We start from the raw sequence: 138430 nt of genomic DNA, 5'->3' as shown, positions 1-138430 counted from the left end.
ACATGGAAATTATCAAGATCGGTAGACCCCCTGCGTTCAAAGCTGACTGACCCTACCATGTGCGAGGCTGGCAGAGTTTCCCACGTATACGAGGGTTGCAGTACAGAGAATCACATGTAACACTACCAGAGAATCTCGTGTTCAGGGGCTCTCAGAAATAACCGTGGAGATTGCGGTAAATCGACAGACGAGCGTGTGTGACTTCAGTATTTGACGGGTAGTTTTTGTCTTAAAAGTCTTACAAAATGAATCAAATTTTTTACACCTAGCGCGCTCTGACGTTAATTTGGGGCCTTCCTCTGCCGAACAAAATGTTGCCAAATCTAATGTCAGAGTATAATCACGCGGTACATCATGATAAAACCTTAAAACTTTTATGCATGTGAGGAACATCGCCCACTGACGCATTCTTCTGAGTCGTCACTTTAGAAGATTTGAAGGATGCCAGCAAAATGGGATTTCCAGTTCTAAGGCCGTAAAGTCGTCCGCCCAGTTTTATGATCTTAAGGGACAATCGAAGGGCATTGTGCAGATATGCATATTTGTGATTTTAGAGTGAGGCTATCACTGCAGAATCCAGGACAAAAGCCACTTGGACAGAAGCCCTGCGGACAACAATTCCCGCGGACAAAACTCCCGGCGGACAAATGCCCCGTCGTCTTAATTAACCCTTAAAACATAGCCAACAGTCTTACAAACATGATGTTAAATATTTGTTGACGGGAATTCATACAGTGTGACTTTGTTTTCCATCTTGGGGCCTCCGTGGCTCAGTCGGTTAGCGCGCTAGCGCAGCGTAATGACCCAGAAGCCTCTCACCAATGCGGTCGCTCTGAGTTCAAGTCCAGCCCATGCTGGCTTCCTCTCCTGCCGTAAGTGGAAAGGTCTTACAGCAACCTGCGGATGGTCGTGGGTTTCCTCCGGGCTGTGCCCGGTTTCCTCCCACCATAAAGCTGGCCGCCGTCGTATAAGTGAAATATTCTTGAGTACGGCGTAAAACACCAATCAAATAAATAAATAGTTTTCCATCTTAAAATTTGTCTTCAAAACGTATCCCAGTCTCTCACTCGGGTTCAACAGGTTTCCTCTCATAAGCGTTGTACACGTTATAGTATCATCGAATGCTTTTCGTCGAGCAAATGTAAATTTATTCTATTCTTAATTTGGTTCGCTGAAATATTTCAGCATGGTAGCTTATAGCGATACTGCTTATACAGCTTATAGCGATACTGCTTATACAGCTTATAGCGATACTGCGATTTACAGTATCACCTTGCAGCTGCCGTTAGGTATGCAATTTGAGTCGATCTATATCTTATGCAATTTTATGTGTTCACTTCTGTGCTGTCGGGGCTGGTCTGAACACCATCGAAGAAAATAGTGCAATTCATTATTAGTAACATCGGATTCTATAATGGTCCGTTCTCACGCTGTGGGTGTTAGCAACTTCACATTTTCTGGCTTGAAACAGCAGATTCCAAAATCCATTCGAGGAATGCATTGCTATATAGATCTAAATGGATATGCATCTTGTACAGTAAATACTTCTACTGCTCCTAATATGTCCAAAAAAGACCACTGTAAAATTCGAAGTGCCGAAAGCATTTCGCTAGGTTTTTCAGGAGAGTGCTTAATAATCTTCCATCCGATATATGCTTCACGTTAGTGTTTTTCTTTGCTTTTAAATGCAGATTTAAAATTGAAATTACAGGACGTCGCTGGCTCAGATAATTGAAGTGTGTCAGGACTTCGACAAACAACATCGCTTGTTTGAATCCCTTTTAAACGCGAATGGAATAAATTGGCAATAAAACTGAACATATTAAGTTTATTCTGACGTGAATTTAAGGTTGTCAGTCATCCTGAGAAACGCTTACGTTTGTTGCTCCAAACATAGGTCTGTGTCCTTGTACGCTCAATACATAGTGTTTGTTGTGGTTGGGTAACAGAAAAACAATTTTATTTCTTGTATATTGTCAAGGTTCCAGCATCATAGCGTTCGGAGTTGGGAATCGTTCCAGGGGAGACCTCGCGCGTTCAAAACTGTTTCTCTACATAAATACATTGCTTCAGAGATTTGAATTCCACAAAGACTCGGAGGACACACTGCTCTCCGCCGACCCCCGGGAGTTCGTGCCAGGAATTATCCTTCAGCCAGCCAGATTCAGGCTCGTGGCAAATGGAGAAACGCTTAGATTGATGCCTTGGACAAACGCTGCAAATTCAATATCGGTTGACGACTTTATGGATTCTCTGCTGCCATGGCGAAAAATTAAAATTGTTTCTTCCAGAACTCCTCAAGCCCTGCTGGAGCAACGTTTTGAAATTTAGCAAGCATGAGTGAAGGTCATGCAGAAGTATATGTATATATATAAATAGGAAGAGGTATACCACGCAACCGATCTCGCTTTTCAATTCACAGATGAACGCGCAGTGGAAACAGTATGGCATGAAATTTCACAGGACACACGGCAGAACACGGGGGAAACGTGTCACTATAACATTCTGTGCAACTTGTACGGGCTAAATCACCCAAATTACCCTGTTGCTCAAGACAATCCAGAGAAAAAATATTTTTCCACAATTACCCAGTGTGCTAATTTATTGCCATCGCTTCAGTACAATAGCATTCTCGAGAGAATTCCTGCAAGCGAGACAGTTGGATACTTGACGCACGCAGTTACGAACGACCGGCGCATAAAAATTCGCCACAAAAAGGTGGCCGCATTCTTGAAAATCGTCAATACAAAAATTCACTATGCTGCCTGCAAGAAACAAAACCAATTGCACGTGGAACAAGAGTGATCGATTTTAAATTTTGAACTTGGGATTATTTTTTTGGATTATGTGCAAAAGATGTTCAATTGTGCATCGGCCATCGGGTTTATTGTTGGAGAAAATCGAGGAGTACCGGAGTAAACTAAGATGCTGTCAACACGCTTAGCTGGATTTGAGCTCCAAGGTCAACACTAAAAAAAATCACGCCCAACACGCAGATTTCGAGTTACGACATAACGCAGAATGACGTCGTCGGTCTTTTAACATGGCAGTATTCGAGTTTTGATGAAACTACCCAGAGAATATTATTACTTCTTGAATACTTGATGATACGCAAACCTTCCCAAGAACATAATTCAGGAGATTGATCGTGTTTAACTTTCTATACTCTATATATACCGCCCCATGTTAAAATTGGCTGACTGGCCGATTGGCCCTACTGCACCAAAATCATACAGGGCCGTCACTCTATTGCCGCAACGTCGGACATCGAAACCTGCGCAGTGGACGCTGTGGGCATATATGCCGAGTTCACAGAAGTCAAATGAAGAGATCGAGATCTTCACTTTGTTTTCCTAGGTTTTTTTTTATTTCACGCCAGCCCATTCTGATTGATGTCATAAATAAAGACGGAGGCCATAAAATCACGCATATCAGCCATCTCCTTCTTCCATCTTCTTGAGGAACGTAGCTTTCTTCTGCTTGACACGATCTTTCCTCTGTTTGCTTGACATCTTCTGGCGGTTCCACCTACGGGGATAAAGTCACAGCACTATGTATGTATGTATATATGCTTGGGGTTTTACGTTGTACTTAACAATTTTTCATTCATAAGAGGACGACGAGTCATTAGCCGTTTGTATATATACTGTGTTTTATGACAGCGCGTGTCCATGCCGCTGCTGAAATATAATGCCGAAGACACCAGGCATGACACCCCACGCCGTCACATTATACTGCTACCGATTAAGCCAAAGCTTGGTTAAAAATCACAGTCTTTCACAGCAGAGCCTGTCGTGGAAAACTTGGTGAAAACCACTGGCTGTCTCAGCAGGTATACCAAGAAACTGCTGAAGCAGAGCTTGGTGAGAACCACTGGCTTTCTCAGCAAATATACCATGAACCTGCCAAGGTAGAGCTTGGCGAAACCCACTGGCTGTCTCAGCAGGTATACCATAAACCTGCCAAGGTAGAGCTTGGTGAAACCCACTGGCTGTCTCAGCAGGTATACCATAAACCTGCCAAGGTAGAGCTTGGCGAAACCCACTGGCTGTCTCAGCAGGTATACCAAGAAACTGCTGAAGCAGAGCTTGGTGAGAACCACTGGCTTTCTCAGCAAATATACCATGAACCTGCCAAGGTAGAGCTTGGCGAAACCCACTGGCTTTCTCAGCAAATATACCATAAACCTGCCAAGGTAGAGCTTGGCGAAACCCACTGGCTGTCTCAGCAGGTATACCAAGAAACTGCTGAAGCAGAGCTTGGTGAGAACCACTGGCTTTCTCAGCAAATATACCATGAACCTGCCAAGGTAGAGCTTGGCGAAACCCACTGGCTGTCTCAGCAGGTATACCATGAACCTGCCAAGGTAGAGCTTGGTGAAACCCACTGGCTGTCTCAGCAGGTATACCATGAACCTGCCAAGGTAGAGCTTGGTGAAACCCACTGGCTGTCTCAGCAGGTATACCATAAACCTGCCAAGGTAGAGCTTGGTGAAAACCACTGGCTGTCTCAGCAGGTATACCATAAACCTGCCAAGGTAGAGCTTGGCGAAACCCACTGGCTGTCTCAGCAGGTATACCAAGAAACTGCTGAAGCAGAGCTTGGTGAGAACCACTGGCTTTCTCAGCAAATATACCATGAACCTGCCAAGGTAGAGCTTGGTGAAATCCACTGGCTTTATCAGCAGGTATACCATGAACCTGCCAAGGTAGAGCTTGGTGAAAACGACTGCCTTTCACAACAGGTATGCCATGAGCCTGACAAGACAAAGCTTTGTGAAAACCACTGGCTTTCTCAGAAGATATACCATGTACCTGCCAAGGTAAAGCTTTGTGAAAACCACTGGCTTTCTCAGAAGATATACCATGTACCTGCCAAGGTAAAGCTTGGTGAAAACCACTGGCTTTCTCAGCAAATATACCATGAACCTGCCAAGGTAGAGCTGGATGAAAACCACTGGCTGTCTCAGTATGAACTTGCCAAGGGAAAGCTGGATGAAAACCACTGGCTGTCTAAGCAGGTATTACCATGAACTTGCCGAGGCAAAGCTTGTTAAAAAAGAAAATTCATTCTAAGTCGTCAAGGGTATGGCGTCTTATGTAACCTCACCTCTTCTTGGGCACCTCTTTCTTCACAGCTGGTTTGGCAGCAGGATCAGCCCGAATTGCAGCATGGGCTTTCTTGTACATGTCCTCAATCTGTGAATCAACACATAGAAGATTTGGATCGTCATAATTCATTTATCTAAGTGATTTTTAACAATTTTCACATGAAAACCCCATATTTGGAAATACCTATGGTGCTTGGGTTGGGGTACACAATCTCAAAGTAACTGCTGTTTCTGTACTCCTTACATATATGTTCTAGCATGAATAAGTGAGCCGTTTCTGTACTCCTTACGCACTTGTTCTAGCGTGAACAATTGAGCCGTTTCTGTACTCCTTACGCACATGTTCTAGCGTGAACCAGTGAGCTGTTTCTGTACTCCTTACGCACATGTTCTAGCGTGAACATTTGAGCCGTTTCTGTACTCCTTACGCACATGTTCTAGCGTGAATAAGTGAGCCGTTTCTGTACTCCTTACATATATGTCCTGGCATGAATAAGTGAGCCATTTCTGTACTCCTTGCATACATGTTCTAGCATGAATAAGTGAGCCATTTCTGTACTCCTAACGTGTCCCGGCATGAATAAGAGAGTCGTTTCTGTACTCCTTACATACATGGTCTAGCATGAATAAGAGAGCTGTTTCTGTACACCTTACATATATGTCCTGGCATGAATAAGTGAGCCATTTCTGTACTCCTTGCATACATGTTCTAGCATGAATAAGTGAGCATTTTCTGTACTCCTTACATACATGTTCTAGCATGAACAAGTGAGATGTTTCTGTACTCCTTACATACATGTTCTAGTATGAATATGTGAGCCGTTTCTGTACTCCTTACATACATGTTCTAGCATGAATAAGTGAGTATGAATAATTGAGCCATTTCTGTACTCCTTACATACATGTTCTAGCATGAATAAGTGAGCCATTTCTGTACTCCTTACATACATGTTCTAGCATGAATAAGTGAGCCGTTTCTGTACTCCTTACATGCATATTCTAGCATGAATAAGTGAGCCATTTCTGTACTCCTTACATACATGTTCTAGCATGAATAAGTGAGCCATTATTGTACTCCTTAAATACATATTCTAGCATGAATAAGTACAACACCAAGTTACAACAACCAACTCCATATTACTCATACTGAATAAGCAGGAGAAATTTCATTTGAATGGAGCAAATCAAACCCTAATTCTTCAACCGTTTCAGCTGCCTCTGCTACCAATATTTTGAAACATTCAGAAATAAATACGCTGGGTGTACTCACAGTATCAGCAGTGATGCCCAGCTTGATGTATCGGGAAAACTGGCGCTTGTAAGCATCATCATCGTCCTCTTGAAGCTGTTTCATGTAATCGCCGACGTGTTTTCCGAAGATGTGGTTTCGATGGATTTCCGCGTTGAACTCCTTTGACTCACCATCATAACCTGGGAAACGCTTGACGCTGGGAAAGGGAAAGTCCGTTATTTTTTTTTTTTTAATATTATGGATGTGGAATACTTGTGTTTCTGATGCTCACAGCAGGCTCAATTGCGAAGACATATTGATACCCTTAGGGGGTACTAAGTCAAAAGACACCCTAAACCTAGCATCAGCGATGGAACATCCCCTGTGCGTCCTAGTACTTTTTATGTGTAAAACTTCAGGTCAATACACTACTTCTTAAGATACTTTCTGTATCTTAACCGATACTTTAGTGATACAATACACTAAGGAATTCAGTAATTTATGCCACATAATATGCACACACCCAATCAACGATAAAATATCCTCCTCGTACTATAGTGCCCTACATGTGAGCAAACCCCAGCTCAATACATGCAGTACTTTTTCAGACACCACCCTGAACACTTTTGTTTAACACTGATTCTTATACACAATACACTCAGTCATGAATTCAGTAATTTATGGCACTTAATATGCATACTTCTAATCAGTACTTCTTAAGATACCACCCCTGACATTTTGTTTAACTTTGCTTTCTCTAGTAATGGACGCCGACGCTCAGGGTACGACATAGGCTACGCCTGTACTTTATACAGGCGAGCTAAAAGGGCCCAAATTATGGGACATTTTTCTTGATATATTAAACTTAAATGTTTGAAAAAATTTCTTTCATTCATTTGCACAGACTGTACTTCAGACAATAAACTTTGGTATACAGGACCAATCCCCAATGGTTTTACTTTATGGTTTATAAAAGCTTTATTTGACCCTGTACTGTGATGGGATAGCACGTTTTTAGCACTGAAGTGCTCAGTTTGACTTACCTGTGAGGGATGTCCAGACCTCCGTCCGCAGCCCCCTTCATGGCGCCAAACACGCGGGCACCAGTGGTGGTGCGCGCCAAGCCAACGTCCAGGAAACACCGGAACGCTCCAGGTTCACCGTCAACATCCTCCACGTAAAACTCATCTCCATTTACTTCTTCACAACCAGGGTAGATTGAGTCCAAATTCAGTTTTTTAAGCAGCTGAAAATAAAAGTATTACTCATACATGTGGTTTGTATGATGGAAAACGAAATGAGATATTCCTCAATTAAAATATATACCTGTATTACCTTTCCAAATTCACCGTAATAACGCATTTGGATATAGATTTGTCTTATCTTGGCTAGGGATAAGTTTCATAAAAAAGGAACTAGGTTCCCGAGGTTAAACCATTAGCCTTTGGCAAGCCATGAACCAACTTTCCCACATGTGACACAGGTCCTTCCTGGCACATCAACCATAATGTGGCAATTAATGCCGTCAAGGCCCGAAGAATGGTGGCAGGGAATCCATGCAAGGCTGGGATGGAACCAAAGCCTCGTATGTACCAGCGATCTAAACACCATATGGGTGCAATGAATTTGAACTATTTTGTTCCAAAAAGTAATAAAGTTATGCTATGTCAGATCGATTGTAAAAAAACCTTGCTGCTATTATTGTACTGACTACATGTCTTGCTCTGTTTTGGAGGCTCAAAGGAGACCTCCTTCCACACCAGGAAATCCTTAAAGGGCTCCTTTGGTGTCAAAACATCTGTTTCTTAAAAGCAAGGTGAATTGATAAAGACTGGGATAGTCTGAGCTGCTTTCCTACACTGTGAAAATATTGCAGTGAATTAAAACCGATAATGTACATTTCGTCAGAGTAAATGGAAACAAAATATTTCTGTCCCTTCCACTTTGCCTAGTGTGACGTCACCCACGAACACATGACGTCATCAATCGCTGACCACAAATCACGCTGCCCTGTCAAATGCTCTCGACGTCATCCCAGCATAAATACCTTACTCAACGTCACACCTGCTTGATTCGACGTCATACAGGGAATATTATCATGTCACATCAGGAAAATTTTACGGACACAGCAGGTTTTGTTTTTCAAGGAATCTTCAGTTATATGGGTTAAATAATGTTATTCATCAAAATCCTATTGAAACGTAGTGTTAGGCTTACTCTGTAAGATTTCTTTCATATCACTGTAATATTTCTACACAATTTGTATTCAGAGCAGCACTTTAAGTTTTACAACTACATGTATAGATTAAGCCAGAATTTGAAATTAGACCGTCTCATTTTCTCCAATTTTCCCCGATCTCTCTCATGTTAATTTTGCCAGAATAGGACATCTCAATGACACTGAGGCACCGCAAGGCTAACCCAATGTCTACAACATTCTGTTCTCAATTTTCTAAATTCTTGTCTATTCTAAATAACTGTCTGTCAAACCTATTCAGATACCCATGTAGTAGTAAATATACATACAGAAATGTAGCTGCCTAACGATTTTGACAGGTGACATGGTACAACAGGACCACTATAGGCTGTTCACCTTAAAAGGGCATATTCCCATTACAGAAGCTTGTAATCTCACAAAACCATGACTTAGCAGTGTGCAGATGGTACTCACCCGTCTGGCCAGTAGAAGACCTGTGCAATACGCTGCAGCGTAGTTCGTCAACCCTACCTTGACGCCATATCGGGGCAGCTCATGAGCATACGCAGCAGCGATGATCATGTCTCCCTCCACTCTGGCGTACGCTATCTGCACAACAACAACAACACTTGATGAGAATCTTGTTTCAATATGTTTAGCAGCAGATTAATTTAGATACACTGAGCAGCATTCTTTGATCTCGGAGTATCCACAAAAGTAAGCATGTGTGATGGATCATGCTTGACGAAAACGTAATTACAAAAAAGAGACTGATCAACACATCTTACTTGGCCAATAAGTATTTTAAAAAAGGACTGTGAACAACAGATCTGGACCAGCGAGAATTTACAGCGGTGTTGACCTTTGAAAATTGACAAAATGGACAATCAGTAACACCATAGTTCAACGACCTCTGAATATTCAACATCTACTTTACCTGGCATACTATATCCTTGTTTGTGAAGCGCACGATAATGCGGTATTTAGGGGTGTTGTACTTATTCTTGTCCTGCCATATAAGGCGTTTGCGGGCAAAGTAGTCAGTTTTACCCTCTGAAACAAACAAAACTGAAAGTTTAACGAAGCTGATCTCAATCATTTACAAACTTTCCATTGGCAAAATATTTAGAGACCAAATGATGCTCACTTTTGAATTCGCTGTGCTGCCATTTTACAATTAATTTCAAATGTAATTTAAAAAAAAAAATTCCTCTCTTTTTTTTCCCACTACTTTCATGAACCTCTGGCAAATTTCTCTTTGCTAGAAGCCTCAATCACAAACAACGAGCGTGAACTGATTGTTACTGATGCCCGCAGAGGGTTCGCACCTGAGGGGTTCATCACCCTTCAAGTCTTGGATGCATAATGCAGTTCCTAAATAGGACTGGTCCTACTGATTTTATCAAGACTGCGACTGTAATAACTCTTCAAACCGACACATTGTTTTGACACATTAACATGTTTAGTACTGCAATATAATGGTCAGATCCTCACACAAAGAAACACAGGTCATGAATTTGTGCCTTAAAAAAACACAAAAACGATATACTTTATATGTCTATGGGCTTTAAGGTTTTCACCCACAAAATATCTGGAACATCTCGCCTTGATGGCAACAAAACTCAGCACATTAGGCTTAGCCATACTATGACCAGACCGATCATGTATTTCTTTATTTATATGACTGGTGTTTAATGTCGAACTCAAGAATATTTCACTTATACGACGGTGGCCAGCGTCTTGGTGGGATGAAACCGTGCAGAGCCCGGGGGAAACCCACGACCATCCACAGGTTGCTGACAGACCTTCCTACATCATCCAGGCACTGTTTACAAATGGTATGAAACTAAAGGTATACAGGAACTCCATCAGTCCTGATCAGCTATTGCAGTATCAGAAAGATCAGTGCTTGTTCAAATTAAGACGGATTTCTTTCTCGTTCAAATGGATGAAACCACAACTCTCGCGCTATTCTTAAATATAAAATGAGTGAGTGAGTGAGTGCTTGGGGTTTAACGTCGTACTCAACAATTTTTCAGTCATATGACGACGAAGGAATCTTTAGGGTGCATGTACGTGTAATGTACCTCCTTATTGCAGAACGGATTTCCACCGCTCTTTTATTTAGTGCTGCTTCACCGAGACGACTTACCGAAGGCAAGTAAGCCGCACTGCCCGAGCCATTATAGTGATACGGGTCAACCAGTCGTTGCACTATCCCTTTCATACTGAACGCCAAGCGAGGAAGTTACAACTTCCTCTTTTAAAGTCTTAGGTGTGACTCGATCAAGGATTGATCCTGGATCTACCAGTCCCGAAGCGGACGCTCTACCATATATAAAATGAAAAACAAATGTGAATGTCATCTCCCCACTCTTTGTTCTTACCTCTCCTCCTCCTAAATTTGACCTGAAATCGTTTGAAGTAGGCCTTATTCTTGACAACTTTCACAAATCCCTGAAACAATGAAAAGTAAATATCAAACAACTCGTTTTGTAGCATATTAAAACCATCTACTGTTGAACAAACTCTGTGCTGTTCTGGCACACCTCTTTTTTTTTTTTTTAATTTTTTGACTGAAAGAATGGTGTTTAATGCCACTTTTGCAATCTTGCATCTTTTATGACAAATCATTTTTAGTTATTTACTAATCTGATTGGTGTTTTACCCTGTACTCACGATTTTTCACTTAAACAATGGCCAGCATTACAGTGGGAGGAAACCAGGCTGAGCCTGGCGGAACCTCCCCGTACAGCCAGTGAGGAAATCAGCTAAGCTGGATTAGAACTCACAGCTACCGCATCGGTGGGAGGATCTTGGGTCATTTCACTGTACTGGCATTACAATTAGCTGTAAACCCGTAACTGATTTGAGGGGCAAAGCTAAGCCAGTTACAATGTGAAACACCCAATGTGGCGTAGGATATTTTGCATTCTACATGCAAAGAGATGTATTTTAGTCTAGTACCTCAACTAAAATGAACTCTCTTGCAGTAGTTGTGCAGAAGAGTTTGTGATTACAAAACGTGTGTGAAAGGTGTATGGGTGTGTCTCTTGGGGGTGGGGTGGGGGTGTGGGGGGAATAGATGAACACAAATATAGTTTATTTATTTGATTGGTGTTTTACGCTGTACTCAAGAATATTTCACTTATAGACGGCAGCCAGCATTATGGTGGGTGGAAACCGGGCACAGCCCGAGGGAATCCCATGACCATCCGCAGGTTGCTGGAAGACCTTCCCACTTACGACCGGAGAGGAAGCCAGCATGAGCGGGAACTCACAGCGACCGCATTGGTGAGAGACTCCTGGGTCATTACGCTGCGCTAGCGCGCTAACCGACTGAGCCACGGAGGCCCCTAACACAAATATAGATTCAACAGATTAACAGTAAGTGTTTGAATGAAAACTACAACTATCAGTGACAGGTGTGGATGCAGGTGATGCTTTTATTTGAAGAAATCCACAGCACATCAAAAGCGTATTGAATAGTAACTCTTGTGGCTACGAAACTTGAAACTGTTACATATTTGCAAACAAAATCACATTCACCATTACATGTATTTGTCATGGCAAAACTATCTGCTTGTAGAATGTGGACACATTTACAGTTCAGCCTACACAGAATGCCATATATAAGACATTTACAGCTCAGTCTCTACAGAATGTCATACAGAAGACATTTACAGTTCAGCCTATACAGAATGCCATACATAAGACATTTACAGTTCAGTCTGTACAGAATGCCATACATAAGACATTTACAGTTCAGTCTGTACAGAATGCCATTCATAAGACATTTACAGCTCAGTCTATACAGAATGCCAAACAGAAGACTGGCAGACTTGCTTCCACCTGAACACAGAGGTATAACAGAAAGAAAAACAACTCTGGCTCTTCAATGTACGATACCTACACAGCAAGACTTCAGCTTTGTTTTATTAGGGGTGTTAATGTATCAGCCTTGTGGTAAGTCGTAGCATGCGCCCTTGAGACTAGCCCCTTTTGACAAGCGGCTCACCCATGGCTCACGCAAAAGGTTTGTGTATTCCAGCAGGTACGTCTTATTGAGTTTCCCCCTAATCAATGGGATATACACATATGCACCTATGTCAACCAGCTGTGATCTTTGAGCAAGACAAAAATGTGTGACCAAAATTCAAACTTGTTAAAACCCACTTACTTAACTGCCACATGGGTACATTCAGGTAAGTACTTCCCCAAATCTAATTTTAAGGAAACAGTGTGTCATTAGTTGTGTGGAAATGAGATTTTATAGAAGTCAAGCACCATCAATTTTGGGTATTTTTTCCATGTATTTGAAATGGGCAACCTTCTCAATTTTCAATCATCACAAACAAAAAAAAGAAAAAAAAAAAAAAAGAGCTCCGGCGCCCGTATCCAGTCAGCACCAGGTAACTGGCAAACACTAATGCTAAATGGAAAGCATAATTTCCATATATCAGAGTATAAAGTAGTGAAACAAAAAGGTGAAAATGTTTCCGAGAGCTGAATAAACATTGCTGTCCTATAGAAACTACCTTCTGATGCTCACTTTCTACTCGACCTAAGTGTGCATGATGATAGGACACTTTTCACGCATTTTGCGTACGCGCGTAGCAGAGTTTTAAGGGTACCTTCTAACGGTAAACTTAAAATAGTTTAGACCTACCATGCTTTAATCTGGCGGTATGCAAGATCACACTGAAGCACTCCATCAAAGGCTTCCCCGATAGACGCTAATCTGCGAATGCCGCCATGCTGAGCAGCTACGAACATGTCCTGCTTCATAGTGGAGTATTGAGAAGATGGCGGCATTCACCAAGGAGCGTATGCCATGGGAATGGCTATAATAAATCTATTCTAAAACGAGTAGGGCCGTATGGTGGCCGTGTGGTGGGTGCGGCATTTCATCCATAACAAAGACAATCAGCCTTGACCTTCGTTGAGTACTAAATCAATACTGTAAGCGTCACGACTCCATTGATGCTAGGCCAGCATAAGAAAAGGAGTTGGGAGGCTTTTGAGGCTATCCTAGGTCTGCTTATGCCTAATGCCAAGCTAAGGAAGTACCAAGATAGACAGTGTTAAAGTAGTCTGCAACTCCGGATTATCGGAATATTTCCTAGTTTGATGCCAGAAAACATCATTAACTTTGATCATATGACACTCGAGTTCTGTAGAATTCCACGTTAGCCCCGAGACCTTGGTCAAAGAGTTGCTTATATATACTGAAATGAGGGAATACTGGCCACCATTAGCTCAAGAGTTATGTGGACCTGTTTCTGGTATAATGCTTACAAAGAGCCACCTCCTTGTTCAATTCTGATGTATGCGCATTAGATTCGTCCTGAATACACATATAGCACAGCAATTCTGAAAGCTAAAATATTTATGCATATTTTGCCACATTCGCTTGTTGCCTTTACATCACCATTTTCCTGTAAATTTTAGCCGCAGTTGAGTGAGTGCTTGGGGTTTAACATCGTACTCAACAATTTTTCAGTCACATGACGACAATCCGCAATTGAAAATAGGATTGTATTTAGGAGGTTGCTGTGCGTTTCCAGATTAAAATCTGGGTCAGCTAGGCGCACATGTGCAGCAGTGGTTGACCTTTCCATGAAATTTGGAACGTTTGCCGAAGACAACCCCCTTTTTCACTATAAACTTAATTTGACATTTCGCAAGTCATAGGGTCCGTCATTCTGCTCCATAGCCTCCAGACAATTGCAAATTTGTGCCTCCCCAGTAACGTGGCTTTCTGTCCCTCAGAACTGACAGCCAGTTACCAAAACTGAAAGGTCAACCATCCATGCGCCTTGAGCAAAAACCCTATTAGGTCACGATGTCAACACAGAATGTGGACGTATGTCACAACTGTGAATTATCCTGGATTAACCCACCTTAAAGGCTACAGAATGTGGCAAAAATTGGCACAGGAACAGAGACTGTCTTGGTGAAAATAATTTATTAGAGTTTTGCCTGGTAAATGCATGTAATAGTTCATTTCGCTTGAACATTTGTCATGTGCCGCAGAGTTTCTACACCCTAAACTGTTTTTATATCCAACTCTTTTATTTATTTATTTTATTGGTGTCTCACGCCATACTCGTATTTCACTATACGACGGCAGCCAGCATTATGGTGGGAGGAAACCCACGACCATTCGCAGGTTGCTGACAGACCTTTCCACGTACGGCCGGCCCACTCTTTTATCCTTGATGACTCCTCTGTGATCTAACCCCATATTAAACGACTACAGCCGAGATTAGCTAAAGTCCTGGTAAGTTACAACAACAACGCCCATACACTTTTCTTGCACGGATGGCTCTAGGCTATAGGCGTTTTCCACTCTCAGAACATGGAGATTCCAGAATATCTCGGCTTTAGTTCTACGACAGTGTCATGAAGACGGAAAAAATCCACACGCTAAACACGTGGGCAGAACAGTATGAAATCGGCCATTTTAACCAGCATGACGTGTGTCAAATCTGGGGCTGTGATGATTTTCAATCCACAAATATTGTAAAGGAAGCTCACCATCGGATTTCCAAAATTGGAGACAAGATACACAATATATCACTCTATATGCTATGAATATGTTTATAAAATTTCACCTCACCATTTTTAGTGAGACGGTACTCTAACGAGAGCACCTTAGATAGCATCGGTTGGGGGCCGACAAATGTCCAAAAGGAAGACTGCACAGTCATGCGCAGAAAGATTAGAAAGTTTGACCTTGACCTTTCACTTCTATAAATAAACGCGTTCTTAAACGTCAAATTTCGGTCAGATTTACACGAAAGAAGTCTAACAGTATTGTGTGCTGTTCAGCTGTCACCTGCTTTTGCCGATGACCTCGCTGAATACAAAAAAGTAAACTTTCCAAATGTTTAACGTTCGCATCGGCAAGGTCAAGGCCACGAAAAGGTAGGCACAGCAAACTTACGGATATCTATCAACATAGCGGATAAGTAGACATTATGCCATCCTGTTATGTTTGTAAATTAAAATAATTATGTTTTCAATTACTTGATCGCTGCAGTAATGGGCGTGCAAGAAATTTTTTGCCTAAGGATGGCTTCGCATTATATGAAAGCAATAACTCCGTTTTCGTATATATAAGAAGTCCTTTTTCTGTAAAACTGGCCAATCAGATATTGTGGCGGTCGGCCTGACGGCAACTTGCAGAAAACGTAAGATGACACTTTGTGGGATTGTTTTCATCTGTTTTATTGAGAACATTGGTTTGAAAATTTACTACTTAGTCCTTCGTATTAGTCTTCGCTTGCACGGGAGGTTTTTGATGGGCGGTGTGTCACCCCCACCTCAATGGTAGACAAAATTAACTACGAGAAATTGCTAGACGTCATTTTGAAACATGCTTTGACAAGTTCGGTAACTTATGACGCCCAACAACAACAACAACGCTAGGAGCAGAGCTAATCCCTTTAGCGTGACGTCTAGGATAATATAGGATTGATATACTGGGGAATTTGTGGTTGAAAGGAATGAAAATTTAGGAACAGGTGCCAATGAGTGGGTACACCATGCAGCATTAGCCTAAATATGAGAGCCCCCTTAAGCCATATAGCTGCATCCCTCTTGTTGAATCACAGACATGGCCATTTCCAATACACCTTGGCCTACCAGTATGGTATGTATTCATAAGTGAATACATTTTAAGCAACAGTCAAGTAAATAAAAAATTATATGATGTTTTGATATTCATAAATATTTATTTATTTATTTAATTTGTGTTTTACGCTGTACTCAAGAATATTTCATTTATACTATGGCTGCCATCATTATGATTGGAGGAAACCAGGCAGAGCCCAGAGGAAACTGACAACCATCCGCAGGTTGCTGACAGTCGGCCGTATTCATCGTATTGCCAGATCATAAGCTGAGAAGTAAAGAAACAGGTTATTTCTTAATTTCTAACAATCAGATGAGGGCATTTGGAACAGGAAAAGGAGCTCAAGTGAATGTAAGACAGTGTGGAATTCCCAAGACAGCTTATGAATATAAGAAAACAGTTTTTCAGGCTACTCTAAAATAAACTGGCAGTTTCTGTGGTCCATCACTGGTTCAGTCAATTTGACACCACTCACATCCAGACAGTTGCTGGTATAGTGGCACGTACAGGCTTTATTTATGCTGTTGGTACAGACTCAGAGGTTAAATGATTGTCTAAATAACATTGAGGTTAATACAAAACTCAACAATTCAAAATTCAAGCAACAGAAGTTCAAAACTGCAGTGTGTTAATCACATGTCATGTGCTAGCCACTGTTGTGGCTAGGCAACTGAGCTGTCCGGATTTGTGCAGTCTTGCATTAAGACAGGTGTTGGTCTCGCTCAGCTGTAACTGACAAAATCTTTGACTAATGAGTGTGATGTGTTTAAATCCAGCACCCACTGACCCTGCCTTCGCTTTAGGTTAGGAGGTTTGTTAGGTACCAGGTCAAGGCTGGTGTTTCCTATATCCAGGGTGTTAATTTAAAGTTGGTCCACTGTTGACCCAAATGAAATTTTTCTTGGGCTTGCTGCGTTTAAGAAGCACTGATCACACTGTCCTGTGATTTATCAACATTTGCTTGAGTTGAAGTTTGTAATTAGTTCACTTATTAGTGACCGTACCTGATAAGCAAGCTGTCATCTAAAAATACATGTATTGCTTTTATAAGATGATGTACAGTTACATGTAAATACATTGTAGTACAGTTTATCTCTTCTTTTCTTTTGGTTTTTTTTTTTTTTTTTTTAACTGAAGGACCAGTTGAAGACCTGACCAGTAAAAGATACTTGCAGGGGCCTCCGTGGCTCAGTTGGTTAGCGCGCTAGCGCAGCATAATGACCCAGGAGCCTCTCACCAATGCAGTAGCTGTGAGTTCAAGTCCAGCTCATGCTGGCTTCCTCTCCGGCCGTATGTGGGAAGGTCTTCCAGCAACCTGCGGATGGTTGTGAGTTTCATCCTGTTTTCCACCCACCATAATGCTGGCCACCGTCGTATAAGTGAAATATTCTTGAGTACGGCGTAAAACACCAATCAAATAAAATAAATAAATCAAAAGACACTTGCCACTGATCTGATTGGACAGTGACATTTTGAAGTTGATTTTGACCCCTTGACAATTTTCTAGATGCTAGCATTAAACCATAATAAATAAGTAAAGTAACTCAGAAGAAATTTATTTCTTTATTCATTGTTTAGTTTGTTTGTTTTTTACGCTGTATTCAAGAATATTTCACTTATATGACAGCTGCCATCATTATGATGGGAGAAAACTAGCAGAGCCACGACTGTCTGCAGGTTGCTGGCTGACCAACCAATCTCACAATGTATAATCGAAGAGGAAGCCAGCTTGAGCTGGATTTGAACTCACAACAGTGGCATTGGTGAGGGACTCATGAGTCATTTTGCTGTGCTGCCAGGCTAACCAGTAGTCTACAGAAGCCTCCGGAAGAAATCCATTTTGACGATCTCATTATTTCAACTTTAATTAAGTCATCCTCCAAATGAATGTTCAGTGGGGGTCAACTAGCATTAAGCCAATCAGTGTAACTGTATTGCCCCCAGGTCCTGCCCTGTTTCCTCTCCTCATACTGCTTGAGTATGGCATAAAACTTTAATCAGATAAATAAGAAGAAATAACTTGTAAGTGTTTGTTTTAATTGTTAGAGCTGAATGGCTAACCAGCACCCAGATCTCTCTCCGGACTCCCTTGTCTTACAATGTGTGGATCTTCGGAGGAGATTACGCCAAACAGAAAAATCGCTCCAAGGATTGTCTGCTCTGGAACACAGGTATTGTGCGAGCTGGAAATTAATAACAAGGTTGCTTTTTTGCCGCAATGATACATCAGTAAAATCGAGTTAAGTCTGTTTGAACACTCACGATTCATTGTGGCACTGACCTCAAATGTTTTGTGCAGTAAAATCACAAAGTGTATTTCATGCATTCCATCTTGTCTGCTCTCTGCTCTTACTGTATATAGTTATTACTGAATGACATTAAAAAGGTGTTTGTTTTCACGTAACCCAGCTGAACATGGAAAATTACATTGTTTGTGTGCTATTTTTTTCTTCATTAAAATTTTTAATACAAAATTGAAAAGAAATTATAAAGTAAAACAGAAAATCCCCTTAAAAGAGCCCTTTGTGGTAGGTACATGCGGGTGGAATTACCAAAAATAATTATTGATGTATTTTTAAAGTCCGATACCTTGAAAAAAATTGAAGATTTTGATCCCAAACTTTAAAGGTGACATTGTTGACATTGTACCTAAAGAAATGTTAAAATAAATGCATCTCATATGAGCTTTCTGAGAGCTTTTAAGTCTTTGTATGAAAGAAATTGTGTGATGATTAATCTTTTTGTGTGTAAACCATCATGCTTTTGTTCATTTTGCGTATTAGTTTATTACAACTTGATTAGTTTGAGGGCCCAACAGTTTGGGAGCCCAGATGTTTTCAAGACCTAAGATGGCTCTAGATTTGATCCTGACCAAGTGTTTCTGTAAAGACTTTGCTCTGTGACAAGCATGCATGAAACATTGATTTCTTACACTTGCCAAGAAATGCATGTAAGTCTTGAGTCAGACATTTGCTTTTTTTTCTGTGCTTCCAGTATTACAGAATCTGATCATGAAGTAGATGACAGCCACAGACGCTATGCTAAGAACCGATCACCTGATACAGGCACAATTACCTCCCCTGTGACAATTCCTCTGCTGACCATGGATGACCTTTCACCTCGTGACCAGGGCAATGAGAAGGCTGACCTTGGGTTGACCTCTCTGAATGTTTCCTCGTCTGTGGGGTCGTTCAGGGCATTCAAAACCCCTGTTCTCCCATCAAGTACCCCAAAACAACAGGTACATAATGGAGAAAGAAATATACCTTGAACTTTTTTCAAAGGTTGCTTAAAATGAAGTTTAATGGTTTAAACAGATACTGTGTTTGGTGGCTTGTTTGTTTGTAACAACCTTAGATTATTTTCAAATTGTAAATCTGATTTTTGGAATTATTGTGCAAAGATTTACTCTTTATGCTTACTACACTCACATACATATATATGTGCACTGTTAATCTTCAACCTTTTTTAACTACTAAATCACTTTTTTCAGTGAAATTTATGCGTACAATTATTATCAAAATGACACCAAAAGTGACTTGTTTGTGTCACTAAAGACGCAAGCTTCATAAAACTCTACAAATTATTTCTCTACACCCCATAGTTCTCTCAGAAGGTTTCACAATGTTGATCGCAGAGACGGTTGAAAATGTTGAAGAATTAGAGTATATGTCTATATTAGTGAAGAAAAAAACACATAGCTTTTAATTCAGGGAAGTCATTAAAGGACTAATGGACAGATTTAGCAACTAGCTTTTAACTAGAAAGATTACATGTATAACCCGTATAAACAGTATACTGTCAGAAGTCAGAAGTCATTTTGAGAAATGCAGTAATGGCTTTAAATCCACTGTAAGCAATAGCTTTGCCGCCACTGGCCTGAAAGCTCTTATGCAGAACATTCCTGGGCAGTTTCTAGCCAAGCTGCCTTGTGACATCCAAGAAAGTCTGACAGCAACCTGCTGATCATGGTTGTGTGTTTTTATTGGGCTCTGCTCTGTTTTCTCCCACCATAATGCCAATTGCATATGTGAAATATTCTTAGATATGACAAGCAGAAATCAAATAAATAAAGTATTTTCTAATATAAAATAATCTGTTGTGGGACAACAGGACCTACTTGAATAGTTGTGCAAGTTTTCTGTAAGCAAATGTTTCACGTGTTATTTTCTGTTTTGTCCTGACAGTAAAATTTTTTAATTTTGAAATCCTGCTTTATTGTGTTACAGTCTGCACACAGGTACCGCCCTGAAAGCTCCCATGCACAGCATGTCTCTATTAACTGTGCCAGTGTCGTACAAGAGGAGATCTTGAGGCTACAGGACGAGCGAAGGTTACTCAAAGATGAAATTGTTCTGCTTAGGGATGAAAATTCCCAACTTTTGAATCGAAACCAAGCGCTGGTACACGAGGTGGAACGGAGAAAGTTGGATACTAAAAAGTTAACTGAAAAGGTAAATTATTATCCACATTATCCCAAAGTCTGACTTGATAAATCAGCTGCATCAATTCATAACTTCCGGGTAACAGTCTCATGAACAGTTTATACACATCCCACTAGTCATTCTCACTAGGCTGACTGGGTCTAACGATGTCCACACTGTCCACACAGCCAAGCATTAAACCTTGTTATCATGAAGGTAGTTCTACCATGAACAGGTAAATCAAGGTGTTACAAGCTAACTCAGTTAAGGATGGGCTCTCTGTCACCTGACCAACGTTTGTATCCTGCTGATTCAGTCACAAAGCTAGTTATGACTTAAGTCAAAATTTGAGACACCATTTTAGAGCTTATTTTCGGTACTGGAAGCTTTAAATTTTCACACATTTACCTTAAGACAACATTTATGAGGTGGTTAAACTTTTAATTGGTTTTTAATTACTGGAGTTTCAAAAAAAAAAAAAAATTCCAAGCTAAAGCTTATTTTTGGGCTTTGAAAATTAAAATGTCGTCCGCCTCATCAATGATATCTTCAGACAGATGTGTCAAAATGTTGGCTTTCATTTCCAAAAAGGAAGCATTGTGAGGAGGTTTTCAATTTTGACTTATGTCAAAAATGGCTTGGTGGAATTATCCCGTGGTTTCCACTGGTTTAGTTTATGTTTTAAAGGAGAAGAAAACCTAAAAACATGACACTATAGGCTGAAAAAGAGCACATTTATTTCTATCTGGTGGTGCCTGCTGCATAATTTTGCCATATTTCCTCTCCATACACATAATGCTTGAAAACGGCAAAGCTGACATAAATCGCGTCCTCCATCGTTATCACCCGGTAATTTATGCTGTGGGTGTGTTGCCTCTCAGCCATTGAGAGTCGTTAAAACTGACGGGTTGTTCGTGTAAACTCGGAACCTGCGTCCAAGATTCGGGTTTCCCGATCGTCAGGTGGAAAACGAACTGTACTGTTCGCTACCTTCTGGGAAGAAGAGTTTTACCAGAAATGTATGAACTGTCCTTCGGCGGTTTCAGATGGCAATTCTGCTCCTAACACAGAAGACTTCAGGACTAGTTCTTAGGCAAAATGGAGTCGCCAACAGCGGATTTTGGCGCTGACTTTATTTATAATTTATCAACTTGAGGTACATATTAGAATTTTTTTTATGGCATGCACCTGCGAGGAAAAGCGTATTCTTTTCAATGGTATTTGATTGATATGTAAACTTTCTTCTCCTTTGAGTAAGCTTTGTCAGGTACCACTTGAAATGTGGTGGTTTACATCAGTTACCAGCTACGTGCAGCCTACTACCTCTGTAGAAAATGGAGCAGGTACATGCACTAGCTGCCTGTGTTGACCAACTCTGTTGAAATGATTATTCTGTTCATGTATTCTGCCCAAAAGAGATAATGAAAGCACTGGTTGGGGATGGCATTGTGCATCAATAGGGAGTGTCATTTTTATTCAATACATTGCAGTTACGCCTCTTGTCTTGTGAGCTTGGAAAGTACCGGGCGATGACCCCTGACCTTGAGGAGAAGGTCGAGTCCTTGACAGCTGAGACCCATTCACAGGATGTTGCCCTCAGGTGAAAAAAAAAGTTCTTTCACTTTCCTAAAATCCTGAAAGTATTTGGACTTCTTCAATAAGTCTTAACACCATGTAATTTTATCTTGTGTTTTTACACTACAAGATCCAAAAAGTGGAAGAGAAGTAAATCTGAAAATCATCCTTTTTTTTTTTGCCTAATCTTAATGCTTTGAGATTTTCTTGTTTTTCAATGCTTTCCGATGATGAAAACATATTTACACCAGGCAAAATAGTGGAGATAGTCAAAATTGTCCACAAATTGAATGATTTTCAAGATCTACTTCAATTTTGAAAATAATGTATGCAGTGTAACCAAAATATATTGAATAAATGATCAATTGATGCTTTTTGAATGTTACAGAGATGCGGAAGAGAGATTTGAGAAAACTCAGAAGCTGTTGGCTGATGCAGAGAATGATCTGAGCAGATTCAGGAGAGAGCAATCTGACTGTTCTGCAGAGATTATGTCGGAAAGAAACCTGAGGAAAAGGTTGGTGTCAAGTTATTTTATTTATTTATTTTAGGAGCCACAAATTTTATTTTGTCTTTTATGGCATTGGATGAGCCGATACTACAAAATCCAAATGTGGAGCTAAAATAGATCGGTGGTTTATGCAAGGCGCTCCAGTCTCCCCACTTTGTTAACCTAACTGGCGTTGTGTAAATCAAAAATTTGTGAATCTGGTGGTATCACAAATAAATAGAAGGCTGAATATCATACAAATTTTTTTTTTCGAATGAGAGGGGGAAAATGATAACCGTGAAGCGTCTCATGAGTTGTTGTTTCCACCTTTCTCAAGAAAAATATTTATGGTATTCAACCTTTACTGAGCAATCTTTTATTTAATTATTTTGACAATGCATGTATCATGATTTTGTGTACTTTAACAAGTTGAAGCACTGTTTTTCACTGTAGGCCTTCACAGACTTGTGTGTGTAGTGGGATGTTGTATGTCTTGTATGACGTTATGTATTTTTGCATGACATAGGGATGTTAAAGTTGACTGAACTTGTATTATGACGCATCCCGCTGAGGTTGAATTGGAATGAATGTCATGACATCTGGGTTTGAAATATTAAAATGTAATATGCGGTTTTCTCCCGCGATAATGCTGGCCGCTGTCATATAAATATCCTTGAGTACGGCATAAAACACCAATCAAATAAATAAATAAAATGTAATAACAAAAGTAATATCTATCTGAGTGAACTCAGTGAAGGAAATCATGACATTTCACCTGTATACAAATAAGGATTATACATAAATCTTTCCACATTCTGACAACCCACTATTTAACCAATGGACCGTGGAACCGTGGAAGTCATTTTTTTTTTTTTTTTCTTCATTCATTTTTGTAAGAATGGAGAGTCAGAGAGACCTGGCTGTGGAAGAACTGAGTCAACTCCAGACTCTACTCAACACATACCAGAAAAAGGCCAAGGAGAAGATCTCTTCAGTAAGATAAATTTGGATCGGTGTTTTAGATGAACTTTGACGTTAAGGGTGATACCAATGCTACAGTGTGTTTGGTAGATACTAAAATAAAATAAAATTGAAAATCTATCTTTTTTAGTGTGTTATATCTTAATGTTTTTTTTTTTATCAATTAACTGTTCAAGTCTTTCCAATCATGAAAATGTTGTTTTAACAGGAAAAAATGCTGGTCTACTTTTCTCACAAATTTGGTGATTTTTCAGTTTTGGTTTTATTTCTTCTACATTGAAAAAGGATTCATACTGTAAAAGAAAAAGTGAAACTGGTGTGGCCTAAACTCTCCTGAAACCTGCTTAGTTCACTTTTACAAGTAAAACCCAACTGTATCAGAAAAGAAAAAGTCTAAATGGAATACTAAGCTTTGACACCTAGTGTGATTAGATATTACTAATAATGTTTTTATTTTTATTTGCATATAACACATCATCTATTGTTCCAAATCCAGTTTAAACGAGAATGTTTAAAATTTTTTGGCATCTGGGTTTTCAGAATGCAGATGACATTAACTGTTTTTTTTTTTCAATATCTCACTCCATTACTTCTCTGCTAACAGGTGTACCCAAGTCAGACGACACTAGTTTTATGTTATGTTTCACAATCTGACTCTGAAAAATCCAAAAAGGTTAAAGTTGACTGTGGATCTGCATTTTTCTTCCCATGACTTCTCGGCTGACAGTTCTACCCTCAGTAACGCATGCGTCATTATGTTGTTGTTGTAGCTGGAGACGAGAGAGGATCATCTGCGCGACAGTCTGGCTCATGCTAACCAGGAGAGAGAAGAACTACTGGAGAGCTCATTGCACCTCCACCAGCAGATCTATGATCTTCAGGAGGAAATCAGGTGATGCTGTCAGCATTTGATAATAATGGTGATGGTGATAATGATAATGAGAGTGGAGCTGCGAGTTCAAGCTCTTTTATCACTAAGGGTAAAAAAAAAAATCTTTCTGTACCATGTGACATGGCCGTCTGAAAGTAGTTTTACAAATATGTATTTAGAGTAGACCATCAGTGTAGAAAATTGACAGCTAATTGTTTTGTGAACTTCAGAAGTTCCTGAAGGGGACACGTGTCATTTGTACAGGTACTACCGGAACATAGTCAGACAGGTGATTAATGTCAACAAATGATGCCAGCTGTAACATTTTTGACAAGTCGTCTGATACAGTTTGAGTGGGACTTTTTTTTACCTTTAGCGACAAAAAAGTTCAAACTGGAAACTGCCCTGTTATTGGTGAAGCACTTTGTATGAAGTTTGTTAGGTTGTTCCACATTGTATGCATGTAATATAGGAATAGTCTCAATGACCTTAAACTTTGCCCACAAAAGTGCATTTTTAGAGGCAAATAAATGTCACAAAGTATTATGTTTGGTGCTGAAACTTTTAATTTTCCATGTGGTGTAATGAAAAATGTTATAATGAGGGAAAAGCGTATGTTAAACCATTAAATAACTGTGAGTTTAACAGGGACTAGTGTAGTGCCCAATGACAATAGTTCATATCAGCCACACAGTGTAAATAGCACGCAGTGTGACGCAATGACCCAGGAGCCTCTCACCAATGCGGTCGCTGTGAATTGCTGGCTTCCTCTCCGGCTGTGTGTGGGAAGGCCTGGCAGCAACCTGCAGATGGTCATGGGTTTCCCCCAGGCTCTGCCTGGTTTCCTCCCACCATAATACTGACTGCCGTACTGTAAGTGAACTATTCTTGAGTACGGCGTAAAACACCAATCAAATAAGTAAATAAATAAATAAATATAAATAAGTAAATTACATGCTTCTGCTGTGTATGTATTCATTCCAGAGCTGAAGATTTTTCGATCAATTTTTTGATTGCTGAGCACTACACTTTGTTGGGTGCCCATTAATACACCTAGCAAGTCTTAATTCGATTGGATGAACAGTTCAGAAAATTAGAAGGCAGATGTACATGTAGCTACCGGGAGATATTTCTTCTTTAGTACATTTGTAATGGAAGCAGCTTTTCAGTACTTACATGAATACCATCAGAAGCTAGTGTGAATAAGCATTTAGCTCAGTATTCACTGGACTTTGACTGTGGAGAGTAGAGTTCAAATCCAGGTGTACCCCACAGAGTAAAACCTAATCAGAGCACCAGTGTAATGGATGACAGATTTACTCAGGGCCACACTAGGATTGGAATTCCACAGCTGAAGTCTAAGGTTCTACAAAAAAAGTCCCCGCTAGCTGTTTCTGGTACTTCTACCTGTGACACTCCTCCCAGCTTACTTTGTTCCCCTCTCTCAAGACACGCTCACATTCGCATGCCCAGAATCCTAAGCTTTTTGGAAGGTGCTAGGTAATGGCACCAGAGCAATGGTTGAGAGATTTACTCTGTGAGTCACGCCAGGATTTGAACTCAGATCTCCACAGCCGAAGTCCAGTGGTCTACAAACTGAGGGAAGTGGAACTACACGTGGCTACTGGCTACTGCTAGTGAAAGTACTGGAAAGCTGCACCTTTTAACTGTAGCTGGATTTGGTTCCCATAAATATTTACAACAGTCACTTCACACTGTTATTTAATCAAAATATCATCATGCCTGTAAGAAGAAAATACAACTACCTAAATGATGATGATGACTATATATGTGCATTGTTATCATGCATATTGATTGATTGACTGTGTGAATATTAATGTTTTGTTGGGTTATCTTTTTTTTGTCTTCAGAGAAATCAGGCAAAGTACAGGAGCTGAACTTGAGGCTAAGGAAGAACTGGAACATACTGTCCAGGCTTTGCAAACAAAGTTAACTCAGCAGTCCAAAAAAATTGGTAAATTCATACATTGATATAAATGATTGCCACAAGTATATTTTGTTTTTTGGACTTGACTTTCTATTACCTGCTGCAGAATTGACTAAGATGTATGGAAACTGACAAAAAATTTGACCCAAAAAATTGCATGGCTAGAGGCAGGTAAAAGTTTTAGAAAATTACTGTTTGCGCTTAAACTTATGTTTTCCTACTTTCCAAGCAAACCTCAAAATGCTTTTGTCTTCTGATAGTGTAGTGTGTTAGGGGCCTCCGTGGCTCAGTTGGTTAGCTCACAAGCGCAGCGTAATGACCCAGGAGTCTCTCACCAATGTGGTCGCTGTGAGTTCAAGTCCAGCTTATGCTGGCTCCCTCTCCGGCCGTACGTGGGAATGTCTGCCAGCAACCCGCGGATGGTTGTGGGTTGTGCCCGGTTTCCTCCCACCGTCATGTTGGCCGTTGTCGTATAAGTGAAATATTCTTGAGTACAGCGTTAAACACCAATCAAATAAATAAATAAATAAGTGCAGGGTGTTAAAGTGCAAACGAATGAAGATCATGCTGGTAGTGCTTTCTGTGTTGTGCAAACGTCATTGGTATATGGCATGTAATTAGCCCAGCATGTTGTAAAAAGAGGATAATTCTTGGAAACTTGTCATGAGATCGGATTATGGGATACTCTGAAGTTTGCAGTATCTGATGATACACTTGACAGATTAAAACATTTAGGGTTAAAATTAATGATGAAGGATTTTAGGAAAAGGAAGTTTAAGGGGAAATGTTGAGAATAATTATAATATCTCTTTATTGTTGTAACTTGAAATGAAATAAGTAAATTTTTGTGCTTTTTTTTTTTTTCTTTTAATGAAGATTGAGTGAAGAAACAGAATATGGTAGCCCACATCTCTTGTGTCAAAACATTCTATTTTTGCTAATTTTTTTTTCTGATAAGCTGAAAAATCCAAAAAGAAAAAAAAAGAGATTTCTTAACAAATAATTACTTTCTCTACCATAAGATTTGTTTGATTTTTTTTTTTTTTGTTAGAAACGTTAAAATCTGAGTTAAAGGACAAAGAAGCCTTGAGAAAACAGAATGCCAGTTTGACAGCCAAGGTGGAAGGTCAAGCAGCTCAGTTGGCACAGTGCCAGAAGGAAATCAATGACAGTCAGCTGATGCTAGAGCAGCTGGAGAGACTGGCAGAGCAGGTGCAGAACACTCAAGGGAGAGCACTCCAGGTATGGTCATAGTTTATTAGCAGGAGTCACCTACCCTGTGCTCTTGTCTGCAATGTAACATGATAATTGCAAGTTGTTTATGTCAGTTGCATAAAAGTTGCTAAAAAAGTTGCTAAAAGTTGCTAAAATGTACATTTTCGTTTCACACTTTTAACTTTTTCAAATTTTAGAATCATCTTAACACCATAAATAGTGCAGACACTAGTCCAATATTTACTGAAAGGCAATAATGTGCAATAATGTGAAATACTCTAGGGAAATGCAGAAAATTTGATTAAATTTCAGTAGTGAATGTGAATTCTTTTCAAAAAACCTCTGATATAGCCTCTTTATATCTTAAGAGCCTAAAAATAGGTTATGTTGTCCTTGAACAAAACTTTCTGCTGGTACAAATTCCTGTCCTGTTTTTTTTTTTTTTTGTTGTTGTGACTAAACCACAAAGTTTTATTCTACAAAACCTTAGTCATTAACTGCTATATCGCTCTAAAACATAAGATGGATCACTCTTGTGAATTTATACATAGAAAAATCAATAGCTGACAAAATAAGTAAAATAGAGCACTGATTTGATGAACAACAATATCTGTGATGGAAGTGGCCCTGAAACCAGTACATGAGCAATGACCAAAGCAATAAATGCAGAATTTCTAACTGGGCAGTACGGATTCCCAATGCTCTCCAAGCATAGGTATTGCTTTTCTCCTGAAAGGAGAATTCTTAAGCAAATCCCACGTCCAGTAATTCAGAAGAACTTAACTTGTGGACCTCACCGCAACTGATCGGCCTCTGACCGATTAAGTTTCATGCTCAACTGCAAATTGTTTTCATGGTTAATCATGTCGTTTTGGTCATCAGTAAAACTCACATGTTTTGACATTGGCTGCAAATTCCAAATTGAGGTCCTAACTGGCTCAAATAGTTAAGCGCTGTCTCAATGACACTATCAGACTATTAACTAACAATGTTGTGTGTTCAAATCCAGTTCTTACTGTTTCTGCTGCGGCTTTAAATCAGGGGCTGTCGGGTACATGGAGCAGGTGAAGGTCGGTGGTTTACTCTGGGCACTCTGGTTTACTCTGGGCACTCTGGTTTACTCTGGGCATTATGGTTTACTGTGGGAACTCTGGGAACTCTGGTTTACTCCGTGCACTATGGTTTACTATGGTTTACTCCGTGCACTATGGTTTACTATGGTTTACTCCGGGCACTCTGGTTTACTCCAGTCACTCTGGTTTACTCCATAAACCAGACAGCTGTCATATACATGTATTTTTCAGTGAAGAATTCTTCAGCATGGCGTTAAACGCCAATCAATCAATCAGTAAGTTAACAAATTTCAGGTTTGTTTTGATTGATCTGTTCTTCACCTAAGAGAGCCAGATCAACCAATGACAGTGGAGTGGGCAGTATCAGCGGTGAAACTGCCAGGAACCGAAGCTCAGAGTGGAAGTCAGCAAGGTCATCGCCAACACCGCTGCAGCTCTCCATGAAGGAAGGCGATGATCAGAAACAGATGAAACCTGCCAGTATCCTGGAGAGCCTGCGGTCTGAGCTGCTGGCCACCATCGAGAAGGGACGCTTGTGTAAGTCACAGGAGAATTTTAGGGGTTTTTTTTTGTTTATTTCTGCTATTGTTCGAGAAAAATGCAAATTCTAGGAGATTCAGTAATACCTCAACCCCCTCCTGATTGTATGCTGTGAATTACCTTAAATAATCTAAATATACAAAATATCATTTTGTAACGAAGTTTTAGGGGAAATTACATTTTAGAACCTTCAGACTATAAAGGGCTAAAACAATATCAAATTGCCTATGACCAGTTCCATTAATAAAATTAGCATCACAATTTCTAAAAAAATATATATAAGTTAAGTGATAATAAGTTAAGATAGTTACCTGAAACTAGAAATAAAGCATCCATGCAGGTATAAAATAGCAAGGTATTTTACAAGCGATATGACTTTCTTCCTGCACTGTAATTATCTTACAAGTTTGCATTTTTAAGTGAATCAGAACAAACGCTCATTAGAAATTTAGTCTGTCTGGGGTTCGTAGAGGGCCTAAAAATATAAAGAAATTTCAAGTAATTCCAGGGTATTATGTTGTTCCATGTTGGCCTGGAAAAGAATTGAAATTGGCAACCTGTTTGGTGCACATACTTTGTGCTGATCTATAGTATGGGGTACAGTGCTCTGGCATTCTCTTGCAGAAATTTGTTATCCAATATTTTTTTTTTTTGAATCGCTTAATGAACAGCGCTGTGTATGTGAAAGCTCAGCTAATTTTACTTCCTTTTCTTTGCTTTGTCTTTGAGGAGGAAAGGGTATTTGAAAATATTTTTGTATGGTGGGTATTTTGGACCACCATCAAATCAAATCAAAATTTACAAACAGGTGGTCCCAAATACCCATCATACAAAAATCATTTTCAAATGTCTTTTCCTCTAAAAAAAAAAAAAAAAAATATTAAAGACCACTCGTACAAATAACTTTTCGCAGTCATTCTAGTTTCGTTACAATTTTGTCATGTTTATGATTTCTCAGCCTTTAAACATGTGTTTGTCATGGCTGATATTCAGGTGAACGGAAATCTCAAGAGATGGAGCTGATGTTAAGCCAGCTGGAGTCAGAGCGCACTCGTCTGAAACGAGAGCTGGTGGAGGCGCAGCGCGAATCCTCCGACAAAGATGCCATTTGTTCATCGCTGGAATCACGACTGAAGCAACGTGACAACCAACTGACAGAGTTACAGAGTGAGCTCAGCCTGAAGACTGCATCCTACAATAACTTAGAACGAGAGGTGAGATATGTCCTGTAAACACTCAGATATACCCTAATTCCTCAATATTTTGGCATATGAAAGAGCAACTGTCAGTGCAATTTATGCACATTTTAATTTGAGTCTGGAGACAAAACCACATTGTTTGGGTGGACCAATTTTAGGGCTTAACAAAAAGTATAATTTTATCACAAAGTCTACACAGAATAATGCCGGGAGAATTTTCTTGAATTTCTTGAAAACACCTTGCAAACGTGAGAAAAGGTTGAACAATTTCAGTACATGTATTCCCAACAAAATTATACTGAATCGTTAAAAGAAAAGGCAAGAAATAACATTGCCATCCTTATTCGAGAAGAAAGGTAGATCAGGTACATATTATGTATTCATATGGATCAGCTGGATTACTGTTGTTTTTTTTTTTCGTCTAATTAAGCTCTATTTGTATACAGACCTAAATCCCTGTAAGCTTGTTTCTGTGTTTACATTTACTAGGCAACGACTAGAGTTGCTAAAGTACAGAGCTGTTTGCATGTCTATATATGTTCTTTGTGACTATTAACTGTACCATTTTAAAAAGTCTCAAATGAGACGGAATGCGTTAATGGTGTAACAACACGCATGATGTTATATTGGTCCCCCAAGTTTTCATTTACCGTACAGTTCACTAGCTTTAGCTAGCAAGTCTTTCTCCTGGGCAATTACATATGGAGAGCTAAACTGAATCTGATGTGCTTGGTAACCCTATAAATCGTCTTTTAACCTGGAGCCCTTACGAGGCAATGGGTGACACAATGTTACAGAAAATGGCAACGCATCACTTGATCCTATGATGGTTAACCCAAGTCAGATAACAATATAAATCAAAATCATGTAAGCCTTTGCATTCAGGTTATATTTGAACCAAATCTGTCCTAATCTTTTAGCCAACATCTTTAACTATTGAAATTTTCATCTTTGTTTGTCTGATTTTCATTGAATTTTTTTTTTCCTTTGTAGAAAGTATTGGCATTATTATCTAAAAAATCATACCACAAGCAAGTTTTATGTAATTTTTGTTCTGTCAGCTGCGTAAAAAATCTGCTCAGATGCGATCTCTGGAGGAGCAGCTTGACGAGAAGGTTGGAGAGTTCACAATGCACATGACACGCCTCAAACTACAGGAGGATAATGTCTCCAGCAAGGAGGCTGAAATACAGGACCTGCGTGCCGACCTGAACAAGAAAGACAAACAGCTGCAAGAAATTTCATCTGCAGGAGAAAAAGTGCGGAGAATACAGCAGGAGCAGTTCCAGGAATTTGAGAAACAAATTGATATCGTGAGTGGTCATTTTTTTTTTTTTTTCTTACACGATGAGTTGTGAAGACTTTTCCATTTGATTTTGGCCAAATTTTGTTCGGGGTAACCCAGCTCTGTCAGGAAAGATAGGTTGGTATTGAAATAGCCCTGAAACTGGTTAAGTAATGTCACAATTGTTTCTTAATTTTATCTGGACATTCACAGTGAGTGTATAACAAATTATCAGAAATACATAAATTGAGAGAAGTGTGCCACACTTTCTTTGTATAATTCCCTATCTAGACAATCCTACCCCGTATTGGTGCTTACATTCACAGCAAAAGCCGATCTGACGTTTCTATTTATAGGCGAATACGTCACAACACATTCTGGCGGCACTGACAGCCCTTGCAGATGGTGACATGCCGACTCCAAAGTATTTTCCACAGTTTCTCATTATCGCTTTGTGTATTTTTAGTAACATCACCTCACTGACCTATCAGAACAGAGAGAGTACAGACATGCAAAACTAGCGTAATGCTTGTGTACAACTGTGGCAAATTTCTCTTTATTCATGTACTTCTGATATATGATATGATTTACAACCAATTTACAAGGAAAAGTCTGAGCGTCAGAAACATCTTTATCTTTACTATCAACCCAATGAATCAAAACTAGACACAATCAAACTAGGAAAACTAGTGAATATCCACACTCCATGTACCTCATGTTTTACTTTTGAACTGTTTATTTTAAAGTCATTTCAATTTGATATTTAGTTGCAAGAAGAACTGGAGAAAAAGATAAAGGACACTCAGACTTTATCATCTGACCTTGAGAGAATGACCTCTGACCTTGAAGTCAAGGACAACAGACTTAAAGAAGAAGAAGAAGAACTAACAGCTGTCAGAAAGGTTTGGCTGTTTTTTGTTTGCCAGGCATTGAAGTTATTTTAAAGAGGTTATCACCATCCAAATGAGACAAGATAAAGGCATTCTTAGCTGGAAATCAATTAAAATGTTTTGTTAACCGTGAATTAACGCAGCTAAAAGGCGTGATTTTACAGCAGCTGTGAATGGTGCCGTTAGGCCAACAGGCCTAACTGTAAGATTTGCTTGATTTCTGTCAAGCAAGTACTGAAAAATCTTGCCTTTTTAAGCTGTGTTAGTTTGTCAGCAGGGTAAGCATCCAGAGCCTCGCTGTTTAAAGGCATGTAAACCCATTTAACATGAAGTATTATGTACATTTATTATGCTACATACCTCAGATAAGTTGTTAAGTAATACCCACTGTCAAGTACCAGGTAATTTTGATATCCTTTGTCAGGTGTTCGTCAGAAGTTGTCTGTTCGAGCCGGTATTGGTATCGGTATCTGTCGATTGAACCAAAAAACTCAATAACTGGCTATATGTGTTAAATTTGAGGTTGTTTTTTTCTGAAAGAAATACTCAAAATTTTACATAAACTCAGTTTGAACATATCCATAGTTCTGCGGAACAACCTGTTCGCATTATGAGTATTCTCCCTTTGACGGAAATCTTCATGATCATCCATGTGAATTAGATTTAAGAAGGCAATTTTTGGAAGTAGACTGACGTGTGAAATCAAATATGACACATGGTAGGCTTTTTTGCTCTCTGCCAAATTCTTTGCTGTCTGTCCTCACAAATTCTTTGGCTTACGATCGTTTTGTTTTTCACATTAGTGTAATGACTGCATGTGCATCTGACTGGTTTCCTTCCCCTGATGTCAGGTGGCGCTAATATCTTCAGCTCCTTTCAATGCACGCTTGCAGTTTGCGTCCAGGTTTCGTTTTTGGGAGTCTGATAGTTTGATAAATGACAGGGAAATTACTAGTAAAACCACCTATGAACATTTACAAGCTACATGGATTTGCAATGAAAGCATGTTTTTGTTCAAAGAAAAATTTATGGTAAGTATTTCCAGATAAATTTAACGTAAATTTAAAAAAAAAATGGCTATATACATGCTCACTGACTCTATACATGCAGTTAGCGTATAACTTGGCATATAAGGCATCCGGTTCAGGCTTCTTAATATATGCAAATATTTGAGCCCAAATTAGACTACTAAAATGTAGTTCTGAGATCAGTTAGCCTTGTTCCCAGCTTAGCTTCCACCTTAACTGCTCTGAACTGTTACATTCACTAACGTGGAACTCGGTCCTGTCATCTGTGCTGTCTCCCAAGTACCAATGCTGTACGCGACAAAAAGAGGTGTCCCGTGATCTTAAAGTAATTTTGACTTCATATCTCCTCATTATGTGGGAATAACAAAATCCGTAAGGCCGCAATTAACGCAATTGTGACTGACGCATCCAAGTGGACACCATCAGAACTTTGCAAGCTGCCATTCTTAAATCACATAACACGATTGCTACTGTGGACTTGGCTGCTCTTCCCAAAATTAAAAAACCATCCTTTTTCACAATATAATTGATTATAGATCATTTCTGTTCATTATTCACAAAAGACTTCCAAACAATTTGTCAATGGCCCTTTAGATGGTGTACATGTCATTGGTTTCAATGAAATCATTCCACGATTTCCATTCCATTTATTTTTTTCCTGACGATGCCGAGTGCGGCCGATTCAAATTCAACATGGCAGTCAGTGAAGTTTGGCTTGCCGCTGATGTAACAGGTACATTTGTGTTAATTGTGACATTATGCTCTTTTTTTATTCATGAATAACTGGGTGATATGAAGTAAGAATTATTGAAGGATTTCTGAAAGCGAAACTGGGAAGAATGAAACAGATCTCAGATCTAACTAAAATGGGGACCAAATTAAATATGCTAAATAAATATTTATCAGGAGCTGGCTGCCAAAAAATCAGATGAGAAGAAGATATTAGCAGAGCTGGAATCTCAAACAGGCCTGGCAACCAGTCAGATTAAAGAGCTGGAGACAGCATTGGTCGTGTGTCGAGAGGAAATAAGCGTCTACATGGAACAGCTGGACAAGTCTAAAGAAGACTTTGATAAGCAGCTGACAGATAAAAATAAACAGGTATACAATTTCTGTGTTTATCACATGTAGGTCCTTGTGGATGCCCTGCTGTATTTAAGGGTGTGTTTCTTGAGTTATTTGATATTACTGTTTCATACAAAGTCCTATCCCGAGAATGCACAATATACGAGAGATTTGATAAGGCACCATATCAGGTTACAGAAGCCAAAAACCTTTGCAGTTCATTTTTAATTGTTAAATAATTCAGGTAATTATAATACATGTGTATTTTGGGCTGAAATTAGTTTTTTTGTATTTGACTTTATAGGATTTTAAGGATGAGAATTTTCATTTGATGAGCTGATTTTCAAATATTCAAAGAAAATCAGGATGCTCAAAGTACATGTATTTAATCTTTGACCAGAATCGCCAAATTCAATCATTGAAGAAGAAATCTCCGCTGATTTTGAGCAAAAGTTTCTCTTCCCTCTGCCTGGAAGGGATTCTATGTCATTGGAGTTGGACATACAACCTAGCGGAGCTAAGGACACTTTAAGCTTTGACCAGAATCGCCCAAACCAATCATTAAAGAAGAATTTTCAGCTGATTTTGAGCGGAAGTTTATCTTCCCTGCATTGTAGGTGTCAGTTTTAGATCGTCAGTTGAAAGAGGCATTTTACGACGTTGAGGAGAAAGATCAGCGCATAATGGAGCTGGAGAAGAGTGTAAGGGATCAACAGACCATGTTACAGCAAAGCTCTGTGCGTATCAGTGAGCTGGAGAGCAGCCAGGAAGAGCTACAGACTCAGGTTTGTGACTCAGGTTATCAGGTGTTGTGGAAATATGTGTGCTGTGATAGACTGTACAGATTCTATGTCATTGGGGGTGGGACATACAGCCAGGCAGAGCTACAGACTCAGGTTTGTGACTCAGGTTATCAGGCGTTGTGGAAATATGTGTGCTGTGATAGATTGGACAGATTCTATGTCATTGGGGTGGGTTGACCAGCAGTCAAATGGTTAACATGAACCTATGTTAAATGACTAAAAATCCAACCAAAGAAGTCAATTAAATTTTATATCAATATTTCGTCTGTTATGTAAATTTATTTTTACAGGTGTCGCGCCTAGATTTGAAGCTGTCCAAGGAGAAGAGTCAGTGGACTGAGGAGTGTCAGAGTTTGGAGAGGAAACTTCATCAGGCCTGTGTGGATTTGGAGATGAGGACATCACAGTTGTCAGAGCTTACCTCAGCCATGAAGTGAGTGGTTAGCAGTACAGCCCAGGCTAAAAGTCAAAACCAGGCAGAAGTTTTAGGTCTTCCTAGAGGGCTTGCAGACAGCTTTTAAAAAGGCTTGTAGAGCACCTGTAGAGAGCTCCTATAAAAGAGTCACCTTGAACTTTTAGCATCAAAAGTGATATTTATTGACATTTATTTGTTCCATGCAAATGGGCTTTTTTGGGCGAAACTTAAGGACATTTTCCATACCTGAGCCGCACCTGTAATTCTGGAAATCACATGTCCTCTACCAATATGGCATAGTCAGTGAGCCTACTTACCTCAGCTGTGCTCTGAGTGGTTTATTGTACATGTACATGTAGTTTACCTGTAATTTACTGTATGCACTGAACTTGCTTACCTCAGCTGTGCAGCGAGTGGTTTGGTTTACCTGTACTTGTGGAGATCACTTGTGTTTCACCAGTGTGGAGTATGCACTGAGCTTGCTTACCTTAGCCGTGCGGCGAGTGGTTTAGTTTACCTGTACTTGTGGAGATCACTTGTGTTCCACCAGTGTGGAGTATGCACTGAGCTTGCTTACCTCAGCCGAGCGGCGAGTGGTTTAGTTTACCTGTACTTCTGGAGATCACTTGTGTTCCACTAGCGTGGAGTATGCACTGAACTTGCTTACCTCAGCCGTGCAGCGAGTGGTTTAGTTTACCTGTACTTGTGGAGATCACTTGTGTTCCACCAGTGTGGAGTATGCACTGAGCTTGCTTACCTCAGCCGTGCGGCGAGGGGTTTAGTTTACCTGTAATTCTGGAGATCAGTTGTGTTCCACCAGTGTGGAGTATGCACTGAGCCTGCTTACCTCAGCCGTGCAGCGAGTGGTTTAGTTTACCTGTACTTCTGGAGATCACTTGTGTTCCACCAGTGTGGAGTATGCACTGAGCTTGCTTACCTCAGCCGTGCAGTGAGTGGTTTAGTTTACCTGTACTTGTGGAGATCACTTGTGTTCCACCAGTGTGGAGTATGCACTGAGCTTGCTTACCTCAGCCGTGCGGCGAGTGGTTTAGTTTACCTGTACTTGTGGAGATCACTTGTGTTCCACCAGTGTGGAGTATGCACTGAACTTGCTTACCTCAGCTGTGCAGCGAGGGATTTAGTTTACCTGTAATTCTGGAGATCACTTGTCCTCCACCAGTGTGGAGTATGCACTGAGCTTGCTTACCTCAGCCGTGCAGCGAGTGGTTTGGTTTACCTGTACTTGTGGAGATCAGTTGTGTTCCACCAGTGTGGAGTATGCACTGAGCTTGCTTACCTTAGCCGTGCAGCAAGTGGCTTAGTTTACCTGTACTTCTGGAGATCAGTTGTGTTCCACCAGTGTGGAGTATGCACTGAGCTTGCTTACCTCAGCCGTGCAGCGAGTGGTTTGGTTTACCTGTACTTCTGGAGATCAGTTGTCCTCCACCAGTGTGGAGTATGCACTGAGCTTGCTTACCTCAGCCGTGCAGCGAGTGGTTTGGTTTACCTGTACTTGTGGAGATCAGTTGTGTTCCACCAGTGTGGAGTATGCACTGAGCTTGCTTACCTTAGCCGTGCAGCGAGTGGCTTAGTTTACCTGTACTTCTGGAGATCAGTTGTCCTCCACCAGTGTGGAGTATGCACTGAGCTTGCTTACCTCAGCCGTGCAGCGAGTGGTTTGGTTTACCTGTACTTGTGGAGATCAGTTGTGTTCCACCAGTGTGGAGTATGCACTGAGCTTGCTTACCTCAGCCGTGCGGCGAGTGGCTTAGTTTACCTGTACTTCTGGAGATCACTTGTCCTCCACCAGTGTGGAGTATGCACTGAGCTTGCTTACCTCAGCCGTGCAGTGAGTGGTTTAGTTTACCTGTACTTCTGGAGATCAGTTGTGTTCCACCAGTGTGCAGTATGCACTAAGCTTGCTTACCTCAGCCGTGCGGCGAGTGGCTTAGTTTACCTGTACTGGAGATCACTTGTGTTCCACCAGTGTGGAGTATGCACTGAGCTTGCTTACCTTAGCCGTGCGGTGAGTGGTTTAGTTTACCTGTACTTCTGGAGATCACTTGTGTTCCACTAGCGTGGAGTATGCACTGAACTTGCTTACCTCAGCCGTGCAGCGAGTGGTTTAGTTTACCTGTACTTGTGGAGATCACTTGTGTTCCACCAGTGTGGAGTATGCACTGAACTTGCTTACCTCAGCCGTGCAGTGAGTGGTTTAGTTTACCTGTACTTCTGGAGATCAGTTGTGTTCCACCAGTGTGGAGTATGCACTGAGCTTGCTTACCTCAGCCGTGCGGCGAGTGGCTTAGTTTACCTGTACTTCTGGAGATCACTTGTCCTCCACCAGTGTGGAGTATGCACTGAGCTTGGTTAACCTCAGGCGTGCGGCGAGTGGTTTGGTTTACCTGTACTTGTGGAGATCACTTGTGTTCCACCAGTGTGGAGTATGCACTGAGCTTGCTTACCTCAGCCGAGCGGCGAGGGGTTTAGTTTACCTGTAATTCTGGAGATCAGTTGTGTTCCACCAGTGTGGAGTATGCACTGAGCTTGCTTACCTCAGCCGTGCAGTGAGTGGTTTAGTTTACCTGTACTTGTGGAGATCACTTGTGTTCCACCAGTGTGGAGTATGCACTGAGCCTGCTTACCTCAGCCGTGCAGCGAGTGGTTTAGTTTACCTGTACTTGTGGAGATCACTTGTGTTCCACCAGTGTGGAGTATGCACTGAGCCTGCTTACCTCAGCCGTGCAGCGAGTGGCTTAGTTTACCTGTACTTCTGGAGATCAGTTGTCCTCCACCAGTGTGGAGTATGCACTGAACTTGCTTACCTCAGCCGTGCAGTGAGTGGTTTAGTTTACCTGTACTTGTGGAGATCAGTTGTGTTCCACCAGTGTGGAGTATGCACTGAGCTTGCTTACCTCAGCCGTGCGGCGAGGGGTTTAGTTTACCTGTAATTCTGGAGATCACTTGTGTTCCACCAGTGTGGAGTATGCACTGAGCTTGCTTACCTCAGCCGAGCGGCGAGTGGTTTAGTTTACCTGTACTTGTGGAGATCAGTTGTGTTCCACCAGTGTGCAGTATGCACTGAGCTTGCTTACCTTAGCCGTGCGGCGAGTGGTTTGGTTTACCTGTACTTGTGGAGATCACTTGTGTTTCACCAATGTGGAGTATGCACTGAGCTTGCTTACCTCAGCCGTGCAGTGAGTGGTTTAGTTTACCTGTACTTCTGGAGATCAGTTGTGTTCCACCAGTGTGCAGTATGCACTAAGCTTGCTTACCTCAGCCGTGCGGCGAGTGGCTTAGTTTACCTGTACTTCTGGAGATCACTTGTCCTCCACCAGTGTGGAGTATGCACTGAGCTTGGTTAACCTCAGGCGTGCAGCGAGGTGGTTTGGTTTACCTGTACTTGTGGAGATCACTTGTGTTCCACCAGTGTGGAGTATGCACTGAGCTTGCTTACCTCAGCCGTGCGGCGAGTGGTTTGGTTTACCTGTACTTGTGGAGATCACTTGTGTTCCACCAGTGTGGAGTATGCACTGAGCTTGCTTACCTCAGCCGAGCGGCGAGGGGTTTAGTTTACCTGTACTAGTGGAGATCACTTGTGTTCCACCAGTGTGCAGTATGCACTGAGCTTGCTTACCTCAGGCGTGCGGTGAGTGGTTTAGTTTACCTGTACTTGTGGAGATCACTTGTGTTCCACCAGTGTGCAGTATGCACTGAGCTTGCTTACCTCAGGCGTGCGGTGAGTGGTTTAATTTACCTGTACTTCTGGAGATCAGTTGTGTTCCACCAGTGTGGAGTATGCACTGAGCTTGCTTACCTCAGCCGTGCAGCGAGTGGTTTGGTTTACCTGTACTTGTGGAGATCAGTTGTGTTCCACCAGTGTGGAGTATGCACTGAGCTTGCTTACCTCAGCCGAGCGGCGAGGGGTTTAATTTACCTGTAATTCTGGAGATAACTTGTGTTCCACCAGTGTGGAGTATGCACTGAGCTTGCTTACCTCAGCCATGCAGTGAGTGGTTTAGTTTACCTGTACTTGTGGAGATCACTTGTGTTCCACCAGTGTGGAGTATGCACTGAGCCTGCTTACCTCAGCCGTGCAGCGAGTGGCTTAGTTTACCTGTACTTCTGGAGATCACTTGTGTTCCACCAGTGTGGAGTATGCACTGAGCTTGCTTACCTCAGCTGTGCAGTGAGTGGTTTAGTTTACCTGTACTTCTGGAGATCAGTTGTCCTCCACCAGTGTGGAGTATGCACTGAACTTGCTTACCTCAGCTGTGCAGTGAGTGGTTTAGTTTACCTGTACTTGTGGAGATCACTTGTGTTTCACCAGTGTGGAGTATGCACTGAGCTTGCTTACCTTAGCCGTGCGGCGAGTGGTTTGGTTTACCTGTACTTGTGGAGATCACTTGTGTTCCACCAGTGTGGAGTATGCACTGAGCTTGCTTACCTCAGCCGTGCAGTGAGTGGTTTAGTTTACCTGTACTTCTGGAGATCAGTTGTGTTCCACCAGTGTGCAGTATGCACTGAGCTTGCTTACCTCAGCCGTGCAGTGAGTGGTTTAGTTTACCTGTACTTCTGGAGATCAGTTGTGTTCCACCAGTGTGCAGTATGCACTAAGCTTGCTTACCTCAGCCGTGCGGCGAGTGGCTTAGTTTACCTGTACTGGAGATCACTTGTGTTCCACCAGTGTGGAGTATGCACTGAGCTTGCTTACCTTAGCCGTGCGGTGAGTGGTTTAGTTTACCTGTACTTCTGGAGATCACTTGTGTTCCACTAGAGTGGAGTATGCACTGAACTTGCTTACCTCAGCCGTGCTGCGAGTGGTTTAGTTTACCTGTACTTGTGGAGATCACTTGTGTTCCACCAGTGTGGAGTATGCACTGAGCTTGCTTACCTTAGCCGTGCGGCGAGTGGTTTAGTTTACCTGTACTTGTGGAGATCACTTGTGTTTCACCAGTGTGGAGTATGCACTGAGCTTGCTTACCTCAGGCGTGCAGCGAGTGGTTTAGTTTACCTGTAATTCTGGAGATCACTTGTGTTCCACCAGTGTGGAGTATGCACTGAGCTTGCTTACCTCAGCCGTGCAGTGAGTGGTTTAGTTTACCTGTACTTCTGGAAATCAGTTGTGTTCCACCAGTGTGGAGTATGCACTGAGCTTGCTTACCTCAGCCTTGAGGTGAGTGGTTTAGTTTACCTGTACTTGTGGAGATCACTTGTGTTCCACCAGTGTTGAGTATGCACTGAGCTTGCTTACCTCAGCCGTGCGGCGAGGGTTTAGTTTACCTGTACTTCTGGAGATCGCTTGTGTTCCACCAGTGTGGAGTATGCACTGAACTTGCTTACCTCTGCCGTGCAGCGAGTGGCTTAGTTTACCTGTACTTCTGGAGATCAGTTGTGTTCCACCAGTGTGGAGTATGCACTGAGCTTGCTTACCTCAGCCGTGCAGCGAGTTGTTTGGTTTACCTGTACTTCTGGAGATCAGTTGTCCTCCACCAGTGTGGAGTATGCACTGAGCTTGCTTACCTCAGCCGTGCAGCGAGTGGTTTGGTTTACCTGTACTTGTGGAGATCAGTTGTGTTCCACCAGTGTGGAGTATGCACTGAGCTTGCTTACCTTAGCCGTGCAGCGAGTGGCTTAGTTTACCTGTACTTCTGGAGATCAGTTGTCCTCCACCAGTGTGGAGTATGCACTGAGCTTGCTTACCTCAGCCGTGCAGCGAGTGGTTTGGTTTACCTGTACTTGTGGAGATCAGTTGTGTTCCACCAGTGTGGAGTATGCACTGAGCTTGCTTACCTCAGCCGTGCGGCGAGTGGCTTAGTTTACCTGTACTTCTGGAGATCACTTGTCCTCCACCAGTGTGGAGTATGCACTGAGCTTGGTTAACCTCAGGCGTGCGGCGAGTGGTTTGGTTTACCTGTACTTGTGGAGATCACTTGTGTTCCACCAGTGTGGAGTATGCACTGAGCTTGCTTACCTCAGCCGTGCGGCGAGTGGTTTGGTTTACCTGTACTTTTGGAGATCACTTGTGTTCCACCAGTGTGGAGTATGCACTGAGCTTGCTTACCTCAGCCGTGCGGCGAGTGGTTTGGTTTACCTGTACTTTTGGAGATCACTTGTGTTCCACCAGTGTGCAGTATGCACTAAGCTTGCTTACCTCAGCCGTGCGGCGAGTGGCTTAGTTTACCTGTACTGGAGATCACTTGTGTTCCACCAGTGTGGAGTATGCACTGAGCTTGCTTACCTTAGCCGTGCGGTGAGTGGTTTAGTTTACCTGTACTTCTGGAGATCACTTGTGTTCCACTAGCGTGGAGTATGCACTGAACTTGCTTACCTCAGCCGTGCAGCGAGTGGTTTAGTTTACCTGTACTTGTGGAGATCACTTGTGTTCCACCAGTGTGGAGTATGCACTGAACTTGCTTACCTCAGCCGTGCAGTGAGTGATTTAGTTTACCTGTACTTCTGGAGATCAGTTGTGTTCCACCAGTGTGGAGTATGCACTGAGCTTGCTTACCTCAGCCGTGCGGCGAGTGGCTTAGTTTACCTGTACTTCTGGAGATCACTTGTCCTCCACCAGTGTGGAGTATGCACTGAGCTTGGTTAACCTCAGGCGTGCGGCGAGTGGTTTGGTTTACCTGTACTTGTGGAGATCACTTGTGTTCCACCAGTGTGGAGTATGCACTGAGCTTGCTTACCTCAGCTGTGCGGCGAGGGGTTTAGTTTACCTGTAATTCTGGAGATCAGTTGTGTTCCACCAGTGTGGAGTATGCACTGAGCTTGCTTACCTCAGCCGTGCAGTGAGTGGTTTAGTTTACCTGTACTTGTGGAGATCACTTGTGTTCCACCAGTGTGGAGTATGCACTGAGCCTGCTTACCTCAGCCGTGCAGCGAGTGGTTTAGTTTACCTGTACTTGTGGAGATCACTTGTGTTCCACCAGTGTGGAGTATGCACTGAGCCTGCTTACCTCAGCCGTGCAGCGAGTGGCTTAGTTTACCTGTACTTCTGGAGATCAGTTGTCCTCCACCAGTGTGGAGTATGCACTGAACTTGCTTACCTCAGCCGTGCAGTGAGTGGTTTAGTTTACCTGTACTTCTGGAGATCAGTTGTGTTCCACCAGTGTGGAGTATGCACTGAGCTTGCTTACCTCAGCCTTGCGGCGAGGGGTTTAGTTTACCTGTAATTCTGGAGATCACTTGTGTTCCACCAGTGTGGAGTATGCACTGAGCTTGCTTACCTCAGCCGAGCGGCGAGTGGTTTAGTTTACCTGTACTTGTGGAGATCAGTTGTTTTCCACCAGTGTGCAGTATGCACTGAGCTTGCTTACCTTAGCCGTGCGGCGAGTGGTTTGGTTTACCTGTACTTGTGGAGATCACTTGTGTTTCACCAGTGTGGAGTATGCACTGAGCTTGCTTACCTCAGCCGTGCAGTGAGTGGTTTAGTTTACCTGTACTTCTGGAGATCAGTTGTGTTCCACCAGTGTGCAGTATGCACTAAGCTTGCTTACCTCAGCCGTGCGGCGAGTGGCTTAGTTTACCTGTACTTCTGGAGATCACTTGTCCTCCACCAGTGTGGAGTATGCACTGAGCTTGGTTAACCTCAGGCGTGCGGCGAGTGGTTTGGTTTACCTGTACTTGTGGAGATCACTTGTGTTCCACCAGTGTGGAGTATGCACTGAGCTTGCTTACCTCAGCCGTGCGGCGAGTGGTTTGGTTTACCTGTACTTGTGGAGATCACTTGTGTTCCACCAGTGTGGAGTATGTACTGAGCTTGCTTACCTCAGCCGAGCGGCGAGGGGTTTAGTTTACCTGTACTTGTGGAGATCACTTGTGTTCCACCAGTGTGCAGTATGCACTGAGCTTGCTTACCTCAGGCGTGCGGTGAGTGGTTTAGTTTACCTGTACTTGTGGAGATCACTTGTGTTCCACCAGTGTGCAGTATGCACTGAGCTTGCTTACCTCAGGCGTGCGGTGAGTGGTTTAATTTACCTGTACTTCTGGAGATCAGTTGTGTTCCACCAGTGTGGAGTATGCACTGAGCTTGCTTACCTCAGCCGTGCAGCGAGTGGTTTGGTTTACCTGTACTTGTGGAGATCAGTTGTGTTCCACCAGTGTGGAGTATGCACTGAGCTTGCTTACCTCAGCCGAGCGGCGAGGGGTTTAGTTTACCTGTAATTCTGGAGATAACTTGTGTTCCACCAGTGTGGAGTATGCACTGAGCTTGCTTACCTCAGCCGTGCAGTGAGTGGTTTAGTTTACCTGTACTTGTGGAGATCACTTGTGTTCCACCAGTGTGCAGTATGCACTGAGCTTGCTTACCTCAGCCGTGCGGCGAGTGGCTTAGTTTACCTGTACTGGAGATCACTTGTGTTCCACCAGTGTGGAGTATGCACTGAGCTTGCTTACCTTAGCCGTGCGGTGAGTGGTTTGGTTTACCTGTACTTCTGGAGATCACTTGTGTTCCACTAGCGTGGAGTATGCACTGAACTTGCTTACCTCAGCCGTGCTGCGAGTGGTTTAGTTTACCTGTACTTGTGGAGATCACTTGTGTTCCACCAGTGTGGAGTATGCACTGAGCTTGCTTACCTTAGCCGTGCGGCGAGTGGTTTAGTTTACCTGTACTTGTGGAGATCACTTGTGTTTCACCAGTGTGGAGTATGCACTGAGCTTGCTTACCTCAGGCGTGCAGCGAGTGGTTTAGTTTACCTGTAATTCTGGAGATCACTTGTGTTCCACCAGTGTGGAGTATGCACTGAGCTTGCTTACCTCAGCCGTGCAGTGAGTGGTTTAGTTTACCTGTACTTCTGGAAATCAGTTGTGTTCCACCAGTGTGGAGTATGCACTGAGCTTGCTTACCTCAGCCTTGAGGTGAGTGGTTTAGTTTACCTGTACTTGTGGAGATCACTTGTGTTCCACCAGTGTTGAGTATGCACTGAGCTTGCTTACCTCAGCCGTGCGGCGAGGGTTTAGTTTACCTGTACTTCTGGAGATCGCTTGTGTTCCACCAGTGTGGAGTATGCACTGAACTTGCTTACCTCTGCCGTGCAGTGAGTGGTTTAGTTTACCTGTACTTCTGGAGTTCAGTTGTGTTCCACCAGTGTGGAGTATGCACTGAGCTTGCTTTCCTCAGCCGTGCAGTGAGTGGTTTAGTTTACCTGTACTTCTGGAAATCAGTTGTGTTCCACCAGTGTGGAGTATGCACTGAGCTTGCTTACCTCAGGCGTGCGGTGAGTGGTTTAGTTTACCTGTACTTCTGGAGATCAGTTGTGTTCCACCAGTGTGGAGTATGCACTGAGCCTGCTTACCTCAGCCGTGCAGTGAGTGGTTTAGTTTACCTGTACTTCTGGAGATCACTTGTGTTCCACTAGTGTGGAGTATGCACTGAGCTTGCTTACCTCAGCCGTGCGGTGAGTGGTTTAGTTTACCTGTAATACTGGAGTTCAGTTGTGTTCCACCAGTGTGGAGTATGCACTGAGCTTGCTTACCTCAGCCGTGCGGTGAGTGGTTTAGTTTACCTGTACTTCTGGAGATCAGTTGTGTTCCACCAGTGTGGAGTATGCACTGAGCTTGCTTACCTCAGCCGTGCAGTGAGTGGTTTAGTTTACCTGTAATTCTGGAGATCAGTTGTGTTCCACCAGTGTGGAGTATGCACTGAGCTTGCTTACCTTAGCCGTGCAGTGAGTGGTTTAGTTTACCTGTACTTCTGGAGATCAGTTGTGTTCCACCAGTGTGGAGTATGCACTGAGCCTGCTTACCTCAGCCGTGCAGTGAGTGGTTTAGTTTACCTGTAATACTGGAGTTCAGTTGTGTTCCACCAGTGTGGAGTATGCACTGAGCTTGCTTACCTCAGCCGTGCGGTGAGTGGTTTAGTTTACCTGTACTTCTGGAGATCACTTGTGTTCCACCAGTGTGGAGTATGCACTGAGCTTCCTTACCTCAGCCGTGCAGTGAGTGGTTTAGTTTACCTGTACTTCTGGAGATCACTTGTGTTCCACCAGTGTGGAGTATGCACTGAGCTTGCTTACCTCTGCTGAGCGGCAAGTGGTTTAGTTTACCTGTACTTCTGGAGATCAGTTGTGTTCCACCAGTGTGGAGTATGCACTGAGCTTGCTTACCTCAGCCGTGCAGTGAGTGGTTTAGTTTACCTGTACTTGTGGAGATCAGTTGTGTTCCACCAGTGTGGAGTATGCACTGAGCTTGCTTACCTCTGCCGAGCGGCGAGTGGTTTAGTTTACCTGTACTTCTGGAGATCAGTTGTGTTCCACCAGTGTGGAGTATGCACTGAGCCTGCTTACCTCAGCTGTGCAGTGAGTGGTTTAGTTTACCTGTACTTCTGGAGATCAGTTGTGTTCCACCAGTGTGGAGTATGCACTGAGCTTGCTTACCTCTGCCGTGCAGTGAGTGGTTTAGTTTACCTGTACTTCTGGAGATCAGTTGTGTTCCACCAGTGTGGAGTATGCACTGAGCTTGCTTACCTCAGCCGTGCAGTGAGTGGTTTAGTTTACCTGTACTTCTGGAGATCAGTTGTGTTCCACCAGTGTGGAGTATGCACTGAACTTGCATACCTCAGCCATGCAGTGAGTGGTTTAGTTTACCTGTACTTCTGGAGATCAGTTGTGTTCCACCAGTGTGGAGTATGCACTGAGTTTGCTTACCTCAGCCGTGCGGTGAGTGGTTTAGTTGACCTGTACTTATGGAAATCAGTTGTGTTCCACCAGTGTGGAGTATGCACTGAGCTTGATTACCTCAGGCGTGCAGTGAGTGGTTTAGTTTACCTGTACTTCTGGAGATCAGTTGTGTTCCACCAGTGTGGAGTATGCACTGAGCTTGCTTACCTCAGCAGTGCGGCGAGTGGTTTAGTTTACCTGTACTTCTGGAGATCACTTGTGTTCCACCAGTGTGGAGTATGGACTGAGCTTGCTTACCTCAGCCGTGCGGCGAGTGGTTTAGTTCTGGAAATCACTTGTCCTCCACCAGTGTGGAGTATGCACTGATCTTGCTTACCTCAGCCGTGCGGCGAGTGGTTTGGTTTACCTGTAATACTGGAGATCCACTGGAGAACCACTCAGCCGTGCAGTGAGTGGTTTAGTTGACCTGTACTTCTGGAAATCTCAGTTGTGTTCCACCAGTGTGGAGTATGCACTGAGCTTGATTACCTCAGGCGTGCAGTGAGTGGTTTAGTTTACCTGTACTTCTGGAGATCAGTTGTGTTCCACCAGTGTGGAGTATGCACTGAGCTTGCTTACCTCAGCAGTGCGGCGAGTGGTTTAGTTTACCTGTACTTCTGGAGATCACTGGTTCTCCACCAGTGTGGAGTATGCACTGAGCTTGCTTACCTAAGCCTTGCGGCGAGTGGTTTAGTTTACCTGTACTTCTGGAGATCACTTGTCCTCCACCAGTGTGGAGTATGCACTGAGCTTGCTTACCTCAGCCGTGCAGTGAGTGGTTTAGTTGACCTGTACTTCTGGAGATCAGTTGTGTTTCACCAGTGTGGAGTATGCACTGAGCTTGCTTACCTCAGCCGTGCAGTGAGTGGTTTAGTTTACCTGTACTTCTGGAGATCACTGGTTCTCCACCAGTGTGGAGTATGCACTGAGCTTGATTACCTCAGCCGTGCAGTGAGTGGTTTAGTTTACCTGTAATTCTGGAGATCAGTTGTGTTCCACCAGTGTGGAGTATGCACTGAGCTTGCTTACCTCAGCAGTGCGGCGAGTGGTTTAGTTTACCTGTACTTCTGGAGATCACTTGTGTTCCACCAGTGTGGAGTATGGACTGAGCTTGCTTACCTCAGCCGTGCGGTGAGTGGTTTAGTTTACCTGTACTTCTGGAGATCAGTTGTGTTCCACCAGTGTGGAGTATGCACTGAGCTTGCTTACCTCAGCTGTGCAGTGAGTGGTTTAGTTTACCTGTACTTCTGGAGATCAGTTGTGTTCCACCAGTGTGGAGTATGCACTGAGCTTGCTTACCTCAGCCGTGCAGTGAGTGGTTTAGTTTACCTGTACTTCTGGAGATCAGTTGTGTTCCACCAGTGTGGAGTATGCACTGAGCTTGCTTACCTCAGCAGTGCGGCGAGTGGTTTAGTTTACCTGTACTTGTGGAGATCACTTGTGTTCCACCAGTGTGGAGTATGGACTGAGCTTGCTTACCTCAGCCGTGCGGCGAGTGGTTTAGTTCTGGAAATCACTTGTCCTCCACCAGTGTGGAGTATGCACTGATCTTGCTTACCTCAGCCGTGCGGCGAGTGGTTTGGTTTACCTGTAATACTGGAGATCCCCTGGAGAACCACTCAGCCGTGCAGTGAGTGGTTTAGTTGACCTGTACTTCTGGAAATCAGTTGTGTTCCACCAGTGTGGAATATGCACTGAGCTTGCTTACCTCAGCAATGCGGCGAGTGGTTTAGTTTACCTGTACTTCTGGAGATCACTGGTTCTCCACCAGTGTGGAGTATGCACTGAGCTTGCTTACCTAAGCCTTGCGGCGAGTGGTTTAGTTTACCTGTAATTCTGGAGGTCAGTTGTGTTCCACCAGTGTGGAGTATGCACTGAGCTTGCTTACCTCAGCAGTGAGTGGTTTAGTTTACCTGTAATTCTGGAGATCAGTTGTGTTCCACCAGTGTGGAGTATGCACTGAGCTTGCTTACCTCAGCCGTGCGGTGAGTGGTTTAGTTTACCTGTAATTCTGGAGTTCAGTTGTGTTCTACTAGTGTGGAGTATGCACTGAGCTTGTTTACCTCAGCCGTGCAGCGAGTGGCTTAGTTTACCTGTACTGGAGATCACTTGTGTTCCACCAGTGTGGAGTATGCACTGAGCTTGTTTACCTCAGCCGTGCGGCGAGTGGCTTAGTTTACCTGTACTGGAGATCACTTGTGTTCCACCAGTGTGGAGTATGCACTGAGCTTGTTTACCTCAGCCGTGCGGCGAGTGGCTTAGTTTACCTGTACTGGAGATCACTTGTGTTCCACCAGTGTGGAGTATGCACTGAACTTGCTTACCTCAGGCGTGCGGTGAGTGGTTTAGTTTACCTGTACTTCTGGAGATCAGTTGTGTTCCACCAGTGTGGAGTATGCACTGAGCTTGCTTACCTCAGGCGTGCGGTGAGTGGTTTAGTTTACCTGTACTTCTGGAGATCAGTTGTGTTCCACCAGTGTGGAGTATGCACTGAGCCTGCTTACCTCAGCCGTGCAGTGAGTGGTTTAGTTTACCTGTACTTCTGGAGATCACTTGTGTTCCACTAGTGTGGAGTATGCACTGAGCTTGCTTACCTCAGCCGTGCGGTGAGTGGTTTAGTTTACCTGTAATACTGGAGTTCAGTTGTGTTCCACCAGTGTGGAGTATGCACTGAGCTTGCTTACCTCAGCCGTGCGGTGAGTGGTTTAGTTTACCTGTACTTCTGGAGATCAGTTGTGTTCCACCAGTGTGGAGTATGCACTGAGCTTGCTTACCTCAGCCGTGCAGTGAGTGGTTTAGTTTACCTGTAATTCTGGAGATCAGTTGTGTTCCACCAGTGTGGAGTATGCACTGAGCTTGCTTACCTTAGCCGTGCAGTGAGTGGTTTAGTTTACCTGTACTTCTGGAGATCAGTTGTGTTCCACCAGTGTGGAGTATGCACTGAGCCTGCTTACCTCAGCCGTGCAGTGAGTGGTTTAGTTTACCTGTAATACTGGAGTTCAGTTGTGTTCCACCAGTGTGGAGTATGCACTGAGCTTGCTTACCTCAGCCGTGCGGTGAGTGGTTTAGTTTACCTGTACTTCTGGAGATCACTTGTGTTCCACCAGTGTGGAGTATGCACTGAGCTTCCTTACCTCAGCCGTGCAGTGAGTGGTTTAGTTTACCTGTACTTCTGGAGATCACTTGTGTTCCACCAGTGTGGAGTATGCACTGAGCTTGCTTACCTCTGCTGAGCGGCAAGTGGTTTAGTTTACCTGTACTTCTGGAGATCAGTTGTGTTCCACCAGTGTGGAGTATGCACTGAGCTTGCTTACCTCAGCCGTGCAGTGAGTGGTTTAGTTTACCTGTACTTGTGGAGATCAGTTGTGTTCCACCAGTGTGGAGTATGCACTGAGCTTGCTTACCTCTGCCGAGCGGCGAGTGGTTTAGTTTACCTGTACTTCTGGAGATCAGTTGTGTTCCACCAGTGTGGAGTATGCACTGAGCCTGCTTACCTCAGCTGTGCAGTGAGTGGTTTAGTTTACCTGTACTTCTGGAGATCAGTTGTGTTCCACCAGTGTGGAGTATGCACTGAGCTTGCTTACCTCTGCCGTGCAGTGAGTGGTTTAGTTTACCTGTACTTCTGGAGATCAGTTGTGTTCCACCAGTGTGGAGTATGCACTGAGCTTGCTTACCTCAGCCGTGCAGTGAGTGGTTTAGTTTACCTGTACTTCTGGAGATCAGTTGTGTTCCACCAGTGTGGAGTATGCACTGAACTTGCATACCTCAGCCATGCAGTGAGTGGTTTAGTTTACCTGTACTTCTGGAGATCAGTTGTGTTCCACCAGTGTGGAGTATGCACTGAGTTTGCTTACCTCAGCCGTGCGGTGAGTGGTTTAGTTGACCTGTACTTATGGAAATCAGTTGTGTTCCACCAGTGTGGAGTATGCACTGAGCTTGATTACCTCAGGCGTGCAGTGAGTGGTTTAGTTTACCTGTACTTCTGGAGATCAGTTGTGTTCCACCAGTGTGGAGTATGCACTGAGCTTGCTTACCTCAGCAGTGCGGCGAGTGGTTTAGTTTACCTGTACTTCTGGAGATCACTTGTGTTCCACCAGTGTGGAGTATGGACTGAGCTTGCTTACCTCAGCCGTGCGGCGAGTGGTTTAGTTCTGGAAATCACTTGTCCTCCACCAGTGTGGAGTATGCACTGATCTTGCTTACCTCAGCCGTGCGGCGAGTGGTTTGGTTTACCTGTAATACTGGAGATCCACTGGAGAACCACTCAGCCGTGCAGTGAGTGGTTTAGTTGACCTGTACTTCTGGAAATCAGTTGTGTTCCACCAGTGTGGAGTATGCACTGAGCTTGATTACCTCAGGCGTGCAGTGAGTGGTTTAGTTTACCTGTACTTCTGGAGATCAGTTGTGTTCCACCAGTGTGGAGTATGCACTGAGCTTGCTTACCTCAGCAGTGCGGCGAGTGGTTTAGTTTACCTGTACTTCTGGAGATCACTGGTTCTCCACCAGTGTGGAGTATGCACTGAGCTTGCTTACCTAAGCCTTGCGGCGAGTGGTTTAGTTTACCTGTACTTCTGGAGATCACTTGTCCTCCACCAGTGTGGAGTATGCACTGAGCTTGCTTACCTCAGCCGTGCAGTGAGTGGTTTAGTTGACCTGTACTTCTGGAGATCAGTTGTGTTTCACCAGTGTGGAGTATGCACTGAGCTTGCTTACCTCAGCCGTGCAGTGAGTGGTTTAGTTTACCTGTACTTCTGGAGATCACTGGTTCTCCACCAGTGTGGAGTATGCACTGAGCTTGATTACCTCAGCCGTGCAGTGAGTGGTTTAGTTTACCTGTAATTCTGGAGATCAGTTGTGTTCCACCAGTGTGGAGTATGCACTGAGCTTGCTTACCTCAGCAGTGCGGCGAGTGGTTTAGTTTACCTGTACTTCTGGAGATCACTTGTGTTCCACCAGTGTGGAGTATGGACTGAGCTTGCTTACCTCAGCCGTGCGGTGAGTGGTTTAGTTTACCTGTACTTCTGGAGATCAGTTGTGTTCCACCAGTGTGGAGTATGCACTGAGCTTGCTTACCTCAGCTGTGCAGTGAGTGGTTTAGTTTACCTGTACTTCTGGAGATCAGTTGTGTTCCACCAGTGTGGAGTATGCACTGAGCTTGCTTACCTCAGCCGTGCAGTGAGTGGTTTAGTTTACCTGTACTTCTGGAGATCAGTTGTGTTCCACCAGTGTGGAGTATGCACTGAGCTTGCTTACCTCAGCAGTGCGGCGAGTGGTTTAGTTTACCTGTACTTGTGGAGATCACTTGTGTTCCACCAGTGTGGAGTATGGACTGAGCTTGCTTACCTCAGCCGTGCGGCGAGTGGTTTAGTTCTGGAAATCACTTGTCCTCCACCAGTGTGGAGTATGCACTGATCTTGCTTACCTCAGCCGTGCGGCGAGTGGTTTGGTTTACCTGTAATACTGGAGATCCCCTGGAGAACCACTCAGCCGTGCAGTGAGTGGTTTAGTTGACCTGTACTTCTGGAAATCAGTTGTGTTCCACCAGTGTGGAATATGCACTGAGCTTGCTTACCTCAGCAATGCGGCGAGTGGTTTAGTTTACCTGTACTTCTGGAGATCACTGGTTCTCCACCAGTGTGGAGTATGCACTGAGCTTGCTTACCTAAGCCTTGCGGCGAGTGGTTTAGTTTACCTGTAATTCTGGAGGTCAGTTGTGTTCCACCAGTGTGGAGTATGCACTGAGCTTGCTTACCTCAGCAGTGAGTGGTTTAGTTTACCTGTAATTCTGGAGATCAGTTGTGTTCCACCAGTGTGGAGTATGCACTGAGCTTGCTTACCTCAGCCGTGCGGTGAGTGGTTTAGTTTACCTGTAATTCTGGAGTTCAGTTGTGTTCTACTAGTGTGGAGTATGCACTGAGCTTGTTTACCTCAGCCGTGCAGCGAGTGGCTTAGTTTACCTGTACTGGAGATCACTTGTGTTCCACCAGTGTGGAGTATGCACTGAGCTTGTTTACCTCAGCCGTGCGGCGAGTGGCTTAGTTTACCTGTACTGGAGATCACTTGTGTTCCACCAGTGTGGAGTATGCACTGAGCTTGTTTACCTCAGCCGTGCGGCGAGTGGCTTAGTTTACCTGTACTGGAGATCACTTGTGTTCCACCAGTGTGGAGTATGCACTGAACTTGCTTACCTCTGCCGGGCGGCGAGTGGTTTAGTTTACCTGTACTTCTGGAGATCACTTATGTTCCACCAGTGTGGCTCGGTTAACTCAGGCGTGTGGCGAGTGGTTTGGTTTACCTGTAATACTGGAGATCCACTGGAGAACCACTCAACCATGCAGTAAGTGGTTTTGTTTACCGATTGACTCATCATACTTATGGGGCCAGTAAAGATTTGTTTGTGAGGTTTGATTAATTTCTTTTTAGAAAAACCTAAATGGTGGCTTCAAAAGTGCTTTTTGAAAATGCAGTTTTACAAACTTCAGGTAAAATGAAGAACAGGTAAAATTCTGGCCTGTTATGTGGTCTAAGATTAGTCTTAGCAGAAACACAGTGAATTCATTCTATACTTTTGATTGTTTACTTTCATCGTTTGTCTCAGAACCCTACAGTCCCAGAAGCAAGAAACAGAAGAGGAAAGACGACTGTTGGACAAGCAGTTGTTGGCTGAGCAGGAGGAGACGGACAGGTGGCGAAACAGAATCAGCCAGCTGGAGAAAGAGATCCGGGACTTGAGAGTGATGACAGAACAGAAAACTGAAATGAGTATGTCACCACATGGACATGTAGCTCAGCATTTTCCTGGCCCTTATTGGCTCATCTGGCTAAAGTGTATGGCTGGGAGCCGATAGGCACCTGCGGCTGATTCCACAAACTGTTCATGAGTACATACGCAATTAGTACTTGACCACATGTACCACAGCATTTTCCAGGCCTCATTTAGCTAAGGCCAAAATTAAAATATTGTTTGTTTGATGTTACAAGCCCTTTATAACAAAAGAGGGTAAGTAGGTCAGTCTTTCTTTTTATTTTTTCTTTCTTTTTTTCACAGAAGGGAAGAACATAGAATCATAGAATCCTGTTCAAATGGTTGATCACAATTAATCTACATCATCATTAATCAGAAAGCAGTACCAGATATTCGGCCATTCTCAAAATAAATATTCTTAGATCTTTACACTAAAACTAACAAGTAAACATTTGTTAAACATTTTTTGAGTACTGTGGCACAATTTAAGTCAACATTTTGTGCTAGCATTTTCAGGTCCTGTACAGAGGTGGCAACCATGTTAAAATATAACCAAAATCCTGTCTACCTGATACTTTTGACGAAGTGAAGCGGAACCTCAAGACCGAGTGAAATAAAATCTGTACTGAGAAATCTGTTTCCATTTTCTAAATTCCTAATTTTAATTAAACTTTTACTGAGGTTTACAGATTCTTCCTTCATGTGAAGGATCAAACATTTATTCTGTCCTCAATACATTCGGTGTAGATGCTTGTCTAAAAGTATGAAGTGTGTAAGCACCCAAGTGAGCCTCAGCTCAGATCACCAGCTTTGATCTAATTTACACTGTCGAAAACATTCATGAATGAGGAAGAGGAGAGCTAAAATCATGTTGTGTTGCATGAAGTATAAAGATTGGGACATATCAACTTTGTCTTTGTAGGTGAACTTCCCTGCATCCATTTAGAAATGCACCTGCCCTTTGTAGTGTCACTACCATTATTTCCACTTCACAGCATTATATCAGTACACAAATACAGTTTCTATCCACCAAAGCATCTGATAGTGGTGATATCAGTGATATTCAGGAAATGATACCAATATATTCCCAGCTGCTTGCTCCCTAACATAGGGTTTTGAAGGAGAGAAAGCAGAGAAAGGAGAGAGATGTAAGCTGGGTGTCAGTTTGTCACTGTAATTATACTAGTCAATGATGGAATTAATTTAATTCACAAAAAATAGACTAGGGGATCTACATAAGTGGGCTACACGTAGAACCTCAGCTATAATTTGAGCGACTACTCCTTGGAGGTACAGGCCTTTGTCCACATTTGGTTAATGTTTGTAAACATTTCACACCGGTTACAACCAGAGCCACACAATTTTCATCAATTCATTTTCGCTGAGAATTGTGTGATGGGTTTTTATGGTATATCATGGCATAAAGAATTGACTCCGGGAGAATTATATATTTTTCCGCCATGAGACATTGACAGCTGCAATGTTTACAAGATTTCCTTGAACATTTTTACTTCTCACAAAATGAGTAATTAATTTGAAATCTCGACTCCCTATGGAAACACAAGGACACTGGTCATCAGATCAGTAAAGTATAGGGTTACGTACCCCCAACACTATTTCATGGGTATTCAAATGGATACAGGTGAAAACACTTCAGAGGTATCTCGATCTGCACGAATCTGATACGGTACATTCGTCGAAGCGCTATACGGCCAGCTTTACTCAACAATGGAAGAGGAAATTTTATATCATGAATTTCAGTTGGGTCCTTTTCGAAGGGTCGGTTAGGTAACATTAAGCATAAAATGTTTTAATTTTGACCTAAAGCATCTGGCTGGCAGCTGACAGGCACTTGGGTCCAATTCCACAAAGCCGTTTGTGACATAAGTCTAAATTTTGAAACCTCCTCACAACCCTTAGTATTTAGTACTGGAAAATGTAAAAGCATTTTTCAATCTTTCAATCGCTTGAACACATAGGATGCGAGTTCACACATGACCTTGGGCATGCAGTTTGTAGATTTCTGGCCTTGGTCACAAATTTTTAAATCTAGCATCGAACAACAATCAAATGAATGAATGAGTCCTAACAAATAGTTCACCCTTTTGTGAAATCTTATATTTAATGAATATAATTAAAAAGTGGGAATGTAGCATATGTGTGGTTCAATTGATTTTGTTTACAGTTTGCAACTATGCTTCACAATTAAAATGTTATTCACTGAGAAAATGGACCAGTGTTTGTACAATAATGAAGGAAAGATCAAGTGACTGTTGTTTATTCTTTGTGGTTAGTTCAAGACCTAGAGGACCAGGTACAGAGTAAGACGGAGACAATAGAGAGGCAGAAGTCAAAGCTTGATAAGAGCGAGCATCTGCTGGAAGATATTAAGGTACGTACTCTCTCTTTCCATACATTTTCAGAATTCGATTTTCCTTGTAGTACATTGGACAGTGTCTAGTCAAACTTTAGCGGGTCTGGTAGATTTGTTGTGAAAAATATTACCTTTGTCATTGTTAAACCTTCACTTTCCTTTGTATCTATCTTTGCAAAATGTTGAGTATTTATTTATTTAGAAATCATGTCTTGTGAGAAACTGCATAATTTCATATTGTGGATTGTCAAAACTTGCATGCTTTCCCAACATGAATGACAGTTCCAGGATGACTTCGGGAATTTGCATTGTCTGTATATTTGACTGGCAAGATCCAAGGTGGCCACAGTGCCATGTGAAACTATTCTGACTTTCTCAAATTTTCCAAAGGTATAAACCCAAAAGCGCAAGGAAGACAAGTTAAATTGTGTTATCAGACAAGACCACATATGTGTGTGGAAATTCCAGATAAAATGTTTGCTCATTGACAAAAAGTGAAAACATTTTATGTTAGCAATTCAAAAATTTAGTGATGTACATCTACTGGGCTAATAAAATACTAGTATTGCTCATTCCTCACTGCAGTTTAATTCATTTTTTGACCTATAAATGATAACATTCGAAAATTTTTGTAAGACAAAACAGTACGGAATATATTTTTTTCATGAATGTTTGTTTTGATGATACCTTTCTATGGAAACCTCACAATCAACTTGACCGAGCCTATAGCACTGGTCCAGCAGAACACAGACATGTTCAGTAAACATGCTAACCATGCTGTCCAGTAATTTTTGGGGGGAAATTCAAACGCTGACTTACCAAATCTTTACGTGGTTCCTCGTCTTTAATTGGATCTGAAAGTTAGAATGAGGATTAATTTGTCAGACTAGAATAAACTGACCTGTATAGTGTTTATAATCTTGTCCATGTTTGTTGTTTTGTGGAAGGTTGATAAACAAAATGATCATTTAGACACTAAAAAGCAACCCCTTTGCCTTAACTTGTTGAAATGAAGTCAGTCCGTTTGAAAATTTCTTTTTCAAAGTTTGCGTGTTGAAGACATACATGGCAACCTTGAAAAACAGGAAAATCATAAATAATCAAGCCCAAACAAAATAAAGAGGTGAACTGTCAGTTTTATTTTTATTCCGTTGTTGGATTTTTAGTGTTGGGTGGCTGTAAAACACACAGTAAAATTAGTGGAGCCTATAAGCAGGTACTGTAATTCTTCAACCTTTTCGCATATGTGCAAGGTGTTTATTCAAGTACATTCTAAATGCATTATTCTGTGTAGACTGATAAAAATATACTTTTTGTGAAGCCCTGAAATTGGCCAATCCAAAAACGTAGATTCGTTTCCAAAATCTAATTATAAATGTGCAAAAATTTCACTGAAAGTTGCTCTTTCATATGCAAAAAGGTTGAGGAATTAGGGTAATAATTTGTGCCACCTCTGGAAGAGTACGTGAACTTGACCAAAAGTGTGGTTGAAGAAGTCTTGTATGACCGTTTTTGATTTGTTCTAGGCCGAGGTTCAGTTACATAAGGACAAGGTTTTGGAGTACCGTGACCAGGTCCAGCACAGTCAGTTTGACACCAAGGCCAAGGAGCAGCTGCTAGAGGACATGAGAGAATCTCTCAGGTAGGGATGACTGAATAGCTGTTGTGTAGCCTGACATTTTAATACAACTTCCTTGCTGCAGATTTCTTGAGTGTTAAATTGAAGACATTAATATTTTGGTATAGCATCCATATTTGGGCATGTTCAGTTGGTTCTGTGAACTAACGATATACAAGTAATTGCTCTCTTCTGATCTCTTAGGCCCTGTGTGGGAAGGTCTGCCAGCTATGTCTGGAAGCTTAGGGCTAAATCCATTGGTTTTCTACTACTCATTTTCCTTATCCCATTATCTAACCCGAGGGTTGTTTGTTTTATAAGTGAATACTGTTGGGTACATGGGAAGGGAAAGGGGACCACAGTTCCAGATGAGCTGTATAGACACATGTCTTCTCATTGCCGAACGAGTAAGGTGTTTGTTCCTTCCAGACAGGACTTTGTCGAAAACCACCTTGAGGGCAGTTATGATCTTGCAAGTGGCTCATTGAAGATTAGTTGTGGCTCTTGATCAGGATAGGCATAGCACCAGCTGGATGTGATGAAGTGGAAGATAACTCAGTGATGTAGCTCATGAGGATGTTGACAATTGGATTATAACACCGAACCATCCTCCCATAGGCAGCATCCATGCAGATGGTGCAGTGCCTATCTTGGTCAAGGGCCATAACTCTATAAGCCATAGTGTTGTTTTCCCATTACTTTTCACCAGCATGATGTATACACATTCCTGTCTGATCACTTAGGGTTCCCTCAACTTACTGCCCTGGTATGAATGAAATAATCTGCAATATGTATACATCAGTCAGTCAGTTATTTTATTGGGTATGTCATGGAGAAAAAAAAAAAAAACAAACACATGAGCAAGAAATGAAGTTAAAGAGATTTTGAAACAGTTCTTATTGTTTTTTCTTTGTATTTTCCCATTGTCTCATTGTATGGGAGGGGTCCTAGGTTTTGTGACATCACTCTTGATAGTTGTAACATGGCAAAAGGGCGTCATCAGATGAGCAGCTAGGTATTGATGATTGTTTGCTAATTATGTTATTAATAAGCTGTGTAGAAATTTTAAAATAACGATAATCTGCTATTTATTTTGTTATTAAGCGGTGTAGAATTTTAAAAATATTTTTAGAACGTTTCTGGAATACTAATTTATTAATTAATTTGGCTATAGTGGCTAACTTCATATTCACTTTAAGGGGATAGTGCAAAGACTGGTTGATCTGTATCAGTATAATGGTTCAGGTGGGGCAGCTTACTTGCCTTTGGTAAGTCGTCTCAATGAAGCAGCACTAAATAAAAAGGTGGTGGAAATCCGACCTGCAACAAGGAGACACATGTACTTGAAGGACTCCTTCATCGTCATATGACTGAAAAATTATTAAGTACAACTTTAAACCCAAAGCACTCACTCACTGTATTATTTCAAGTCTCTTTGATTGACATGTCTTGATCTCCTGAGATGGGCAGTGTTGCCAACCTGTCTACGGCAGACTGTAGATGAATTCTTGTATTCTGTCATTTCAGACGCACCCAAGAGGACTTGAACGAGAGTCGTGACAGAGTTAGAGAACTTGAAAAGGCATTGGAGGAGAGGCTGTGGGAGCTCCACCAGAGGGCAGCACAAGTATGTCACCTGACATCATCTTTTGACGGTGACATGATACAGAACACACATTTACACTGTCCATTTTGTAGTAAAGCTGACATTCCTGTGAGTTGTGTTACACTGTAAGTCTATGAGGCAAACTGAGGATCCCTGAGACGAGCTTAGCAGGCCAGCACTTCGCATTGACAAGGACCCTCTCACCAATGCGATCGCTGTGAGTTCAAGTCCAGGTCTTGCTGGTTTTCTTTCCAGCTTTACATGGGAAGTTCTGTCAGCAATCTGCGGACGGTCGTGGGTTTCCCCTGGGCTCTGCCCTTTCCTCTCACCACAATGCTGGCCGTCTTCGTAAAACACCAATTAAATAAGTAAATAAATCATAACCCCGAGCGTCAATTCAAACTGCCCTCTAAAGTAAACAACTGGGGTATATTACAGCCAAAATTCATGGATATGTATAAATCATTGTTTGTGATGGTTCAAGGAAACCATCAAACTTGCAGATAAACCAAAAAAACATATAATGGGGAAGAACAGCCTTCAAGATGGTAAGAGGATAGCCATAAGGGATTGCCCATGCAGTTGCCATTAGTACTTTCTCAGAGCAACCACGTGAAAGACAGGTGACTTTTTAATGCTGTAGGTATCTAAACTGGAGACCACAATGAGAGAATACCAGGAGAGAGTGGAGCAAAAGTCAGAAGTGCAGAGGCGGGAGTTACAGTATGTCCAAGACAATCTGCAGGAGAGAACCAAACAGGTGAGTACAGAGATGAGAGTTACAGTAAATCCAGGACAGTCTGCAGGAGAGAACCAAAAAGGTGAGTCCAGAGACACGAGCTACAGTATGTCCAGGACAATCTACAGGAGAGAACCAAACAGGTGAGTACAGAGATGAGAGTTACAGTGTATTCAGGACAGTCTGCAGGAGAGCACCAAAGAGGTGAGTACAGAGACGAGAGCTACAGTACATCCAGGACAGTCTGCAGGGGACAACCAAACACAGAGACCAGAGTTACAGTATGCCCAGGGCAGTCTACAGGAGAGAACCAAACAGGTGAGTACAGAGACCAGAGTTACATTACATCCAGGACAGTGTGCAGGAGAGAACAAAACAGGTGAGTACAGAGACGAGAGCTACAGTACATCCAGGACAGTCTGCAGGGGACAACCAAACACAGAGACCAGAGTTACAGTACGCCCAGGGCAGTCTACAGGAGAGAACCAAACAGGTGAGTACAGAGACCAGAGTTACATTACATCCAGGACAGTGTGCAGGAGAGAACAAAACAGGTGAGTACAGAGACGAGAGCTACAGTACATCCAGGACAGTCTGCAGGGGACAACCAAACACAGAGACCAGAGATACAGTACGCCCAGGGCAGCCTACAGGAGAGAACCAAACAGGTGAGTACAGAGACCAGAGTTACATTACATCCAGGACAGTGTGCAGGAGAGAACTAAACTGGTGAGTACAGAGACCAGGGGAGCAGTCTGGTTTTCTCATGGACCATATATATAAAAAAAATTCAGTATGGTGTAAAGTGCTAGTCAAATATGAGTTTATCTGCTATTATAATTTACATATTTCTTAAATGACCTAAAATTTCGCCCACTAAAGTGCATTTTTAGTCATGGACAAAATTTGTGGTCATTTTGGATATGTTTAATGATGTAAAATTTCAACCATGACTTAGTTGTAAATTTTGTTTCATTCTGAGAGTTACATTGATCTTAGAAAGGCATTTGGTAACAGGTGGAAGGGTGGATGATATTCTACTGGAAAAAAGTTTCAGCACCAAAATTATTTATATTTGCCTCTGAAAATGCACTTTTGGGCAGAATTTGGGGTCATTAACCATAATATAAAATGCCAGCCTCTAATGAGTAGACACCTTGCTTTGTCAGCTCTCTGATGTTGACGATCGCCTTCAGACCTCACAGAGTGAGCTTCACGAAACCACGCTCCAGCTACAGCAATCCCAGCAGCAAATTAGTCGCCTGGATCAGGACCTGAGGGAGAAATCCAGTCTGTTGGCTGAAATTCAACAGGTGAGCTGCAGTCTTGTTAGACAGTCCAGTAGAGTTTTGAATTTGAACTCTTTTATCGCTAAAGGTAAAAAAAAGTCATACTGTACTAATTGACCTTTCAGAAGTGTTAAAGAACTATTTTCATTGCATATACTAAAACAATGGTATAAAACAAAAGTTATGTTGAGTAGACAAACAAAGGAGAAATCTGAGGAGTTCAGTGTTTTTGTGCTTAAGAATTTCCTGAATTGAAGAGATGTTACTAGTGAATATGAAAAAAAACAGGTGATAGTTAATTATTAATGATACAGCAGGACTGTTTTTGGAGTGACAAAACTTCTCCATTAGTCAGTTTTGTCTCAGTCTGTCAGATGCAGTTTTGGCTTTTAAGACCCAAGCTTGGAACCTAAATTTGAGCGATTTCCATGGAGAAGAAAACAGTGTATGTATATGATGTAAAAGTTGAGGAGCTGGTCTTATAAACAGATTCTGTCAGGTTGAGAATTATTTTTCTATATTTTAGCTCAATATTGTGTAATTCAGGATGTTGTTTTTATTTTCTCCAAAGGGTTTGTGTGACATGAAGCTGTATTTTAGATGTAAATGTTCTGATGTCAATGCATCCATTTCATTCTTAGAAACTAGACAAGGAGAAAGGCGTTCAGAAATCTCAAAGGGAAGAATTGGCAGAAGTCACACAAGAACTGCGCCTCACTCGGTAAGATTGGTTTCACCAGATTAATCGGCTGTGGGGGAAAATTCTGCGAAGCTGGTTTTAACAGTGCAATTTGAAATTTGGTTTCATGTTTTTGGGATCTGGTAAGAATTAAAGTTGGAGACATTTTGTTTTGTACATGTAAATTTGATTTTGGAAACATTCAAGAAGTGTAGAACATATGAATTTTATATTATGTAAATACAAATCAGTCATAACTGCTGTGAGCTTTACTGGCCATATAGTCTTGTTACATTAGACCTGGTTGGCTCTTGAGCACTGAGGTAACAGGTTCAAATCCAGCTTGGTTTGGCTATGTGTCACCGTCAGGAGGTTTGTCTGGTACGTGTCGTGGTTGGTGGTTTACTCTGTTTTTTTCTACCCACAAACCTAGCTGCCATCATGTAAGTATAAGTGAAAACTCTTGTGCATGGCATGCATATAAACACCAGTCAAGTAAATAAATTGAGGGCTGTATTAAAAATGTGATCTTGGAAAAAAATTGCTCTCTGAAATCGATCCCAAGTTCATATATTTATTTATTTATTTGATTTGTGTTTTATGCCGTACTCAAGAATATTTCACTTATACGATGGCGGCCAGCATTATGGTGAGAGGAAACCGGGCAGAGCCTGGTGAAAACCCGTGCCCATCCACAGGTTGCTGGCAGACCTTCCCACTTATGGCCGGAGAGGAAGCCAGCATGAACTGGACTTGAACTCATAGCGACCGCATTGGTGAGAGACTCCTGGGCCATTACGCTGCCCTAGCGCGCTAACCAAGTTCATTTAGAACTGTTTTTAATACTATTTACATCAGTGTGGGAATGTGTTCCAAGTCATGATTTCTTTCAGCTTGTGATAAAACCATTTTTTCATGGAGACGTCTTCTTATAAAAATGAATGGTATTAAGATTAACAGACAAGTTACCGTAGTTAAAGATAGTCCAGTATTTATCATGGTAAGACTACATGCTGCTATGGTGACATTATGGAGGACTGTGTTTAACCCAGTTTATAAATATCAAAGCAGAACGTTTTTGGCAAGATGGTGACTCGTTTGGACTTTAGGACTGAGAGGTTAGAGCAAGGAAACATCACTGGTTGGCTCGGTGTCAGTATAATGTGACTGGGTGGGGTGTCATGTCTGATGTCTTCAGCATGGTATGTCAGTCATGTCTGTGGTGGCAGCATTTGACAGCATGAACTCGCCTTGCCTCAGGAAGATACTGCATTTGTATGTCAGGTGACTGAGAAACTGTTAAGTGCTGCGTAAAAACCTAAGCATACAATCTTGTACATACAGTCATTTAAGCAACGTGTACATGAAGCGCTAAGGATGTTCATAGACATACTTATATGTTCAGTGTTGAAGCTTTAAATCTGTTGGCAGTGAGCAGTTACAACAACAACACAGTGAACTGGAGCGTGTGAGACAGGATTTGACGAACACTCGGCGAGATCGTGACAATCTCTCCAGAGAGGCAGAGAAAGCCGTTAGCACTGCAAAGGTAAGTTCCCAGTTCTCTGTCTGCGAAAGAAAACCTTTGCTTTGGGCATAAATCAAATAATTATTGCACTTCTTGAAAATTTCGTCAATTTGGAGAATTCAGCTAGCAAAAAACAGTGAACATATCACTAAATGAGATTACAGATTCAGAGTAGATTTACCAAATTCTCTAATGTAAGACCTCAAAGCTTGAAATTTTGCTGGAGTACATTATCGCTTAAAGAGTGTATCAGAGTGAAAACAAGTAAATCTGCTGTGAAAATAGTAGAAAATATCTGGCTGAAGTTAATATATTGCAGGTTTTTTTCTTCACCTGAAAAATTCGACTTCTTCTGTCAAAATTAGAATACAACCTTTATATCTCATGTTAACACCATTCAAGTAAAGTGCATTTTGAAGGTAATTCCAATCTACACTTTTTCTTTATCTTCTGAAATTGGCACATCAAACCATTTTTTGTTTTCACTTCAAATATTAAACTACTATAATTCTGCCACGTTTTTGCACGCTTGTACGACTTTTATTTGACTCCGCATACTGTGAAGGCATTATTCTGTGTAGACTGATAAAATTATTTTTTTGTGCAGCCCTGAAATCACCCAACACATGCTATGTACATTTTTCTCCAAAATCAAAGTATAAATGCTACATTAATCGCACAGAAATTTACACTTTCTTGTGTTGAGGAATTGAGGTATAAATTTTTGAACCTTTGACAGTTAAGGAATTCAGTTCCTAGATTCACTTCTACATTCAAGTTCAGTCGAATAGGTAAATAAGAGTGACCATTATTTTGAGCGAAGTATCCTGTCTATTTTCTCTTTAATTTATTTCTGTCTTTTTGTTTTTTTTCAGACAAGACATGCAGAGACAGAATCCCTTCTTTGTGAAATTGACGTACTTAAGGAACGTGAAAAGTTGGCTGAATCCCGTTTTTCCTCGGAAGTGACTCATCACCAGCACGAGATAGATCGCCTTACCAGAGTGCATCAGGATGAGGTATTTTTAACCAGTTTTGTGTTGTCTTTTGATGGTGAGCCGACTATTAAAAATCCGAAAATGGAATAAAAATTAAGCTGAAAATCTGTCTTTTTATTTTGTTCGATCTCAGTGTTTTAATGATTTTTCTCGTTTTTATATTTAGCCGATCATTTAAGCATGTCTTCAGCAGGAAAAATTAAAAGGATAGTCTATAAAAGTTTCAACAAATTGGATGATTTTCAAGTTTTTTTTATTTAAATACTCTCCAGGCATTGAAAACAGATTCAAGTTTATTTTGCCCATAAAACATCAATAAAGCCTTACCAAGGAGGTTATGTTTGTACATGTCTGTTTGATAAATGTTAGTTTTGATTTGTTTTCGTTACATATTCCATCAGTTGTATAGAGTGCCAGGTCCCTGTGATGTGTTTTAATGTGGTTGTATATTAAATGTAATGACAATGCAACATTTTGAGTGAGTCTAGACCAATGATATCTAATAAATTGCAACTAACATTAACGCATATTGGTTTTCACTTAATTCTGCGGAAGCCATGGTCCTAGGGGGGTGTGTACCTGTAATTTACCACTATTTAAGTATTTATGTTAACAGTTAGAATTAAACACTGAGGAAAATGTTGAAACTAACATCACTGCATCTTTTTACCTAATTCTGCTCAAGTCATGGTGGTACGGGGCACTATAATGTGCTACTATTTGAGCATTTTATATGAACAGTTAGAATATAACTCTAACTGAAGTAAACTGGGGTGTTACTTCACCGGTTACATGTGACCATTTGCCAACTCTCACACTGTCTTCGCTGCTGAAGTTTTACTCTCTATGCTGTAAGTGTCTCATGTTTGTAGATTTCCCAGATGCAGGATGCCTATGCTAAACTCCTGTCCACAAATGAAGAGCTCTCCTCACAGATTCGTCTACTGCAGAAAGACATTGACGAAAGAAAACGACAGGCTGAAGCACTGGTGGATGAGGTCAGGGCACAAGTTAGGGAGCTGGAGCAGGAAATCAAATCCAAAGAAGTGCTGCTAGACTCGGTCCAGGAAACCGTTGTCCTAAAGGTTGGTTAATATGGAAGCCATGTGTTATGTGCAACAGCCAGTATTATACTTAAACCTGGAAGAATTTAAGTACAGTACAGCCGGATGCTAACCATAAATTCTCCTCCCTCGTTGGATGGACTGTCAGCGTATGATACGTGAACCGTACATGGAGGGTTGGCCTGACGTTGAGCAGATCTGCCCTCACCATCAACGTACATGTATCATCTGATCATCATCTGTGGCTGACAGTCCAATCACGGCACCCTGATGTGCCTTTCATTTTACAACATTGCCCAATTGGAATGAAATTCTAGTTTCAGTTTAGATTTATTTTTACATTCCCTCAAAACTGTGATGTCTGTGTGAAGGCTCTTCCAGAAGAAATAAAACAACCCTAGTTTAGTCTCTTAAGCGGCAGTGATCATGATGGAATTGTGTAAATCTTTGGTTGAGCCATGGCTGTGTACTTTCTCCCACACCCGTGCTCGAATTGACCAGTTTTACGTGTGTGAGGTCACATCAGTATTTTCGTCACACACTTTAACTTGCAGCTGTGTGGAATGGTGTAAAAATATCATCAAGTGCTGGAGAAATTATAAACATGTACCTGGCTTCTTTAGGGCTAAGTTTTATGACTTAGAAAGTTAGTTTAACTTTGTTAAGAGGAGAACCCCATTGGTAGCAGAGAAGTTGTCTTCAAAAAAAACAGTGTTAGACTTTACTAACGGCCACACGAACGTTGTTGACAGCTTCTTGTTTGCAATGTATAGTGTAGATGTACATGATTATCACTGCACATCAAGTTATTACAGGTGGTGTACATCTAGTAGTCTGTAGTATTTGATGGCTGGACAGACGTTGCAGTATTACTAGGTGCTTCCCCCCTTTTTTTTTTTTTTTTTCTCAATTTTTGTAATAAATGTATTGTGTGCATTAAGTAAACTTAAAAATAAAAAGAATATTTGTGTTGTGACATTAATGTAGGCAATTTAGAGAGTTTTGTCTCAAGTTCAGAATCAAGTTTTTAGAATCTACATGTATATCAACTCCTACTTTCTAGCATGCACACAAGAACTTGAAGGAATAAGGAAAGTCAAATGAAGATAAACTGGTCGTGGTTTTAAAAACTTTGGTTGATGACACAGTCATAAATGTGTCTGGAATGAACAATAGTGTTGCAGGGTTTATTTCCTGGGCTGTAACAGGTCTTATTTTACCACCCTTTTATTATAATTAAAGACATAAAGCAGTGAGTAAAACCAGAACAGCAACGACAGTGTGATAGCTGGCAAATGGTCAGACGTAACGGGGGAAACATGACATCTTGACTGTTTACCTCAGTCAAGGTTTTGTTCTAGCTGTGACTAATGTTTAGCTTTTCACCACAGGATGCCGAGATTGCGCGTCTTGAGGCTCGGATCTGTCGGTTTGAGCGAGATGAAGGGATGCGAGTAACAGAGAATTGGATGTCGAGCCGAGAACCTCTGACTGAATCCTCTGTTTACACAGAAAGCAACACGCAGTCAAGGAGCTCTGAGGAAAAGTTGTATTCTAATCACAGCTACCCCGGTAGAGTTGGGGTAAAGTGGCAGAATCGGAACGGAGGTAACAACGGGCTGCAGGATGTGCCAGACAGGGATGGCAATTGCCACATAGCCGATGTTAGAGGAAAACGGACAGAGCATCACCAAGTCCAAATGGCAATGAATGTGTCAGGTTACAGGCAAGGAAATAATTCCAGAACAGAGTTTTCGCAAGCAGGTCAATTGTTGGAGACGTCCGACACAGATAGTGACCGTGGTATGCGAAGGTGTTTTGTTGAACGTTCACCGAATAGTCCATCCCAGAAACCCCTACCAGCATCCAATAGCCAATCGTCTTCATCGAACTTCAGCAATCATTCAGGTTTACAGGGTTATAAGGGGTTAGTGAGAACATTAACATATGATGAATACTCCAGTGAAAATTCAAATAATTCAAACAATTCTTCTGCAGTAATCATCCCCACAAGGGACAGCAATCAGAATATCTCCAAATCTACCTCTCAAAGTCTTCCAAGGACTGAACTGCAAAATATTCCAAGAAAAAGTGCTTTGAAAGTAAACCAAGGAAGCAGTAACAGTGAACCGATGCAATGTGAAAAAGCCAGTCAAAATACAAGCCTTAGGCACAAAGGGCGCCAAATCCAGAAAGGTGGAAACCCGCTTACTCATCAGACAAGGAAATCAAAGTCAGTGACTCAAGCAAAGGAACCTTCTGATGGTAACATTGGTAGGACATTTCCTAATCAAACCGCTAGGAGGAAATCTGCAAATCTGGAAGTGCATGACTTCGAAAATGAAGGTATGGTTGTCAAAATTTGTGTTGTGACATGTACTTTACTTTACCTGTAAGTGTTTTTTGTCCGCAAATTTTATGGAAATGTCACCAGATGATCAACAAGATTAACCCCCATCGCCTCAACTGTAATGCTGTTTTTGTCTTCCTTCAGTTACAGCTGTCCAGCAGTTTAGAAGTCCCCATGGTAGACAGTCCTGTGATGTCTCTGACTTGTTTCCTTCAGCGGACCTGACTGCTGAGGGAGAAGATGCAGTGCTAAGGTAGGTATTCCTCAGAATATGATTGCCACGTTGGATGTGTGAACAGTTGCAATCAAGGTGCAAGAGAGATACATGTACGTATTTTGATTATCAACAAATGAGAAATTGGCATTGGTCCACAATTTGGATGCTGATTTCAATCATTCGCCAAGAACATTCCTTGTGTCTTTATACCATCATTGGAGACTGTTAACTGCTTCTTTTGTGTGAATATGTCTTAATTTCAAACCTTTATATACTTTCTTAGTTCCTTGGTGGTTTGTGCAGGTAGATGTATGTCACAAAAACAAAGAACGCACTAGCATTAAGAACATGTCAGGTGAAAGACCATTAAATATTGTCTGGGGAAAAAAATTTCATTTATTTTTTTGGACTATTTTTTCGACCTAGTAAAATGCATTTAAAATTTTGGATTCTGCTGTGGCCTTTTTTGACCAAATTGGGACCAGTGATGTCCCTTCAGTTTTCTCCACTTGATACACATGGATACATTTCATCATTCGAAATGCATCTTCATTTTGAGCTATGAACGCATTCGCCAAATGGACCTTGAAACGAACTGTATGTATTTCATGCCAAACATATTGCTGTGACATCACTGATGCCCTCTGGGTCTGAGAGACCACCATGGAATCCTCTGTTTTAGATGCATTTTGGCCGGTTAGAAACATTCTAAAAAAATAACCTACTTTCCTTGACAGTGTTTAATGGTCTTTCATCTGATAAATACTGTACTTTAGTATTTTCTTTGCCTTTAAAGATAATGTACCGGAGAGAATTTCCTGTTTATTCACTTCCAAAATATACATATATATATATGTATCTTAGTGTCATTTTGATACGCCAAAGGTTCATGATTTCTGTTTCCTCGTAGAATTTCTAGTGTTTCTTTCTTTCAATTTGTGTTTAGTGTTGAAGATCTGCAGGAAAAGTTGCGGGCCAATGAGTTGAAGCAGCAAGAGATTGACCGAGAGCTGTTGTCTTTAGAGACAGAATTTGAGGTGTCCCAGGATGACGCTGATATTTCACAGTGATCTATATCTTGTTTGGAATCCTAAACATAGTTTGTTTAATGTTTCGTCACAATTTGAAAGATATTATTTTTCTGTACCCAGGAAATTATAAGCTTGAAAAGCATCAATTTGGTCAACATCAAAAGTTTAAAGGAAAAGAAGCAAAACTTATTTGCAATTTGAGTTTTTTGGTTACAGAATAACTAGTGAAAAAAATTGCAAAAAAGATATTTAATATACATTTGACTGATACAGAATCAACTATGCATTGTTGAAACCACATTTATCAGTATTCTAAAAGTGTTTCGCGGGAGAAAAATCCTAGGATGTGAAAGACATGTCTGTGATAATTTTAAGAACTTTGGATTTATCCTGTTATCAGATGGTAAGCTATCTTAAAATCTTTAGTATTTATATTTACATGTAGTAATGTTGCTGTTTTATGTATATGTTCAAGACTTTCAAAGAATTTCAAAGCAGACGTCAGTACGTCTGAATGCACTTGAGATTTTCAAGTCATTCAGCTAATTGTAAATAGAGCACATGTGCATGTTTATGTGAAAGTCCTTTGTTAAGATAACATCTTCATACATCTATGGTGCTATACATATTCAGGTATCACATTGAGAAACCTCGTTTATCTCAATCCTGGTATCATAGTGGATAGTCTACTTTATTGATTGTCCCACGGAGGCTCGGATGTAAAGTGAGAAACTTTTTCGTTGATTGTAGCTGCTGTGTACTGAGATGAATGAAACCATTTTCACCAGTGTTCTGATATTATTGGGAACATTTCATGTTCATGTTGAATTGTCATATTGGGAACCATTGTTGAGGCAGTTCAGATAGATGCATTGTAGGTAACTTTTCCACTAATGTTCAAATATCCTATCGGAGTGGGGTGGGGGGGGGATTTTTCCTGTCTTTATACTGTATAGTGGAGGACCCTGTGATGTCAATAGTTCATCTTTCCATCTGATGTTCAGATATCTTAGTGGAGAACCCTTCCCCTGTGATGTTTAGATATCCTAGTGGAGAACCTGTTCCCTGTGATGTTTAGATATCTTAGTGGAGAACCCTTCCCCTGTGATGTTTAGATATCCTAGTGGAGAACCTGTTCCCTGTGATGTTTAGATATCCTAGTTGAGAACCCTTCCCCTGTAATGTTTAGATATCCTAGTGGAGAACACTTCCCGTCATGTTCAGATATCCTAGTGGAGAACCCTTCCCCTGTAATGTTTAGATATCCTAGTTGAGAACCCTTCCCGTCATGTTCAGATATCCTAGTGGAGAACCCTTCCCCTGTAATGTTTAGATATCCTAGTTGAGAACCCTTCCCCTGTAATGTTTAGATATCTTAGTGGAGAACCCTTCCCCTGTGATGTTTAGATATCCTAGTGGAGAACACTTCCCGTCATGTTTAGATATCCTAGTTGAGAACCCTTCCCCTGTAATGTTTAGATATCCTAGTGGAGAACACTTCCCGTCATGTTCAGATATCCTAGTTGAGAACCCTTCCCCTGTAATGTTTAGATATCCTAGTGGAGAACACTTCTCGTCATGTTCAGATATCCTAGTTGAGAACACTTCCCGTCATGTTCAGATATCCTAGTTGAGAACCCTTCCCCTGTAATGTTTAGATAACCTAGCGGAGAACCCTTTCCCTGTCATGTTTAGATCTCTTAGTGGACAACACTTCCCCCGTCATGTTTAGATATCTTAGTGGAGAACACTTCCCGTGATGTTCTGGCCCTGAGATCACGAAGCAATCTTAGACTTATGTAATTTTCAAATCACTTTAAAATTGTTATTCTTATGTAACAGTGTCATATTATTTCTTGACAACATAAATTCTGAGTAAGCTCTAAGTAAAACAAATTTCAACTTAAATAATGGAAAGGAAAAATACCAAGTTCGATGATTGAAATTTTTAAGATCTTTTTGCGATCTGGAGGCCAGATATCCTAGTGGAGAACCAATCCCCCGTGAAGTTCAGATATCAGTAGAGAACCCTTCCCTTGTTATGTAGTAGTTCAGACATTTTCCCTTAATGTTCAGATATCCTAGTGGAGAACCTATCTGGTGATGTGTTTCCTGCGGGCTCTGCCCAATTTCCTTCCACTATAGTGCTGGTCACAGTCAAAGATAAGTGAAATATGCTTGAGTACGGCCACAAACACCAATCAAATAAACCCAAGCTTTTGAGTAAGAATAGGCCTTACTCTACAAAAGTTTCGAAAGCAGTGTTGATTGTAGTTACCATGGGGACACCTGTGAAATGCACGAGTTACCTGGCTTGGCCTTGTTTCAGAAAGCAGTCCCAAGCTAAGTTGATTGTAACTGCATGGTAAAGTCGTATGTAACCGTGGTACGGTAAATTACCTTAAATTTTGCCCAGTGTTCATTTTGCCCAGTTCTGAGAGTTCTGTTTTTCTTACAAAAGTGTTAGGTCAGTTTGTTAGGAAGGTAGGATGTCTTTCTGGAAATATGTGAGTTTGCAGCAACAGAGTAAGTATTTTTTGACATTTGCCTCTAAAAACGAACGTTCTTGTTGTTACAGTCAGCTTTGTCTTAATACGTTCGAGGAACAAGTCTCAGGGAATCAGTCAACTATCTGGCAGTAACATGTCAAGAATGGTACAAAAGATTTCTCAGTATAGCACCAAAGTCTAGTTGGCTACTATGTAGAGTGCCAGAGTGTGTTACAAAATGGTTGAAAACTTGTCTGTAGAAATATTTTTATTACATTTTTTTTTCATTTTCGTATAAAATATGTAAATAAAATGCATTGAATTTGAAATTCTGTGTAATACTGTTACTTTATTGCAACTCAGAAAATGTGATTTGATTGAATGTGCCATACTGAAGACTAATTTTATTTCTCTGGTGGCAGCCATTGTCGCTTTTCCTCCACCGGAGGCAGGGTTTGTCAGTAATTTCATGGATAAGGCTGGCATTGAACACCTTACATAGCAGAGTGAAAGACAACCATCTGAATCCCAAAACACCCGATCATTTTCCACTTTCTTAAACTGATTTCACCAGAAGTTGTAAAATAGGGCCAGATAGGGCTAAAATGTGATCTTTCATCCAGCAAATCTGCAATTATGTTTTAGAAGAATTTAAATTAGTTAAGCAAGTGTTCCTAAAGGTATACACTCTGTTCCTGAGTTGACTTCAGCGGTGCCAATACCACTGTTATTGTATGATTGTTGGAAACGTATGAGTTAGCATAATAGGTATATTAAAAGGAGCATAAACCATACAAAGCTACCATCTGCAAGGGCTATCATATCGCAACATGAACTGAAAACATGTACCAACTTAAAAATAGCAAGGCGATCTGGCCACCCTGGCCACATACCAATATGTGAAATTTTGAGCCTTGTCCCATGGACCAGTAACTGCTCAAACTGGAAAAACTGAAAAAGTATTTCCAATGAATTCATGCAAGAAGACCTTCATTTGAGCCCTATTGATAGTGCTTGGTATCAAGGTCAAATAAAGGCTTTCTCTGGAACTGGGACTGGGACTTAACCAAGAGTAGATAAACCTATATGTACCGGTAATGAAGATGACAGATAAATGCTACTCTTTGATTAAAAAAAAAAAGTTTTTTTACTGAAGACAACACATTCTGACACGTAAAAGGTATCATCATCCAAATGGCAAAACAATGTCCTTGAGTGTAATAAAGATTCAATGACTTATGTGAAAGTGTCAGGGCCCAACTTCACAAAGATGGCGTACATATATGATAATCGACCAAATAAGACGATAGTATGGTAATAGTGACGCACAAAATATCGTACGGCAAATTTACGATAAAAAAAATGTCATGCGCCGCTTTGTGAAACCAGTTCCCAGTTCAGCAGAAATTCTTTCTATAAATAACAATTGCCTGACCAGATGACGGAAGGATAGAATTTGATACAAATGACGAATGCCAAAATTACGATACAAATGTACATGGACACAAATTTCCATTCAAAGACAACATACACTCGCATATATGTAGAGATAGCAGTTCTCTCCTTAATCGGTCTCGTGTAGCCTTCTGTCTACTAACTACTGAAAGAGCTTACAAATCAGATTGTCCAGAATATCCAATGGCAACGACTGCACCATCATTAAAGTGAACATAAAGTCAGCCATTAAAGCAGAATTAATTAATAAAGCAGTATTCCAGAAATGTTCTAAAAATATTTGTACAATTCTACACCGCTTATCAACAAAATAAATAGTAAACAATCGTCAGTACTTATCAACTCATTGTCGACACCATTTTTTGTTTTTTTTTGTTAGGCTGTAGCTATGTAGAGTGACGTCAATGTCAAACAATGTGACAACGAGAAAATACCAACAAAAATGCCTGATACCCAACAAAAGAGTATTAGCTCTATTCCATGTTCAAAAGGCCGATATTTATTAAAGTTTGGCGCTTGGTGAGGGCGATGTTTGTGGACACAAGCGTCGTGTTTTAGCTGTCCTGCTCATTCTCGTCCTGCATGGGTGTAAGTATTTGGCCAAGCTGGCTATATCGACCTAGGGAATTTACCTAACATAGCTGGACCTTCTGATTGATAACAGACCATTTTATTCAGATTTTGGGAAGATATTTTTGTAATAAATCTGACTACGCTAAGGAAAAATAATGTGAAGTCACAATATTTTTTTTGAAGCAATTACTCTCTCGAGACGGTTTTCTTGCCAGCTCACCCTGACAAGTTACTGCTGCCTCCTACCCAACATGTAAGCATTGTGACACAGGCAGCAGTTCTCTCAGTTCCCTGCTCATAAATATGTGGTTCAAAATGCATCAGCTTCACACTTAAACTGACCGCAAAATCCAATATATTGCATCGATATTTGCCTACCCACTATAAGAATCCACACCAACAATCAAGAGCTAATAGTTTTTTTGGGGCGTTTTGACGCTTTTAACCCTGGCGATTGTTCAAGTTCATTCAAGTACAACATGGCTACTCTGAGTGAATTGTCCGTCAGTGCCATATCCTCAGTTCTGAACTTCATCTTCTTGGCTTTCAAAACTTTACTGAATTTTACATATTTTTCTGTGATAACTGTGTCCTACATCATTTTTTCTATGTATGTATAGTGGCAGACTTTATGTTCACGTCATGCAGTAACATGTTGTTCTTATGAATTAAGTTACCCTTAAGATGGATTAAGGTAAAATTCATTTTTAGAGATCAGGTTTTAAATATGGAGATTTATGTATGGTTCACCTGTGGGTGATAAGTGATGCCAGGTATAGTTGAAAAATTTTTATTTCGTCACAAAGAGTCCATAGCCAACATCCTCTACCTCTGTATTTATTTTATTTGATTGGTGTTTTACGCCATAATCAAGAATATTTCACTTATACGACGGCAGCCAGCATTATAGTGGGAGGAAACCAGGCAGAGCTTGGAGGAAACCCACAACTATCCGCAGGTTGCTCACAGACCTTTTCTTCCTCTGTAAGTTATGTGAATATTAATAAAGACACACCTCTGCTCTGACCATAGAAAATTTGTGTGGAACTCAAGGTATTGCCAAGGTATTTTGCTCATACAGAGTATTATTAGCCTAACGTGGATTACATCACTTTTCACCAGTATTAGAAACCAGGTGTCTCTTGACAGTGTATAGAATTGATTTACTTATTTATCTGATTGGTGTTTTACGCCTCAAAAATATTTGACTCGTACAACTGCCGCCAGCATTAATAAATATAGTGGGAGGAAACCGGGGGGAAACCCACGCCCATCTGCAGGCTGCTGAAAGACCTTCCCACGCACTGTATGGTTGGAGAAGAAGCCAGCATGAGCAAATTGATTCGGATAGTCTGTGGTGGAGAGAATTTGTCATGCCCAGTTGCAATTGTTACCAGTGAACCAAGCTTCTGCCTCCAAGTACATGAATGGAGAACCACTAGGCATTCAAACATTTCCACAGGCTTTTGGTGGAAGGGAACTTTCTAGCTCCTAAACCCATAAAAATAATTTGTTTTTGATTCGTAGGTCAACTATTCATAAAAAAAAAATGTCTGCAGTCAAGCAAGTCGTCTCATCGCAATACAGTTAACGTCAACCATTACAACTCACCATGACGGACACCAGTTTTGCCTGACGGATACCAATTTTGCCTAACAGCTTACAATGTAGGTATTACCAACATCATGCGGTACAGATCTCCAATTCACAGTGATTTCACATTGGTATTCAAAAAACATCATTGTGTACATATAGGTGAAGTAAAATCGCTGTTCCATCAGGTTCAAAAAAAGAGACAAGATATTTAACTGATCTGCAGTCAGAAGAGCCACTTCTCAACAAATTCACACAGTTTCGGTATTGTCCTTCAAAATGTATGACTTAACTCACACACAAGTTTTGATTTGATCATAATTGGTCCATACTGCTCCCCCATTGCATAAATTATGCAAATTTTTTGACAACTCATAGTCTGATTGGAAGATGGTGATGCAGGCTGTTGTTCTGTTGCTTGTACATCATTTCCTGTTGGTGGATCAAGTCTTGCTCCAGTTCTTCTTTACTCGGGTGCCAGAGTTTATGAATAATCCTCTCAATGTTTGTGGCATAAACTGTGTGTGAGGGAATAGAATCTTTGTGGAGCTGAAACACAAAACAACATATTAAATCAAAACTAATGCACAAGTGGACAAGGGTTTCAAGGTTTGAAATGAGAAATTATTCACCAATCCCTTCGAGTACAATCTGCTTCCAGCTTTAACCTGAAAGATATCGGAGATGATTATTGATTTATTTACCGTATTTCACCTGAAGTTTAGTATTTTTCATGCGAAACCCTTTGCTTGGTCCTGATTGATTCTTTCAAGTTACAGTACTCTTAAAACTCAAGAGTTTTTTTTTACTTTTTATCAGAAAAACATAACTCTTGGCAAATATCATTTTAAGGCATAAATGTATTTCTGAAAGTGCATTTTTACACCCCAAAGTTTAGGTGAAATACAGTATTTATTGGCCATGTATGGGTGAAGGAAACCAAATAACCAGGATTAAACAGATGCCATTTGACAGTACCAGACAAATGTTGAAAGTACGCATACAAATTAAATTTCGGACATGAATCATTAATTACCTTTCGCTGATTCAGGTATACTATCAGATCCTAAAGCTAAATCCTAATTGGACTAAAGGTCAATTTTATGTTTAAGGATACGTGAAAAGCTATCAGTCTTGAACGCCAAGCCAGGCAGCAATAAGTACCATAGTCTTTGGCATGACCCGACCCGGGTTTGATCATGGGTCTCTCGACTTCCAAGGAGGACTCTCTAACCATGAAACCACTGAAGTGGTCCTGGGAGTAGGGAATTCCAATATTCTGTTGTTGGTCTGGCATGAACACTCACCTGTAAAGCCTCCAGTAAATCAAACAATGTCACAGGGCCTCTTGTTCGTGGCATGTCAACAGCCAGTGAGATTTGTTTCGCAGCAGATGCCTCTCCAAGGTCAGTTGAAGGTCGTATTGTTGGGATGTGATAACCTGAGGTTGTTATCGAAGTCGCTTCACTAGAAAAATACAAAAAAATGACAATGTGCACTGATAACCATAATCAGCATTTATCATCACAAGCAAGGAATTTTGAGTGAGTGAGTGAGTGAGTGAGTGCTTGGGGTTTAACATTACACATAATTTTTCACTCATATGACGACGAAGGAGTCCATAGAGTGCATGTAATGTGCTTCCTTGTTGCAGGATGGATTTCCACCGCTCTTTTATCTAGTGATACTTCACTGGGACGACTTACCGAAGGCAAGTAAGCCGCCCCACCCGAGCCATTATACTGATACAGGTCAACCAGTCGTTGCACTTTCCGTTAATGATGAACGTCAAGCAAGGAAACTACAACTTCCACTTTTAATGACTTAGGTGTGGATTGACCCTGGATCTACCGCTCCCGAAGCAGACGCTCTACCCACTGAGCCATCTGGGCCACTTAAGGAATTTTGAAAACAGCCCAAACCATACAACAGCTGCAGTTTTCAGCCATTCTCAAACGTTACCATTTATTCTTTAAACATAATACTGTACAAATAAAACATTGGCCATCAAAAGAAACAGTTTGCCATGTTAAATCTCATTTCTTGTAACATTATACTTTATTTTCCTGTACTCTGTCAAAATCTAGTAAGATGCATCATTTGCTGAAGTTGCTTATTCTGTGTTGAACAATACAAAACAAAATGCCTGTCTTACTCATTCCTATCGCTGTCATCTCAGAGGGCACATACAAGTATGGCATATGTATGACTTGACAGTATTTCATTAAAAGAAATGAAACCCGCGGATGGTCGTGGGTTTCCTCAAGGCTCTGTCGGGTTTCCTCCCACCATAATGCTGGCTGCCGTTGTATAAGTGAAATATTCTTGAGTACGGCGTAAAACACCAATCAAATAAATAAACAAATAAATTAAAAGAAATGACCACCTATTAACGAAGTGATCATCTAAGGAAGGTCATCTCTAAAAGTATGCTTACTTCTTTTTTTTAGATAATATTTCACTGAATTGAAGTGGGACTCACTGTCAGAGATAAGGTAGTCTGATGTCACCCACAGGTGATTTCTATGAGGTCATTGTTTAAGTAATCTTTGACTTACAAATCCGAAAAGAAAAGTATTTTTACACACAGTCTATTTGATGACCTTTAACTCAAATTTAATTTTGCTTTAACTTCATGCACTGGTATTATACATAAGGGCAAACAGAACTTTTGGGCTGGATGAAAATTTTACATTATTTTGCCAATGACTTACTATCTTACCTCTGTGTACTGGTGTCATCTGTGAGGGCAGACTGACGTAAGTATGGGTTGGATACCTCACCCCCCATGCCAAACTTAAACCTCCCTTCTCTCAGCTTGTAGGCATTCCTGCGGGACAAGACCACTGTAAGGATGTTCTTCAGGTGATGCTGAAACAAACCGCTTGATTGTCAGACTGGTTGATGGGTTTGTGGTAATTCTTTTTTTTTTTTTGTTTTTTAACAAAATTCTCAAGAATTTGTCACTCTTACATCGACATTGTCCTGTACAGTATATCATCAGAGTTCCTGAAGTAAACCATCAACCTTTGGAAAGTTACACTGATAAACTTTTTCACAAAGATGTGACAAAGATGTATGTCATAGTGATTTCCAGAAAACTTCATGCAAGACGACACCAAATGTAATGTTACCAACAAGTCAACCAAAATACATAAGGGAGAATGTTTAACATAAATTGTACTAACAAACTTTTCCATCTGGAAAATGAGAAGAGTATTTGTTAATTTATTGATTTATTTGGTGTTTTACAACATACTCAAGAATATTTCACAAATGGGAAGAGAATAAGGGAAACTCCCGACCAACCGCAGACCTTCTCATGTATGTGTGAAATCTTCGTAATCTCATGTAAATTTTCGTGGGATTACACTTAATATCATTGCACTCTTATTCGCCTAATTCTGCCGTTGTGTTAAGAGTGAATACGGTCCTACTTTTTAAGCATTTACATGAACGATCAAAATAAAACCATGACTAAGCAAACTGACAAGTGGCCAGATTTGGCCATTCACGTGCGACCATTTACCAACTTTCATTCCATTGTCAATGCTCTTTTTTCACTCTATGCTCAAAGTCTTTTATCTATGTTTCAAGCTCTAGCCTGAGTAACGTCGGCAAAGAGCGGAGGAAAGAACAGTCTGTTAGAAATAATTGTTCAACAGATTTTTCTCTGAAGTTGTAGATCTTAGCAAAGCACCTTTAACAGTGATCTAGTTGGCAAGGAGAAAATTTTTTTTTATATATATACATGTATCTTAAAAAGCTCCTCCAAAAAGTTTATGTTTCGAGGCCAACAAAAGTTACACACTGTTACTTTGGTGCTGAAACTTACATTTCAGCTAATACTATTATACGCCTTCCACTTTTGCCTATCTTTTCACACTGAGTGATCGCCCTGCATATTTTTCATACTGCACATCACTATTAGCTACGTTTGTATCAAATCTTAAATTTTCATGGACTAAAGTATGCTCCCTAGTTGAGTTGATTTAAATGTGGTGCATAATAAATATGTTATTGAATACATAATGTGCTGATGAGGACTCGTTCTATTTTTGCGTGGAGGAAACATGACTGAGATTTGGCACCATGAAGAAATGGAACTCGTCCTGCCTGTGTTCATTCAATGATCTACAAGCATATCGCCGTTTCAAACAAACCTTAAAATACTTTTCTGAGAATTGGGCAAGATAAATAACTTTTATTGTCATGGACCAATGTTTAGGTCAAATATATTTATTTTATTTTTTTTGTACTCAAGAATATTTCACTTATACAATGGCGGCCATCATTATGGTGGGTGGAAACCGGGCACAGCCTGGGGGAAACCCTCGACCATCTGCAGGTTAAGTCAAATATAGTACTTGTACATGTAGTTGCGGAGTAAGCCACCGGCCTCTGGTAATCAACTGACAAACTTTCACACAGGTATCGTATAGATTTCCACCTGCACGGGGCCCTCAATGTTTCCTCAATGTTGCTGGGAGGCAAGTGATCTGTCAGACGGATCTGGTTATGAATACTCTGGTGGCTGATTGACTGGGTTTTTACCTCTACTGCTAACATGACCATCTTGACACTGTCGTCTGTGACACCTTCCAGCTCACTCTCCCAAGCGTTCACAAACATGCGGCCATGAATTAGTGAGGCATCAGGCAGGGTCAACTCCCTAGAGCAAAATCCTGGTAGGCAGAAACACAATGCATGAATTCATTTATTTGACTTTCATGTCAGGCTGCTTGGAAAAACCAGTCTTCTTAGTCTCGAATGATGTTTACGAATTGTTTTAAGTGACCAATGATACAATAAACACGGTAAATATACAATACTTGAATCCCCGACTCTGAGCTCTTCAGTGCCTGGAGGTAATACTTTGTAACTTTCAATGCTTTCTGTATTCACCTTGCTCTCTATGCCTATTGTCAGAGCCTGGCTGTCTTGAGACAAAATATCAGATTTAACTTTCAATTTTGCACTTTGCCCTAAAATAATTACTTAATTGTATATTAAATATGAACAAAGTCTGCTGCTGTTATACTGTATAAATTTCCCCAAAATTATAAATATACAGAATATGACTTAAAAAGAGCATTAGCCAATACACATTCAACAACTGGGCCCTGATATCTGTTACAAGGGGGGATTATTAAAAGGTGGGATTAATTCTTGTGTCAGTGAGGTAAGGGTATTTTCACACAATTCTACCTTCCCAATGGCTACAGGTCTACAAAACCTGTAGAAATGACATACCCATGTATGGCTACTCCAAGAGGTGTAAAGCTTTCTTTCTATATTTGGAGCCATGTAGTCTCTTAACAGAAAACACATGCACAAAAAAAATAAATGAATTGTGACAGGGCTTACCAGCTAGAGATTTGAACCTGTGACCTCTGGTTATGCATACAGGCTTCTACCACTAGACTAAAGGAAATATCCCTCCAGCCCGGAGGTAGATAAGGCTTATATATCACCCTGTTACAAAATACAATTTGTTCCTATAGGGACTATAGGCATGGGACTTTTATTTCCAATATAAGTGATTGGAGAGTTTTCTTTCCTTTTAATACAATTAAAGAAAAAAACAAACAAACCTAGAGATCTTACCTAGAGATGTTTCTTCATCCCTGGTCAGAGCAGGTGGAGCATACAACAGTGGATTGACTGGGGCAAAACGCTGCTACAAGGTAAGGAAGTCAGTTTTACCTCGTACTGATTTGATGCCATGATCCAGGTATGTATGTATGTATGTATGTATGTATGTATGTATGTATGTATGTATGTGTGTATGTATGTATGTATGTATGTATGTATGTGTGTGTGTGTGTATGTATGTATGTGTGTGTGTGTGTGTGTGTGTGTGTGTGTGTGTATATATGTATGTATGTATGTATGTATGTATGTATGTGTGTATGTATGTATGTATGTATGTATGTATGTATGTATGTATGTATGTATGCATGTATGCATGCTTGGTGTTTTACATTTTACTTATCAATTCTTCAGTCATATAACGATGAGGAATCATTCGGTGTGTATACATATGCATTCTTCTTGTGGCAGGGCAAAAGTTCACCTGCCCTACCCTCCAAAAAAAGGACAATTTTTATTGAGCTTTGATTGAATTTTTATTTTTTATTTTTGTCTCAATGTTAATTTCTTCAAAAACCCTATTTCTTTCATTAACCAGAATAAACATACAAATTTCCCAACCCTATTTTTCTGACAGGATTGTGTTACCTGACGAAAAAGAATTTTTAATGATGGCCTGTTTGAAGACAGCTGATATTGCTCAAGGCCTAAAATAAATACCGTTCCAAGTGCAGTGGATTTTGGCAGGGTCAGTATAGTTAAACAAAATACTGGTTCAACTGGCTTGTGATTTATTTAATACAGAAATAAGTGACCCTACCTACATTTATACAGCTCCTACTACATGCAGGTGCTATACAATTATTGCATGTAAAACTGCATTATTTGAAGAAGCCCTAAAATAATATTTTTGATGCCAAGAAGTTTGACTGAAGTTTTTCTGATAAGAAATGAACCAAACTTCACCCAAGACATTTTAACTGGCTCTTTTAAGTTTAATGTGGATGAATTAATCAAAATGAAGTAAAATGTGAATTTTGGAAAAAGTAAACTTTTAAATGTAAAAGTAAATGAAATACATCTGGTAAAAATAAATCATGGAACAGTTTGATCATGTTTTCCTTTATTTAAATGAACCTGTGGATGGTTGTGGGTTTCCCCTGGGCTCTGCCCGGTTCCCTCCCGCCGTCGTGCAAGTCAAATATTCTTGAGTATGGCCTAAAACACCTATCAAATAATTAAATAAATTTATTTAAATGAAGAACCAGCTAACATCAAAGAGGCCCAGTAGATGTCAAAGGACACTGGTTAGAGACATTTTTTTGTTAATTCCGACCCACTACTGACATCAACTACAACAACAGAAAACTAAATATTTTTTTTCTTTTTTAAAACAAAAAAAACTTGCACTTTAGAAGGGGTATTAAACTGGGTGACTGATCTAATCACATCAAAGATTGTTACAGTTTACTCACAGGAAAACTGGATCTGGACGAGGGTTCTTTTCTTCTGCTCTTTAGATCTTTTCTCTTTGGACACTTTCCGGCGGACAAATACTGCGGTGAGTTTGTGATATCCTTTGGTGCTATAAGAAGAGATTAGATAATAAACTTATTTCTTGCCTACAATGATAACGGTTGTATAAATTTTTTTTACGTAAATTTATCGACAAACGCATCATGCACTTACCACCATCACAATTACAGCTCGCAGAGCACCTTTCAGAAGATATATAGGATAAAATACTGTACAGGAGATTTTTTTTTTAAAATATAGGATAAATACAGTAATTCTTTCCCAAAAAGATAGAATAGTCCAGATATAATTCTGTGACAAATGGATGATATATTATTTATTTAAAAAATATTGGAAATAAAGGAAGTGTTCAGGAAATAAAGGAAGTGTTCAGGAAATATAGGAAGTATTCAGGAAATATAGGAAGTATAGGAACATCTGAATAATACAGGAGGATCTGAATAATACAGGAGGATCTGAATAATATAGGAGGATCTGAATAATACAGGAACATCTGAATAATACAGGAGGATCTGAATAATATAGGAGGATCTGAATAATATAGGAGGATCTGAATAATATAGGAGGATCTGAATAATACAGGAGGATCTGAATAATATAGGAGGATCTGAATAATACAGGAGGATCTGAATAATACAGGAGGATCTGAATAATACAGGAGGATCTGAATAATATAGGAGGATCTGAATAATACAGGAGGATCTGAATAATATAGGATGATCTGAATAATATAGGAACATCTGAATAATATAGGAGGATCTGAATAATACAGGAACACTGAGGCCTGCATGACAGTAAACTATTTTACTCTTACATGGCCAATCACGGGATCACAGAAATAAATAATAAAATATTTCATCACCGATTAAGGGATCTGATACATGTACTGCCCTCTATACCACAGTGAGTTTGACATGTTCATCTGAACTTGATTTCATAACATAAATTACAGAAATTTCGAACTGTGCACAAACTTACCCATTGAAGAGCTAAGACTCCCACACTTTGTGAAGATTGCCAACAGGAAATCATTATGTAAATGAGCTAAAAAAAAAAAAAAATGCATCATACATAACATGTAGTGTATATAATCTGTACAAAATATACTCCTAAAATTTCTTCTAAAATCTGGGACACCTGCTCTGCTCATTTTACCCAATGTATATGTAATTCTAACAGGAATATTGAGTTTCTTTTTCTTCACATGGTTAGACCTTCTGATGAGCACTATATCATTTCTTTACTTTTCCAAAGGGCTGGTAAAGAAATGTAATATTCTACTTTCAACATAACTAGTATCTGCCCCAAATTTTAGAAGAATTAGGGTACCTATGAACCTATCTGCTTTGTGACATATATATATATATGTAAAAAGGACAAGTGGGGTTCAACACACATTAGACGGAGAAATGGATTAACTTTAACAGTCCATTACAGCCCATATGATGTGTCATTTAAAATTATTACTACGTACATAAGGCATCAAACATCATCACTGGAACATGGACTCCCATTCCCCCCCCCCCCAATTATTATTGTGCTTTACATGTATGCGTAAATCAGAGCTTAATAAACCACCTTTAAAACATTTACCGTAAATGTTTATTAGATGCTGTGTTATGACACAAGACGACATCAACTATGACGTAACGAGAGATTAGTTTCTGAGGTGTGAAAGTGGGACCTTGGCTATTATAGCATGCAGTATGTTGGTTATGTCACGACAGTGACAACTATTTTCTAGGAAACAGAATGTAAGAAAAACTTTGGAGGCCACAGAAATGCCGAGAGATCTTAAATGCAGTTGATGTTTTTCAATTAAGAGTTTGCTCTTATATTTAACTAGGGCCAGGATTTTAAAATTTCCATTAATGGAATTTCAAAATTAAATAACCTTTATCCAGAGTGTTCCAAATAAAATTAAAATCTGTCCTAAAGCTATGTCTTCGAATACTTAATGCCGCTTTAACTCCAAAACTTGCCATTACTCATTTTCTGATGTTCCACCTAACCACAGTTTACTTCTAAAAACACACCTTCGCCACAGGAGAGTGAGGGAGGTTATTCCATGTGGCCCTATAGAGGGCTTGCAATGGCAGCCATCTTTGAGGTAAGTTTGTGTATTGCCCACTGGGTGTTTATTGTTAGAGGCGTCATAAGCTGGGCAGAGGCCCTTGGCATGTAAGGGCATACAATGGGCAATATACACAAACTTACCGCTAAGATTTCCTAATCTTTAGAAGAACACAGTGAAGCCATTTACATGTAATTGCATATTACGATAAATATTTATGTGATAAGAATTTGATTTAAAACACCTTTCTGCAAATCTGTTTTTCGTATCTTTTGTAGTAAATGGAGCTATAACCTAAACAGCGTCTTTTACAAAAAATTTATAATAATTATGACCTACAGTTTTGTGCGTAAAGGAAACTGGAGTAGTCCACTATACACACAATCTGTTCATCATGTGCTAAATATCTCTCATTTTTTAAAACAAATGTGTTCAGTCTTGTTTTGTCCCAAGAAAAGCAGCTGACACCCCAAACAAATTGAGGTTATACTTTATCCAGTTGTTTCTGAATACTTTTTTTCACACCTTTACTTACCAAACTCCTCTTTTAACAGTCGTCGGGATTCCAGGTCAAACTCCTCTTTGGTCATCTAAAACAATAAAATATAAATACAATATATATATTTTTTCATAGTTTGTTGCACAAATGTGTTCATGTTGGCTAAAGGAAAAACCAACAATACAAAAAAATACCACGGCACATACATGACATACCATCATAGAAATATCACACATCTTTACGTAAGTTTACATAAATCAGAGTGAAAGAAATGTGGTCAAACATGGATTCCTAAAACAGATGTAAGTACACAAGAGGTAGTCTGAGATTCCTGTTTTATCAACACCAAAAAATATTTGTAAATTATCATTCAGTACATGATAAATTATATCAAATGTAATATTTCAAAGTGGTTAGCAACCTGGTCATTTTTCTGCATTTCAGTTAATTTTAAACAACCAGTTTTATCCTATGTTCTGTCATGTTAGCTAGAAAAAATACACCTATCCCCTTCCCTCCCCCCTCATCCTAAAAATAACCCCTCAAAAAACAAAGGTTCAACAAATGGTTTCTTGTCACTTCTTTGGTCAGGCTCAAATATAGGAAACATTAACTAATGGACCATAAATCATATTACCTTCTGTTTAAACCATGCTTTTAGATTGCCCAGATATCTGAAATCAAAAACAGCAATGTGTAACCCACTACAAAAGGAATGGAGATATATATATATATATATATATATATATATATATATATATATATACAGTAAACATAAAGGGACTTTCAAGTAAGCTGAAATGACCTTTACTTTTCCAATTTACTCTTGTCAAACTCTGCACACATACCAACGTTAAAGCCAGTCTTCAAATCCATAAAATTTCAGAACTGTCAAAATGTCTAGTGACAAGGTAATGTTATTGTTACGTTGTTGTTGCACACAAATCTATGAAACCGAGAGCAACGACTATGCTTTCGCTAAATTTCGGATCCCAGTGTCAACATAAGCATAGCGATAGACAGAAAAGATAAGTTCCTTACATTTTCATGCTGTCCCCCAAGGCATCGCTCAAATTTCTTTTGGCAACGTTGAGATCACAGGATGCCGCCATCTTTGAAGTGATGCCGGAAGTGAGTTGCCGGGAGATCTCGATGATTACCGAAACCATACACGAGAGGAATTGTTGGGACGTGGCAGCTGTCCTGCTCATCTTCCTTACTCCCCTGTAAAAATGAAAAAAATATTTTTAGAGATTGTCATTCTTTACCGTAAGACAAGCGGTGGCAATCGTCTTGCCTCAGAGAAGTGATTTTTTTTATTCTGAGAATTAATTTCATGCATTTCATGCGCAGAATAACGATATTATTGTCAGAGAGTTTCACAAAACAGGAGTGCGCCCGACAAGTGGCACATCCCTGCAGTGGACTTGCTGCTTCCGTTTTAACTGTATGGGGTACGTGGACACAACTGTCTGACAGAAGACAGCCAAAATGAAGCAACAAGAGTTGATGGACAAGGCAGAAGATGTGGCCGATCAGGTGAATATTTATTTCCGACATTCAATCACTGAGTCTACTTTCGATAGGTCAAGAATTCTGCCCGTTTGCCTTGTAGTTCTTCTTCGAAAACACGATCGGCATTCGCGTTGAAGGACGCAGTGCCATGCCCATGTGCCGGTAGAATTTAAAAAAAAAAAAGAACCGGGGTACACATCTCAAAATGTCATATTGTTCGGTGAATGTATTGTATGAGGGTTTGTTGAATGAGTTACTTTCCTATCACGCAAAGAGCAGGAGCAAGAGATCTCAGAATGAAAGTATCTCTCTTTCGTATAGGAAACAGTGGTGTGGAATCTACTTCGATACTACATACGTTTCTGTGTTTGGAATGTTTACTGACGTGTCATTATCGTTTCCTACATTATTGTTCGCATACAAAGGTTAGTCCATCTAGAGGTTTAAAATATCACACTGAGGACTAAGACAAAGATATGCGTGATACATATTGTATAGTCTAAATTTTCCTCTTTTTAGATAATGACTCCCCACACCATAAAACTGACCGTGTGGTGATTGTTTTATCAGTTTTTCAAACTCGATAGTCCTCTCTCGGTCCATGAGGCCTTGATTGTCCTAAATGCTTAATGTGGACTCATTTATGCTCATAAAGGGGGTGGGGGGGGAGAGGGTTGACCATTTTTGCAATCTATCATTTGTTGAATATCTTTTTGACCTATTGTCCACGAATATGGTGTGCACGTATCTGTGTGTCACATACATGTTAGAAAGTTCATTATTTTGGCCCAGTTGGTTAGCGCGCTAGCGCAGCGTAGTGACCCAGGAGTCTCTCACCAATGCGGTCGCTGTGAGTTCAAGTCCAGCTCATGCTGGCCTCCTCTCCGGCAGTAAGTGGGAAGGTCTGCCAGCAACCTGCGGATGGTCGTGGGTTTCTCCCGGGCTCTGCCCGGTTTCCACCCACCATAGTGCTGACCGCCGTCCTATAAGTTAAATATTCTTGGGTACGGCGTAAAACACCAATCAAACAAATCATTATTTTGCAAAGGTTGGTGGTAATAAATAGTAACATGAAGTAATGGCAGTTGATACTAGAGATTGGACATGTATCCATCGTACTAAAGACACACTCATATATGTTATGGTTTCAAGGAAAAAGACAAAAAAATATAAAAATCCCACATTTGTGCAATTTATTAAATTTGCCTTGTGGCTTTGGTATAAATTGGATGTTATCTGTAGCTTGTACTTTGTGTGTGCATTGTGTTAGTACTGCCCATCAATATGGCATACGTCACATGTAGATTGGTGCTTTTCTTATTTCATTTTCTTAAAATCGTTTAAAATACGACTCCTTCATTTTACTAAAAAAATTTTAAAAAAGCACTTTGAGATTTGAACTCTTGGTTTTGGAAGCCATGGCCCTAATTTGACAAAGGCTAAACATTACATCAGCATACAGAACTTTCAAACACTAGTAATGCCTTTTTTGCTGAGGTGGCAGTAAATATGCATGTGTAACATGTTTGATTTTCACACTTGACTAGTTTTAGCCACAAGGCATTTAAGGCATGTACAAGTATGTGTTCTTCTGGTACGAATTATGGATCTATTGCTGATTCATGCATTTCAGTTTAACTGCAGTTGGGACTAAGTGCACATGTATTTTTGGCTTTCTGTTAGCAACCCATTAGCTGCACTGTACCTGAATGTATATGTTAGCAGGCCCCTCCTATTTTAGGTGTGTTACATGTATAAGAGTCACACTTACACACCGCCACACCTTCACACTTGTACACCTTCACACTTTTGAAACACAGGTTAGGTATGTTAATAACAAACACCTGACATAAGTGTATTCTGGCATTATGTACACATGTAATGTGGGGAATATATAAGATTTACATGTAGATGTGCAAAACACATACTTTCAAGTAGTCTTTGCAATTGGTGTGATAATCACAAAACTGCAAAATAAATAAATAAATAAAATACAGAAATTGAGCCCATTTAAAAAAAAAAAATTTTTAAATCTCTTTTTATAGTCTTTTAATTTAAAAAAGAAATCACCTGACTGAAATTGAAGTTTTTGGGATATTTGTTTCGACATGCACAGTGTATGAACAGCTGCACTTACACTGAGATTGGCCATGGTACTTTTACTGACATACTGACACCTGGGTGTGGATCTATTCCATTAGTACATGTATTGATTGTGGGATGTTTTCATTTAAAAGAACTGTAGAAAACACTTAGTGGTAAATGTGTGGAACATCTGTCGCTTCATGAAACATACAGTAATAAACGTACCAGGTAAAGGTGCCGTATTGGACTGTCTTTTGGATACAAACTGGAGATAATCGGCTTATCACGAACCTAAGACAGCATTACATTAAAGACAGTATGTGCACGTAATGTATTGCGTCCCATTATTCTTTCTAGAATCATGTTGCTAGTGGAGAAAGTTGCTCTGGCTTTTGGCAGAACGATCAAAACAATGGAACTTACGGCATCGGCATGTACATGTACGTGCCAATTAAGGAAGCTGATTTTGCTCAGTCTTGTCAGTTTTGTGATAGCTGCAATTTATGGGTTCAAATTCAGTTGTAGGCATTTTTTTTTTCTTTTCTTGAAGGTAATATTGGATTAAATGTAACAGGATAGCATACGTGAAGCTGACACGTAAATGATCTTAGTAAGCTTACCTATGCATGTACATTTAAGCTGCTTTCATAGGTAAAGCTCAGTATTCAGCATGAGGTTGTCATTTTTTATTTAAAATTAGGTCTAAATGCTGAGAAATGTGAGGAACGGTGTAAATATGTTCATTATATTCCTGTTATGATGTGACACTTGACCTTTATGAGCATGTAATTGTGTGACTATTAGTTTAATAGGTTAACCTGAACAGTGCTTACTTAATGGTCTGCTTAATGTCATATTAAATATAATGAGTGACTCACCACAGTGGCATGTATGTGTGTACTATGTTTCTTACACATGTGTGAACTGCTCTAATGTCCATTCATGTATGTGTAGTCCCATACCTGGACAGAAAATTTCTGGTACCTGGATCACGAAGCAAGTGTACTTATGTCAGAATTTCAAATGACTTTAAAATTCTTATTTCTTTCTTCACAAAATCCAAATATTGCTTGACAAAGTAAATTCTGTGTAAGTTATTGTAAAACAATTTCTGGGTAAAATAACGAGAAGGAACACACCTAATTTAATGATTGAAATTTGACTTACCTTATTTCTTCTAAAATGTGGGACACCTGGTCAGCTCAGTTTAAACATGTAGAAAATACGACTGTGCCGAAGAAGTATAAAATATGCATAGACGCCATACATGGAAGAAAATGAAATCCAAAGTCTGATTTTGTTTTTTTTTTTTTCATACAAGTTCGTTTGTAGTATCAGATCCACTGTTTTAGCATTCACATTACAGCGAGAATTTAGTAGGAAACCCCCAAGTTGCAAATTACTATAGCGTAAATATAACAATCAAAGGGTTTCCGATTTGTGACCCGTTTATTCCCTCTTTTTATGTCAACCATTGTCATTAAACACGCTTGGCTTGGCAAAATTGGCTGGCGATTAAATGCCTGGTAGTGATGTGCACAAAGAAAGTGGATGTCCACAAAGAAAGTACAAAGTCACGTTCAGTGAGAAATTTTTGAACAAGCCCCTCTTAATGGGGAACTCCGAAAAACTCCTTCCCGCCTGTATCAAGACAGTCCAAAGCTGTGAACTCATTTGTTCTTTCCCTTATTACACCACAGGGGATGTGTGGGCATGTCTGATATATGTAATTCTAGCAGCAATATTGAGTTTCTTTTTATTTTCACATGGCTAGACCATCCGATGAACAATATTCTCATATCTTTACTTTCCCAAAAGGCTGGTAAAGAAATGTAATATTCTACTTTCAACACTACTAGCATCTGTCCCAAATTTTAGAAGAATTAGATGGTTTCGTGATCCAGGAGCCTATATTCCTGGGCTAATACTGTTGCATGCTGGGACCTTGCATGCTGACCATAAAGCAGGTGGAAGTATTCTGGAATTGGTGCAGTGTAAAGGTTCGTTGATGACCACTTGCTGTATCTTCCAGCCTGTATGTCACAGTGGTTCAGACATATGTTTTAGGCAGTCTTATCCCTGCACAGGTGAAACCTTGCTTTTCTGACAAGGTATGAAGTTACTAATGAAGTGAACAGGTAAACCATAAAAGCTCAATAAATTATATGTACATGTATGTAATATTCAGGTGTTTTAAATCATCCCCTCCCCACCAGAAAAAAAACAGAAACAAATATGCAGAATCCATTTAGATTCTGGTAAAAACAAGTAACAAAAATACAAGCCTGACAAGTGTGCGCATGTTCTTCTATTTATATGTCAACATTTTTGAGGACACATTCCCAAAATAGACTTGGGTCATGCTAACTGTAAGCACTTCTATAAATTATGCTTCAGAATCTATTATATCAGTAAATTATACACTTTTTATAAGGTAGTCTTGCATACATGATGCACACCATATTGATGGATAACACTGGGAAATATTCATATGTGGCCTACATGTATCCCGAAATACAAAAGGCACCAACAAATAGATGAAAATAAAAAAACTAGCTTGTTGTGTTGGTTTTAAACGCACGTGTTTTTCAGATATCAGGAGATCAGCTCATTTGAATGCATTTAGGTACGTTTACCTGAACCCCTGTAACAAACTTTAGAGGTTTGCGAGGGTGGATATATGACCGGCTGTGGGGTGCATGGATGAGATGTTTGATGAAATTGTCAGTCCCATCAGCCTGGGGTGATTTAATATCACCTGGGAAGCATATACATGTACACTCTTTTAAATACTTTTGTATACTGTGAATTCATAGTTTCGAGCACCAGGGTACCGGGCAAGGAGCAGGAGGTGATAAATAACGTGGAACTAATTGGGTGAAATGCTGATTTTTGGCAGATTTCTGAAGTTTAAAGTACTACATGGCAATGAAACTATCGTTTTCGAAGGCTAGACACATTCCAATTGTTTTTCCAGAAAGAGTTTCTTACCTCATAGCTATATTCTTTTTTTTATCTCGTCTTCAATACCTGTCTCACCTGGGTTAAATTCACTTTGTTTTCACCTCCAGTACTTTAATCATGTGATCAAAAAATGTGCTTGTGATTGGCTCAGAGCAGCTATGACATCACTGCAAAACTGTGAATACCGTGTGATTGACCTGAAGTTTGTCAACCAATGATTGTGTATTGTCATGATTATTTAGGTGTGGTCGATGTGCAATCCTGAGCATTGGACCGATTCCGCAAGCCATTTCTAAATGTAAATATCAAAGTTTAATGCCGCGTCACAACGCTTTGTTTTGGGTATATGATACATTTGTCTTAAGATTACATGGATGATATGGTCAAAACATGTTTTCGCCTTTCTGAATTGCCCTCTGCATCCATATATATGGCATTAAATTTCATGCCGACACTAACTGTGATGATACAGGTCGAATTGGAACTGTCAAAAAATTAAGTGTTGTGTACATGTAACAACAAAATATCACTGTGTGCTGAGGGGGACATTTTTGGAAAGTGCACAGGTCAGTTGTCAGAGGAAAAAATGCAGAAAATTCAGTTTTAACGGCATGATCGTAAAATTTGCGGTCAGTCTCGGGTATTGTCTTGTGTACCTTCATGGCCTATCTTGATCTCCGAAGTAACTTGTGCCAAGAGCTTGGACAGCGCATATGGATTTCGTATAAATGCCATTATGAGTTTGTAAAGTTATGTGCAAATGTTACGATACAATTCAATTTGATAATGCATCCATGAAAAATGACAAGTGTAGGTGTAGACATGTTCTTGCACATCTACGTGCACTACACTTTTAAAAGAATGCTTGGAAAGGTATGTACTAACATTTGGAGAAGCTGTTATTTGTAGGCTTGAGCAAATAGCACTTGACCTTTAACACTGGGTCCAGAACGTTGCCTGTGCATGTACTTATTAAACATGTCTGACAACTATGTGCAAGCTGTGGATGCCCAGTGACATGACCAGGTTGTCAGTGTATAAAGTGTCAGTGACAGTTCTGGCATGTGCCCTAGGAATGGGTGTTATTGGTTTGCTATGCCCAATTAATTAATAAATGCATAATTGGTGTAATCCTCAATTAAAGGTGTACATCAACTGTAAAGATTTTTGATCTGAAACTGAAAGTTAATAAATCTGGTGATGAACGTGGGAAATCTGCAGTCGTGTAATTTGTTCAAAATGTCACAATTAATTTCCTTTAAATTTTTGCACATCGGTTCACGACGTTCAAGAAACAAAGAGAGATAAGCAATGGACAGATTACGTACAACAAATACGTTCGACTGTTGTAAAAATTTGTATTTGAAACATCCTAATTCTTTAACCTTTTCAACCAATATTTTGAAACATTCTCCGAGAACTATGAGGCGTGGAGAAGTAATCTGCACAGTTGTGTGAAGCTTGCATCTTTTTTAGTATCATTTGCATGGTAATTGTATACCTGATGTATAAATCCCACTAAAAATAGTGGTTGAAAAGGTTGAAGATATGCATTATTTAATTAATTAATGTAGAATATTTATTTCAAGTAGCCTGGAACTGGAGAAATTTGGGCAGGGAAATTGCTTTAAAAGGCCTTAACATTGGAAATGTGTGAAGTGCACATGTACAAACACTGATTAATCCCAAATCAAATCAGATCATTGATTGTGTAAGCCCTGATTGTTTCTTCGTGTTTTTCTTTCCCCAGATCTTGCGGCACAGCAAACATGTTCTACCTCACATAGCCCGGCTCTGCTTGATCAGTACGTTTATAGAGGATGGCTTCAGGATGTGGTTCCAGTGGCACGAACAGCGAGACTACATGTCAGCGACTTGGGGGTGCGGTGCCTTCCTCGCTACTATCTTTGTCATCGTCAATCTGATTGGTCAACTTGGAGGGTGTATCATGGTCCTTAGTAGGCAGAAAGTTCAGATTGCCTGCGGCATCCTGTTTGGTATCATTGCTTTACAAGTAAGTGAATGGTGATGCATTGTGGGCTGTCCTACGGTTCGTGGGACCGGCAACCTCCAGCAACCTGCGCATGGTCGTGGGTTTCTGCCGGGCTCTGCCTGGTTTCCTCCCACCATAATGCCGGCAGCCGTCATATAAGTGAAATATTCTTGAGTGTAGCATAAAACACCAATCAAATAAATAAATAAATAAATTATGAACTGTCTCAGAAGTTTGGAAACGCCCGAGGTATCTACATTGCTAGCACTGCTTTTGAACAGCATTTATAATGCAGGTCTTACCCTGTCAGAAATACTTTATAAATTATTGCATGAAAATGTAGCTCTTTCAGCAAGCTGATGACATGAAATGTTAGGCTCTGCCCTTAATTTACCCAGTTCATCTGAGATAAATGTTCAACACAAGATCTTGTCTTACGGGAAGCAGGCAGTATCTGAGACAAAAGTGGTTAAGGTGACTCACTTTTGTAACATGTTTAATGGCTATTTCACACAAGAAAGTTTGGAAATTTCTAGAATCCCCTGCCTACTTTGTTGTTTTTGGCTTTGATAGCAGTTAGTGGACTTTGTACCTCTCCTTCCGGAAAATATGCCGCTCATTGGAATATTTTCTCCATCAAGTAACTCGTCACAGATTGATGGTTTACTTGGGTCGCACCAGTTTCCTCCACCCGTAATTAGCAATATCAGATGGTGGGTGCATTTGTGAGCTGAAGTAATTATGAATTTCAGGAGAATACGTTTTCTGTGTCACTCAAATTGCGTGCCTCTCAGATGACAGCTTAAAGTAAATGTGTGTGTGGAAAGCATAATTTGTAAGATTGTGATAGTTTGTTGAAATGCCAAGTTTTAAACTGGAAGAAAAAACCCCTTACATGATGACTCACACATAAATATTCTGTTTCAGACTGTTGCCTACAGTATTTTATGGGACCTGAAGTTTTTGATGAGGTATGTGATTGTGATGGATAAAATGAAATGCAGGGATTTGTAATGAGGTTAAATATGAATGGCAAAGATCTCTAATTGAGTTGTATGAAGTAATTCTTAATCTAGTGATACACCCCGAGAGTTTATGCAATTTTAAGTGTAAACAAGAATGAAAGGATAATGGTAGCAAATTTGTATTGACAGATTCCTCCTTTACATGCAAGCTCACGTGAGATTTTCTGATTTTTCATCCGCTTGTTTATTGACAGTATACATTGTCTTGTTTACATGCCTGTAACAGTACATCTACTGAGTCATAATTTCTCCTGTCTAAGCAAACTATTATGTGTGTTACGGTACATTCATGGTCCAATAAGGGGGAAAACTTCAGATAAGGAGAGAATAGCCTAAAGTGGAAATGCTTCCCTTATTTTATGAAGTGGATTTTGTATTAATTAATGTATTTTTTAAATCATGCATGTATAATACATGCACATGTGAGTAATCCAGATTTGCCTGGCCTGTGAAAGTGGTGTAAAAAAAAAAACCTTAGACAAACAAATTTAAGCAAAAAATATGAAAAACACGGGAGACTTGGGGTGGGGTCAAAATACATTGTATTTGGAACGTTTGGAATTTTTTTGAGTTTTGGTGTTTTCTGTTTTCAGGAATCTGGCATTGGCTGGTGGTGTGTTGTTGTTGTTAGCAGAAAGTCGTGCTGAGGGGAAGTCGCTGTTTGCCGGGCTACCGTCTATGGGCGAGAACAACCCTAAACAATACCTGCAGCTGAGCGGTCGTGTTCTGTTGGTCCTTATGTTCCTCACGTTGCTGCGCTTTGAGGCCAACATCATCCAGATTGTCGAAAATCTGATTGGCACAGCTCTCATTATTCTGGTCGCCGTCGGTTACAAAACTAAGTTGTCTGCCCTTATTTTAGTGTTATATCTTACAATTCTCAACTGTTACTTCAACGCCTGGTGGAACATACCGTCCTACAGGCCTATGCGCGACTTCCTTAAGTACGATTTCTTCCAGACCCTGTCGGTTATAGGCGGCCTTCTGTTGGTAGTGGCGTATGGTCCAGGTGGTGTCAGTATGGATGAGCACAAGAAGAAATGGTGAGGTCGTCCGCTGAAATCATAGGTGGCGCTCCGCATGCCCACCACACCTCTCATTACAATCAACATTTGTTTAGCTTGGGATGTATAGGCAAAATTGTACTTTTTGTCATAATCACCCCCACCTGTCCTCCCCACATCAATACAATAGACCTGTCCATTCCAGCATGCCATTGGGAGGGATGTCTTGACAAGGGTGGTTGCCAAGGTAACATGAAAGTCTATTTTAGCTGTGGGGGTGCATCACATTGACATGGCTTGTAACCCAGGCAAACATCAGTTAGGTCATTTCGAAAATTTTCATATTTTTATTTCATAAACAAAAATTGTTTATGTGTAAGGATCTAGTAATTTTGTTTCATTTCTTGCAATTGGCATTTAGGGTAGAATGTTTTTTTGTCAGTAATGGGAGGCTTTGTGACATGAGAAGTAATCTAAGTTATACAACAATCAAGCGCATCTCTTATTCATTCGTGAAGTGAACGACTTGTACCGTGAAATAAAATCACTCAGTTGCTGTTAAAAATAAAGGACTTGTCAAAAACTGTATGTGTGTGTGTGCAAGTGTGGAAAAATTATACTGCAGATTTTAATATTTACATGTGGATCATGTACATGTAGCATTTCAAAGCTTATCAGATGCCCTCCACCAAAACTCCAGTGGTATTAATAATAAAACAAACTCCTGTGAATGTACTGTTTCCAGTGGTGTGTTTCGTTTCTGCGTGTTACATATATCCAGTTCTGCCTACTTGATCATTATGTAGTGTAATGCAGTTTTACATGGTGCGCTTGTCATTTCCTCGCGAGTTGCACATAGTGAAGCTGTATGATTATTATCACTGGCATCAGGCCATATTTACATTAGACGATTAAATCTTTGAACTATCTTCCTGATCTTTTCTAAAATGCTACTTTAAATACATTTGACAATAAGACACTGCATTTAGGGCCCATTTTTAGTATTTACAGTACACACACAATATACAAAATGTACATGTAAGAGTTTTCAATGTATACAAGTAGAAAATGGAAGACTTGGCTTAAAGTTCGTATTGGGTGTTAAGATAGGTTGAATAACCTGCTACTGGTGCACTGTAAATTACATAATTTAAAGTGATTTTTCCTCGACTAATCACCCTTCCCTTCTGTATTACAACTCCTACGTGTCCAGAAATGTGATTAGTTGGTGAAATATCTGCCTGAGTGGTTGAACAGTCATGTACTTAGAGACATTTGTCTTGTGGCATCTGTGAGATCTGATGGCGACAGCTTGGGTTAAGTCTATCAGTGAAAGCAAATTAGCGTAATGCAGGATGTTGGAATTGTGATGTTACAACAGCAGAGTGGCTTCCCTTTGTTACATTTGTAGAATGCGATCTCCCTTCTACAGCAAACTAAGGTCTGTCCTCAAAAATTACAAGTACATAAGCTGCCATGATATCAGATAGATAAATAGCCCTGCTATGTTGGAGAGACGCTCGGCTCTGTTAAGTTCGTTGCAAGGTCATAACCCAGAGACAATACTATACATATGGAACTCATTTTTATTGGCTCAAGAAGTCATGATTTTGAGTATAGAGGCTGTAAATAGATGTTACGGTGTATCGTTTGTACAGTCAGGTGTACTTGTATAGTTCTACATCTTCTGACATGAATTGCATGTATTAGTAATCGAGATGACGCCACAATTGTATAATGTTTGCTCTACAATATTTAATTTGGGGGGGGGGGGGAGGGGTTGCTGGTTTTTATCCTTTGTTTCTGAAGTCTGTCATTCACTTTCTCAAGTAAGGATTGACTTGTGTGACCACTTAGTAATATTATGACTGTCTCACAGCTTGAGGTTTTTCAGATTTGAGATTTTCTCATGAACTCAACGGGGTCCGGAAAATAAGCATGAATTTGAAATTTTAGATCTCTTTATTGAGTTTAAAAATTGGCAGTATTTCAACGATGTAAAAAGTTTCATTTGTAAAAAGAGGTGTTCTTACAGTAGCTGATCAAGGAAACGACCTGTATGAATTTAATTACGCTTTATACGTGATAAATGTGTATTCGGGTTCGGTTTTATTATACTATGGCAGGAAAAATTTTTTTACAAATGTGCAAGCATGTTTAAGACATAGTGCACAAGTATACACCTGTAAAATGTGTGGTCAATCGTGCCGAATAAACTTGCTGTAGAAAATATTCAGCTTCTTTCACATTTGGTGCATATCATGACTGTTAGTACACAAATGTCTACAGGCATATATTTTTCAAAAGAAGATGAACATGTTATTGTCTTAGTTGTTTGTTTTTTTTTGAATGAAGTGTTTTCCTGTTTCACTAAATGAAAGATCAAACCTCTGCAAAGTGTTGTGTTACAGTAATAATCTGGCAGGTTATATTTTGCGAAAAAGATTTTTCAGATATGCTATTTGTCACAGCTTACAAATGTTATGTTACGTTAGTCAATGTTTACAAAGAAACTGTTGATCATTTTTTATTGAGGTCGAGAATTGAAGTGATTTTGGGCGCTGTGTGTTCTACATTCATGGGTGATGGTGAACAGTGTGTCTCTCACTGTGCATGTGTTTTGTCAAGCCAGTAATAAGACATCTCGGTTAATTTTCTCTTCGAGGTGTAATGAGTTATGGAGTAAGCTGCCTTGTGAGGGAAACTTTTCATAGATTGAAGTCGAAAGCCCTTTCTGCATTTTGTATGGTGCTGTTCTCATTTCATCATCGATTGCGTTATGTAGAATAGAGTTATCCCCCTTTCTTGAATACTGTGTGTAGACTATAGCAGTAAGGGGGCATTGTTTGTTATTTATTCTACCGAATGTTTTGTCAGTCTTTGCTCATCCCCTGGAGTGTTAAGCTGCACAAGTACGTATGTTATGTCTCTGGAAACTGGTCAGAAATACATTTTGTTATGTACATATATATTGTCCATAGTGTTTGTCTTTTCGTTGAGAATTTTTTTCTAAATGCAGGCTAATATGTGTACACTCATCAGTGAGATCAAATCCAGCCTTGGCTGCTTTGTATCACTTATTACCTGTATTTAACACCACACTGCTAATATGTGTACACTCATCAGTGAGATCAAATCCAGCCTTGGCTGCTTTGTATCACTTATTACCTGTATTTAACACCACACTGCTAATATGTGTACACTCATCAGTGAGATCAAGAGTTCAAATCCAGCCTTGGCCGCTTTGTATCACTTAATACCTCTATTTAACACCACACTGCAGAATTTTTCACTTACACAAGGGCAGCCAGGTGGAAAGCAGAGTGTCCAGCATAAACCACCAAGCTGTGGCAAGTTACTGACAAACTTTCCCACATGTGACATGCATACAGTACGATATCAGTGGAAGATAAATGGTGTTCAACACATGTTAAGAAATGGGGTGGGGGGTGGGGTTGGGGGTGTCAATTGGCCAAACAATCATCAACGGAACATTAAAGTTCCACAAATACAAAAGAGAATGGGAAATCCACAGACTCCCTGTCCAAGACTTTGAATGTGCTACTGTTGTGTCCTAGCTACTCAAAGGTAAGAACTTTAACCACTCAGCCACTGGTCACTCCTTTGGTGAAGACAGCTTGGTTACTTGCATGTTTGTCAAAGGGCAGCATATGACTCCTGCTAAGAAACTCTTACCAGTAATATGGCTGCATGACCAGCAAAGGACAAGCAGTTAGAGAGTTTGCCTCATAGATCAATTAAATTAAAGTCTAAATTGAGGTCTATTTTCAAGAATTTCTCATACTTACCTCCCTCAACATTTCATCGTTGAAAACACGGCAGTTCATTCCGCAAGCACTTTGCACAATGAAGTTGGCCTTTAAATCCAATCCAAAACTGCAGCACATGCCGATTTCTCACTGCTGTTGAGTAAACCATTGTCTTTCAGCATGTAACTAACAACCTTTGCCATGTCCAGCACAGATTTCTGTTCTGCTGCGGATGTTCGAGGGTTTCCCTGGGCTAAGCCTGGTTTACTCTCACCATAATGCTGGCAGTCATCGTATAAGCGAAATATTCTTATGTATGGCGTAAAACACCATTCAAATAAATTATCTTAATGTGTATGGCATTCACACTAAGGCTCTCATAGAACCTTTATTTATTCATTTGTTTTTAATGCCACACTAGATGGCCCCGGGGGCTGGAGCGTCTGCTTCGGGGATGGTAGATCCAAGGTCAATCCTAGTTTGGGTCACACCAAAGACTATAAAAAGAGGAAATTGTAGCTTCCTTGCTTGGCGTTCAGCATTAAGGGGAAGTGCAGCAACTGCTTAACTCATATCAGTATAATGGCCCAGTCGGGCCGACTTACTTGCCTTTGGTAAGTTCTCTTGGTGAAGCAGCAGTAGATAAATAGCAGTGGAAATCTGTCCTGCAACAAGGAGGCAGATTACATGCACTCTCCTTAGTCGTCATATGACTGTAAAATTGTAAGCAACGACATTAAACCCTAAGTACTCACTCACACTTTAATGCCATAATCAACAATTTTTCACATGTATGATAACTGTCATAACTGGGAATGGAAACCTGAGTATCCAGTCTAAATCATCCACCATTAGCAAATTACTGAAAAACTTTCCGAGATGCGACATGCAAATGTGCACACCATATAGTTGAAAGACAAGTGGTGTTAAACAGTGCGAATGGTGACTTGAGTGTCCTGAAAACAGTGAGTGGTGGAAAGAACAAATTCACTGTCAAAGACTGGGTTTGAACCCTCATCTAGCATGGCCTATTAGTTGAAGGGCAACTGCCTCTAGCCACCACAGCAAGGCCCATGCTCAAAAAATCTCACCAGTTATCTATGCACACCATATGCACCATAGTAAATCTTGACAATTTGACACCTGCTTTCATTCAAAAAAGGGTACAATAAATATTAATGAAGACTTCAATTCAACCAATGAAAAATTGGGTCTGATGGCCATGATATGTTGTGTGTTCGTTGACTTTTCACTCGTATCAGAAAACCAGACGCCTAATCTGACAGAAGATAGAATCGATTCAAATTTTCTGTCGCAGAGAAAGTGTGTATGTCTCCATGCACTATCACATCAGCACATTCACATGTTACACCCACAGAGATAACATTTGACATGTACTTATCATCTGTCATCAGTGTCTTCATTCCTTCACACAAGAAAGGCAAGAACCAACTTCAAACTCAAGAGTGATTTGATTTCCATATTGTATATTTTCCATTTTACATCAACGACATGCTTTTCAGTGCTGACTCGCCGCAAATATATAGACCCTCTCAATTTGTATCATTAAAGTTGGAATACATATTTTATAAACATTGAAGTTTGTGATTTCAAGGGCAGATAACTTAACACTAAGTGTCCAAATCAGTTGAGAACTTGTTCTTCTGACTGGCAGGATTATCAAATCTACAAAGTAATTTAATTTTGTGAAAATCCTAAGTACATCTGCCAGTCGTTCATTGTCTTAGATATTTTTTTTTCGCAGCCACATACTTTGTCATTGTCCAAAAATTGTGTGTTTCAGAAAACAGAACAGGAATTAGTTACTACATGTGTAGTACATGACAACATGGGGGTCCATGCGCTGGTTTCATCAACATGAGAAAATCAGTTGCTTCCAGATGGCCTGAAAAAAAAACAAAAGAAACCATGTTATTAAACACTGAATTATATAAAAAAAAAAACTAAATATTTACTGCATAAACACATACAATACAAAATACCAGTATGTGCAATAACCAATTCTCGCAGTTATCTCAGACTTTTCAACACAGACAATAACTTACTTGGCCCATTCTACATTCAAGATGAGATGATCATATCCAAACCCGGATACGCCGGCAATGGCACGTGCTGCATCATCACGGCGATGGAAATTGATGAAGGCAAATCCCTGTTTAAGGAAATGCGTTCTCATTACAAATGATATCAATTAACAAATATACATATATAATTCTACATGATAACTTTTCACAACAAATCAAAGGCTAAAACAACAAATTTTCAGACAAATTCACAAACCCAAAGAAAAAGCTATCCAAAAAGTCTGTCTGTTTTAATAATGTTACCCTCAGTCATTAAAAAAATACTGTAACTTTCCTGACTTCTGAGATATGAACATGCTAGTCTGTTGTAAACGTCTTGGTGTATCAGTATAACAACTTACACGAGAAGTAACAAGACACGGGATTATCTCCCTTCCTCTGGACATCAAAATTATTTAGCATGCCCTACTTTCCTTTCTCAATGAGTCGCTCTTGTGAGAAGTCATATCATGTGCTCCATACTTTCACATTTGAATAACATAATCTTGTATTTGATTGGTCAGTTGTAGGCTTAAAGACAACTTTATATGAAAGAAAACGTACACTCACCTTGTTTTGTATTACCATGGTTGTTTGAAATTTTACTGCATGCTGACATTTTTAGGAATTTGTAAAAAATTTAAAAAAAAAACCTCTATGTCTACAATGACTTAACTTTAATACTTTTTTGAGTAACTGGCCCCTGGAGACTGGTGAATCTTGATGACTCCTTGTGTGACTCGGACTGTGGTGTCATTTATAACAAATGTGCTATTCCCACCTTTGACTGTCCTACAATGACTTAACTTTTAATACTTTTTTGAGTAACTGGCCCCTGGAGACTGGTGAATCTTGATGACTCCTTGTGTGACTCTGACTGTGGTGTCATTTATAACAAATGTGCTATTCCCACCTTTGACTGTCCTACAATGACTTAACTTTTAATACTTTTTTGAGTAACTGGCCCCTGGAGACTGGTGAATCTTGATGACTCCTTGTGTGACTCTGACTGTGGTGTCATTTATAACAAATGTGCTATTCCCACCTTTGACTGTCCTACAATGACTTAACTTTTAATACTTTTTTGAGTAACTGGCCCCTGGAGACTGGTGAATCTTGATGACTCCTTAAGTGACTCTGACTGTGGTGTCATTTATAACAAATGTGCTATTCCTACCTTTGACTGTCCTGTGTTTTTATCCTTGGCTAAATAAATCCTCTGTATCGTTCCAAATGGCCTGAAGAGTTCCTGTAGATCACTCTCACGAGTGTCCTCTGACAGATTGGTGACTCGAATGGTTGCGGACTCATCTGCCAAGATATACACAAACATAAACTGGTTAACTTTAAGCTGGCAAGTCTTGAAGAGGAGCTGTTGGAAATTTTAGATTTGATTGATGTTTTACGGTGTTTTACTCAAGAATATTTCACTTATATGACGGAGGTCAGCATTATGATGGGTGGAAACCGGGCACAGCCCGGGGGAAACCCACGACCATCTGCAGGTTGTTGGCAGACCTACCCACTTACGGCTGGAGAGGAAGCCAGCACGAGCTGGACTCACAGCGACCACATTGGTGAGAGGCTCCTGGGTCATTACGCTAGTGTGCTAACCGACTGAGCCACGGAGGCCCCTGGAAATTTTAGAGTCATGTAAACTAGAATAACCGAATGAGCCCAGGGGCATATACAGGCCTCATTTCATACTATTTCATACTATGCAGTCCGAATAAGGCTTGCCTAAAACAGCCCTCCTCCAAAAGTTCAAATGGCAATGATCTGGGAGGAAAAGATGGCCAAAGAAACGGATAATTTGCAGAAAGCGATATTCGGAAATTATATCACGAACACATCTCGCTGCAGTGACACATTATCTAAATCAATGTTTGAAGCTAACCTCTAAGAAACTCAATTCCTGTACAAAATCACAAGCTAGAGTTCTTATTGATGGGGAGATGGAAGGAGTCTGAAAGAAGCAGCATATCTTGGGATGTCCCACCTCCCCTCCTCACCTCTTGCTAAGACTACACTGCCCTACCCTCTGCTGACGCACCCGAGTCTGACTTCAAAAATTAATTATAGAACATTTGCATACGAGAAACACTGTACAAATTCCTGTGTCTTCAAACCTCTCCCTTCCTCACCTCTCTTGTTAGACTGCATGGATTCCCCTCTTCCTCGAGCTCCGTCACGCAGGCTCGGTGGTACGTACTTGCCTCCCACTGTCTTCTGGGCTGGTGCCCCCGGGGCAGGAGCAGCTCCTGCAGCCGCAGTGCCCTCTGGTTTCTTGGCGTCCACCTCTGTCAGTTTATCCTGTAACGGGGCCAGAGTGTCCTTGTATGGACACCTCGTCGTCCAATGGTCTCCTTTACAGATACGGCAGGACACCATCTTGGCCTGGTTCTTCAGTTTGGAGAGAGCATCATCATTTTCTGGTTCCTGTGGTTGCTGAAAGAAAGCAGAGAAATGGTGTGATTATTAGACACATCACAATACTCCAGTAGGCTTTCATTTTTTGTTTCAGAGCAGGTATGTAATTATCATTTCCCTTACAGAAGGCTTGGAGTGTGATTTGCATGCCCTTAAATTTCATACTCCCCTGACCTTATTACATCGGGTTTGTGTTACAAGCACAGCTAAATCCTGTTTCAGGTGTGCAAAGGTGTGGTAATGTCACAGCATGCCTCACATTTGAAGGCCTGTTCAAGAATACTTCCCTCATATTTATTTATTTATTTGATTGGTGTTTTACGCCGTACCCAAGAATCTTTCAGCCAGCATTATGATGGGAGGAAACCGGGCAGAGCCCGGCCGAAACCCACGACCATCCGCAGGCTGCTGCAAGACCTTTCCACTTACGTCCGGAGAGGGAGCCAGCATGAGCTGGACCTAAACTCACAGCAACCCACTGGTGAGAGGCTCCTGGGTCATTAGGTTGACCAACTGAGCCATGGAGGCCCCCTACTTCACCCATATAAAAGCTGGTCAGTGCCATAGCTGGTGGAAACCAGAGTCCCAGGAGTAAATCCAATAGCATTTGGCAAGAAGCTGATGAACTTTGTCATATGTGAAATCAATGAGGTCAATATGTGTCAGGGACATATCTATAAAAAAAATTGTATGTTCTCATCATTAATTTCACAGATAACACCATGTTACACAACAGTTGACAACCAGTTAATCACTAAAAATACCACCTTTATTTTGCTAATCCAAAATGAAATGTCTGTCATGCATTGGAGAGGTTACCTGTGAATCCTTGTTGTGCACAAACTGCATAAAAACGTCTTCAGAAATGATAGTGTTGGCAGGGTTGGGGCCTGGAGGGTCACGCTCAGCTTCCCCATACTTCCGCCAGGTCTGTGTATGACAACAACAACATTTATTTATTTATTTATTTATTTGATTGGTGTTTTACACCATACTCAAGAATATTTAACTTATACGACGGCATCCAGCATTATGGTGGGAGGAAAACGGGCACAGAACAGAGAAAACCCACGACCATCTGCAGGTTGCTGGCAGACCTTCCCGTCTACGGCAAGAGAGAAAGACAGCATGAGCTGGACCGCATTGGTGAGAGGCTCCTGGGTCATTACCCTGCGCTAGCGCGCTAACCAAGTCAGCCACGGAGGTCCCTCAAAAACAACATTAAAAATCAAGTAATTGGTGTTCACTGATATATGGGCCATCAAGTAGACCTTGCAGATATCAAACAAAAATTGCGCCGTTTCTGATGAATTCTTCAAACAGAAATCCAAAACTGCTTTAGAAAAATTTATAGTCATTTATTCTTCCAATTATAATCTAAGAAACTTTCTAATCTATTATCTCCTCACAATGGGCAGATTTCTCAGTCAAAGTCCCATTCTTTCAGTTATGTTTTTCTTTCCTCTTTTTATGCCACAAGATTAAAAAAGACTGTGATATAAGCTTGACAATCTACCAAAACACTTCATACTGGGTTCTGGGTATTGAGGGGTTACAATGTATGACTTCATTAACAAATCAGGTCATGGGAAAAACTGAATTTTTCAAAAGTTTCTTACCTTTCGTCTAGCAATGGACTTTGAGACCTTCCTTTTCTCCACCTTATAGATCTTAACAACCTGAAATTAAAAGAATATTTTGTGACATTATTACACATTCCTATATTAGCAGCCCTGTTGTGTTTCTTTCTCAATGCAGAGATGGGACATAAACCTAGAATCATTAGATTTACCATACTCCCTCAACCTTTTCACATATACAAGAGCAACTTTCAATGCAAATTATACGCACATTTAATGTGATTTTGGAGGCAAAACTGCAAAGTGTGCCAAATATGGCACAATAGAAGTGCAAATTCTAAACATTTTTTGTACGAACAAAATTTCCTCTGAGAGGAAGCCAGCATGAGCTGGACTTGAACTCACAGCGACTACATTGGTAAGAGGCTCCTGGGTCATTACACTGCGCTAAGCGCGCTAACCAACTGAGCCACAGAGGTTGCTCTGTTGTATTGATAACCTACAATTCTTTTACCCACTCTGGATTTAACACTGATTTTGACACCTTTCACACAATTCGAATGATTGTTGCTGAAGGTCTTTACACATGTTTCATGGCTACAGGAAACCAAAGTGCCTGCAGTAAATCACTAGCCTGCAGCACATAACCACTGAACTTTACCAAACTTTTATTTGTGACAGAGACTTTAAAAAGCTGAAGAAATTCAATGTAATACTCCAAAATGTGTAAGATGATCAATATCCCATTAAACTTCATGTCGAAAGCCAAACCCAAGTCTCTTCGAAGAAGATTTTAATACATATACAGACACATATAAATCCTGGACACAATGATTAAAATTTCCGCTTGAATATCCATTGTAGGCTAGTTCTTCTTACCCGGACCATCTTGCCGTCATCATTGTATTTGTACTCTGTTATGGTGCGAATTCCCTGTTCCTCATCAAAATCTTCAGAGTTTGGGGGTAAGGCTCCTAAAAATGCAAACATGCATTGTGTTCAGAAACATAGCAAGACCTCCACAAAATCTTTAAGATGAAAATGAGAAATCTAAAAATCTCAATGAACACTTTGGTTTGAGGCTTTCTGTTTTAACTGTCTGGTGTTTTACGCAGTGTTTAAATAATATGTATATTTTTATTGGTTTTACCATATACGATCATAAAATACAGCCATATATGGACTAGCCAATGTGGGGTATGATAAAAATACTCATGAGCAGTGATATGGATTTTTAAAAAATAAAAACAAGAAATCTTGTTGAAATGCAAATTTGGATCAATTTTCTTGCAGATTTTTTCCACTGCTCACCTGTTGGAAAACTCAAACTGTTACTGAGATTGAAAGTTACTTCATTAAAGTACTACTTAAGTTACAAGATTAACTAACTGACATGATATGAAATAAATCCAATGGTACAGAACTAACATGATGGTTCAAAAAGATCTACACTAATTAATCCCTATAACAGAAGAGTACCCAAAAACAAAATCCTTGGCAGTTTCCGAAAAATATTCTGTAAATCACATAACAGACATGACATAAAGTGAGGCAATCATGCTGGAAAGAGTTGAAGAGCATTTGAAAGTACATTGTGTTTGTGGCTAAGACGTCAACAATGGGCGACATCAGTGTTCTGCGTCCATGGTTGTGTTATGTTAAACTTTTGTTTTTGTATTACAATTCGAGGCTTAATGTACCAGTTCTACTTAGTATGCTGTAAGTTTCTATTACAGTTCACAAAAGCAAGTGAAACGGTTGTTTAAGATGCAAGGGTTTGACACAGAATTATATCTTTGAATGATGATGTAGCGGTCAAATTTAAGAATATCAAATAATGCCACATTTCATTTAATTGAACTACTTCTGTGTCAGATTAAAAGGTGTACATTTTTATGTAGTATTCATAGGCCCGTGAAAAAGATTGGCATTACGTCAAACCAGAGGACTTTCATTCCATATCAACATATTTTACTGATGACTGTCACATAATTGTGCGTAAAAAACGCAATGCACATGAAATTTGAATAAAAAGTGTATATCGAAATGGTTAATTTTGAAAACATATGCGCCAAACGAATGCCTTCACGAAAATTGAGCCCTCAATGCAGACGATTCTGGACTGTAAAGCGTGACATTACCATCTTCTCCCTGTTCCACTTCATCCGCCCAGCTGATCGGGTTGGGACTGAAACAGACAAACGGGTGAATTATCAGTCTCGATAAGACGAGTCAAACACCAAAAATGTGGCTGGGGAAACATAATACTGCAACAAACTTACTCGTCTAAGACAGGCATGGTTGTGTCTTCTCCGGAAGTATGTTAAATTCTCCCTTACAGGAAGATATAGTCGATAAATTAAAGCAAATGCATGATATGATATGGGCTGAAATTTAGAAGAAAAATAAATTTTAGAAGCAAACTTAGGAAATAATTTAATTGTTATCGTTAATTTTGAATGTGTCAATAAAGGTATGAATATTTAATGTAAGAAAACGTCAGTCCGATTGGTCAGGTCTGGTAAAGAGCAAAATGGCGTCTGCTTCAAAGCAGTTTGCCTTGGACGACTGCAAAGGTTTGTTTATTAATTGTATTTGTCGTGTCGTTATTTAATTGATGCATGCTAATCTGGAGGCAGCTGACATTCTCTATATTTCAGTGAGAGTGAATGTCACTACAGTACGTCAGTCTGTGTTTCTGCATATCTTGTAACCGTATTTTTTGTTCACTTACGTCAACTCGTTTTTGTCCAGGGCCTACGAGCGGCGAATAGGAGCGGAGTGTTTGATTTGGTGAATTATCATACTATGTCAGCGTTAACAGATATTCTGATATTCATACGCCTGGGGGCATGCTGTAGTTCTAGTCAGAAGTTGATTCATTTAAAATGACTAAGACCGTCCAAATATCATAACTACCCTATATGATCTTAAATTTCTTCCATGACTAACTTTTCCATTTTTCCTGATTCTGAGAGTTCTATTGATTCTAGAAAGGTGTTTCGAAGTATGCTTGGAACATTGAATGATATTCTACTAGAAACTGTAAAATTTATCACCAAAAATAATATTTAGTAACATTTGTTTGGTTCTAAAAATCACTTTTATGGATGAAATATAAGGTCATTTAGAGTAATGTTAAAAGAAAAGAGTACAAATAATGTGAAGAGGGTTGAAGGGGGGGGGGGGGGAGGAACAGATCTAAACGACAACAACCAATTTTTTTCTTATCTGCTTGGTAACTCATTAATTAACTTTTTTTATTTCTGGAAATAGTTACGAGGCCATGGGATGCGTCATGCTAAAGCAACTAGTCACATCATTTGTACTCCATAAACATACGGTAAAAAGGTCAAATACAGTAGGGGGAAAGTTAGCGGAAACTGATAATTCACACCAGGCTGATCACAATTGATAACTAAAACATGGCAGCACTTTGGATTTTCTCTCTGTGCGATTTTGCTTATTTTAAACTGCAGTATCTGATCACAATTGATAACTAAAACATGGCAGCACTTTGGATTTTCTCTCTGTGCGATTTTGCTTATTTTAAACTGCAGTATCTGCTGGTATGCAACATCAGAAACCTGACTTTTTGTGTTCCAAGCTGCCCTGAAAGATATCCTGGAGGCATTCAAGTATCCCGAGAACATGGTGCGAATGGAAGAGGCGCGAGATAATGCTGGGAATGACATGCTGAAAAATATGCAGATCGTCTTCCCAGTGGCTACACAGATTGAGACAGATGTTATCGAAAAGTACGGTTTTCCTAGAGATGGTGATGGTAAGTGTGTGGATGTATTAAACATACATTCAATTTGTTTGTTTATTTGTATGTTAGGTGTTTAGCACACTACTGATTTATTAGGATGAACTGGAAGGGTATCGAGACTGGATTTGAAAGGCTCAGCTGCACATTGGTGACCATAACACAGATTCTGAAACTACTGTGTGGACATTTATCAAGGCAACAGATTCAAAAATAATTCCCATTTAACAGTTTTGTTTCATTATTCATGCTGAAGTGAATATTGAGTGGTAAATTATAGTAATACGTATATGTCATGCTTATGAAATGTATTGTTGTGTTATTGAAGTGTTAAGAAGTATTTCTACATGCAGTTTTAGTGATGTACATGTGCATGTATTTTAGTGATAGCCAAGCTATGTCTACTTCCCAGGGATCATCCGCTTCACTCAGGCCGTCAAGATGTATGAGAAACAGGATGCAGATGTGGCCATGTTAAATGGTCAGCTGCGAACTATACTGATGCCACCACTAGCCATGCAAACACCGCCCACCGTAAACTCCTCATATCCGCAGACCACAGCTTCCTAGTGCTCTCAGAGGCATTATTTTTACGGGTTATTACTAAATGGACCAATGATGATGTGAACTCTGGGTTTTGTCCGTATCATAGTGGTTTGTAGGTTTCTGAATGCTTCTGCACTGCCAGCAAACACCATACTGCAGGATCAGCATTTGTATAAAGACTAGGTATTCACATTCAAGGTAAGCCACTGTATGAAGTGTAAACCACTGAGAGCAAGGTTTTCACAGTCTAGGTCATGAGCTCTGAACTACATGTATACTGGTTCCGCTATCACCCATGTTAAAATCGTGGCACGCACAGACCATGATATTCTAACCCTTGTGGGCGAGGATTTCACAAGAGTTTCTACACAGACCAATACTGATGCGAATTCTGAATTCTGAAAGTTTTGACATTATTGCTTTGTCAGTATCGTGCCGGTTTATGTGATGCTGGATGCTTCTGCACTGCCAACAAATTCCATACAGTTACTCCAGTGTGTGAGTGTTAAAATATACGTGATGTTTTCACATGATCGTAAACACATATATGAAAAGGTAGGACCAAACTATTCTCATGCAAGGACTTGTTATAATATCGTGCTTATGTTTTTTATTCCTTTCTGTTCTGAGGTGTGAGCTATTTCTATAACTCAAGGAAGCATCTGTGTCTGCTTATGTCATGAGAACCATGTTTTGCCTTTCAACCATACGTGCGTAGGGTACATGTGACCCAAACAGTTTCGGGTTGCTTTTGCAAGGCTTATCCCATGGCCTCGTAAGAATTCCTTATTTACAAATTGATTTATAGAATTACCAAGCACATCAGAAAAAAAAATGGCTGACCATTTAGACCTGCTCTTCTAAATATCACAGGCCCGGCTGTATGTGGGAAGGTCTGGCAGCAACCTGTGGATGGTTGTGCGTTTCCTCCGGGCTCTGTCTGGTTTCCTGTCACAAAAATGCTGGCTGCCATCGAATAAGTGAAATATTCTTGAGTACAGTGTAAAACATTAATCAGATAAATAAATAAATATCACAGGTATATTATATGGTGTCATTTCTCTTAGTGTAGGAAATGTCACCACTATGTTAAAACATTGTCAGTCAAGTGAAAAATAAGCACTCATTTCAACTAAAAAACATGGTCGCTGTTTGAAATACACAAGTGGTTCCTGACATATTTCTTTTTTTAATCCTAATACTGATCAGCTTCTCCAAGCTTAAATTGGATGAATTGGACCTATGTATTAAATTTTTAATTCTATGAATCTCTATGAATTAAGTTTGCAGAGCTACATTATATTTGTAGAGTTTCTGTTCTATAAAGTACAGTACAGTACAAGTTTTCCAGTGACCACCCTCGCTTCACCTTGAGCAGATTATTATCAGGTTTGTGGATTGTTTAAAGGTGAGCCTCAGTTTGGTTACCATGATTACAGCGATGAGGGAAATAAATTATTGGGGGAAATCTTTGCAACAGCTTTGTCTCACAAACACAGAACACACAGAAGTTTTGTATGCCTGAAAAGGGGAGATAATCGGCCTCAAGAATTAAGTCCCTTTAGTCTCCATATGCTAGGATTATGTTATCTTAGAAAAGCTATTATATTAAGAACCTATTAATTATATCCAAATCCTAATGTCCCTTCACTTGTTATGCATGTACTAAATACATATTAACTAATACATACCTAAGCTTAGCTTAAGCTTGAAATTAATGTGTATTCATTTTTAAGTTATTCTCTCTTTTCATGAGGGAAATTTTCCTCTCCAGTGGTACGTGCATGTGGATTGATCTGTCAGCGACCTGCAGAGATGGTCATGGCTTTCCACAAGCCTGGTTTCCTCCCACCATAATGCTGGCCACTGCCGTATAAGTGAAATATTCCTGAATATGCTATAAAACGCCAATGAAATAAATAAAGAAATTAAGGGAGAAATATTGCCATATAAGATAATCAATGTTTTATGCAGTGTAGTTGTCCTGTACATGTTATGATGTATGAGTATGATGTATGCATATCTCTATTGATGTCCATATTGTGATTTTTGTGTTTTTTATTGATTTTGTGAATTTAGTGTATGGTTTCATTGGCTGCTGGCTCTCATGTGAGGCAACTTTAGGTATATACATGTATACTTGTACTTGTTGTGAGGAAGCTTTATAACCGAAACAGTCAACTTTTTTGTCTTTTGAAAAAAATTTAATTTATAGAATTACTTTGGTTCATCCATTGTATTGTTTTGTAAATGTAAATTTTACGTAGCTTTCATACAGTGTTGTGAAGTTATGACTGGATCATTCAGTATTCCCATTATTAATAAATCAAATACATGTGCATAGTATTGCCTTTTTACTCTCTTTGTGTAGAGCTTATACAGCCTTACATGCACCAGCTGTGTCTCAATCTTAAGCTAGTTCTTGTGGTCAAGCATTACGTGAGTGGTTTGGACTATCTTTGTTCAAAGGTACGAGAAAACAGTAATTACAGAAGTACATGTTGTGTGTCGAATCTGGCAATTGCAGATATATTCCTGAAATATTGTCCAAAGCAATGTTAAACCCCTAAGAAAGAATCCTGCAAATCTCATCAGGTTTCCCTTGTACAGTTAACTCTCAGTTTCTCTGCAGTTCTGTCCAGAGTGTGCACAGTTTTCCTCTGCAGTTCTGTCCAGGGTGTGCACAGTTTTCCTTCGCAGTTCTGTCCAGGGTGTGCACAGTTTTCCTCCGCAGTTCTGTCCAGGGTGTGCACAGCTTTCCTCTGCAATTCTGTCCAGGGTGTGCACAGTTTTCCTCTGCAGTTCTGTCCAGGGTGTGCACAGTTTTCCTCCGCAGTTCTGTCCAGGGTGTGCACAGTTTTTTGAAGTCTGACCATCATTGTTTATTATTCCTCCATGCTCTGCCCTGTTTCCTCTCAGCGTAATGCTGTCCTCCATCGTATACGTGTAAGTGAATTATTCTTAAGTACGGGAAAAAACACCAATCAAGTAAATAAATAAATCATCATTGATTAAACGAAATATGCTTGGGTGCTATTGCATTAAGTACAAGTCTAAATGGAATAAAATCAAAATCTTTACTCAAAGCCCACACAAGGCCTGGGGTCTTCATTGATCTGATACCAATTTACCAATTTCTGATACCTGTGGGGGATGTGGGTGTTGAAAAATATTGATTAATTGATTGACAGGCATTTAATGCTGCACTCAACAATATTTTACTTATACATCACTGACTTCCAGTCGTATCAGTGTAATCCACCAACCTTTGGGAAGTTTGAGTGATATAAATATGTATGTATATGGTGTATTTTACAAAGAGTAAAATCGTCTCGGCACAGTTACAACTAAGCGCTTATCACCGCCAAGGCACTGAGAAGAGGTGAAGTTAAGCGCTTATCACCGCCATGGCACTGAGAAGACGTGAAGTTAAGTGCTTATCACCACCATGCCACTGAGAACAGGTGAAGTTAAGCACTTACCACCGCCAAGGCACTGAGAACAGGTGAAGTTAAGTGCTTATCACAGCCATGGCACTGAGAACAGGTGAAGTTAAGCCCTTATCACCGCCGAGGCACTGAGAACAGGTGAAGTTAAGTGCTTATAACCGCCATGCCACTGAGAACAGGTGAAGTTAAGCACTTACCACCACCAAGGCACTGAGAAGAGGTGAAGTTAAGTGCTTATCACAGCCATGGCACTGAGAACAGGTGAAGTTAAGCACTTACCACTGCCAAGGCACTGAGAACAGGTGAAGTTAAGCACTTATCACTGCAAGGCACTGAGAACAGGTGAAGTTAAGTGCTTATTACTGCCAAGGCACTGAGAACAGGTGAAGTATCTAAAGAGACACCTAATGTGTCATCCATAAAAATATGGATTTATATATTTATTTATTTATTTGAATCGTATTTTATGCCATTCTGAAGGATATTCTGGGAGGAAACCAGACATTGCCCCGGGGGTAAACCTTTTGACAATCTGCAGGTAGCTGGCAGACTTCCCACCTACAACTGCAGAGGAAGCTAACATGAACTGGACTTAAACTCCCAACGATCACATTGGTGATAGGTTCCTGGGTCAGTGTGCTGCGTTAGATTGCTAACAAACTAGGCCACGGAGGTACCCAACAAATATCTAAACCTGTTTGTGACTGTGACGCTCACTGGACGCAGTAATGGTGCTCTATTCAATACACAGAAACGACGACATTGTATCTTACTGAAAAACTATATTTGACACATTTTATGATAAAATATTAATATACAAGTACATTTATTTATAACAAGATAATAAAACATAAGATACATACACATGTATCACAAATGTCAAAAAAGTATTTTAAAAAATGTTTAAATATTCATTTATTACAAAAAGCATGAATCAAAAATGTGATAAATGCTGACGTTCAATTTGTGATCAGCCAAGCTTTAAATATTTTTATGTGCAGATGTAAACCCTTCAGAAATATGTTGCACTTTGTTTCATTTTATTTTCCAAATACTGGGACAGTTCACATGTATAATAATAAAATTCTTATCAAACTGTCTAATTTGTAGTATTCTTTTATTGTCAATTGTTAATGCCTTCTCTCATAATTTTGAAATTTGTGAGTTTTTAAAATTATTGTTCATGTGCGTACCCAAATTTTAGCTTTGCTAGTATAATTCTAAGCGACACAGTCGAAGTATAAAAGTATCAGAAGTTGGCTCCCAGCTCTACATGCAATTGTTAAATAACTGCTTTCATCCAGCTTAATTTTGAGTAGCGTTTACTTAAATTTAGAATTCCTGTTCCCGGGTGCCTCACTCCTGTAGTTCTTTTGGCTGATCCTCCTCGCCATTCAAGGTCCCATATAACCCAGGTCACCCTTTATTTCCAGTGGACACATGTGCATACCTAGGTACTTATTCCCAATGAGCTGGTGAGCTGTAAGTATGCCCTGAATGTGACAGTAGTCCCCACACACCCCTCCCCAAGGGTTTACGGACAACCCAATGCCACGCCAGGGACCCCCAAGGCACCTCACACACACACTCAGGGTTTACGGACAACCCAATGCCACGCCAGGGACCCCCCAAGGCACCTCACACACTCACACACACTCAGGGTTTACGGGCAAACCAATGCTGCGCCAGTGACCCTCCATCCACACACCCACTCCACCACCCTCACATGTCAAGACATATATAACAACTCAACAGATCACTGGATCTTAGGACATAAGTATACAGAAAGTTGCCTACTGGAAAAAATAAAGGAGCACTGACAAGTTGGAACTTCTGAAATCAGAATTGGAATACTGACCAAAGGAAGCATTGAGTAAAGGTACTGCAACCAGGAAAGCGAATTTTGAGTCTAAAACGTAGTCTTTTTTTGGCCGAAACTGAAAAAAGATACAAGAAAATGAGGGAGAATTACATAGTGTCCTGCAGACTGGAAGCAGGGTTTGAACTGGGAACCAACTTTACTGTTTAACTACACTTAGAAACATATACTGTTTAACTAGACTGAGAAACATATTCTGTACATCTATACTGAGAAACATTTGCTGTTTAATTACATTGAGAAACATTTACTGTTTAAATACCCTGAAGAACATTTGCTGGTCAACTACATGTATACTGAGAAACATTTACTGTTTGACTACACTGAGAAACATTTTCTGTTCAACCATACTGAGAAACATTTGCTGTTTAATTACATTGAGAAAATTTACTGTTTAAATACCCTGAGGAACATTTGCTGTTCAACTACATGTATAGTGAGAAAAATTTACTGTTTGACTACACTGAGAGACATTTTCTGTTCAACTATACTGAGAAACATTTGCTGTTTAATTACATTGAGAAACAATTACTGTTTAAATACCCTGAGGAACATTTGCTGTTCAACTACATGTATAGTGAGAAAAATTTACTGTTTGACTACACTGAGAGACATTTTCTGTTCAACTATACTGAGAAACATTTGCTGTTTAATTACATTGAGAAACACTTACTGTTTAAATACCCTGAGGAACATTTGCTGTTCAACTACATGTATAGTGAGAAACATTTACTGTTTGACTACACTGAGAAACATTTTCGGTTCAACTATACTGAGAAACATTTGCTGTTTAATTACATTGAGAAACATTTACTGTTTAAATACCCTGAGAAACATTTGATGTTCAGCTACATGTATACTGAGAAACATTTACTATTTAACTACGAGATGCTGTTCAACTATACTGACAAAAATTTACTGTTTAACTACATTGAGAAACATTTACTGTTTAACTTTAGCTTGTGTGTCTTCAGTTATCTTGGCTGTTCTTCTTGGATGCACAGCAGAAAAGATTTTTCAGGAAGGACACCAATCGTTTCCTTGGAGATCGTTTCTTTGGCATGTTGAGGTTCTCTGAAAGAAATGACACAAAAATACTTATCGCCAAGACAAGTCTTTGCCCAGTCCACAGTGTTTGTTTCAAGCTGAGAAATGAAGTCCACATGTACAAACACATTTGCTAACACAGAAGACCTTTAAATTGGCTTTGGGGTCGTCTTACTTTTACTGAGTGTTGGAGTATGGTATACATAATATAGTATCTGTGGCAATTTCAATAAAATGGCATAGCACATGAAATAGGGTTAAGAAAAGCTGTGGTTTAAGACAAAAATAATTATTTAATCAAAATTTTATGATATGAAGCCCCGATTTGCATAAATGATATTACTTATTTGTTATAAAATTTCCTAAAATATTACTCACTGATTAAAACCATACATAAATTATGTGTACCTGTGGACTTGTGGATAATAGGCTTCTCTTCTTCGAGCCTGGCAGGTGATGTTTTCTGAAAATGTATAAGCATGCAAAGTGAATTCTTTTGTCTTTTATTTAACTTATATGTAAACGCTGAAATACGTCTTATTAGTATTTCAGTCTTGCCCCAATCACAACATAAACAATAAAAATGGTAATATATATTTTTTATACTGCTTTATATTTTATCTGATGTTTCCTTGTGCTGCTGGATATTTTCACACAAATGCATGTAGAAATATTACAACTGCTTGGTTTTTCAAATGTTCAGACATTAGGCACCATTTTATAAATTCGTGTGTGAGAGCTACACTAAACACAGCTTGGTTAATGTAGCTATATTTAACTTATACAAAGTCAGAGACATTTAATGTCTGTGAAGTTTGAGACCTTTCAGTAAAGTCAGGGACATTTAATTTCTGTAAAGTTTGATACATTTCAATAAAGTCAGGGATATTTAATGTCTGTAAAGTTTGATATATTTCAATAAAGTCAGGGACATTTAATTTCTGTGAAGTTTAGGACCTTTCATTAAAGTCAGAGACATTTAATTTCTGTGAAGTTTGAGACCTTTCAATAAAGTCAAACACATTTAATTTCTGTAAAGTTTAAGGCCTTTTAACAAAGTCAGGGACACTTAATGTCTGTGAAGTTTGAGGCCATTTAACAAAGTCAGGGACATTAAATTTCTGTGAAGTTTGGGACCTTTCAATAAAGTCATTGGCCATAAACAGTGTACATCACTGAAGTAAACTGTGCAGCAGAAACAGTCATAAATAAATAACAGGAGAAGATGTAAACACTTAAACCATCCTTCACACCGTAACCATATTAAATTCCACCACAGCCACCACCACCCCTCCAACTCACCCCACCCCACAACTTACCTTATCACTCAATGTCATTTGTTTCTGAAGCCTCTCAGCCTCCTCAAATACGGCATTCATAGCAACCTGAGTGCAGTCAGCTGAAAGACAAAAAAGAAGGCGTTTGGCGCCTCATGTGTCTGACTTTTGACAGGGAGCCCCAATTTGTTTAAGCTGACTTAAAGTTTGAGCTAAAGATATGTAATTTGTCCATGGCTAAGTTGCTCAATTTACCAGATTCTAAACTAGAGTTATACTGTTCCTATAAAAAGTAAAAATAATAATAATGAAAAAAAAATAAGAGTAAGTTTCAGCACCAAAAGTAATATTTTATGATATATATTTGTCTCTTAAAAATACACTTTTTGGGGCTAAATTGCAGTTGATTTACAGAATTTCTTCCAAAAGGGTCAGTTTTCGCAGTCGATTTTGAACACGCACAGTGTATGATAGACGCTATGATAGGTTTTCATTTTCTGCTTGACTGAAACCTAAGTTTGTTTCATGAAAACAGATCTTGTGCATATATGTATATACATATGTAGATGTACTTACCTTCCAACCTAGAGTTCACAGTCATTGGGAGACGGATGTTGGCGGGTTCTGAAAATTTGGCCGACCTCCACAATGTAATTCCAGCCTGCTCATCGTCCCTTGCTGGAATCTAGAAAATATAGGGTAAAGTGGCATTTCAGTACATTGTAGTTAATTTTAGGACTCTTTCATTTTGTTTTGTTTGAATAGATTGGCAACAGAATTGCTTGGGCATTTTATAATTGCAATTAAGATACATATATAACAGACAGATCAGATTTGGTGTTTTGTATGAAAAGTATTTTTTTGTATGTTACTTTATATATATTTTAATGTATTAACAAAGTTGCTTAAGCATTTTACAGTTGTAATTCAGACAAATATAACTTTCAAAATAGTATAAAGTATACAAGATAATATTTTTCAGTGTATTGGCAGGGAAGGTTGTTGGGCATGTTGCAATACTGTAATTCAATTAAATGTAACAAATTTAAAATAGAACAAAGTATTTAAAAAATATAGATAAATAAAAATTACAAATTTTCTGATCATGTAAATTGATCAAGTGCTGAAAGGAATCCCAGCTTTGGTAATTTATTGGATGCATGTGAGTTTTGTTCAAATTTACCAATCCCCAAACAAACATAAACATTCGCGAGAACATTCACATACTGTTTTGACCAGTTTAATTATTTTTTTTAATTTAAAAATCTGTAAATCTACGTTTGTGTGTCAACTGACCAGCCCATCAATCCTGTCTAGATAGTCCATGGTCAAGCCAAGTCCGCGTGCATGGGAGAATACAGGTGGGAACCCTGAAGTGAAAATCGCGTGATGAAATGTGATTCAGTACGTCATGTACATGTTTGAAATGATATGAATAAAATGTTGTAACTTCTGAACAGCTCAGCTTTTAACGGTATTTCTGTTATTCTTTATAAACCCGTGAATGGTGTTGGGTTTCCCCCGGGCTCTGTCAGGATTCCGAGCGCCTACCAAGATGCTGGCCTCCGTATTTTAAATGATTCACCGTAAATCACTAATCAAATAAATAAATGAATCATTTTATTCTGTGAATTAATTTCTTTTCTCTGTTTGATTGTTTATTAATTAATATTATTATTTAGTTTTATTAATAATCACAATTTCTGTCTGTTGTATTTTTTTTTTTTGGATTGGTGTTTTACGCCGTACTCAAGAATATTTCACTTATACGACGGCGGCCAGCATTATGGTGGGTGGAAACCGGGCACAGCCCGGGGGAAACCCACGACCATCCGCAGGTTGCTAGATGACCTTCCCACTTACGGCCGGCGACGAAGCCAGCATGAGCTGGACTTGAACTCACAGCGACCGCATTGGTGAGAGGCTCCTGGGTCATTACGCTGCGCTAGCGCGCTAACCGACTGAGCCACGGAGGCCCCCTGTTGTATTTCATTTACGTTAAAAGTTCATTTGGCTAAATTTATTTTATTGGAGTTTTACGCCGTACTCAAAGTGCATTTCACTTATATGATGGCGGCCAGCGTTATGGTGGGAGGAAACGGGACAGTGCCCGGGGAAAACCCACGACCATTGGCAGGTTGCTGTAAGACCTTCCCACGTGCGGCTGGAGAGGAAGCCAGTATGAGCTGGGCTTGAACTCACAGCGACCGCATTGGTGAGGAGCTCTTGGATCATTGTGCCGCGCTGATGTTTTAACCTCCTGGGCCACGGAGGTCCCCGTTTGGCTAAGGCCTTGTTCTTACTGCAGGCAATCGGAATAAGGGTTGCACGTTCAAATATAAGAGGCTATACCAGAAATACGTATACTTGACAAAACAATCTGATCAGCGCGAATCCAATCGCTATTTTACTATTATTAGAATACATGTAATCACATTTCTCAGCCTCGTCTTCGCACGTGTTGCGATTCAAAATCGGTAATATAGTTCGTAAAATTTATAAAGGAAGTCGTATTATACTTTTTTTTTTAAACTTAAGAATGATTTAAATACTAAAATTAGTAAAGGCACGAGTCAGATAATTACTTAAATGCAATAATTTGGGATATTCTTGGTAAATACAGAAAATTTGATTTGATTTAAGTTAGCCATATGGGTTTTTCGCCTACAGCCTCCTTTAGGTATGGCTGAGGCTGGCTCATGAAGAGATTTGTCAGGTAAGATAACTGGTGAGGACGATAGATTACTCAAATACGCTAATGCGGCTAGATTGTTAATTCTCAAACTGGATTGTGTGATCAACATCAAATGTTGATGTCAAAATTAGAAAAGAAAATGAAAAGAACTTACTTGGCTCTTGGAGCTTCTCTAATAACTGTTTCAGTTTCAGTTTCTGAAATTAGTTCAAGAAAATAGATGTAGGTCTACTATGCACTGTCGTAGTTACACGTTGTAGCCTTCGGCGGAATGCAGTTACATAACAAATATATGCCAATACAAAACTTGTGAAAGCGCTAATGCCATGTTGACGGGTGTTTACTGACCTCAAGTCCATCTATCTTGTCAAGCTGGGCAAGGGTAAGCCCCAATCCTCTGGCATGGGAACACAATGGTGGGAGGCCTGTTGGCAATGTAAAATACTTGTGTGAATCACAGACCACTTCATATAAAGGTGTAATAATAAAATATATAGAGTTTTTAAAATGCTAATTCGTGTTTTTTTAGCAATAGATTAAAAGCAGTACTTTACTCACGTTCATCAATCAGGAAGGGGGTACCCTCGGAAACCTCAGTTTTCTGCGAATAGAAGTTAAGATGGGAGATTAGCTTAAATTATTCACTTCAAACCTTAAATCCAATTCTACAACTCAAAAGAAGAAAAGTATTACCGTGCAACAGTACCTTTTTACACAGATTGATTGATTGATTGATAGTTTGGATTGAGTCATTGCTTTTTGGTATATTTACGGTAAAGTATATCGGTTTATTCAAAGCTATTTACACATTGATAATAAATTCATGTATCTCAGAATCAAGGGAACAATCTTACCTCTGGACGATTTTTCCCCCAGTCCTCTGGCCACAATGGGGTTGGTGTAAATTTGGCCAAATAAGCTGAAAGACGTCAGCAACATAATTAAATCACACAAAAGCATAAGTAAAATAGAATTAACTATTATATCAGGTAATATATAGTTTTGAAATTTGAATTTACATTTAACAACGATATGGTGGTGACATCCCAGAGTGACATTCTGTTATTGAAACTGTGTCTAAATTAACTATCATGATTTATTTGTTTAAATATGTCAGCAACCTGCGGATGGTCGTGTGTTTCCCAGGGCTTTGCTCGTTTCCTCCCACCATCATGCTGGCCTCCATCGTATAAGTGAAATATTCTTGAGCCCGGCGTAAAACACCAATCAAATGCTAAATAAATAATTAAATGAATGAATAATTTAATGGGAGTGAGACAGTTGTATGGATTGTAGGATGAAACTTACAGCATTCATTGTCTCCAATTTTTTCCACCTGTCGAATTGTGAAAAACACTTCTCTGTAAAACCCCTGTAGAAACCGAAAAACAAACATCAAGAAATGATGCAAATGTTGCATATTTTTCAACTAATTATATGCACAGCAAGTCTCCCACCATATATTTTATTTATATTTTATCTTTTATCATTTATATTGATTCCCACCAGTAGACAACTACATGTTGGTCTTCCACTTAACTTCTATAATTTGTTGATAAAACTGGAAAGTATTTCAATGTTTTTGGAACATAGTTTTAGGAGTTAATACTTTAATGAATTTATACAGAACTTGCATCAGATTCAATGACTTAAATGTGTGACAACATTGAATATTTACTAGAATCAGTCACATACCCTATACCATTGGCTTTTTGTCTGCTCCAGAGTGAACAAGGACTTTGGAAGAACCCCCTTTGGGTGGAACAGGCGGCCCCTAATCTCCCATCCCAGACCAAAACCCACTCCGTTCAAACACTCCAGCCTTGGCCCAGGCACTATTGTCTCATAAACCTCTGGGGTTAAGGTTCCTGGGTACCAGTCCCCGTCGTCATCAGGCTGTAAAAAGAAAGAGGAGATGCTGGGATGTATCCATTTTTTTTTACTTATTTATTTATTTTACCGGTGTTTTACGCCGTACTCAAGAGTATTTCACTTATACGACGGCAGCCAGCATTATGTTGGGAGGAAACCCGGCAGAGACCGGACGAAACACTCGACCATCCGCAAGTTGCTGGAGGACCTTCCCACGTACGGCCGGAGAGGAAGCCAGCATGAGCTGGACTTGAACTCACAGCGACCGCATTGGTGGGAGGCTTAGAGAGTCATTGCGCCGCACTGGCGGATGAAGGGATGTATGAGGGAATGCTAGGAGATAAGGAAACCTTTTCTGGTCAGGTGTGTTCATGTGTTGAAATATATATCTGATATATATCATGATGACCAATAAACACTCCCCAAGATGATAGTTAGATTTATTGATCAATTTATTTATTTTGACCAAATATAATTCAATATTATACCATCTCAGATTTTATGTTTTGTTACTCTCACTTTACGTTTTCTTACTAGGACTTTACGCTCGGTTACTCCCACTTTACGTTTGTAAAATGCTTTGGGACAAGTGTAATAGGTTTCCCTTGACTTGTGGTGTTCTCCGCCATGTCAGCAAGTATGGTGTAGTTCAAATGGAAATATTGATTTTTATGGAAATTATATCTGAATAAATTAGTAAATAACCTAATAATAATATTTGTACGCATAAATCGATGTGAATAGGCTAGATAATAGATAGATAACTGAATGTAAATGTCAAAGAAACAATTCTGTTATTGATGCTTTACTTTTAAGCTTTGAAGATTTTAAAATCCAAATATCATGAATAAAGAAGAAGATGGAGATCATGGTTCGAAACTTGAGTGTTTGTATATAAATGTATATCTACATACTGTAAACCTGGCGAGTGTGGGAACCTCCTCCCCCCATCCAAGATGATTCAGTACGCTCGGCACAGAAGGCTCTGGTGGCGGGACTTTCCCCTCAGCCTCTTCTTTCAGAATCTCTTCCTCTGTGGAAACATGAGATAAACTCATGTAATGACATAACCTATTGTATTTATTTATTTATTTGATTGGTGTTTTTCAAGAATATCCATAACCTATTGTAATAGTTATATGTATATATAGGAGTGTTATTGAAGTCAAACATTTTGCAATGTTTAGAAGTCTTATAGCCACATGTATATAAAGTATTCATAATTAATTTCGAAAATATTTGTTATAGAGCTACATTCACACATCTCCTACCATACGTGGGAAGGTCTCTGTAAGTATTGATTACTAACATTTCGGTGTAAACAATATAGAATTTAAAAAATTATCGCTTTTATATCTCACTTACCGCTCAATCTCTTGGGTCGAAACCCATCCCCTCTGCTCAACATATCCTCCATAATGGCAAATCTGGAGATATAATGGTCAACACGTGATACAGGTTTAAATTTTATGCAGTCAGGATAGCTATTTTGGATGGACGGAGTGATAACAGACTACAACATAAAAGTTTTTCCAATACTATCGCCAAATCAACATTACGCTTTTTTGTGTCATTTCTGTGAAACTTCTTCTCTGGTACTTGGTAATTAAGACTTTATCACATTTTTTTGCTAACTTAACCATATAATTCACCCTGTAATAAATTCTTTTCATCTCCCTTTTTATATGGTATCTCCCTTTTCTTACTGTCCCATTTTTAAAAAATGTTATCTCCCCTAACATGAAGTCATTCAGACTTCTTCATCTATACTGTATCTATATCTATCCCCTTAAAGACCAAGAATCATAGCCTATATTTAAGAAGTGGCAAGCCCTCGCTTAAGCTTTGTACCGCCATTATGTGCATGTTTAAATACAGGTGAGTAGTTAGTTAGGTACTTGCTTACTCTCTGGGTTGTAAGTAATTTCTTATCTCCCGCGATGGAAAAGTATTTCCCCATCACCTGTACATATCCCGTTTTATATTGCAGCGCTCACCAATGTGCGACCACTATTCTTCTGACCTTGTACATATATATATTTCACTAAACGAAGTCATTACCTAACATCCTTAGGGGTTCATAGCTCAATTATCAACATTCTACTGACTTTCTCTCTAAGTGATGCCACAGTTTCAAAACTTCTCACAAATACAACATAATCAGCGAAACTCATCCTTACCCCTAACCCTCCCTCTTCTATAACGCGTACATATACTCTCTGCTAGTAAGAAACTACAATCTTACAGGTCAGTTGCAGCCGTCTTGACGCCTGTTTCTTGAACAAAAGCTGTCTGTGGACACACGACTGACGTTGCCAATGGCAATTCAGACATCGTGACGCATAGAGGAGTTACGTCACTAGCAATTGATGACGTTACATATTGAGTGACGTCACAAAAACGACAACGTAAATGTGTCGTCGCTTAAGGAGAGATATTTTTTTAAACCTATGATTAATATCTTGATGTCAGGTTTAACATGATGCTATATAGATCTGAAAGCCTACATTTGTTCGAAAGGTAAAGAAATGGGATATATGTTGTCATGTTATGCTATGAATACAAAACATTTAAGAATCTGCACTCTGTCTATACTCACATGGTTATACCTAGCTTCTTTTGTTGATACCTTTTGTGCTCTCCACCAAGCGCATACTTTTTCTAGCATATGTTTGTGATCTAATTACAAAAACTGTCAAATACCTAAATCAACCAAACTCTCACCCCAGTTATTCTACTTCATATGGGTTCAAACCCCATCCCAAGCGTTCGTCCGCTTACTTACAGTTCTCTGTTGACTCTCACAGTAGTCCTTGATACGAAGTTTGTCTGTCATCAGCTATGACTGCAAACACTGACGACCTGACGTTGCTACTGGTAATAGATGTTTTGTGACATGCGCAAATGAACACTTTGGTGTATAGTTGACGTAACGTGGCTATCTGTCGTAATGTATTTGTGACGTCACAAACAGGTTGTGATATGGCGTTATGACGTCACATAGCATAAAGCCATTACAACATCAGCGGTGGATACATCACAAAGATTTTGTTGGTAGGTGAAGATAATTAACACCAAGAGTAATATATACTTCTAAAGGATTAAAGCAGGTATTAATTAAATGCGACTAAATTTTCAAACTAATAAAATAGTCCTACATAAAAATGACGAAAGGTTGAACCAAAACTACGACGATTCTTGAGTATGACGTAAAACAACAGTCAAATAAATAAACAACCTGCACCGATAGGTTTGAACTCTGTTTGAGCATGCAGAGCAACTTAAGTTGGTACCGAATTCGTCGTGAATTTTTCGTGGACACCAAAGATAATAAAAATAATAAAATTTATTATTTTCATACCTGTAAAAAGATATAGCCACAGGACAATAGTGTTATTTTCACAGAATTTTTCGGTGGCTAATAGGTATATAGAATGTTTTCAAAGTGGTAAATACGCGTAGAATAATGTATGGGTGTCTCATTTTCAGAGCGGTGTGTTAAGTTGTATACAGATGTTGCCATTTCTTTTGCCGCTTGTCGACTACTTTCCTTATTTCTTTAATTATTTGACTCTTCTTTAGTGCTGTACTGAATAATTATTCAGTTAGGCTGCAATGGTGGTTGAGTGCTTGGGTGGAGGAAACCCTAGTGTCCTTTGCCAAACACTCTCACGCATTCCAAACGCACACGAACTAGCGAGAGCTGGATTCGAACCTGCGACGTTATTGGTCGGAAGCCCATTGGCGCCGGTGAGAAGAACTCTTTTATTGTTGAATTCGGCGGCTTGAGTCCGTTATACTATTTCAAACCGATTTCAAAGGTGAACAAGTGTGCTGGGTTATAATTACCCCTGTGTGCAAACACAAAAGCGGTTTTACACAAATATTACGATCTTGGACAATGATGTAAGACAGAGTGCAGCGACATTCAGGCTTATCCAAGACACACATCGCAAAGCCATGTGGCAGATATTGGTGACACCTTCGTGTTCTTTACCATGGCTACAACAGCACAAATCCTCCTCTAGCGACTAACATTTTTGGTTTAATCTTTGATACGTCTCTCCTTATACCCGATAAGAATTGAATATACTGGCCTTTGTGTGTCAGCATAAAGATGATTATTTACCTTGAGGCTGTGTCATATGACAGGCTTATATATACGTACGAATCGACCCTTCACGCCATGCGTACATTAAGGACAATTTTGAACCTGTTTCCTCACGGCTGAATTATGACCTTAAAGATATAGCCTGTCTAATCAAAAGTCTGCATAGCCTGTAGCCCCATCGCATTTGCATCTGGCAACTCTATATACTTTCAATATCAACGACTACAGCATAGCGAGTAAAACCAGAGATGCGACAACAGTGTGATAGTTGGCAAATGGTCACAAGTAACCGGTGATATACGGTCTCACATCAATTTACCTCAGTTAGAGTTTTCTTAAGTGTTCGTGTAAATGCTTTATAATATAGTAGCAAATTACAGGCCCCAAAGCATCATGGCTTAATGTAATTTATTAGACGTCACTGGTCTATAGAATAACTCAAAATGCTGTGTTTTGCCATCAAATTTAATATATACCGACACATTTAAGTTATGTATGTATGTATGTATGTATGTATGTATGTGTGTGTGTGTGTGTGTGTGTGTGTGTGTGTGTGTGTGTGTGTGTGTGTGTGTGTGTGTGTGTGTGTGTCTGTATGTATGTATGTATGTATGTATGTATGCATGCTTGATGTTTAACGTGGTAAATTTATGCTGTTATACGCCACTGAATCCATCGCAAATACATACATAGATATTCAATGACCACATTCTAGTTCGGCAGATTTTCATCGTTTCCAACCACACTGCTTCTGAAGTCAAAACAAATCAGAAAATGAACAAAAACGCCATAAAGACATTTTTGTTGTCTGAAAATTTAAAGGAAAAATACTAAGAATAGAAAATTTCTAAAATCGGACTCGGCACTAAAACTCATTTAAAAGTGCATCTGTATATTTTCAAGCTAAATAGAAACTTAAAGAAAGGATATCAGATTAGAATTAAAGGAGTTGAAATATTTGAATTCTCAGGTTGACAGTGATGGCGTCATGGGTCCTTTTTCACTGTTACATGTAAGTTTGGTTACTGACAAAATTCTTGACTAGTGCACCAATGTTAGATGAAAATAAAATAGACAGACGTCACCGTTTTCCATTGTTATCGATATTGCCTATACAAAGCCACCTTAGAATTCTAAATATTTGCGTGCATTCTGTTCTGAAACATGTGTAAACATAAGAAAAACCTAGTATAGGTACTTTTCTGTCAGTTAGAATGACGATGATGGTGACTCCATTAATCTTTTTCCCCTTTTTTTCCTCTGTAGAGGAGAATGGGTTGTGTGAGTAAATTTGTAATTCTTCATGATTCAGTACAAATGCACTAGGTGAGTGAGTGAGTGCTAGGGGTTTAACGTCGTGCTCAACAATTTTTCAGTCATATGACGAAGAAGGAATCCTTAGGGTACATGTACGTGTAATGTGCCTCCTTGTAGCAGGACGGATTTCCACCGCTCTTTTATCTAGTGCTGCTTCACTGAGACGACTTACCGAAGGCAAGTAAGCCGCCCCGCCCGAGCCATTATACTGATATGGGTCAACCAGTCGTTGCACTATCCCCTTCATGCTGAACGCCAAGCGAGGAAGTTACAACTTCCTCTTTTTATAGTCTTAGGTGTGACTCGATCAAGGATTGACGCTCTACCAACTGTGCTATCTGGGCCGGTCAAATGCACTAGGATTTTAACCTCAGTGTCCATACATACTAACCTTTTTTTGTCTTGACTCACAGGGAAAGAACATCCAGAGTTGATGTCAACATCACAAGAAATGTCAGTCAAATTCCCATCTGAAATTACCTATATGTGAGTGATTACATTTTCATGTTAACATGTTCCCATGCTATAGTGCAGTTAGGTGACAAATACCTCCATTCACTCTCTCATAATACAGCTCGAAAATCACTCGCGTACAACCTTTTCTACATACAATATGGGTTTATATAGCCTGCTCTTGTTTGTAAACTGCATTTTATTCGTAATTTATGCTCTTACATATGCTATCAAATCGACATTATTTTAAACGGCATAGGATAGCACTGAGAATATTTACAGGAAGGCTTTATTCATTTATTGATTTATTTATTTGATTGGTGTTTTACGCCGTACTCAAGAATATTTCACTTATACGACGGCGGCCAGCATTATGGTGGGTGGAAACCGGGCGGAACCCGGGGGAAACCCACGACCATCCACTGGTTGCTGTAGACCTTCCCACGTACGGCCGGAGAGGAAGCCAGCATGAGCTGGACTTGAACTCACAGCGACCGCATTGGTGAGAGACTCCTAGGTCATTACGCTGCGCTAGCGCGCTAACCAACTGAACCACGGAGGCCCCCTCAGGAAGGCTTTATGTTACTTATGTAAAGATTTTATTTATATCTGTGATCAAATGAAGCAGTTCCAATAACTTTTGCATAACCATAAATATTGAAAGTAACTAGTCGTTTAGGGCTCTGGGCTCATATTTGCAAGGCTATTATCAAGACTTAAATTGGAAGTGGGGGCCTCCGTGACTCGGCTGATTACCACGCTAGCGCAGCGTGATGACCCAGGGGGTTGTTTCTCAAAGTGATCGTAACGTTGTGCAGGTCGTAAATACCAAGGCGGCATATGCCTTCAATGTGCGACGCCATGGTGATTAGGACAGCGTAACATTACGACCCCTTTGGGACGTTTAATAAATAAGCACTCTTGTCTCTTGTCTTGGTCTTGTCACGCAAGTCCTTGACCAGTGATGTCGTAGGTTCGTATCTACCCAGGTCCAGCTGCTTTGGTTGCATCTTTAAGTCAGCAAATTTATTAGGTACTGAGCTACCAGGTAATGACCCCCGGTTTTACTCCCACTCGTTTTCTCCATCCATGCAAAATTCTGGAGCATATGAGGTTTTTTTTTTTTTTTGAATTTTAACTGATATTTGGTTTTTAGTGTGTTTTTTTTTTGTTAATTGTCTTTTTTAATTTGATTTCGGATGTTGCGTTTGTTACACTGAAAACCACACTATTTAGAGTACAGTGTTAAACGGCATTCAAATAAATAAAAAGAAAGTAGAACTGTTTCGTTACCGGAATCAAAGAAGAAACTAGGTCAACATATGTTGCTCCAATTTACACAAAGTGCTGTGCTTATCTAGTACAGTCGAGTAAATTAAGATTCCAAAGCATGGGCCTAGAAATGTAAACACGCATAATCCAGTTTATCTGTTATTTTATCCTATCCGTGCACCACATCCGCAATCCACGCGCTCTGGAATTTAAGTTCAAGGTAACGTTTCTTACACAGATAAATCAAAACACGAGCAATTCGATTAAATCCCTTGTGTATCAAACTCAGGTGTGCATCTTACTTTAGCGGTATGTACAACAATAGCGGAGATGAAAATTCCAGGCCACTCCAATGGAGATGCTTCTAATTTTTGTGCGAGCGAAAGTCTTGTTCTGTGTAAATAGCTAAATTGAGACGAATCAGACGGTCGAAGAAATGAGCGTCACGTGACGCTGATCGACGCGCGCGCCAAGAGCCGGGCGTAGTCAGCCTGAATTAACATGAGGGCAATTCCGCGTCGCGACCTATTTCTTCGTCCCGAATTCATTATTAGCGAGGAATTGTCAAAACAAACAGATTTCCAAAGTCGCTTCAATCCCAGGGCGTAATCCGCTTTAAGAGGCCGTATTTTGTCCCGTCTCTTTCAGGCGATGGAAAGTGATTTGCCTGATGACCCGGAAACAAAGCTAGCATTCAGGGCGCGTATTAACTGGTGATTTCTTTCACACTCGCCGGGCTTGTTTGTAACACTTTGAGGGTCAAAGCTAAATCATTGCCACAATGCTACAAAACCTTTTCATTCAGTTTCCTCATAACAGTGAAAATGACAGAGCCTTTAATTCCAACGATGTCAACTTCAACAGATTGTTCTTCCATAGTTGTCTTTGCCAACAAGAAATATTCTTTATGAAGCAGAGGAAGAGAAAATAGGAACTGAGTACGTGCTGAGTCCACCCATCTTATATATAGAAAGCAACATTTGTTTGCTAAAAGGGATCTTAAGTTTACAAAGAACATTCTTATATATATATATATATATATATTTATATGGCGTATTTATGTGTAAGTATATATATATATATATATATATATATATATATATATATATATATACACATATATATATATATATATATATATATATATATATTTATGTGTAAGTATATATATATATATATATATATATATATATATATATATATATATATATACACATATATATATATATATATATATATATATATATTTATGTGTAAGTATATATATATATATATATATATATATATATATATATATATATATATATATATATATATATATATATATATATATATATATATATATATATATATATATATATATATATATATATATATATATATATATATATATATATATACTTACACATAAATACGGCAGTCTTCATCTGCGATACAGCTCATTTAACTCTATAAAGCGTTGTTATTGTCGCATCTTAACGACCGATGCCCAGTAGGTTTACGGCTTCAAATCCAGATATCTTGATCAGCCGTGGTCAGGAGGTTTATCAGGTGCCTGCCAAAGATCGGTGGTTTACTCCAGGCATTCTGATTTCCAGGGTCTATAAACCTGACCACCGTCGTATATTTATTATTTATTTGATTGATGTTTTACGCCGTACTCAAGAATATTTCACTTATACCACGCCCGGCCAGCATTATGGTAGGAGGAAACCGGGCAAAGCCCGGGGAAACCCACGACCATCCGCAGGTTGCTGGAATACCTTGAAGCTTGCGGCCGAAGAGGAGGCTAGCATGAGCTGGACATAAACTCTCAGCCACCGCATTGGTGAGAAGCTTCTGGGTCAATACGCTGCAATAGCGCTCTAACTGAGCCCCCTCTACCCCCTCTCGCCGTCGCATAAAGGAAGAATTCTAGAGTGAGGCCTTGAAGTCTGTGTGGCCTAGGGGTTAGCGTGCTAGAGATGCAGAATATAAAAGACAGCACAGAGAGTAATCCAGAGCAGCGACGACAGTGCATGTGATAGCAAATGGTCACACGTGAAAGGTGAAAAACGGCCTCTTGTGAATTTACCTCAGTTAGGGTTTTATTTTCAATGTTCATGTAAATTCACAAATAATAGCAAATTAATTTCACGCCCCCTGACACCATGGCTAATAGCCATTAGGTAAAAAAAAAATGCAGTGAAGTTAATTGCAGTTTAGTAGACGTCACTGGTCGCTGTTGTATAAGTGAAATATTCTTGAGTACGGCGTAAAACACCAATAAGTAAATAAATAAATTGAGAACTGCCTAATCAGGAGTAAAACAACAACGAAAACCGAGGCCTGTAAAGGACGGAACCTTGGCTGACCAATGGAAGTGCACTGCCTTCACAACAACGATAGCATCAACGTCGCCTGTGAGACAAGGTGTCCTGTTGTGGCAATTGTAGACAAGAATTGCCAGAAGAATTTGGGTAGTTAAGAAATACTTTCCTTCTGCGTCTGTTCAACTGAACCTTTTTAATATATTTATTTATTTAACCCTTAAACATATTGCCAACAAGGCCTCGAGGACAGTGAAGGCGCAGCCGTCTCGATAATTTCTGTCCGAGGCTCTCAGTGATTATTTCTGAGTCATATGAACAGGTTACAGGCGAATAGGAACATATAAAAGATGATTAAATTGATATTTCAGAAATCCTTTTAGGTGTAAGTTTACCTGTTCGTGCAGCTGGATACAATATAATCCCTATATAACCCTATGCACCTTTATTCGGCCTGGCGTTACTTCTTTGATTCCCCTGTGTTGCATGCACGTACGTGGCGTCATTTCACTATTCTATTAAAACTGAAATACTATTAATATATATAAATTTAATTCTGTTAAATGAAACATTTAGGCAGTGATGGAGGAGGGAAATTATTAAAATGTTACGTTAACAATATCTAGGGTGTTAGGAATTTAATAATTCCGAACAAATGCATGTTGTAATCTATAATATTATTTTAGGTCAAATTAAGATCTTCAAGTGTTGGGTTCTGCATTGCAACGTGTTACAAACCTTGTGTGTTAACGTTTGTAAACAATCGTTTCGCGGCGTAACATTTTAAAATATTGGCAATCGTATTCTACAGCATCGCATTACAAGTTGTCCTATTAACACATAGAAAATGGTGATAATTTAATATTTGCGTTTCAAGGGAGAAATACGCCGTGTTACATTAAAATAACAGGCGATCTTCAATCCCTGTTGCAAGCGATACGCGATAGCTACTTTCAGTTGCATTGCACGAACATCTCATCTAAAAATACATGTCATTTGAAATTTTAAATTCTATCAGCATTCTTCGTTTAGGCCTGCATTACTTAAATACACGAACCACGGTTGGATGCTTTTCGATGGCGATAGCTTTATTTTATCCTACGACCGTGCAAACATGTTGAAGTATCCTCAACGCAAGTGGTTTATGAAGTCTTATATTTGACCTGGAATTAGCACTTTCACCTTCTTGAGCTCGAACAGACGTTGTTGACAGAAGATCACAAACAAGTCGGAAAACGTGACAAGTTTGTCGGCATAGCCGTCCACTGTCCAAGTCGCGGGTTTTGACTGGGGACTCGTACTTGTCCACTCAACTCTCCGACCTGTAGATTGAATGGCTTCCGTACTGACCATGAAGCCCCGTTTTGTTTTGATCCCCTTTTCATCTCCTGGAATTTAAACGCTTAGGAACAGTTTGGAATTTTAAAAAGGAAACACGTGTTTATTGCGGATATGACTTTAATCCATTATCATAAGCGCTGATAAATGTCCGTATTTTTGTGTTCTGCATTTTTTTGTGACTGAAGTGCGTCATGCAGAAACAATTTCACAGTAAACTGCAATCACCTTCACTTCCGTGAAAGGAAGACAACAATGTCTTTAAAGATTGTGTAAAGAATAAAATACAGTTATGTCTGTGTTCTGAAGATATTGCTACAATTGGCGATATGCATTAGACCCCTAATAAGAGTAACCCTTAAAATGACAGTATAGACAAACCTTGTCACTCTGGATGTGAATATAGACATATTTCGTCACCATGGATTCCAATGTAGACAAATTGTATTAAACAGATATTTGTATAGATATGAATATCATTATAGAATTATCCCGTTATATAGGTCACGATCAATGCTGTGTTAATAGTTATATAAGTCACATGGTGTTAATAGTCATATAGGTCACGGGCAGTGTTGTGTTAACAGTTATATAGGTAACGTACGGTGTTGTGTTGATAGTTTAGAGTGAGTGAATGATTGCTTAGGGTTTAACGTCGTACTTAACAATTTTTCAGTCATATGACGACGAAGGAATCCTTAGAGATCACGTGACCTTGTTGCGGGACCGATTTCCAACTCTCTTTTATCTAGTGCTGCTTCACTGAAGGTAAGTAAGCAGCCCCACGCGAACCATTATACTGATACGGGTCAACCAGTCGTTGCATCATCACGTTAATGCTGAACGCCAAGCGAAGAAGCTACAACTTCCTCTTTTAAGGTCTTAGGTGTGACCCAGGTTTGACCCTGCAACTACCTCCACCGAAACGGATGCTCCAGCAACTGAGCTATAGGAACCTGTCGTGTTAAGTGTCGAATATAGGTCAGGACCTTTGCTGTATTAATAGTTAAGTCTGGAATCTAGGTCTCAAGCAGTGTTGAGACAATAGTTAAGTTTGTGAGATAGTTTAATAAACGTGTTGTGGTATCAGTTTAGTTATATAGTAGACAATTCTGTAAGAAATGTGGCAATTCATTTTTTTCAGCGAGAAACGTATTTGTGGAACATGGGGAGTTGTGTCCCCTGATTCACGTTTGCCGAACAATTCGTCCACTCTTCTGCATCGTCGTTTTATCGTCAGTGATCGTTTGCTTTGGTCGCGGTACTTTCAGATAAAGCATTAAGACAAATGCATTGCACGAATATAGCTTAGGCAATCATATTCCTTCACCTGCCTTCAAGTCTTCAGGAAACGATTCGACATTTTCTTGGTTGACTATGTGACTAAACACTTCAACGAAAAACTATCCACAAGAACAAAAAATATATACTAATATGAAAGATTGCTTTAATGTCGCTTTTATACTTCCTCTTTTCGAATTTAACTAGCATTTGCAAGGGAAGGTGTAGTATTTTATATATCTCGGTTTAAACGGAAGGTAGAAGTTCCACAAGTTCTGACGATGGCAAATATTCGCCCTTGAAGGTTGTTTAAGTAATCAACGTTAATTCATGCCTCTCTACCTGTCTTCGTTCCATACTGCGATTTGTAAACCCTAAAAAGAAAAGAAAGAAAATGTGATACATGTATTGTGTAAGTGGTCAAACACGTGAATTAAGGAAAAGGTTTATTAAATTTTACCACATCACCTTACAATGAGTCAGTGCAATATTTTTAAAGATTAACATCAGTTCTGCTTGCTTTTTTTTTTTAATTTGCCAAATGATCAGACTTTAATTTAAAATTGAAAATAAGAAATTCGAAGGGTCTGAGGCTCAGAAATCAACACGCTTTATGTCATATTCTTTGAGTTGTAGCAGTAAAATGTAGGGGTCTTTATGGTAGAAGCGTACTGGGGAGTTTCATACCCATACCTACATGAGTGCATCCACCGGCTCAGATGGTTAAATAGCTAGCTCGCTGCGACCACCATGTCCTTGAGGTCGCGTGTTCGAATCCAACTGTCGCTGTTTTGTCTGCGGTTTTAAGTTAAGAGGTTTGTCAAGTGCTTGGCGAAGTTCGATGGTTTTTACTCCTTGCACTCCGGTTTCCCTTGATCTATAAACCAGCCCGTCAACATATAAGTAAAAAATTCTTGAGCACAGCGTTAAACACTCAATTAATCAATCAAACAATCACTAAATCATACCGAAACCTAACGTCAAAACAAGCGCCGAAGTTACTGTGGACTGTGCACTTGGAGATACAGAGCGACGAGTGTGACGGAAAATTGCTTATACCACATAAGAACATATGTAAAAGCCTATTTCATGTATATAACGACACGTCTGTGGTCTGTTTGTTTATGTTTTATTCTTACTGTTAAAAAGGCTTGTAGAGAAAATATACATGGACGGATAAATCCTCCAAAAATGTTTGCCCAAGTGGTAGGTACAAAGTGTTTTCTTGTTAAAAATCTGTCAGCGTCTGCGAGGAATGTGTGTGTTAAAAAGCTAAGTTTATGAGTATAAGTAGACATTACAATATGTACATCCCCTCTCAGAGCTAACACGACCCGGGCATTGTCTGGAAAGTTGACATGCGCTTTGAAATCTCGTGATAAAAACGCGCGTGCTAAATGCCCGGATTATACTATTAATGCGCGCAAAAAGAAAGTTAAGTAGTGTCTTGCACATGGCGACCAACGTGTTAAGCATGCCACGCGTCCGTGTGAATTTCAAAAACTATATGAATTGCTGTCTAATGACGCGGACTTGAGGGAAAGCTATGAGGTGCGTTGTCTTCCATTAAATCCGTTGTTGACAATATTTATAAAACTTTCGCTTTCCGCAAACCGTAAGAATCGCAAAACCTCCGCAGCAACATCACTAGGAGCGCCCGCTTATGAAATGTCTCCATTTCTCGCTAAATCCCTATGTCTATTTCAAAAACAATCATCCAACTGATTTCCCTGGTGCTACTCCAGGTTTACACAAGGCCCAACATACACTGGGTCGAATTATTTTTCTTGTGCTGATGTTTGAAGTGGACACAGACGATTTTTGTTTGGCATTTGAGTAATGCTGTCGAAAAGGAGCATGCGTAGTCTCGACTGGTGCTGAACCGGATATGTAAGGCTGGTTGCCTGGGTAGCGCGAGACTCCGTTTTCAGCGGAATGATGGGTAATCCGTTCCTAAACATTTGACTATGCAAATTCCCCCCCAGCGCCCCGTTAACTCGGATGGCCTCAAGAAGAAGCGACTACTTAAAGGCAAAGCTAGCCTGAAGTGTTTGTCAAAGAAAGAAACATAGAGCGGAGAAACTTTCGCTTAAACTGACACTGTCCTGAGCAAGCTGTCCTTCCATGCAGCTTAGATGTTTACAAGCGAGGTTCACCATGAGGACCGCACGGTACAAGGGACCGATCTGAGGGATGCTTATAAGGCTATTTAACCTCACCGAGAACTAGCATGTGATTTCTGATCAAAGTTTTTGACAAGTGTTTCTTCAGGTTTTTCAAAGGGAATATACTAAAAAACGGAGGAAGTCTACTTCTGTACTACATAAAGGTAGAAAGGTAAATATTTGCTTTTCGTTGCGGTATCATCAGGGATTTCCGTGTTTCACGTATTGCATAATACCTTTCGTCACATTTCGTCAAGTTTTATTATGTTGTGTAATATGTACAAAGTGATATTTCTTCTATCGGTGTTGACCGTGCGGACTAGCTATTGCTTCTCGGCGCTGATGTCCTCGTATTGTCAGACGTCGCAGCACCATTACGTACGGGATCACACGGATTGTTCGGTGTTTTACGTGTGCTATCGGGGACGCGCGTGGAAAATGCGGTGTTCTCCTGGAACTGTTTGGTCCACCCGATACAAGGTGTGTGTTTGGGATAGTTCAGCTTATGACGACTGCTTAGCTGAGGAGAATAGTATACCGTCCGAGCCCCCTCCTAAACAGAGACTTCTCCCTACGACAAAGGGAAAGCCCAGTCTCCGACCAACGGCCACCCGGCCACCCATTAGGTGGAGCAGGAGGCCCATATACACAAGGGGCACACGAAGACCCATTTACACCCGCAGGCCCCCGAGGAAAAAATACACCCGCGGCCCAATGACTAAAACTACAACTAAACCTGAAACGACTCGACCCACAAGCCGAGTTACCCCAAGAAAAACTTCCCTTCCACCGATGTTTTTCCCGTGGACTACACGCCCAATAACTCAGCGGTCCACGAGGCGGCCAAAAACATCTAAATGGATAACTACTACTCCCACGAGTACTACTCCCACTACACCTTCACCCACGACGACGAAGACGACGCCCAAACCATCAACACGGCGCCCAAGGCCCACAAGCACCCGCCGCCCACCCACGACGTCAATCCCATGGTGGCGGGTTCACAACGCGCAAACTGCGCAAAACGACGCGAAAACGCAGGCCTCTATCTCCGTGGAGAACGCGAAGACCAAGACCAACTCCGCAAAAACCAAGATGCACGACGACGTCGACGGTGAAACCAACAATGCCGAAGACAAAACCTACGGACGACAAAACCTCCCAAGACCCCCGACGAGGCGAACGAGACCCCCAACGAGGCGGACAAGACCGCCGACTAGACCCCCCAGGCGGAAAACTACCACGCGTAACCTGTGCCGACCATCCGATGGAGAACCAGGGCCCCTATGCGCACACCCCGCCTGTGGTAAAGACTACTACTCCGCAGTCAATATACACCAAGCCTACTTGGACTGGTGGAACAGACGGGTGACTAAGCGGCCTACGACCAGAAATCACCAGGAGGACTACGCCGCGAACCACAACCACATGGCGGAACCACCACTTTACCAACCACAACCGTGCGGACTACTACCTTGCGGCCTACGACTACAACTACAACCACTCCTCGTCCCACTACAACCACTCCTCGTCCCACTACAACCACTCCTCGTCCCACTACAACCACTACCCGGCGAACTACAACTAAAACCACCCGGAGAACTACAGTTAAAACTACCCGGAGGCCTACAACCACTTCTACTCGGAAAGCTACCACTAAAACGTCCCCCCGAAGGACCTACCCACCGTGGAGGTACCCACCAGGTAAGATCCACCCCATTTTTTATGTACCCGCCAAAACTGAGTTGAAAACTATTTTGCCCTTCTTTTATTTCTGACATTCGCTTTTCTTTCATACCTTTTGCTTTTTCTGTCACCATTGTTGTCCACAAGATCGCCTGAACCTTATGTTCCTTACATGATTCCAACCATTTCTTAGACTCTTAGACTGAAATACACAAAGTTCCCAATATTCACGAATTGAACTCACCCGCTCGGTATTTCGTCATTATTTTCTCCTTAGAAACGTATGTTCACTTTCTTTCTTAAAAACGGACTGCTGCTCATTTCGCTAAAAACGTGGCGACGAGTTATTTGACATTTACGTTTTGCAAACACTCATATTGTTTTTCATTTGACACCCTTTATTGCCTATGAAAATCTATCCATCAACTGACGTTCATTTGAGTCGAAATCATTACAGGTCTGATGAAAAAGCAAATCATTTATTGAGTCTATTCCGTCTCAAATTACTATGTATTTGTGTAGGAACAAAGTAGAATGAACCGTTGATTATTAAAAGAAATTCGCCATGTAGATGTAAAACAAACACAAAATCATGAAAATTAGATCACAAAATATGTGTCATTTCAAAATGTTTTTAGAATACGGCTATTTAGTAAATGTCCACTGAAAAATGACCACCTGTAACTACGCTGCTGTAGCCTATTTTCATCAAAGTATTACATGTATTATTCCAAGCAGGCCTTTTTTGTACGAGAAACCCAAAGTAATTATTTGAAGAAAGATAAGATAAGTTTGAACCAGTCCCAACTGTCGAAATATTGAAGC

The 138430-nt window shown here is 40.1% G+C and overlaps 7 protein-coding genes and 2 long non-coding RNA genes across 11 annotated transcripts; 6 read left to right on the top strand and 3 right to left on the bottom strand.

Annotated features, from left to right (window-relative positions):
- Nucleotides 1-3344: 3344 nt before the first annotated feature.
- On the bottom strand, nt 3345-15230 carry LOC135480334 (large ribosomal subunit protein uL18-like). Its single transcript, XM_064760157.1, has 8 exons — nt 15161-15230; nt 10926-10995; nt 9476-9591; nt 9013-9147; nt 7385-7587; nt 6381-6558; nt 5110-5198; nt 3345-3528 (listed from the first exon to the last, which is right to left on the bottom strand). Exons 1-8 carry the CDS (start codon nt 15161-15163, stop codon nt 3432-3434), a joined length of 891 nt encoding a protein of 296 aa, XP_064616227.1. The 5' UTR covers nt 15164-15230; the 3' UTR covers nt 3345-3431.
- A 178-nt stretch (nt 15231-15408) lies between these two features.
- On the top strand, nt 15409-19412 carry LOC135480119 (uncharacterized). 2 transcript variants are annotated; one of them, XR_010445900.1, is made up of 3 exons: nt 15409-15468; nt 18224-18348; nt 19172-19412. It is a non-coding gene; the product is annotated as an uncharacterized LOC135480119 (long non-coding RNA). The 2 variants fall into 2 exon arrangements; XR_010445899.1 differs by lacking the exon at nt 15409-15468 and adding an exon at nt 15721-15734.
- A 287-nt stretch (nt 19413-19699) lies between these two features.
- LOC135480982 (coiled-coil domain-containing protein 18-like) lies at nt 19700-35741 on the top strand. The gene is made up of 14 exons (XM_064760912.1): nt 19700-19711; nt 20407-20631; nt 22092-22201; nt 22565-22693; nt 23564-23660; nt 24418-24539; nt 26390-26493; nt 27518-27708; nt 29081-29291; nt 30288-30508; nt 31555-31806; nt 32546-32680; nt 34603-34797; nt 35379-35741. The coding sequence occupies exons 1-14, from the start codon at nt 19700-19702 to the stop codon at nt 35739-35741; spliced, it is 2367 nt and encodes a 788-aa protein (XP_064616982.1).
- A 19960-nt stretch (nt 35742-55701) lies between these two features.
- Nucleotides 55702-59729, top strand: LOC135480151 (uncharacterized). The gene is made up of 4 exons (XR_010445906.1): nt 55702-55777; nt 57286-57401; nt 58905-59004; nt 59627-59729. It is a non-coding gene; the product is annotated as an uncharacterized LOC135480151 (long non-coding RNA).
- Nucleotides 59730-59755: 26 nt separating this feature from the next.
- On the top strand, nt 59756-69754 carry LOC135480981 (outer dense fiber protein 2-like). The gene is made up of 11 exons (XM_064760911.1): nt 59756-59767; nt 59900-60040; nt 60250-60390; nt 60892-61035; nt 61653-61732; nt 63122-63239; nt 64094-64237; nt 65089-65301; nt 66672-67626; nt 67775-67883; nt 68794-69754. The coding sequence occupies exons 1-11, from the start codon at nt 59756-59758 to the stop codon at nt 68915-68917; spliced, it is 2181 nt and encodes a 726-aa protein (XP_064616981.1). The 3' UTR covers nt 68918-69754.
- A 1915-nt stretch (nt 69755-71669) lies between these two features.
- On the bottom strand, nt 71670-85802 carry LOC135480121 (transcriptional adapter 1-like). Of its 2 annotated transcripts, none has more exons than XM_064759884.1 (10): nt 85731-85802; nt 85327-85363; nt 84726-84780; nt 83095-83160; nt 82056-82165; nt 80596-80668; nt 79543-79673; nt 77711-77859; nt 76296-76455; nt 71670-75537 (listed from the first exon to the last, which is right to left on the bottom strand). In XM_064759884.1, exons 1-10 carry the CDS (start codon nt 85799-85801, stop codon nt 75361-75363), a joined length of 1029 nt encoding a protein of 342 aa, XP_064615954.1. In that variant the 5' UTR covers nt 85802; the 3' UTR covers nt 71670-75360. The 2 variants fall into 2 exon arrangements, with proteins under 2 accessions (XP_064615954.1, XP_064615955.1); XM_064759885.1 differs by having other exon boundaries at nt 80596-80665.
- Nucleotides 85803-86108: 306 nt separating this feature from the next.
- Nucleotides 86109-97033, top strand: LOC135480120 (surfeit locus protein 4-like). Its single transcript, XM_064759883.1, has 4 exons — nt 86109-86228; nt 93004-93267; nt 94174-94217; nt 94865-97033. Exons 1-4 carry the CDS (start codon nt 86181-86183, stop codon nt 95316-95318), a joined length of 810 nt encoding a protein of 269 aa, XP_064615953.1. The 5' UTR covers nt 86109-86180; the 3' UTR covers nt 95319-97033.
- Nucleotides 97034-100524: 3491 nt separating this feature from the next.
- Nucleotides 100525-107474, bottom strand: LOC135480216 (eukaryotic translation initiation factor 3 subunit G-like). The gene is made up of 9 exons (XM_064759992.1): nt 107422-107474; nt 107281-107327; nt 106019-106113; nt 105179-105238; nt 104379-104489; nt 103274-103577; nt 102307-102440; nt 101112-101218; nt 100525-100951 (listed from the first exon to the last, which is right to left on the bottom strand). Exons 1-9 carry the CDS (start codon nt 107436-107438, stop codon nt 100933-100935), a joined length of 894 nt encoding a protein of 297 aa, XP_064616062.1. The 5' UTR covers nt 107439-107474; the 3' UTR covers nt 100525-100932.
- A 1280-nt stretch (nt 107475-108754) lies between these two features.
- LOC135480217 (protein C10-like) lies at nt 108755-111789 on the top strand. The gene is made up of 2 exons (XM_064759993.1): nt 108755-108923; nt 109321-111789. The coding sequence occupies exons 1-2, from the start codon at nt 108791-108793 to the stop codon at nt 109476-109478; spliced, it is 291 nt and encodes a 96-aa protein (XP_064616063.1). The 5' UTR covers nt 108755-108790; the 3' UTR covers nt 109479-111789.
- The last annotated feature ends 26641 nt before the right edge of the window (nt 111790-138430 follow it).

The sequence above is a fragment of the Liolophura sinensis genome, chromosome 13, assembly GCF_032854445.1.
Source record: "Liolophura sinensis isolate JHLJ2023 chromosome 13, CUHK_Ljap_v2, whole genome shotgun sequence".
NCBI lineage: Eukaryota > Metazoa > Mollusca > Polyplacophora > Chitonida > Chitonidae > Liolophura > Liolophura sinensis.
The sequence above is the reverse complement of the archived record's forward strand: the minus strand, read 5'-3'. Positions and strand labels throughout refer to the sequence as shown.

What these genes read in the sequence shown, in the direction of transcription:
- LOC135480216 (XM_064759992.1), bottom strand. An exon ending in AGTGGAACAGGGAGAAGATG is followed by an intron (nt 106,114 to 107,280) that starts GTAATGTCACGC and finishes TTGCATTTTTAG; the next exon opens with GAGCCTTACCCCCAAACTCT. An exon ending in AGTCCATTGCTAGACGAAAG is followed by an intron (nt 104,490 to 105,178) that starts GTAAGAAACTTT and finishes TGTCATACACAG; the next exon opens with ACCTGGCGGAAGTATGGGGA.
- LOC135480120 (XM_064759883.1), top strand. Translation starts at nt 86,181, where the DNA reads ATGAAGCAACAAGAGTTGATGGACAAGGCAGAAGATGTGGCCGATCAG. An exon ending in CAGAAGATGTGGCCGATCAG is followed by an intron (nt 86,229 to 93,003) that starts GTGAATATTTAT and finishes TTCTTTCCCCAG; the next exon opens with ATCTTGCGGCACAGCAAACA. An exon ending in TTGGTATCATTGCTTTACAA is followed by an intron (nt 93,268 to 94,173) that starts GTAAGTGAATGG and finishes ATTCTGTTTCAG; the next exon opens with ACTGTTGCCTACAGTATTTT.
- LOC135480981 (XM_064760911.1), top strand. An exon ending in CAAGAACTGCGCCTCACTCG is followed by an intron (nt 61,733 to 63,121) that starts GTAAGATTGGTT and finishes ATCTGTTGGCAG; the next exon opens with TGAGCAGTTACAACAACAAC. An exon ending in GGAGAAGATGCAGTGCTAAG is followed by an intron (nt 67,884 to 68,793) that starts GTAGGTATTCCT and finishes ATTTGTGTTTAG; the next exon opens with TGTTGAAGATCTGCAGGAAA.
- LOC135480982 (XM_064760912.1), top strand. An exon ending in CTAAAAAGTTAACTGAAAAG is followed by an intron (nt 20,632 to 22,091) that starts GTAAATTATTAT and finishes AATACATTGCAG; the next exon opens with TTACGCCTCTTGTCTTGTGA. An exon ending in ACAATAACTTAGAACGAGAG is followed by an intron (nt 30,509 to 31,554) that starts GTGAGATATGTC and finishes TTGTTCTGTCAG; the next exon opens with CTGCGTAAAAAATCTGCTCA.
- LOC135480217 (XM_064759993.1), top strand. Translation starts at nt 108,791, where the DNA reads ATGGTGCGAATGGAAGAGGCGCGAGATAATGCTGGGAATGACATGCTG. An exon ending in TTTTCCTAGAGATGGTGATG is followed by an intron (nt 108,924 to 109,320) that starts GTAAGTGTGTGG and finishes TCTACTTCCCAG; the next exon opens with GGATCATCCGCTTCACTCAG.
- LOC135480121 (XM_064759884.1), bottom strand. Translation starts at nt 85,801, where the DNA reads ATGGCGGCATCCTGTGATCTCAACGTTGCCAAAAGAAATTTGAGCGAT. An exon ending in CGTCCAGATCCAGTTTTCCT is followed by an intron (nt 80,669 to 82,055) that starts GTGAGTAAACTG and finishes CTTACCTTGTAG; the next exon opens with CAGCGTTTTGCCCCAGTCAA. An exon ending in TGGTCATGTTAGCAGTAGAG is followed by an intron (nt 77,860 to 79,542) that starts GTAAAAACCCAG and finishes GGTTTGTTTCAG; the next exon opens with CATCACCTGAAGAACATCCT.
- LOC135480334 (XM_064760157.1), bottom strand. An exon ending in ACAAGGATATAGTATGCCAG is followed by an intron (nt 9,148 to 9,475) that starts GTAAAGTAGATG and finishes GTTGTTGTGCAG; the next exon opens with ATAGCGTACGCCAGAGTGGA. An exon ending in TGGGCATCACTGCTGATACT is followed by an intron (nt 5,199 to 6,380) that starts GTGAGTACACCC and finishes GTTGATTCACAG; the next exon opens with ATTGAGGACATGTACAAGAA.